Genomic DNA, 121,830 nt, shown 5'->3' on the forward strand with positions numbered 1-121,830 from the left:
AAATCCCAAGGAAATTTAGCTTGGAAAAGAATGTTTAAACAAACATAAATAGCTGAGGAATCATTCTGTCATTGGGGAGGAAAAGCTGAGTGTTGTGGTCACATCAACAGGCCCTACAAAATGCCGACTAACCGCAAGTTTGTGGATTACGAATGAGTAAGTAACTGCCAAACTGGGAAATCGCCTGGCAGCTCTGCCTAGCACAGTCATTTCACCACACGCAGGTATTTGTATGGGTGGGTTCTTGACTATTTGACTTGCTCCAATGGTAGACACTAAATTCAAATGAATACATTAGGAAGTGTGAGTCAGGGAGAGATTTAGAAGTGCATGTGTTGGGACTCGCCCTCTAGGAATTATGAAGAAGCCAGGATCTGAAGAAGCCTCACATAGAAGACCTGTGGAGAGACGCCCTGCAGTCAGAGTTATTCCAGCCATCCAGCTGAGCTGCCCGTTGTGGACAGGAGTCCACCTGAAACTGGAAAAGTCAGTATTTGTGCTGCCAGTCACTATGAGAACCGATAAGTAGAGACAAAGATTGAGTCTTTATGGGCGTTTTATTCAGATGCTGTCAGTCTGAGAAGATGACTGATTATGTGCCCTCACAAACTGTCTTAACATCTCATCTCAAGCTGACCATTTTTTAGGGAGAATGAAAGGATAGGTAAGGGGTTTGGTAAAAAGTTAGTTGGCAAAGAGTTGCAGTCCAGCAGCACCTTTCCTAGTATTTCTATATCTGCTGATCAACAATTTTCTATCTGCATCTCCCACATTCCCTCCCTGGAACTCAACGGCTCATACACCATCTCCATCCTTGCAGACCCCCTGCGGCACAAAGGTTGAATGCTTGTTGACCTCCTGACCTCCTGGAGTCACAAAGGTCCTGCATTCCAGTTCCTGGAATAACAGCTTTCCACCTCCTTAATCACTTAAGCCTATCAACTATGACTGAAGCTAAAATCTTTAACCCTTGAGTTCCCCTATCAAACCCAGGGGTAGGTGGATTAGAGAGTAGAGAAAGAATTTTTGCCTGAGCTACTGGAAGAGAATTGTGGTTAACTGAGATTGGGAAGACTATAGGAGAAACAGGTTTGGGGAAGAATATTAAGAGTTGTTTTGAGGCCCTGGCTGGCGTAGCTCAGTGGATTGAGCACGAGCCTGCGAACCAGAGGATCGCGGTTCGATTCCCAGTCGGGGAACATGCCTAGGTTGCAGGCTGGTTCCCTGCAGGCCAACTCCCAGCATGAGATGCACAAAAGGCAACCATACATTGATGTTTCTCCCCCTCTTTCCTTCCCCTCTAAAGATAAATAAATAATCTAAAATTTAAAAAAAAAGAGTTGTTTTGAAGTAAGTTAAGTTGAAGACACCTTTGGGGCATCCAGAGGGAGCTGGTGAGGAAGCAGTCAGATCCAAAAATTTTGAGTATATATTAGGGGGTCCAGGCTGGAGATGTAAAACTTGGGAATTGTTTGTACTTTTAAATTGTTGAGACAGTATAAACACACTTAAGGAGTACATTTAGATGGGAGAAGAAGAGGTCTGAAATCTGACTTCCAGGGTTCTCCCAACATTTAGAGGATAAGGAGCAAACACCGAAGTTGCCTGACGAGCGAGAGAGGCAAGTTATTTAGGAAGAAAAAATGGGTGAATATTGTCAGTGTCAGAAACATCCCAGCTGTAAGAATTTCTGAGTTTATCTGAGCCAAGCTGCTGACAACTGCCCCGAAGCAAAATCTCAAGGGGCTGAGAAAATGCTCTAAAAAACGGTGGAGACATAAGGGGGTTACAGGAAATCCGTTGTTGGTAGATTAGGGAAGTGGGAAAAAGCAAAGGGGGAGGAATCTCTGGGATTGGGTAAAAAGTGAAAGGTAGACACAGTTTTACGTACAAGCTGATATTGAATAGTTAACAGTTAACAATCAACATTATAACAACAGGGCTTTGTGGTCTCTGCTCTGGTTGGGTGGTTGTGTTGGGAGTCGGGAAGTAACTTTGATTTTCCAAAGGTATGTTATCAGGTATGTTATCTTAGATGCAAAAAGACAGCAGACAGGCTCAGTTAAGGTCAACATTGACCTTTGTTAGACAAAAGTCCTGGCCTAGGATAAGACTACCTGCCATGAATCACTTTTAGTTAGAAAGTTTTAATTTCAGACCCTGCTTTGTGGTTACTTTAGGTCTCTGAGTTTGTAAGTGCCCACCCCAACCCCCCACCCCCAGCCCCCATGTAGGCCTCCCCTGAGCTTGTCCGGTTTAGTGTGTGGCCCACTTTGGGTCCACAATATGGAGTCATGGAAATCAGTCGAAGAATGTGTTTTAGGGAAGTAATTCCATAGATTCTACTGATAGATGGGACTGAGACCCGACTGATAATTATTTCCAACTGTAAAAACAGAGACCCACAAAGCCTATAAAATAGATCATTTTTTTTATTTACAATGTTTAGATTAAAAAATCTGAGAATAGTTTTGATCAAAATCCCATAGATATTCAGCAACTGAATTAATGATTTCAAAAAATTCTAGGTGAAATGTAGAAAACACTTTCTCTGAGAGGAAGCTTCTAGCAGGAGAATTCAAGCTGTTCAGAACAAGGTCATCGGGGGAAAATAAAGTCTAGACAAAAGTGTGGGAACTGAACAGAGGAGGCTGAAGTCAGGAAATACAAGGCCATATTATTTTTAGCACTTTGCAAAAGCAACAGAAGAGGGAGCCTTAGACCATTTTATTATAACACATTTTTTAAAGATTTTAAAATTTATTTTTAGACAGAGGGGAAGGGAGGAAGAAGGAGAGGGAGAGAAATATCGGTGTGTGCTTGCCTCTCACATGCCCCCTTACTGGGGACCTGGTCTGCAACTCAGGCATGTGCCCTGAATGGTAATCAAACTGGCAATCCTTTGGCTTGAGGGCTTGCACTCAATCCATTGAGCCACACCAGCCAGAGCTTATTCTAACATGTTTAAAAGATAAATAAACAAGAAATGTACGGGAAAACTCTGAAAAACAAGAAAATGAACCTTGACCCATGTGGTTCAGTTGGTTGAGTGTCAAGTTACAAAGCAAAAGCTCCTCACTAGTTCAGTTCCCAGTCAGGGCTCATGCCCGAGTATGAGATTCTCTCACATCGATGTTCCTTTCCTTCTTTTTCTCCTTTCCTTCTCCTCTCTCTAAAAATACATATAAATAAAGTCTTAAAAAAAAATGATCAGAGGCTATCTCTACCAGTTAATAAAATATTGTAAAGCCAGTACAGTAATAAGATGGTATTAGCGCACGAATACACAGATCAATAAAACAATAGAAAATCCCAATATAAACCTAATTGCATTTAGAAATTTAATATGTGATAAAGGTGGCATCTGAACTCAATGGAGGAAAAAACCTTGTGGGAATAAAAGTATAGACACTGAACAGAAATACAATCATATCGGTTTCTCCACACAAGATGACGTCCAAAGGAATTAAATATTTACAATTTAGAAAGCTCAATACATACTAGAAGAAATTATGAGCAGATGGCTCTATAACCAAGGAACTGGGGGAACTTTTCTAACTAATTCACAATCCAGAAGGAATGAAGGAAAAGACCAAAATTTGGACTGTACGAAACAACAGCAATGGGAGCATCATCCTGTCACGCCAAGGTTGGGGGTTCGATCCTGGTCAGGGCTCATACAAGAAGTAACCAATGACTGCATAAATAAGTAGAACAACGAGTCAATGTTTTTCTTTCTCTCTCTAATCAATACAAAAATTTAAAAGTAAAACAACAACAACAGCAACAACTAAATATTTGCATAGCAAAACACATTATAAGCAAAATGAAAAGACAGATTACAAACTTGGGAAAAAATCTCCAACTTATATTATAGATAAAGGATTAATGCCCAGTGGTGTGTTCTGGTATGGAGGGTGAGGAGGAGCCCTGATTCATAGCATTTGCCCACTACCATGGTATAAGTATTCTCACCATAGCAAGTTTTTTTAAGTAACTTTTACTTTGTTAATTATTGATGTACAATATCATACTAGTTTCAAGTGTACCAGCCAGTGATTAGACATTTATATAATGACCATAGCAAGTTGCCAAGGTGACATCAACTGTACCAATATGACATCCACTGGCTCACAAAATTCCTGAGAACTTAACAACAGCACTTCTAAACTGGTGCTAGCAGGCTCCAGCACATCGCGGCCAATATCCCTCGTATCTTTAAAGGGCTTCAAAAGATGCAGAAAAAAGGGAAAACTGCCCTATGGGAAATAAGCAACAGCTATAAACACAATTTACCAAAAAAGAAAAGAGAACAAAGAACCCTTAAACATGTGAAAAGATATTCAATCATACTTATCATATTTACAATAAATGCCAATGAAATGCCAATGAAAACTAGAGTGAGATGATTTTTCAATTACTGTATAACCTAATTCCACTCCAAGGAATATACCTAAAGGAATTGAAAACATATGTCTACACGAAGACTTGTACATGATTGTTTAATTGTTCGAGAAATTGTCAGACCGTTTTCCAAAATGGCTGCACCATGTAACGTTTCACCAGCAGTGCGTGGGAGTTTTCGCATCTCTGAAAGAAGCTCTGTACCCTTTAGCTGTTATCAGTCTATTCTCCCTCCACCCCACATATTGCCCAGCCCTAAGCATCCACTAATCTACTCTCTGTCTCTATAAATTTTCCTATTCTGATCTACATATGAATGAAATTGTATAACATGTGGTCCTTCGTGGCTTCTTTTATTTAGCATAGTGTTTTCAGTGTTCATCCATCCTTATAGCATACATCAGTAGTCCATTCCTTTTTTGGCCAAATAAACTTCATTGTATGGAAATACTATATTCTGTTTGTGTATTCATCTGTTGAGGTACATTTGCATTGTTTCTACCTTTTGGCTATTATGAACAATGTTGCTCTATACATTTTTCTTTCCATGCACCTGAAGAATATTTACAATGACTGTGTTCTAAGCCACAGCAGGGTTCAACAAGATGCCAAAGAACAGTTAGTACACAAAGAAAAAAACAAACAAACAAACAAAACCTAAAAGTAACATCATACTTAATGGTAAATATACTCTCCCAAATATGGGAACAAGACAAAGATGTCTGCTCTCATCATGTCTATTTCATATTCTTTTGGAGGTCTTGGTGCACTAAGGCAAGGAAAATTGGAAAGGAAGAAATAAAACTATCTTATTCACAAATGAGCGTGTAAATAGAAAATCCTAAGGATCTACAAAAAAAAATACTAGAACTAATGAGTTCTAATTGCAGAAATCAAGGTCAAATATAAAGAAATGATAGTATTTCTATACACTAGCAACAGATAATTGCAAATAAAAAGTTTTTTAAACATGCCATTTGCAATAACATCAAAATAAAAAATATTTATGGGTAAATTTAACAAATTGGAATGCAAGAACCAAATACTGGAAACTAGAGAACGTTTCTGAGAAAAATTGTAGGAGACCTAAATAAATGGAGAGGCACATACCATATTTATGTATCAAAACACTCAATGTTGTTACAATGTCAAAATCATCTATAGGTTTAAATAGTCTCAATCACATCTCAGGATTTTTTAAGTTTGTTTTAGAGAGAGAAACGTTGATTTATTGTTCCACTCAATCATGCATTCATTGGTTGATTCTTGTAGGTATCCTGACCAGGATTGAACCCACAGCCTTGGTGTATCAGGACAATGCTCTAATCAACTGAGCTACCTGGCTGGGCCAAGCTCAAGATTTTAAAGATTGCTATTAAAACAGATGTATTAGCACATTAAGATACTATCATTAAGCACATACCTTTTTAAAAAATCAGTTACTCCCTGGCTGGCGTAGCTCAGTGGATTGAGCACGGGCCTGCGAACCAGACGATCGCGGTTCGATTCCCAGTCAGGGCACATGCCTGGGTTGCAGGCCGGTTCCTTGCAGGCTAACTACCAGCAGGGGACGCACAAAAGGCAACCATACATTGATGTTTCTCTCCCTCTTTCCTTCCCCTCTAAAAATAAATAAATAAATAAAATCTTTAAAAAAAAAAAATCAGTTACTCAAACTAGCCCTCGAAGACAGCAGGACTTGATGACTGGGAGCACAGTGAGGATTTGGATGTAAGGGGAGGGGCTTCAAGAACAATCTGGTTCCAGGCTATTGGTGCTTTTAAAGAAAACCAGCTGTACAGAAAGGTGAGTCAGGGAACCCTCAAGACTAACCCTGCTGTCTTTATAGCTTTGCTTTGGGCTTATAGTTCACAAGTCTGGAGAACAGTACAGAATGTGTGGATAAACAGATGAAAAATATTTTTTAACAAGCACTAATTGACAAGCAGAAAGGAAAAAGATGAAATTCTTCTAGAATGTAATCTGTTCTAAAAATCTACCAAGTTTTCTCCAGGAAAGGCCCACAGTGATGAAGAGCCCTGCTATGGGATGACAATTCGTCGCAGGTCAAGAGGAGAATTCTAAGCTGCTGTGAAGATCCCAGGCCCAGACTGATATCAAATTGCAAGAAGGGAGAGTGGTGCAAATGCAACCGGGGGTAGAGTGAGTTGTAAAACAACTGATAGAGAGAACCTGAAATAGGACAACAGCCCATGGTACTCTGACTCCCCATTCTGGATTAGGGCAGTCCACAGTGGTATGTTGCAAGTCCTGAAATGAACAGAAGGAGGCACCATTCCTGTAGTCTTCCTGCTGAGTAATGAAGTGCCTCGTGACAAGGCTTATTATCACTTAGGTATATTTCATTTTACAGTTTTGAGAGTGCTTCTTATTTGGTCCTTAAAACAACTCGATAGTGATTAGGGGCAGGTTCTATTTTCTCCTTTTACAGACAGAAAGCTGAAAGACAGCCAGTTTAAGTGACAGCAGGGGACCCACGAGAGGCAACCATACATTGATATTTCTCTCCCTCTCTCCTTCCCTCCCCCTCTAAAGATAAATAAATAAAATCTTAAAAATAAATACATAAGTAAATAATTATCATGGAATTTGTTGGGGTGACATTGTATTTAACAAAATCACACAGGTTTCAGGTGCACAGTTCTACCATACATCATCTGTACAATGTGTCGTGTGTTCATCACCCGAAGTCAAGCCTCCTCCTGTCACCACTCATCCCCCCTTTACCCTCTTCTGTCTGCCCTGCCGCTTCTTTCCCAAAGAATCCCCTGTCCTTAGTCCCGCCCCTCATCATTGCCGTCGAGGGGTTTTCAAAATTTCCACATTCTCCAGAGCTTTTAGGATACAGTTGGCTTAGTGTATCCAAGCCTTCATTTTCTGACACATTTTCTGACACTTCTCTCTAGCTTTCCACACGACTTGCAAGCCCCCTGAAGTTTTGTGCCCTGTCACCTTCATGAGTGCCACACCCTCTGCCTGCACCCCCTGCTCCCCTTCTTCACCTTGTCAGCTCCTACTTACCTAGAGTCTTACCTCTGACTCAGTTTCTCCCCAGTCTGATTAGAAGTCCCTTCTATGCCTCCAGCAGACCCTGCCCACACTTTGTGTCATTCACTAGACTACATTGTAACAATGAATTCCAGTCCCTGCTCCTTCATCTTTAGTGTTTCTGAAAATGCGAGTCGTGACCTTCCTGTTTCAGAGTCATTTGTGACGTGTGTTTAAAATACAGGCTCTTGGGTCTTATCCCAGACCCACCAACTCAGACTCTTTGCAGGGCAGAGCCTAGGAATCTGCATTTTAAACATTTCCCAAGATGATTCTGATTGTACCAAGTGTAAGAACCGCCACATTAGCCAAGAAATGGCCATGGTTTTTTTTTGTGCCCCCAGCATCTAGCACTGTGTCTGGCACAAAGTAAGCACACAATGAATGTGTTCTCAGTGAAGGAGTTAAATCAGAAGCACTTGTCAAGGGCAACCAAATAGGCCAACAGAGTCGGCTGCGCAGATCCAGGAGCCAGCAGATGGCGCTGTGTCAATATAAATGCTGTTCCGTGAGGGACTGAAGGAAGAGTTTTGTTTTTCCGGAATTCAAGCTTCAAATGCTGCATAATTAAACTTATTTTTTCCTATTCAGTTTGTCCTACTTGCATAAATAAATTTATTATTGAAGACATGAGGACTTCCAGAAGAAAAGCAAGTGGAAGGAGACTGGTTGTAGAGGAGAGCTCAGCAGGTAATGAAGGAGATGGGAAGGACATTCTAATTACTCCTTTTTTCATCCTCAGCAATAGAAAGCTGTTTCCAGCAAGCACCAGTGTTGTGAAATTACCCAAAGCACTCAAAAGAATATGTCATTTCAGCAAGAGGGTGGAGCCATCCAGTAAGTTCTATTAGTCACCAACTGTTTCCTTTAGGCACTATGAAATGCCAGAGTGATTAACCTTTTAAAATCATTTTCCTTACAGACCAAAGTCTGAAAGCCCAGGTATTCCTCCTTGGGTAAGCACTTTATTCTCCTGAGGTGTTGGAAGTTAAGTTCATGGTGGAAAGGCCAGGGGCCCAGTAGGCAAGTCTCCCTCCCACTCCAAGCCTCTCCTCTTTTCCCCTCCCCCAGGCATCCCCGTGCAAATAACTGATAGCGCTGGCCTGGGACGCTGGGAAGACTATCAGGCTTGGCCAGAGCTAAGGCGGAGCCGTTTCCCTCCCAAGGCGGAGCTTTCAACCAGAGGCCTTCAGAAGGGAACCAGGGAGGACCTTATAGCCTTACCAGCTCTAAGCAAAAGAAAAAGAGTGGTAGACCCAAAGAAGGAGGTGGCAAAACCCCTGCTCTGAATTCTGTCTCACTCTTATTGGGAAGGCATTTAAAGGCACCATATGTCCTGACGGGCATGGCTCAGCTGGTTGAGCATCATCCTGCAAAGTGAAAGGTTCCTGGCCTGATACCCGGTCAGGGCTGCAGGCCGGTCCCCCGGTTGGTGCACATGCGAGAGGCAGCTGATAGATGTTTCTCTCCCTCTCTTTCCCCCTCCCTTCCCCTTGCTCTAAAAATAAATAAATAAAATCTTTAAAACAACAAAGGCATCACACATATTAAGGACAGTATGTAGTACAAATAACTATCAAGTCCTGAATGACCATAAATTAAAAGGAAGTCCCTTAAAATAATGAGAGAAGATACAGTTCCCATTTCCATTTCCTTTTATTTATTTTTTTACACTTTTTATTGTTTTTCAAGTAAAGTTTTTCTGCCTTTTCCCCCCACTCCTCCCCCTCACTCCAGTCCTCCCTGCCTCCCTCCCCTCCATTTCCTTTTATTTCTTGAAAAATCAAATTCAAAAGTCATTATGTGGGGACCAAACAAGGTTGGGACTTCATGGCCGCCTGCTCCTGGTCGCAGCTGCAGCCCAGGGCATCCCCCCAGGCTCTCCACATGTGGTATGGTTGTCCTTGATGAAGGGTTGGTTCATGGCTACCTCTGAATGGGGTCAGTGGCCAGGGCATTGGGGAACACCAGGCAGGGGTGTGTCAGGTGGCAGATGTTCTTGTCTTTGTCCAATGTCTCTTCTCCCAGTCTGGGAAGAAGGCTTGCTCTGAGTCCAAGGGGACTGTCCCTGGAAGCCGGAGAGCCAAGCCTGCCCCAGCTCTCGGTAGCACCCACAGTCTCTGGCCAGACTGAGCACTCAGAGGAGGCATTTTACACAGTCTGGGCAGTCTGAGTAATAATGGCAGAAGCACCAGCAGTAATGCAGTAATATGTGTCTCCAAGAAGGCAAGAGCTTCACCTGGGTGGCTAAGGTGACAGTAGCTAGCTGGGAGCAGGTTCCACAGGCCACAGGACACATGTTAGGTGACCAGGGAGGCAGATCTGGTTCAGCTTGTTGAGAAAGAGCCACCTGGAGGGGAACAGGGAGCCATCCAGCCAGAGGTCCCACCCCCACAGGACAGGCCCTAGCCTGCAGTGCTGGACTGGACAAGATGCCAGGACTCAGCCTCAGGACGGCCATAGACTAGGGAGGGCTGATTTGGCCTCTCTGCTCACAGCAGGAAGAACACATCCTCCAGATCATAGAGAGGCAGATCTGCTTCCTCCTGGTCCACAGAGAATTGTGTGTGTGTGTGGGGGGGGGGGGGGGGGGGGGAAGGTTTTTTCCCGGANATGCTTCTTCTTGGAATAGATCCTACCATTGGAGGGATGGGAAAGAGAAGCTCCCCTTCTTTCCATTTCTCAGGCCGTCTAGAGAGGGTGGCCCTGCAAGATGGGGGAGTCTGGGAGAAATCCCCTCCTCTCTGTTCCTTCTGCTCAAGCTGGCAGAGCATTAGGAGTAGGTGCTGCTGGGGGAAAGCTGTGGCCAGACTTTTCCTGTCCTGGAGGCTGTAGAAGATAACTCAACAAGCTGCTCTGGGCTGGATCCCCAGATGGGATAAGGATCAGCCACTGGTGCCCAGAGGGTTGGGTTCTCTCTGGGAGAACTGGGTTTAAGGGGAGGGGCGAGGGGAGCCAGCTCTCTGGTGCTGCTATTATTGTGAGCCCAGGGCGGGTTCCTCCTCGTTCTTAGATGGTTTGTTAGATCCAACATGGTTTTCAATTCCTCAAATCCACTCTTCTCTCGTATTCCTCATCTCAGAACCGGTGCCACTGTTACCACAGGTATTTAGCTGGGAAAGGGGAGCAAAAGTGGAGTAGACGTTGAGCTTACTGAAATGAGTAACATAAGCCTATTTGCTTCACCTGGAAACTACAGCCTCACACTCCGCGGGAGCATAGCATGTGCTCCACCAAGAGAATTAACACTCCTCTCTTCCCCTCTCTGGTACCACATTGCCAGGTGGGAGCAGGGGAAGGCAGGCACATGTACAATAGAAATCAAAGTGGCACAGGGGGAGGTGCTTGACCGAAGAGGCCTGTCAGTCTAGCCTGGGGAAGAAGGGATTCGTTGGGAGGTGAGCTCATCCACAGCCCATGGAAGGCCGGGAAGTTGATTGGTTCTTCTGAAAGGTACCTGGCCCACCCCAAACTCAAGCTCCTGGTTATAAAACTCCAGGGGAACAAAGAAGTTTCTCTCTCGCTCTCTCCCTTTCCACTGTCACAGTGCACTCACCTGTCCTCTCCATGGCCGTGTGGATATGGCAGCCACATGGCCATGGCTGTGCAAGGCCACACGCAGACTTCAGGAGGGAGCCTGAAGTGGACTATAGCTGGAAACACGCACTAAGCTAGCTGGATGCTGGACTGGACTAAACTTTAATATGGAGCATAGACTCTGGGCCGTGGCCTTCCTCTGGGCCCTACTGAAGATGAGACTGGACTTTCCCCTGGTGAGATAGACAGAGATGGGACATTGGGAAGTCAGGAGGGGGACCCCCTTAAGTGTACATCATCAATAAACCGTACGACAGAGCCACATCCTCCTGTGTGCGTCTCAGGAAATTATTTTCCTTTAAACACTGCAAGAGCCCCACTCCTGCTGGTAACACCACCATCTACCAAATGGCTCAAACCAGGAAGTTGGAGACAATCATTAATTTAGCCCTTCTCCTACCCCTTTATTTCAAATCCATTAGCAAGTCCTTTCATTTTTCCTTCTTAAACACAGGACCACTTCCCTCTCTGCTGCCGCCACAATAATCAAAGCCATCCTCCTCTGCCGCTCGGACAATGAGAGGAGCCTCTTTTAGCCACCCCCTCCAAGTCATGCCTCCCTCACCGACCTGTGATTCTGGGCGCAGCACCCTGGTTATTTCCTTCCGCATACTTGTCACAAGTTACCTCTTTATTTTGTTCACTTTATTGTCTGTCTCCTCCACTGGATTGTGGCACCGTGGAGCAGGGAATCCTGTCCGTTAGCTGCGTCATTGTGTACTTCCTGCCAGCGCAGTGCCTGGCAGGAGTAGAAATTAGGTAATTTTTAGATGAATGGCACTAGACCAAAGAGTTTAGTTTCGAGTCAATGAACAATGAGTCAAGAAGCAATAAAAACTGAATAGTTTCAAATGAATGGCATTAGGCCGAAGAGTTTAAATTCGAGTTGATAAGCAATGAGAAATGTATATTTGTTAAAAAGGACTGATACGAATACAGACCATGAGGACGTGGTGGGGAGGGGTGGAGGCAGCTGGATGGGTATCAGAGTCTTCCTTGACAGCAGCTTTCCAGTTAATGGGGCTTAAGGTGGCGGGGACAGGATCCCAGAGAGAGTTTAAAGGACCATTGCTGTCTTTGCGACTATGTTGCGGGGAGGAGGCGTTGATGCTGTAAGTCTGGTGAACCAGAAAAACACCATTACTTCATCTCTTCGAAAAAAAATGGCTCGACTAGCGAAAACCTCAGATTTGAGAGGAAAATGAGCTAGATTTTTAGACATGTTGAGTTTAAAGTGATGAATGCTTCCAAGGAGCTTCTTTGACAATTTGGTCAGCCATGACATAGTCGCGGAGTTTATTATGCTTGATTTCCTTATCTGTAAAGTCAGAGAATTGAAATAAATTCTGTAACCATAGCAGAAAACAGACAGTTAAACTTCACACTTCGAAATCCCGGGAAGCGCATTTTAATGACACAGCCAAATAATTCTGAACCATAATTCTGTTACATCAAACATGACCATTCATGGGTATGCCTATCTATTGAAAACACCAAAGTTTTCATCGTATGAGTACCTGTCAGAGTTTATTTAATTTTTACTTATGCATATTTTTCTGTTTTCCATATTTTCTGTGGCAACATGTAGTATTTTTATAAATAAAGAAAAGTAGGACACATTTTTTAAACAAGAAAATAAAAGAGTCAGTGTGTCAAGTTTTGAATGAAAACCTTTGGGGTAAGCCCTTGCCTTTAAACATTGAACACATGTAAGCACAGAAGTTACTACATGTTCCCAGAAATCACTGGAAATTTCCCTCCAAGAAGTACACACATGTTGATGTTTCTTGGAATTTCTTGCAGCTGGTTTCCCTCCTCTGATTTCAGACTGTCTTGGTCCCAAAAAATCACTGGTCTGCAATTATACAATAAGTCCATTGCTCCAATACTTCTCCCTGAAGGCAAAACTCAGGGATTTGTCTTTTTTGTTGTTGTTATTATAGCCCCAGACCTGACTATTAGCTATTATTCTCAAGGTGGTTTTGATCCCTTAGAGAACTGTTTCATCAAAAGTGTCTTTTCCGGGTTTATTTTTACTACGGTAGGGCTTTCATTCCAGCAGCAACGGGCTTGGGAAGGTAGCGGTGGATGTGGAGAGCCTGGTGTGGGGGAGGGGATAGGAAATAGTGCATGCCAAATTCAGAGTCCTCTTAGTCTGAAGAAGGGCCCAAAGGTAGGTGACTTGGAAGAGAATGGCCTGGAAATAATGGCATTGAGGAATAGTGCAAAAACTAGGTATATTCCACCAGAGGAAGAAGGTAGTATGATAGGTCTTTGTAGGAAGAGAGATTAAATTTACTTACAGAACCAAAGCACTGCAGTAAGAGAGAGAAGGAAGTCAACATGCTATACAAAGAACTTTTAAACAATTAGAATTATTGGGAAATGAAGAACACTGCTTCCGTTTGACATAAATTCTCTCTGTGTGTGGGTTTTCAAGAAGGTCCTGGAAGACTACTCTCTGAATGGTATAGGGGGCTGTGTGTTGGATAGAACATTGGACTTGGTCATCTCTGAGATCCTGTCAAGCTCCGAGAACCAGTGATGCTATGAATGATTAATTTCTTAATTAGTCTATAAAGTGATATTGGTCGCACAGGTGATATACATTGTTCTTTTAGTTACAGAGTAATCAATCATTTGCTACTTCTGTGTCATTTCAGAGGTACACTTTTCCAATGTCTTCAACTGCATTGAAACCTCAGGTCTCCATAGTATAGAACCACTTTAGACTCATTGATGTAGTAGTAAGGACAGGCTGGATTGTGTTACAATAACAAACAATCCCCAATCTCGGTAGCTTAAAACAACACACACTTATTTCTCACTCAGGCTACACATCCGTGGTGGACTGACTACAGCACCATATTTGTCTCCACTACAGGATCCAGGCTTACGGAGCACGTGTAATTGGGAAAATGCTGGTCACTGTGACAAAGGGAAAGAGGAGCTTCACCTTGAGAGTGACATATGTAACTTCTGCTCACATTTCACTGGCCAGAGCAAAACGCATGGTCACACCTAAAATCAGGTGGTCAGTGAAACACACATGCCTTATTTTAAGGGGTAAATCAAAATGATTTAGAATATAAAGAGCATATAGCCCTGGGTTGGTAAGCTGAGTTGGTTAGAGCATTGTCCCCATACGCCAAGGTTGCAGGTTTGATCCCTGGTCAGGACACATACAAGAAGCAACCAATGAATGTGTAAATAAGTAGAACGAGAAGTCGTTGTTTCTTTCTCTCTCTCTAAAATCAATAAATAATTTTTTTAAATTAAAAAAACAACAGCATATAATTTATAATTTAAAAAACCCAAAACTTAGATGTGGCTAGAAGTGTTGAAAGGCTGCCAGAAATTGGGAACAATTTTTTTCTTTGTTCTCTTAAGCAGTTACAACGTTATTGCAGGTAGAGGACAAAAGGCTCTAGGCTCCAGAGTAAGACCTAGTTCCAAGTCGCTGGTTAGGGAAAGGCAACCTTCTCAGATAGAAACGAGCAAGAATCTACATATCACGCATGGGGTTAGTTTTTCAATACAGAGCTTTGTAACGGGTATGACTTCCAAGTGTCCGGAGATATCAAAGGCCTTGTGCACACTTGGGGTGGCTGGACGGAGTCTGGGGGTGCTGAAATTCCTGAGCCTGTTGTCTTTGGTAATGACCAGCTTCACTCTCTTACTCCTGAGTACTATTTATAATAATAATTACAAACATCATTATTTTGTATGTGCAGGCAAGAAGCACTTCTGGAGACTGATACTGGTCTATGGGCAAGTACCAACCTAGAGAGAGTGAGAAAAATAAGTAATATTTAATGAGTGCAATGGACGGAATGTTTACCTTCCCTCAAAATTCATGTTTAAATCTTGATCCAGTGTGATATTATTTGGAAGTGGTGGTCTTTGAGGCATAATTAAGTCAAGAGCTCTCAGGAATGAGATCAGTGCCCTTATAAAAACAGACCAGAGAGCTAACTAGCTTTTTTCAATTGAGTGAAGACAGAAGAAAAAGAGGATGACTGTCTGGAAGCCCAGAAGAATGCACTTACCAAGAACCCTACCCTGCTGGCCTCCTGATCTCGAACTCCAGCCTACAGAACTGTGAGAAATAAATGTCTGTTGCTCTACTTGAGGAAATTTGTTAGAGCAGCCCCAAATAAAACAATGAGTAAGGGTTGCCTAAAACTGTTTTGAATTCAAAGGGTTGTATTTTATTTTGAAATTATGTCCTTACCATTTTTGTGAGAAAGTAAGTGTTTTTGTACAAATCTGAGTGTTGAAACTGCAGATTGTATTTAATAATACTACACAGGGCCTCCACTGATTTTTCAACAAATGTGGAAAGTACTTGTGCCCAGCAATATTGTTGGGAGAAAGTCAGGCACAATGCAAAAAATGAGGAAAACTGTCTCCTGAAGCTTAAAGTTTGGTTGGGGTTATGAGTAGCCAAATGGTCCCCTGGTACAAGAAAGAGGTGATGAGGGACTGAAACAAGGCTATATGGTGATAACAATGAAGATAGGAAATGGCAGATTTGAGAAACGGTCAGGAGATAGGAGTGATAGGGCTGAATGGATAATGGACGAGGAAGAGAGGAGCAGAGGCTAATGACCACGTATTTGCTTGAGTGAGTAGTGTACTGGGATGTTCTTCCAACCAAGATGTGAAGAGGAAAGACCATAGAAGGAGGCTGGTGAATTTTGTGCAGAAAGACAATTAGCCATGTATAGACTGAATCTCGAGGTTCCCATGGGGCAATGCGGCTGAGGTTCGCAGTAAACAACGTATGTTTTGCTGCTCAGGGAAGACTACAAAACTGCAATTGTAGACACTGGATTTGTACTCATGTAGATGATAGTTAAAGCCATAGGAATGAAGAAGATGGGTTAGATAAACAGTAGAGTGAGCGAAACATTGTACACAACTCTAGGAAACACAATTTAAGGGATGAGGAGAGGAAGCAGAGCCCTCAGATGAAGTCAAATCACTAGTAGATATTTCGGATATTTTTGATATAATGAGGTGGTAGAAAAGTCGAGAGAGTGGAACAGAATCTGAGAAGGGTGTGATTAACAAAATGAACTGCTGTGGTGGGAAAGGGGTGTTTTTTTCTGCTCAATTTACCATCCTCCACCCCATCCTCTTTGGCATTTTAGAACTTTATGGTCATTCTCCAGTATTTCCTGAAAAGGAGCATTGGAAAAACCGAAATTAAATAAGGCTAAGACTAGGTCTTCCGAGTTGTTCACCACAACCACCACCAGCACCTCCAGCTTCCTCCTGTTTTCAGCAGATACTTGTAAAAGAATAAAATAGCCCTGGCTGGCGTAGCTCAGTGGATTGAGCGCGGGCCTGCGAACCAGAGGATCGCAGTTTGATTCCCAGTCAGGGCACATGCCTGGGTTGCAGGCCGGTTCCTTGCAGGCTAACTACCAGCAGGGGACGCACAAAAGGCAACCATACATTGATGTTTCTCTCCCTCTCTCCTTCCCCTCTAAAGATAAATAAATAAATAAAATCTTTCAAAAAATGTTATAAAAAAAAGAATAAAATAAACAAATCTAATTTTGTTCCCCCAAAACCACCTCTTTATAAATTAAAAATACACCAAAATACTGCTTATAGCCTCTCAGATTGGCAAAAAGTCAAACATTTAACGATATACTCTTTGGGTGAGATTATAGAGCACCAGGCACTTTTATATTTTGCTCGTGGGGATGCAAAATAATATGATTCATATGTACAGGAATTTGGGAATATCTAGAAAAATTACACATGTATTTAGTCTTTGACTCAAGCATCCTACTTTTAGAAATATATCCCTAAGTTATACTGGGGAAATTTGAAAATACACATGAGCTGAGCTATTAATTGCTCTAGAGTTTTAAGATGCTGGAGGTGTCCATTCTTTAGTGGGCTGTTGAGTGGGATTTGGCCAATCCACACACAAGAAAGCTGTGAAGAAAATGAGAACCATATGAACTGCTAGGGAGTGAATTCTAGGATATAATTTTTCTGTTGGAAGTTAACATGAAGAAAGTTGTTGGTGAAATGATATTGTTGACAGTAGAGACCTGGTTCTCCTTGCTGAGGCATGTAAAGAATTACATATCAGCAAATCTATTAGCGTGCAATCAGTTCATTAGTGATTCGTTCCTATGGAAGAGAATGGGACTAGCTAGAGTGGAGGGTGAAAGCCAAAGTTTCAGGGCAAAGCAGGGCAACAAAGTAAGAGCAGCTGAAGACCAGGTTGGCAAGCCCCTGGTGACCTGCATCCGGGTGGCCAGAGGCCTGGTGGCCAGAGAGCCAAGAGTCCCCCCCGCCGCCTCCCCCCACCCCGAGCTTCCCAAGCCCCAAAGAGAGAGAGAACAAGTCCTTTGTTCTGAGGACTCATATAGTTGGCGGGATACAAGAAAAAAGTTACATATTGATTGGCAGGTAAAAATGGTGCCAGCTTTCCGGGGGGGGATGTGACTACCCAAATCTAGGTATGTGTGGGGGTCTGTTACCCTGAATCCTTCTCTTGCTCCAGACTCCATTTAGTCATCTTGTTATAAAACAAATATGTGACAGGAGGCAGTTAATTAAAATTGGGGCACTTTCCAAAGTTATTTATGGGCTCTTTCTGTAAGTATCAGGGACTCTCTCATAAAACAGATAGTGACCAGTAGGCAATTAACCAAAGTTGTTTTATGGGCTCTTTCTTTGGGCACTGGGGACCCTCTCCCACATTCAGGCCCTGAAATGAATACACAGTTTCAAGGCTCTCTTTCCCGGATAGTTGAAATGCTACATAGAATTTCAAGGATTTCCTTTCTTTCTTGCTAACATAGTGTTTCTTGTGATGTTGGAACACCCAGCAATATTATCAGGCCAGGCTCAGGACTGCTGAGTTATCACGTGAGACAAGTCTCCCTCCTCCTCCCTGCCTCGGTTTACTATTCATTCTACTTAAATGATAAAGGTGTTTCCTGGCAACCAGGATGTTAGATGCTGGCCAGTAACAGCAGTGCAGTCTCAGAGTTCTTCCTAGGCTGTCTCCTGCCTCATTACTACTTATGTAAGAAAGCTGAAGGGAGAAGAAATAAAATTACAGATATATATTTATATTTTAAAAAATAATGGTCTGGCTGGTGTGGCTCAGTGGATTGAGCACTGGCCTGTGAACCAAAGGGTCACTGGTTTGACTCCCGGTCAGAGCACATGCCTGGGTTGCAGGCCAGGTCCCCAGTAGGGGACACATGAGAGGCAACCACACATAGAAGTTTCTCTCCCTTTCTTTCTCCCTCTGTTCCCATCTCTCTAGATGTAAAATAAATAAACTCTTTTAAAAATGGTTAAAAGGTAAATTTTATAAAAACATAAAAATAAATTAATAAAAATAAGGCTAACCCCAAATTAAAAAGAAATAGCCCTCTCTAGAGGAAGAGAAGGACAGAATAGAGAGGACAAGGATAGTAACTACATTTTTTCTTTATATACTGTATTTTGTAAATATGACTTGTTTTATAAATTTTATATAATCATGAAATAAAGTTAAATTAAAAATAATAAATCCCTAAAAGTTGGAAGTAAAATGAAACAAATGAGTCTAACTATACACTGAGAAGATGATATAACCACACAGAGAGGAACTATTTCAAGCACTTTAAAAAGACAGTAGCCTCACTGTATATCCCCTGTCAAACATATCCTAAGGACAAAAAAATATTATAAACTCTTTTCTGTAATTAAATTGGTCGTGGTAATGTCAATATTGTTGTTCTGGAAACATTTTTTTGTGTTTTGTGGGCTAAAGCAATTGAGTAATTATGTTGGGGTATTTGGGAACCCAGATTTTTGCTATGGAAATGAAGAGATACAAATGTAAGAACAATGAGGTTAATTTCAATGCCTTGAATACTGAGTTTGAATTGGAAGTACTACTATAAATTCACAGTGTATTTTATCTTAAAAAAGAAAATATGTGTTTCCTGCTCTATTTACTGAAAAGACCTACAAACAAGAACAAAGTAGCAAAGAGTGCCCCAGTTATGGCCTGTAATTACCACTGTCCACTGAAAGAAATCAAAGCTTCTTGGAAAAATGGCTGATTCCAGATCAGAGACAGGAAACATACAGGTTGCCCCTGGAACACCATGACATCTAAGAAAGCGAGAGAGTTATCAAGAGATACTTGAGTCATGCAAAAAGGCTCAGTAATCCAAGAGAATGAATAAGCAGGAGGCAGCTTTGCGCTTTGTGACCCAGTCTCAGAAGTCATACTCTCACTTCTGCCGTATTATTCATCAGAAGTGAGTCACTGAGTCCAACCTATTCTCAACGGGAGGAAAACTGAGATCCACCCATTTAAGGGCGTTTTGAAGAATTGGCAGACATATTCTAAAACCATCACAATTGGCCTTTTTTTCCTTTTAATTTTACTGGTTTATGACCTCCTAAAGTAATAGAAACCCTAGTCTCAGAAATTTATCCTAGCATAAAAAAGACTGCAGAGTCAATTTTTTACATACTGAAGGACTGTATCTACATTTTTCTAATGAGATTAAGGTACCTACTTACTTAGTATTAGGAGAGTCAAACTAAAAGGAACACTAATAACATATAAAATAAATTATTTTTAAAGGTGAAAACAATATATTAAAATAATTTTTATATTTTTATTTTTTTAATATATTTTATTGATTATACCATTACAGTTGTTCTATTCCCCCCTTCATTCCCCTCCACCCGCACACTCCCTCCCCCACCATTCTCCCCCCCTTAGTTTATAACCACATGTCTCAAGTTCTTTGGATTCTATATTTCCCCCACTATTCTCGCCCTCCCCCCTATCTATTTTCTACCTACCATCTATGCTATTTTCTGTGCCTTCTCCCCCCTTCTCCCCCTCCCACTCCCCTGTTTCTTACCCTCCATGTGTTCATTTCTATGATTCCACTCCTGATCTAGCTGTCCTCTTGGTTTGCTTTTGTTTTAGGTGTGGTTGTTAATAACTGTGTGTTTGCTGTCCTTTCACTGTTCATATTTTTCATCTTCTTTTTCTTATATAAGTCCCTTTAGCATTTCATATAATAAGGGCTTGGGGATGATGAACTCCTTGAACTTGACCTTATCTGAGAAGCACTTTGTCTGTCCTTCCATTCTAAATGAAAGTTTTGCTGGATAAAGCAATCTTGGCTGTAGGTCTTTGGATTTCATGACTTGGAATACTTCTTTCCAGCCCCTTCTTGCCTGTAAGGTCTCTTTTGAGAAATCCGCTGACAGTCTGATGGGTACTCCTTTGTAGGTGACTGTCCCCTTATCCCTTGATGCTTCTAGGATTCTCTCCTTCATTTTGGTCTTGGCTAATGTAATTATGATGTGCCTTGGTGTGTTCCTTCTTGGGTCCAACTTCTTTGGCACTCTCTGAGCTTCCTGGATTTCCTGGAAGTCTATTTCCTTTGCCAGACTGGGGAAGTTCTCCTTTATTATTTGTTCAAATACGTTTTCCACTCGTGGCTGTTTCTTTCCCCCTTCTGGTACCCCTATAATCCGGATGTTGGAACGTTTAAAGATGTCCTGGAGGTTCCTAAGCCTCTCCTCATTTTTTTGAATTCTCATTTCTTCATTCCTTTCTGGTGGGATGTTTTGTTCTTCCTTCTGGTCCATTCCATTGATTTGAGTCCCAGTTTCCTTTCCATCACTATTGGTTTCCTGTGCATTTCCCTTCATTTCAATTAGTTTAGCCTTCATATGTTCCTCTAATTTGTGACTATGTTCCTCTAATTTGTGACTATAATCTACCAGTTCTGTGAGCATCCTGATAAATAGTGTCTTGAATTGTGCTTCTGAGAGGCTGGCAATTTCTCGGTTGCTTAGAGTAATTGGCTCTGGGACTTTGAGTTCTTCTTGCACCATCTTTTGGGCTGTTCGTGCCCGTTCCGTAGCAGGATCAGAGCCCTAAAGTGCTCACTAGAACATGGCAACTAAGTTGCTGGGTTGTGATGTTGTATGTGGGGGCGGGGTCAAAGAGGGACAATGGCTTCCCGTCTGCCGCCTGCCGCCGTGGCCCCGGCGCCGCAGCCACTGCTGTCACCAGGCCCACACGTTTCGTTCCACTGCTTCGTTCCACTGCACTCGAGTGTGCCACCGCTGTCAGCCCTCCACAACTGGGTTCGCCCCCTGGGGCCTGTGTGGTCCATCTCACTGTGCGCGAATGTGCGACCGCGGTCAGTCTGCCCCACACCCCGAATGGTTCTGGGCTGCCTGCGTGCCTAAGTCAGGGGATCTGTCCTGCCTGACCCAGCTCCGCTGCTGGCTCCGCCTCTCTTACCGTCCCCGTTGAACGTTTGTAGCTGTCGGACTTCCGTATAATTCTGTTTTCTGGTCTTTGGGTGTGTCCTAGTTCTCCAAACCTTTGTTGTGTTCAAACTTGGTTGTGGGAGAAGGCACAGTGTTTCCACCTATGCCTCCATCTTGGCGGAAGTCCTTAAAATAATTTTTAAAGATTTTATTTATTTATTTTTAGAGATGGGGAAGGGGAAGGGGAAGGGAAAGAGGGGGAGAGAAATATTGGTGTGTGAGAGAAACACTAGTTGGCTGTTTTTTGCACACACCCCACTGGGGACCTGGCCCACGACTCAGGCATGTGCCCTAACTGGGAGTCCAACCAGTGATCCTTTGGTTAGCACTCAACCGCTGAGCCACCCAACCCAGGGCTGAAATAATTTTTTAAATTTTTATTTATTGAATGCTCACTTCGGCAGCACATATACTAAAATTGGAATGATACAGGGAAGATTAGCATGGCCCCTGTGCAAGGATGACACGCAAATTCGTGAAGTGTTCCATATTTTTTTTATAAAGGACACACGGACAAAACCAAGGAGGAGGGTGGAAGCAAGGGAGGAAGGTGGGTTTGGATTGGGGAAGGTTGGGGCAAAATATGGACAACTATAATTTAACAACAATAAAATAATTTAAATAAAAAAGTAACAAAAAAGTTTTTATTTATCTTGTTGTTTCACCTGTTCATGCATTCATTGCTTGTCACCTATATGTGCCCTGACCAGGGATTGAACCAGCAACTTTGGTGTATTGGGCCGACACTCTAACAACCAACTGAGCTACTTAGACAGGGCACATTGAAACAATTTAAAACAAATAAAAGGGTGAAGGAGTTTAGGTAAGAAAATACTGAAGGGTAGGTTATATTCTGGAGGGTAAATTAATTTGTAGTATCACTAAAAATTCTCAGTGGGATTAAAGGAGAGCGTATGTACAGGATTGCTACAAGCAAATGAACAAAGGACAAATCTTAGCTTCTTATCTTCCAAATATCCCCAGGGTCATCATAATCATAAATTATCACAGTAAGCTGGATATAATCCTATAGTTTCCTTAATTGGAAATCATCTCTTGTGCGAAATGCCTGATATAAGCTAAACAAGAACACTTTTTCCTCCTCATTTTCCCAGACATTCTCACTGGTCTTGTAGCAACTCTCAGATGTACTGTTTGTTCCTTTGTGCATATCTTTCTCTGTCCTATTGGAGACTCTCAGAGTAGTCCCTGCACCCCGTGCAGTATGGTCACCTGGGGTGCCTTTTTAAAGACACAGTTTAGAGCCAAGAAATCACCTACAAAATCAGAAAATCTTGGGTTGTAGCCCCAGGACCTGTATCTTTGAAAAGACTGCTGCACCCCCACCCCAGGTGGATTTTTTCTATGATAAGGCTCAATAGCTACTGGATTAGGCTGTGAACACCCTGTGAACAGGATCTGAGTTTTACTCATCTTTGCATTCTTGGTCTCTCATTATATCCCCTTTATCTTTCCTGGCATAGCTAACCCTAGCACTCTAATTAGTGTTAGATAAATGTTTACAGCATTGAATGAAGTTAGAAAAATACCTGCATATTATGAAGCTTTAACTCCACAAAGTCATGATGTGATAAGACTCTAACCTTGTGTGGGTTTGGTGAGGTCACCATGTGTTGTTTTTGCTTGTCTAGTGCCTGTTCTCTTTTGTAATAATTAATAAAACTTTATTTTTCCTTAAGAGAGCCACTTCCCTTTCATGCTCCATTCTTGTGGTTTGAGAGATACTAAGACCACTTTCTCTGCAAAGGAGGTATGTGACACAGGTCAGGCCAATCAAGCACATATTCTCCCAGACGACTGCCATTGGTTCACAAATGGGTACGTGACCCAATGAAAGCTCACCCCCAGATTTAATGGTGCCATTAGAAAAGAGGTGGCCCCTTCCTCCCGGGTTTGCTAAGCTGGTGGAACATAAGTCTGGGTTTTCTAGTGGCCACCTTTGACTCTACCTAATCAACTTGCTGTTTCTAGAGATTTGCCTATTCCAGACACTTCATATAAAGCTTTAAATATGCAGATATTTTTGGATGGCTTTTTTTCAGTGAGCATAATGTTTTCAAGTTTCATCTGTGAAGTAGCATGTACCTGTGCTTTATTACTTTTTATTGTCAAATAATATTCCACTGTACAAATATACTCCATTTAGTTTATCCATTTATCAGTTAATAGATATTGGGATACCCCTTGACCTTCAATGGATCAATAAATTCCTTTTTATTGTTAAGTACTTTAAAATAGTAAAGAGGTATAATATGGACAGTTCAAACATTGGAATGTGATCTGATAAGTGATGAGTGTGATTTGATGGAGACAGTTAATAGGCTACGGGAACTTCAGAGAAAACTGCAAATCAGAAATGATGTAACATTTATGCAACAAGGCTGCATTTGTGTATTGGGCTTCAATTCACATTTGAACTTTCATAATTATAAATCATAATGTTTCATAACTATCGTATGGCTTTACTGTTGGCAACTGGTGCCTTAAAAATTCTGCTCTGCGTGTCTATCGCCTGCTGATTGTCCACCTCCTTTTCACTGTCGGTCAGTGAAGATATTTATGGTTGTCTGTAAGACAAGACTCTTGTTCCTCACTCTGCCCCTCTCCTAAAGGCTCTGAAACAAGCACACAAACTTTTTCGAATTTTATCAGTGTTTTTCCTGCTAAGAATTATAGGAAAACAGACAAAATGTCACTATCACTGGGTCTCCAAGAGTCGGTAAAAGTAGGGTGTTAAGAATCCTTCTCTATGGACCTGAGAGAATCAGTTTCTACTCTGGCCCCTGAGTCCAATGTCCCATTGCTGAGCCAAGTATACTTTTATCCTTATTAAAATGAAAGTATCTGTGGAAGTGATTGCGAGGAAATGTGTATGTCATTTACCATTTCGTATGAAAGAATAGAAGCAGATTAAACATTTGTAATGAGTAATTTCAAATGTAAACAGAGGTAAAAAGAATTGTATAAAAATTTCTATTGCTCACAATCCAACTTTTGAGCTAGCAGGCATGAAGATCAAATGAGATCATGTGTAGGAAGCCTTTAGCATAAGGCCTTGATCTCAGCTTTCAGTGAGGACTTCTGCACCAGTCAATATTCAGCTGAAGAAGAACCACTAACTAGAGGTTTATTATAAGGATTCGACCTCTCACATTTGTGGGGGTTGGTTTCATAGTCTACAAGGCTGTTGTCTTTGTGCCTGGAGATGGAGCCCAACATCAGCAGGATGAGCCAGAACCTGTGTGTTTATCACTGTTTCCAAGCCTCCAATTTCAATGATGTGAATGACCAGCAAAAGATGGTGTTCTTTATCATGGGGATAAATGCAGAGCCCCCGTCAGCAGTGTGAGTTGCTAAAGTAGGACCAGATGCGAGTTAGAGGTGCCATGGGCTTGGCTGCTACCCCATACCAATAAGGTCAGCATCAGATTAAGTATGTGAGCTACAAAACAGCCTGGTACCCTACAGTGACTTTCCAACATTAAAAAAAATGTGTCTAGGACTTTATTTTGGCAACCTCATGAAAGATGTTTCTTGTGGCTTGGCAACCCAGAATTACACAGGGAAAGGAGCTTAGGGGTATGCAGTTTCTGTTATCTATACTGTAGCAAACTACCCCCAAACCCATAGCTTAAAACAGTAACAATCATTTCTTTAGCTCAGGAATATGCAGTTTGGGCAGGGCTCAGTGAGGACAGCTCATCTGTATTCCATAAGGCATCAACTAGGGTGGCTCCAAAGACTAGTCAGAGGCCGGCTGGGGTCTGAACTTGTGTGAAGACTCACTACTCCCGTGTTTGGTGGTTGATGCTAGCTGTCAGCGGGAACAGCCAGCTCTCTCTTTCTCTGTGCGGTCTCTCTGACATGGCAGCTGCATGGTAGGCAGACTTCTTATTAGAAGTTCAGGATTCCAAAGATATCTGATGAGAGAAGGGAGGGGGGACATGAATGAGCAATGTAGAGATAGAGATAGAGGGAGATGGAGGAAAGAGAGGGAGGAGAGGGAGACTTTCTGTTCTGGTTCTGCCATTTATTAGCTATGTCACTTTAAGTAGGTCATTCATTCTCTCTAAACCTCAGTTCTCAAATTTTAAAAATCAGGACTTTTTGGGGGCTGCCCAGAAGAAGACTGTGAGGTAATAATTTGAGTGAAAGTAGTTTATTTGGATGTTAATCCCAGGAGTTACCAGAAGGGAGCTGGGAAGGATACAGGGAAGGAAGTCCATAAAAGGTACTTAAGCAAGTTACCCTGTGGGCAACTGTAGCTAAAACCTCTGGGGAACCCTGGGGAAACACTAAAGAATCTCAAAGCTATCTCCCCCAAATGGTGGAGGAACTGGGATATTTATATATCACCTCCCATCAGTCATTGGTTAAGGACTGGGTGGGGGGCATTAACTCCTCAGTACCTTTACCCTGCTTAGTTCCATGCAAATGAGAAAAAGTCCCAGATGAGACAGAGGCACCACTAGCAAAAAATAAATAAATGAAAATTAGGCAGGTTTGCACTGAAAATAGTTAAGAGCTGAAGGGATATGAACTGACAGGCTTTGCTACAGAAAATATTAGTTGTTGTTTAAGATGGTTGAATATTCAAAGATTGTACTTGTTTTTATTTTTAGAGACAGGGAAAAGGAGAGAAATCGCCCCTCCTATACTCCCCAACTGGGGATTTGGCTTGCAACCTGGATATGTGCCCTGACTATGAATTAAACCAGTGACCTTTTGGTTTGCAGGCCAATGCTCAATCCACTGAGCCACACCAATCAGGGCAGGTGGTTAAGTATGGAAAATTAGATAATATAAAAAACATCCACTCCTGAATGGGGTTAAAGGTACAGGGAACAAGAAGCATAAATGGTAGGTACAAAATAGACAAGGGGAGGTTAAGAATAGTATGGGAAAGGGAGAAGCCAAAGAACTTATAAGTATGAACCATGGACATGAACTAATGTGGGGGAAGAAGGATGGTGGAAGGAGGTGTATGGCAGAAGGGAATAGAGGGGAGAAAAAAATGGGACAACTGTAATAGCATAATCATAATGAAATACATTAGAAAAAACTCACTCTTGGTGGGATGCTTTGGTAACCCACAGGGCAAAATTCAAGGGAGGCCCCCAGAGGTCCTGGACGTTTCAACATTCCCACATTCCCACTGTCAACTTCCTAAAAGGCAGACTGAAAAAATGGCAATAATAGACATGGATCCCCTCCCTCCCTCAATGGACTTCACTGCTAATTCTCTTAAATTCTATCTACACCTCTAACAATCTGTCACCCTATAGGAGCTCAGTACTTCAGGTTGGCTCCTCATGACCGAGACTTATCCACCTAAGACTAGCTACACTTGTTAATCTTGACTCAAGCTCCCATCTTTCTAGATTCCCACCCCCTGCCCCCAACGTTGTGTTCTGGAACTCAGGATCTGGTGACATTATCCAAGAATGATTGCAGAGCCATGTTATTACTATACTGGATTCCTAAGTTTGTGGTCATTTGATAGTTAACTGCTCATCTTTGAAGGTTTTGAACAGAGGTCCGATATAATCCAATTTTTGGTAAGATTTTGGTGTGCAGGATTTGAAGAGGACAGGAAAGAGGGAAAAAGCAGAGTACGTGTTTGTGGGCGAAGCTATCACAACCCATTTTGAGGTATGTGAGATGGGAGGACCCGAATTTGGGCTGTGAGTGGAAATTAACAGACGAATGTGAAAGGAGCAAAACTTGGTGCCTCACAATAAAACAAGCAATGGCCTGGTGTCTGAAGACTGGAGTCCTAGTGAATGCTGGCACTACCAGTTTTGCAATGTTCTTCACGTCTTTCCCCAGGTGTAAGGTGGGAATGGAAGTGTAACGTGGGAAACGAGGGGACAGTGCCAGCAATGCGCTCAGAACTGTGTCTGCAACAGGGTAAGCGCGCCAAACCCCTGTTCTCCTCTATTAAGAAAAAGGCGGGGGAGATAATACCATCCACATTCCGGTGGTTGCCTTGAGGACAGAGCCGAGGTAGCTGACCCGTAGCACGCACTCAACCCCAGTCCACGGCCTCCGTTCGCTCCTAACCTGGGAAAGAACCCGCGCAGACTGCGGGGACCAGCAAACTCCCACGCCTCCGCTCCCAGGTCACCCCCACCCCCGCACCCTTCTCGCCGCGCGCTGTTGCCGGGGCCTGGGCACCGCCCATCTGCAGCGCAGGCAAATGGCAAAGCGGCCTGGGCTCCGCCTAGCTCTAGATGACCAATGGCAACACGATGCGGGAACCGCCCAGATCAAGCGAGGGCCAATAGCGGCGTGGCCCGGTACGGGGCCGCCCTCACCCCGGCGGATAGGCGGGGAGGCGGTCACCGGCTCCGCCCTGCTCCCCTCTGACCCGGTGTCTCGTTTCTGCCTCTTCCTGTTCCAAACCACGTGGACGCGCGGGGGGCTGCGGGGCTGCAGGGTTGCGGGAGGGAACCCCGGTCGCCGCAGCTGCTGTCGCCGCCGCCACCGAGGTTGCGATCCCGCGCCTGTCTGAAGTAGCCGTACCCCCGCCGCCTCGGCTGCCCACGCCTTGCGTGGAGTGCCCACATGGCGACTCAGACGCACTCTCTCTGCTACGTGGGCTCCAACTTCTTACGCCAGCGTCTGGTACTGTCTACTCTGAGCGGGCGCCCAGTCAAAATCCGAAAGATTCGGGCCAGAGACGACAACCCCGGCCTCCGAGGTAATGGCAGCGCAAGGGGTTGGCGCGGGGCCACGGGGAGACCGCTTTAATGTTCTGGGGGCCGGCGCGCCGAGAGTCTCGGGGTCCCTTGGGTATTTTGGGGAGTACGGGTGGCGCGCCGCCCCGAAGCACGAATGCGCCCGAGGCGGTGGGGGAGGAGAGGTCTGGCCCTGAGGGTGAGCTCTGCTGCGTGCTGCACTCCTCGTCTCCAGGGCGCTGGTAGTAAACAGCTACACGTTTTCCAGCGTTACGTGTTGTCGTAAGCCCCAAGGTTCGCTCCCTCGCTTTTCTTCAGTCTCTCTTGCTCTCTCTATAAACCCGTAAAAGAAGAAAAACAGTTTGTTGGACCGAAGTGTGGTGAATGGGCAGATGAAAAGATGGAGGGAGATTTGGAGAGAAAAGTACCACCAGTTGGTTCCTTGCCCTGTCCCAAAACAGGTCTCAGACGCAGCTGTCCCCTTGGATACTGGCTGTCCCTGTCGCCATGATTTCTCGGCTGTCCTCACACTGCTCCCCCTTGAGTGTGGATTAAAGAATCTTTAAAAACTCAGTTTGTTTTCATCCGTGACTGTGATTGATGTGCACAGAGCAGGAGCTTTTAGATAAATTTTTAACAGTCATGGGCCTAATTGCCTTGACTTGAGTAAATGGTTGGTGACAAGCGCTAAAGTAGGCTTTCAAGCTCCGTTTTTGCCCTACAAAGGTAGCTGGATTAAAAGTGGGCCCCATTTGAACACATACAGATTAAATGGCTTTGATTTTCAGCTGGTCCCCTGGAATAAGACACATACATTTAAAAGCTTCAGTATGATTATCCTAAATTGGGAGGCTCAGTCAAGAAAAAAACAAAAACAAAAACCTATCAGCACATTGAAGGATACAGTTTGTGGTTGGTCGTGGAAGATTTCTGGGTCGTGTTGATGTGTTTAATTTTGCCCTGGCTCCTGTACCAAGTGGCCAGCCCATTTCATCATCTGTCTGCATTTTCTGGACAGTTACATTTCTGCCTTTCTTGAATGGTGATTGGTTGCACGTTAAGGAGAAAATGCCATGTCATTGATGGAGGTACAAGGTTAGGAGAGAGAGAAGCAAAGACCTCCATACCATGGACAATAGGAAAGGCTGGCGTTGGCACGTGATTATTGCCCTTGCTGTAACTGAAATTAAGGAGGGATTGCTAGCCTGGTTTATGTCAGGTGCTCTTCCCCCTGAACATCTCTTCCCCTTATTTTGAGATGGGCCCTTGGGCAAAGCAATTGCTTGATTGTTCTACTCTGGTAGTCCTGGCCAGCTCTTCCTTTTGGAGACCCCCAGGTTAGCCTAGGGAAGTCACCACTAGCTAGATATGGTAAGAAGACGGGCTTCTCTTCTATGAATACTGGGCATAGCTTTTTTTTTTTAATAGAAGTACTTTAACCTGGAGATTGGGGTTTTTAATGGAAATATAGTGCCCATAAGCTACATTTAGTGTTTGTCTCTTGACAGGTGGCCTGCAAACTAATGCTTAATGTTCCAAAGGATGCTTTCCTGCCTCCCCCTTCAGCTCTTTATGAGCATCTCTTCACTGCCACACACATGGACAGGGCTTGGCTACTTGGCATTTTCCCGAGAGGGTATCTGGGGGAGGTAGAACTGGTTGGCAGATGTGCTGGTATTTTTTGAGGAACAGTACAGCATTATTTGTCTTAGCTTATTAATATAGTAGGGGAAGAAAGAGGCCTCTAATTTAGATCTTTATGCTGGCTTCAAAGTCTCAAAAATCTTATGGACATTGTTTAATTTCTTATAGAGGGGAATTGGCCTTCTATATCCATGGCTTTTGGATCTACAGATTCAACCAACTGTGGGTTGAAAATATTTGGGGGGAAAATCCCAGAAAGTTTCAAAAAGCAAAACTTGGATTTGCTACTCACCAAGCATTATGCTGAATCTACGTGAATGAAGTGATGTGTAGGCCTACCATGATGCAGCCTACATGCAAATACTGCACCATTTTATAAAAGGGACTTGAGCTTCCACAGAGTTTTGTATCCACAGGGTCCAGGAACCAATACCCCATGGTGCCAGGGATCATCGTACATGCATACATAGATATTTGTATATGTACATATACATACATAAGTGTGTGTGCATATACAAATATACACATACATGTAGCCCCTGACACATGTTATCTGGACGTAGTCGAGCAAGTCCTTGTGGGCTTGATTGACGATATAGCCAATGGACTGTGTTACTAGTCTTTTCCTTTCTGACTCTTCATGTACTCAGACAGTGGGAATTGGGGAAAAACTCAGAGCATTTTCAATAAAATCTTCAGCTTACATGCAAGTATTACTGTACATCTCTCAAAAATGCTTGCTTAAAACATTGCTGCTGTGTGAGCTTTGGAGGGTAGAGGTGGTGCAGTCATTCAGAAAAGGTGTATTGAGCCCCAGTATGTGCAAGGCTTTGTGGGGCTGTAAATGTGAGAAGGGGGTTGCCCTGCTCTCAAGGAATTTTCCCAGGAAGAGGTTGACAGAGTAGCTTGAGTAACTTGAAGTAGGACGGGCTGAATGTTGTAAAGGGGCTCAGCAGAGTTAGAGTGCAACTTCCTTGGAGGCTGTTAGGAAGGAAGGCTTTCCGGATCTGCTTCCGGCCTGGACATAGAGGGTTGAGATGATGGCTGCGAGAATCAAAGGGGTGAAAGAAACAGCTTTTAAGTAAAAAAGTTCTTTTTTTTTCTTTTTAAAAAAATCACTATGTTGAAGAAAAATCCTTAATTTATCATAGGGGTAGTAGCTTGGTGGTTAAGAAGGCCTCAGTTTAAGTCCTGGACTTAAACTTTGCTATTAGCTCTTGGACCTTCAGCAAATTCTTTTAGCATTTTTGAGCCTCAGTTTTTTCATCTGCCAAGTGGGGCCAGTACTACCAGCTTCATAGAGTTATTGTAAGAATTAAATGGAATAACACTTCAAAGTGCACTGAACAGTACCTGGCATGTGGGAAGTACAAATGTTAGCTGGTTTTGTTATGTATGCTTTTATCCACTGGGAATAGTTCTGCTCTTTGGCATCCAAAATCTGTTCCCCAGCCTGTATGGAAACTTCAGATATTTAAAGAGAATTTTGACTTTCTCTTTGTTTTCTTTTTTTGGTCTAAATGTTTCCTTTTAGGTGACGGCTTCCAAGTATTTGTGTGTTATATGTGTAATGTAATGGTTGTTTACCAGGGGCAGTTTTGCTCGCCAGGAGACATTTGGCACTGTTTAGAGACATTTTTTGTTGTCCCAACTGGGAGGCTGCTGTTGGCATCTAGTGGGTAGAACCCAGAGATGCCACTAAAAATCCCAAAATGCACTGGATAGCTCCCCATACAAAAAATCATTCTGGCCAAAATATCAATTGTGCTGATGTTGAAAAACCCTGACCTTCTGGACTTAATTATCAGCCTTTTCTTTTCTCCAGTCCCTAAAAGTTGGGAATAGCAGTATGTGGTACCAAGAAAACTGCAAGGATTCAAAAGGGGATGAGACACAGCTCAAACTCGGTGACTTCTGGCACATCGATTAATCTCTTAAATAAAACTGCCTCCTTCCAGTGCAGAAGGATTACAAATAATGAAGAGAATTTTAACTGCAAAGAAGTATGATCCTGGAATGGTTTTTATTACATAGCTATGTGTAATTTTTGCTTCACTCTTAATTATGTTGTCTCATTAGACTCTTTCTATCAGTGAGGAGGAACTAAATATTTTTGGTAGTTGTTTTCCTAAAGGTAAAAAAGGCAAGATAGTTAAGTAAGATAGCTAGCGAAGTTGAACCTCCCCTGAGTCACAGGGCTGGAAAGCCTGGAGGGTCGGGTCTTCCATCTGACTGCCTGACGGACCTGTGTGTGAGTGAAGTGGCTGTCCAGAATACCTCAGTCTCTGGATTTCTCAAGGTTGTCTGTCTTGCAGGGTTCAGTTGAGTTAATATTTTCTAGGTAAGGTGAGGTCTAAATGGGAAAAATTCCTCCAGAATGATACTTATTTTGTTTAAAGTGAGAATGCAGAAATGATGAATTTGGGTAAGCACACTGTTTTTAGTAGTTAGGACATCGGACTGCTACACCCAAGTTCCTGGGCAGGTCACATGACCAAGCTTCACTGTCTTCCCCTCGGAATTAGAGGAGCTTGTTTTTGTTTTTGTTTTTGTTTTAGTCCCATTGGAGTGCTGCCCTTGGCTTAACCAGTCGAGATTCTGAAAAAGGAGGGATAAGTGGAGTTTTAATCAAAAGATTCTTTAAAATATGCTGAGGAAACATGCTACATAGCAGTTCTTTGAAAGGTAAAATCATCTTTTGGTTAAACTGATGTACTGTTTTATGGATTAATCTGGCTGTTCAGAAGTTGGATCTTCTAAAAGGAGAATTGTAAGGGAAAACTGTTTTTCTCCTCTGCTCTCAGTACTTTTGACACCAGACATGTGGTGCCCTCCTCCCTCCCCAAATCAGGCAGTTCTCCAGTTCTCAGAAGACACCAACTGGACATCCAGGAATTTAACTCACCTCTTATGCTCTCCATATAGTGATAGCCTCAGATCCCAAAAGTTAGGGACTCCCACAGGACTGCCCCCTTCAAATGCCATTGCCAAGTCCTAATCCCAAGTCCTAGTCACTTGTACTTCTGACCAACCAGCTGTGAGTTGGAGGATTCTGCAGCCCCTCCCTGCTTCTGACAATTTGCTAGAATGGCTCAGAAAGCTTAGGGAAACGTGTACTTTAATTTGGCAGTTTATTATAAAGGATGTTAAAAGGGGTAGGGATGAACAGCCAGGTGAAGAGTTATGTAGGACCAGGTCTGGAAGGGTCCTGAAGCAGGGTATGCCACTTTCTCAGAACTTGGATTCCTTCTTCAACCTCCAAGTTCTCACCTTATTCAAAAGTTTTTGTAGGACTTAATCTCCCTGGTTGACACTCCCCACCCAACCAACCAGGTCCGTAGGTGGGGCTGAACGTTCCAACCCTCTGGTCCTTTGGTCTTTCTAGTAACCAGCCCCCAGGCTCTATTCTGAGGCTTTTTAGGGATCCCACGCTAAGGTACTTACCAGTGTAAACTCAGGTGTGTTCGAAAGGGGCTCCTTATGACTAACTTTTAAAAGATACTCTATCACTCTGGACACTTCCAAGGATTTTAGCAGCTCTGTGCCAGGAGTCCAGGACACAGACCAACTATATTTCTTGTCATACCACCAGAATGTGCCATTGTCTCCCGGAAGCATAGTTATTAATAGATAAGTGGATTTGTGGAAGGTTGGTGACTTTACTAATAGCAAGTGTGAATTGAATATTGTCTTGTTACTTAGGAACCTGCCCTCTCATGCCTCTGTTGACTGTTCAGGTTTGCTCCCATGTTTTGGTTATTAGCTCATCTTTTAAAGGCAAATGCCAAGAATCCCAGTGATCTGTTTTCAAATCTGCTGTTGCTTGGAAGCTATAAAATGCTATTCCAGATGAAACTATGCATAATTTTTTCATCTAAACTTTTTATTTTCAAATAATTATAGATTCATACACAGTTGTAATAAATAATACAGAGAGCTCTGCCTGCATTTTACCCTGTTTCCCCCAGTGGTAACATCTGGAAAAACTAGAGTAACAGTAATATAACCAGGATGTTGACATTGGTAAAAGTGAAGAGACTTAGCACTTCCATCACAGGGGTCCTTCAGGTTGCCCTTCTGTAGCCACACTCACTTTCCTCCTTTCCACCTGCTTCTTAACCCTTGACAATCACTTACCTGTTCCCCATTTCTATAATTTCGTCATTAGTTCTATACATATAATCGTACAATAATAAGCAATCTTTTGTGGTTGACTTTTTTCTTTCAGCCTAATACTCTGGAGATTTATCTAAGTTGTTTTTACCAAGTTTGTTCCTTTTTATTGTTGAATACCATTTTATTATATGAAAGTGTCTCTTGAAAAATTATTTATTTATTTATTTTAAGATTTTATTTATTTTTTAGACAGGGGGGAAAGGAAGGAGAAAGAGAGGAAGAGAAACATTAATGTGTGGTTGCCTCTTGTGTGCCCTTTACTGGGGACCTGACCCACAACCCAGGCATGTGCCCTGACTGGGAATTGAACCAGCGACCCTTTGGTTCGCAGGCTCAATCCACTGAGCTACACCAGTCAGGGCTCAGTTTTTTTGTTGTTGTTTTTTGTTTTTTAAAAAACCATTCACCTGTTGAAGGACATTTGGATTGTTTCTAGTTTTTTGGCTGCTCTGAATAAGGCTACCATAACAATGTGTGTATAGGTTTTTAGGACATAAGTCCTTCTTTCTTTGGGATAAATGTGCAGGAGACTAGTTGCTGGGTTGTATGGTAGTTTGCATGTTTAGGAAGCTGCCAAACTGTTTTTCAGTGTGGCCTTTCCATTTTATATTTCCATTAGCAATATATGAGTGGTTCAGTTTCTGTACATGCTTACCAACACTTAGTGTTGTCACTATTTTTATTTTTTTTGAATTATTATGAGTTTATTTGAGATAGCCTGATGATAATTGCTGGGAAGGAAAATCTCAGTGGATTGAGAAAATGCTCCTGTGTTGTCATTTTTTAAATAATTTTTTTATTTATTCATTTTTAGGAGGGGGGAAGAGAAGGAGAAAGGGGGAGAGAAATATCAATGTATGGTTGCTTCTCATGAGTCTCCTGCTGGGAATTGGCCTGCAACCCAGGCATGTGCCCTGACTGGGAATCGAACCGCGATCATGTGGTTCGCAGGCCTGAGCTCAATCCACTGAGCTACACCAGCCAGGGCCTGTGTTGTCATTTTTAATTTTAGCCATTCGGATAGTGTTTGGTACTATTTTGTAACTTAATTTGCATATTCCTAATGGCTAATGATGTTGAATGTATTTCCATGAGCTTATTTGCCATTGACATAGTTTCTTTGGTGAAATGTCTTTGCTTGTCTTTTGCCCATTTTTTTTAGTAGGATTGTATGTTTTTACTGTTAAGTTTTGAGATTTCTTTACATCCTGTAGTCCTTTGTCAGATATATGATTTGCTAATATTGTATCCAACTCCATAGCTTGTCTTTTCATTCTCTTAACATGGTCTTTTTCAGAGGAAAATATTTTAATTTTAATGAAATAGAATTTATCAAAATACCTTTATTGCTTGTGCTTTTGGAGTCAAGTCTAAGAACTATTTGCCTTGTCCTAGATCCCAAAAATTTTCTGGGTTTTCCCCCCTAATGTATTACAGTTTTATGTTTTACACATAAGTTAACTTTTGTGTAAGTTTTAAAATTTAAGTTATCGTTCATTTTTTTGCTGTATATATCCAACTTGCTCTAGTAAGATTTTTGACAGCTATCTTTTTCATTTAATCACTTTTGTACCTTAAGAAAAAACCTGTGGGGCATATTTGTGTGGATTGGGGTTCTCTATTCTGTACCACTGTCTATGTGTATTCCTTTGCCAATGCCATACAGTCTTGGTTACTGTATCTGTATAATAAGTATTGGAATTGGGCAGACTAATCCCTCCAACTGCATTCTTTTGTGTGTGTTTGTGGTTATTTTAGTTCTAGTTTCTTTGCCTTTCTATATAAATTTTAGAATAATAGTGTCTATGTCTGAAAAATCTTACTAGTGTTTCAACAGGAATTGTGTTAGACCTATATATCAGTTTGGGAAGAATTATTATCTTGGCTATATTCGGTCTTCTTATCCATAATGTAGTATATCTCTCCATTTATTTAGATTTTTTATTTCTTTCATCAACATTGTTTTCAGCATGAGTCCTATTCATATTTTGTTAGATTTAAACATAAATATTTCACTTTTTTGAGCAATCATGTATAGTATTTTTAATTTTGTTTTATATATTTTAAAGATTTTATATTTTTTTTTTAGAGAGGGGAAAGGGAGGGGAAAAGAGAGGAAGAGAAGCATCAGTGTGTGGTTGCCTCTCACGTGACCCTTACAGGGGCCTGGTCTGCGTCCGAGGCATGTGCTCTGACTGGGAATCGAACTGGCGATCCTTTGATTTGCAGGCTGACACTGAACCACTGAACCACACCGGACAGGTTATTTTGTTTTCCATGTGTTCATTGCTGTTATATAGAAATGTAATTCAGTTTTTTGTATGTTTTTCTAGTAACCTGCAACTTTGCTGAATTTAGTTATTCTATTTTTTTGTATACTCGGGATTTCTATGTAGGCAATCATGTCATCTGCAAATAAGAACGTAAAGAACAAATGCTATTTATTTCTTCTTTTCTGAACTTTGTTCCTTTTATTTCCTTCTTGTTACACTCGCTAGAACTTGTAGCACAATGTTAAATAGACTGATGAGAGCAAACCTCTATGTCTTGGTCCCTGTCTTAGAGGGAAAGGGTCCAGGATTTGCCTCAAAGTATAATGTTAACAATATATGTATTTAAAGATGCTTTATTATCAAGTTGAAGAAGTGCTCTTACATTTTTTTCAAGAGGTTTATTTTAAATTGTGATTGGGTATTGTATTTTGTCAGATGCTTCTGCATTAATTGATGTGATCATATAATTTTTCTTCTTTAGCCTGTTAATATTGGTGATATCCCCTTTTCCTTCCTGATATCGATGATTTATATTTTCTCTTTTATATTTGCTAGTCTTCCTAAAAGTTTGTTAAGTTAAAAGAATCACCTCTTTTTTCATTGACCTTCCTTCCTTCCTCTCCCTCTCTCCTTCTCTCCCTCCTCTCTCTTTTCTCCACATCCAAGGATATATTTGTTGATTTTAGAGAGAGAAAGGTTGATCAGTGCCTCCTGTATGTGCCCCTACTGGGGGTCAAACCCACAACCTAAGTGTTCCCAGACCAGTGTACCAGGATGGTGCTCCAACCAACTAAGGTACTGGCTAGCTAGGGGGCCTATTTTTCTTTTCAGTTACATTTATTTTCTGTTCTTTTATTACTGTTCTTTTAAAGATTTTAACAGAGAGGGAAAGAGAGGGGGAAAGAAACCTTAATGTGTGGTTGCCTCTCGCATGCCCCCAACTGAGGACCTGGCCCACAACCCAGGCATGTGCTCTGAATAGGAATCACACCCATGACCCTTTGGTTCTCAGGCCAGTTCCACTGAACCGCACGAGCCAGGGCCTTCCTCTCTTCCTTCCTCTCTTCCTTCCTCTCTTTCGCTCTTTCTCTCTCTCTCTCTCTTTCTCTCTCTCTCTCTCTCCCCCTCCCTCCCTCCCTTCCTTCCTTCTTCTTTCTTTTTAATATATTTTATTGATTATGCCATTACAGTTGTCCCATTCCCCCCCCTTCATTCCCCTCTACCCTGCACACCCCCTCCCACTCACATTTCCCCCTTTAGTTTATGTCCATGGGTCATAAGTTCTTTAGCTTCTACATTTCCCACACTACTCTTACCCTCCCCCTGTCTGTTTTCTTCTCACTGTCTATGCTACTTACTCTCTGTACCTTCTCCGCCCCCACTCCCCTGTTGCTAACCTTCCATGTGATCTCCATTTCTGTGGTTCCACTCCTGTTTTAGGTGTTCATTTAGTTTGCTTTTGTTTTAGGTGTGGTTGTTAATAACTGTGAGTTTGCTGTCTTTTCACTGTTTATATCTTTTATCTTCTTTTTCTTAGATAAGTCTCTTTAACATTTCATATAATAAGAGCTTGGAGATGATGAACTTGACCTTATCTGAGAAGCAGTTTATCTGCCCTTCCATTCTAAATGAAAGCTTTGCTGGATAGAGCAATCTTGGATGTAGGTCTTTGGATTTCATGACTTGGAATAGTTCTTTCCAGCCCTTTCTTGCATGTAAGGTCTCTTTTGAGAAATCTGCTGACAGTCTGATGGGAACTCCTTTGTAGGTGACTGTCTCCTTATCTCTTGCTGGTTCTAGAATTCTCTCCTTCATTTTAATCTTGGCTAATGTAATCATGATGACACCTTGGTGTGTTCCTCTTTGGGTCCACCTTCTTTGGGACTTTCTGAGCTTCCAGGACTTCCTGGAAGTCTGTTTCCTTTGCCAGACTGGGGAAGTTCTCCTTTATTATTTGTTCAAATAAGTTTTCCACTTGTTGCTTTTCTTCTTCCCCTTCTGGTACTCCTATAATTTGGATGTTGGAACGTTTAAAGATGTCCTGGAGGTTCCTAAGCCTCCTCATTTTTTTTTGAGTTCTTGTTTCTTCATTCTTTTCTTTCTATTTTTTCTTCTCTTCATTCTTTTCTGTTTGGTTGTTTCTTTCTTCCTTCTGGTCCACTCCATTGATTTGCATCCCAGTTTTCTTTTCATCACTGTTGGTTCCCTGTGCATTTTCCTTCATTTCACTTAGTGTAGCCTTCATTTTTTTCATCTAATTTGTGACCAGAATCAACCAGCTCTGTGAGCATCCTGGTCACCAGTGTTTTGAACTGTGCATCTGATAAGTTGGCTGTTATCTCTTGGTCACTTAAAAGTGTTGGCTCTGTGGCTTTGATTTGTTCTTCTGTTTGAGCCATAATTTTTTGGTCTGGTTGCACCTGTTAAATAGTGAGAGGCAGAGTCTTCGGTGTTCACCAGGGCAGGGCAACCCAGTTGCTGGGTTGTGATGCTGTATTTGGCGGTGGGGTCAGAGAGGGAGCAGTGGCACTTGATCTGCTCTTTCTTGGATTTCAGTCCCCTCAGCCGCTTCCCACAAGCAAATTGGGCCCTTCTGGTGTTGGTTCCCAGGTAGGTGGCCTTGTGTACGTTGTAGGACCCTGTGGGTTGTCTCTAACAAACTCTCCTGTGAAGCTGGGAGTTTCTCCTGGCACCTTTTCAATCGGTGCTTCTAAGCTTTATTTCCCCTGTGCTGGGGCCGTGAGTTGCGTGGTCTGTCTTGCTGCCTGTTTTTGCCTAGTTTGTCTGCACGTGAATGTGTGACCGCAGTCTGGCAGCCACAGCCTTTTCCTGCTGTGATCCCTCTTTGCTGGCCGCCGACTCCACCCTTCTTACTGGTCTGGTTGACTGGTTGTCAGACTTCCGTACAGTTCAATTTTTATCTGTTCTGGTTGTGTTTTTGTTTCTAAATCTTTGTTGTCCTTAGTTTTGGTTGTGCGAGGAGGCACAGTGTTTCCACCTATGCCTCCATCTTGGCCGGAAGTCTCAGGGCTGTTATTTCTTTGCTTGCTCTGGGTTCTTGAGATGATTATTGGAAACTTTGTCTTTTCTAATGTCATATGTATTTTCTGCAATAAACTTCCCCCTCAACACTGCTTTAGCTGTTTCCCACAATTTTTAACAAGTCGTGTATTTTTTAAAATTTTTATTATTGATTAAAAACTTTTTAAAATATCTATTTATTTATTTTTAGAGAGAAGGGAAGGGAAGGAGAAAGAGAGGGAGAGAAATATCATTGTGTGGTTGCCTCTTGCATGCTCCCCACTGGGGGCTGGGCCTGTAACCCAGGCATGTGCCCTGACTGGGAATCAAACCAGCGACTGTTTGGTTTGCAGCCTGTGCTCAATCCACAAAGCTACACCAGCCAGGGCTAATTATTGATTTTTATAGATAGAGAAAGAGGGAGGGGGGAGAGAGAGACAGACAGACATTGATTTATTTTTCCACTTACTTATTCATTCACTGGTTGCTTCTTGTATGTGCCCTGACCAGGCATCAAACCTGCTACCTTGGCACATTGGGTGGATGCTCTAATCATCTGAGCTACCTGGCCAGGGTGCTGTGTCATATTTTAATATTTATTTAGTTCAATGTGTTTCTTTTTTTTGTGATTTCCTCTTTGAACCAGGAATTATTTTTAAGTGTGTTTAGTTTCCAAGTGTGGGTACATTTTTCTGTTATCTTTCCATTATTGATTTTAATTTGATTTCAGTATGGTCAGAGAACATGCTGCATATTATTTCAATTATTTGAATCATAGATTTATAGAGATTTTTTTCTTTTTTCTTTTTTCTTTGGCCAAGATATGGTTTATCTGGGTAGATGAGGTCTGTCCAGAAGGTGTCCAGCCATGTAATGTGAAAAATAGAGACATTTATTGAAGGAGATACAAAATACAAGAAACACTGTACCTAGGACAGTGATGCCTCAGTCCCCTTCAAAGTAGACACCTTGGGACCTCACAGAGTCCTCCCAGATCTCTTTACTCTGCAAAATCCTCCACTGGAATTACTATCAGCGGCCCCATCATATTTTCCTGAATCTCATTGACCATCTGAAAGCTCTTCCCTTTCAAAGGTGATTTTAGTTTTGGGAAAAGCCAGAAGTCAAAGGGCGCCAAATCTGGGCTGTAGGAGGGCTGAGTCACCTGGGTGATTGGATGTTTCATCAGAAAACTCTGCACAAGACTTGATGTATGAATGGGTGCATTGTCATGATGAAGCTGTCAATCACCAGTTGCCCATAGGTGTGGCCTTCTGTATCATCAAAATAGTTTCCAGAGAGGAATGTTGAAGCTTAATCCCAAATTGGATGCAGATTCATTGCTGTACTTGCTCATTTTGAATGTGATGGCCACACAGAACACAAGCTCACTCCAACGGTGTCTACAGCCCCCACCGACTAGTACAGTGAAGTCATCATTGTTCACACATGCACACTCTAGTCCACCCTCCTTGGCTGCCAGGTTACGTCTATATTGTGCAAACTGTTCTCATTATATTAACAATGGCTAGACTTTTTCTGGACAGACCTCATATGTTCCATGCACACTTGAGAAGAATGTGTATTCTCCTGTTATGGGTGTTTAGTCAGGGACACAGACCTCTTTGCCCTTAGTTTGTCAAATAAAAAAATGACAACAGCCAACATAATAATAGCCATCTAGTGTAAATGAATCAAAATTGTTCCTGTTTTTGGTCAGATTTGCAAAAAATACATATTTTTGATGTGCCACAGAATTTTAGTAGTTAATTTGTGTGTGCCATGAAATGAGAAAGATTGAAATAACTGCTCTCGTTATTCCATTGATTATTGAGAGGAGTATTGAAGTCTCCAACTATAATTGTAGATTTGTCTTTCTCTTTTCAGTTTGAACAGCTTTAGCTTCTATATCTTATAGGTTTGTTGTTTGGTGCATCTAAGATTGGTGGATTGGCTCTTCTATTATTATATAATGCTTTTTCTCTGTCTCTAACAGTTTTCTGAGGTGGAGGAAATGCTCTAGTGCAGGGGTCCCCAACCCTCAGGCCACAGAAGATACTGGTCTGTGGCCTGCTGGAAATAGGGCTGCACCGCAGGAGGTGAGTGTCAGTCAAGGGAGCTAAACTTCATCTGTATTTATAGATACTCCTCTTTGCTTGCATTACCTCTGCCTCCTGTCAGATCAGCCGCAACATTAGATTCTCATAGGAGTGTGAACCCTACTGTGAACTGCTTGTGTGAGGGGTCTAGGATGCATGCTTCTTGTGAGAATCTAATGCCTGATGATCTGAGGTGGAGCTGAGTTGCTGGGAAGTTGCTGCAAAGACAGATTATTGTTAGCAGAGAGTTTTGACTGCACAGAGACCGTGATAAATCAGTTGCATGCAGGCTATGTCAAAATCCTATCAGTGAGTGGCAAGTGACAATTAAGCTGTATCTCATGGAAGGCTATACAGCATCCTCCCCACCACCCCAGTCTGTGGAAAAATCATCTCCCATGACACTGGTCCCTGGTGCCAAAAAGGCTGGGCACTGGTGCTCTAGTGAGTTCCAGCTACACAAAGCTTACCTCCTCCCACTGCTTGTAAAGAAAAGGAGTAGACCTGAAGAATTTGGATATAAATAGAAAATAAGTGGTAAAAAAATGGCATAAATCAGAGAGTTGACCTTTGTTGATTTTATTTCTTTTACAGGCTTTTATATAAGCAAAACACAATATATAGGAAAATTTGAAGGTGTGGGACAATAAGAGTGATCTTCAGTGTTTGTTATTATAAATAAAGCAGCGGTAGAGTTTTTGTTCATAGAGCCTAGGGTACCTCTTATTTCTGCAAGATGAAGTTCTAAAGGTAGAATTGCTGGGTCAAAGACTGGGCTTTTGGAAAAACACTGGGAGGGTGGGATCAAATGAAACTATGTGAAAGTCTCATGCTTAATTGGTAAGATGACTTTTCCCTTAATTAATTTCTTGTATTGACACCTTCTGTCATTTAAAAATATGTGTATTTAATGACATTTCTGTCCTGGAAAATTGGAGAGATGATTGGGTTTCTGTGCTTTTTTGGTATTTTAAAGGTATTATTTCTTTGAACTTGATTTTTCATTTTTTTCAAATAATCTTTTATTAAAGTATACTACACATTAGGTATACCAATTATAAATGTGTAGCTTGATGAATTATTACTATGTGGATATACCCATGTCAAGAAATAAAGCACGACCAGTGCACCCCAAAACCCCGCTCATGCTTGCTCCCACTCAGCGTTTCTTCCCGTTGCTAACATAAACAGTAAATTGACTTTTACACAGTAGACCAGGTTTTTAAAAGTATTAACTGTAATTTGAGTGTGTATATGTGTGTGTGTCTGGCTTCCTTATTTCTGTATTGTGTTTGTGAGATTCTTCTGTTGTAGTAGTGACTTTTCTTGCTATATTGTGATACCACACTTTTAATATGGTACAATTTTATGTATTCTGTGTTAAGTATTGCAACTCACACTACGAAGAGTGTGACTTTTCTTTTCACACTCTTAATGGTGTCTTTTGATGAACAATAGTTACTGCTTTTGAGGTAGTCCTGTTTATAAATCTTTCTGTGTCCTTTTAAAGAAGTCTTTGCCTACCGTGGGCCACAAAGACATTCTCCTTGAATTTTTAAGGCTTCTGTTTTTATATGTAAACTGTTACATTAAATAGGTTTATTTTTTATACCTTTAAAACAGAATTTTATTGAAAAATTTATATTGAATTTTAACAGGTGTCCTTTCAGTAGCAACTGAGCGAGTTGCTTGATCACCCCCCCCATTTATATATTTAAATTTGTATTTAATCATGTTGTAGTTTTCATTGTGCCTTATCCGCAGTCCATCTTTGACATGCAGCCTTCATAACCATAATGAGTGGTGGTGAGGAAATGTGTTACGACATCTTCCTAAGACTTTATTTAGGATGTTTTATTCTCATTAAACGTGGTTAGTTTGTAATTTAATTTTTTGTGTGTGGTGCTTTTAACTGTTTTTCAATTGTGTGCAGAGACCATCTCTGCACACTTTCCCTTGTTCTTTGGAATGTGTAACATTTTTTTTTAATATTAGAAAAAATTTTCCAATAATTTCACTAGTGCTCTTTTCTGTTTACTTGATAAATTTTCTCATTCCCTGCGTTTTGGGCTACCTTGTTGTGTCTTTTTTGTTTATCTATTTTGAAATGTCATTGTTTTTACATAGCTATTTTAATTCCAAATGTATTTATAGGTAGTAGAGAATAATTTACCACAAAATCTTGTAATCTTTTTTGTTTATTATTTTTATTTCTGATTTTATTCACATTTTTCTTGTTAAAAATGAATGAGGCTGTTGAATTGTGTTGTGTTTTCTCAATGAATTATGTAGCTTGATTTTTCTGCTGTATTTTCCATTTTGTTCTCCTTTTGAGATTGTTATTTTTTACTTTTTGTCTTACAATTTTGTTACATTTATAAAGTCTCAGTTTATTTTGCTCTTGCTTTTCTTTTCATTACTAAGTTAGAGTGATGCCTTTTTTTTTTCAATCTGTATACTTTTTAATTTGGTAGAATTTCAACTTTTTCCACAAAAGGATTTCCATAGTCTGTTTCTGTCTGTCTCCTAGTCTGTCTTCCCTGTGAACTGTTCTAGTGTTACCAGTTGTGTTTTTTTTTTTTCAGGGGTACTACTGCTGCTACTTTTTTATTTATTAAACAAATACATATGCACTTTTTTATTTTTCACAGAAATGACCGTCTTTGTTCAGCTCAGTATACCATGGAGAGGATTCACATCAGTGTGTAAAAACACCTCATTGATTTTAAGGCTGCAGAGTGTTCCAGTATATACATGTGGCATAATTTATTTAAGCAGACTAGTATTTCTAGATAGTAAAGTTATAATACTTTTAAGTTAAAGCTGTACTTACTGAAATTTCCTCCTTGTTTTTAGGGTGTAGATCTCTAGAGTGTGTTCTTTCCCTCACTCCCCTTATTTGACATGTGGTTTTGCTAGTGCAGAGTGGGTCAGGTTGATGACTGCCACCCTCCTATAGGAGTTACTGTCCCCACAAAGAAATGCTGAGCTTACTTCCTTGGGGGAGGTTGGGGAAACAAGGACATTAGGCATTGGAGTTGGTATTTAAGGAATCCTGAGATTGAAAACCCCAACAGTACAAATATTTCACATTTGTTTAAAATGTGAAATATAATAACATGCATTAAAACAGGAAAGCAGTGTTTAAAGGATTATGAAATGAACACCTGTATGACCCCATTCAGATCAACACATAGAACATTGCCTAAGCTTGTGGGGCCTTTTTCATTTACAGCTCCTGGCACGTCCCCAGTGGTGGCTACTTTCTTGACCATTATTGCATTCATGTTAATTGTCTTCATAACTTTATAACTTCATTATGCATTCTTAAGCAGTGTAAAATTGCACTTATTTTTGGAACTCTTCCCTAATGTTTTTAGATATCTGAAAATTCGTGGCTCCAAGAGCAGCCTTGAGGAGTCACAGAGGGTGTGTGGGAAGTGAAGGGGCAAGGAATTCTACATGTGTTGTCTTAATGAAGCGTTGGGGGCTCAGTCTTAGTATTATTAGGTGAACTTGAGATCTTTTTTGTACCAGGTGATGGAGCTATATCTTCACTGTTGCTAGATTCTGGAACTGGCTTTGTGTTTGGCTCTTTGAAGCACTGCTTCCTAAGCACTTATTTGCTGTGACCAGGGCATAGTCCTGCCTGGAGCTCTCTTTATATGCCCATTCCCTGTGGATTGCGAGAGAGAGAGAGAGAGAGAGAGAGAGAGAGAGAGAGAGAGAGAGAGATTTTTCTAAAGCCCTGCTTTTTTCTTTCCTAATTTGTAAAAGCATTGGAGTTTAATTTAGGGCTTTATTCATAAATTCTGTTGTCTCATTTAGGGACCTTGGAAGCTTGAACAAATCAAAGGTTTTTCTATGGTACATAGATCATGTGTGTTTTTTAAAAAATATAGAATTATTCTATATAAAAAGGCCATAGAAGTAATTTCTAGTTAAGTTTACAGTTGAGTCGCTTACAAAATTTGTGCTGCTACTTACACCACAAGCTAATACACCTACAAATATATGTGTGTGTGCTAAAGTTTCACAAACAGCACCTTTACTCTATATAATTAATTATTCTGATATCATGTATTCTGTTCTAATTTCATTAAAAATAAATGGTGATTTATTTTTGAAAGGCATCTGTCCTGCTAAGTTGTCTGCAGGATCCTTTAATAGGTCACTGCTTGTGGTTGAAAAGCTGCTGTGATTTTCTAGAGGAAAAGGTTGGCCTCGAGGAAGTGCACGGATTTAGGCAAACTAGAGTTATGGTGTGTGTGCTTAAGAGTGTGAACTTTGCTCAGCTCCTGGCCTGCCACTTGCCAGTCACATGTGAGTAGGTATTCTTGAGCTTAAGCCTTTTGTAAAATGGTAAGGGCACTTCCAGCTTGGGTTTTTCAGGATCAAGTGAGAGAATGTGTGGCTGTAAGGTAAGCATTAATAAACACCTGTTTTTATTAGCCTTTATTACTTGTCTCAGGACAAGTTGTAGTTTCTGGGACTTTTTAGCTCAGTGGTTTTTGTACAGTTACAGAATACACTATGACAGGAATTATGGGACATTGTATGTAATAGAACAGGTGGATGGGAATTGCTTAGTTGATCTTCTGACCCATTAGAATCAGTTCAGGTGGCTGCTGGAGTCTGTGCTTTCAAATCTGCCAGTTTACTATGGGAGTGGGAACTGCAAAAGATGCTGGGCAGTCGCAGTGCCTTCAGTGCAGAAGAGTTGGACTTCCTGGTCTTGTTCATGGGCTGGAGGTTAAAGCTAAAGTATGTGTGTGTGTATAAGATCAACTCAGAAAGGCCATGGGATATATTTGAGGTCTGTCAGGAAAAAGTCCAGGCATTGTTAGTATAGTGAGAACAGTTTGCACGACAAGGATATATCCTGACAGCCAGGGAGAGTGGACTAGAATGAGCATAAGTGAACAGTGATGACTCTACTATACTAGTCAGTGGGGTGTAGTAGACACCATTCAGCGATCATGGGTATTGTGTGGCCGATGCATTCACAGTGACTGAGCAAGTAGGACCACGAGCATGCATCGAATTTTGCATGAAGCTTGAACATTCTTCCATGGAAACTATTGGGATGATTCAGAAGGCTTTTGGGGACAATGCAATGAGTGCAGTGCAAATGAAAGTGGCACAAATGCTTCAAAGGTGATGGAGAATCTTTCAAAGTGGTCCACGTTCTGGTCCACATTCTGGAAGGCCTGCAACAAGCAGAACACCTGAGAATGTTGAATGTGTACAGGCTGCAATCAATGAAGACTTCTGGCTTTTCCCAAAACCAAAATCACCTTTGAAAGGGAAGAGATTTCAGACCTTTGATTAGATTCAGGAAAATACAACAGGGTAGCTGATGGTGAATGGGAGAACTGTGTGAGGTCCCAAGGTGCCTACTTTGAAGGGGACTGAGGTTGTTGTCCTACGTGCATTGTTTCTTGTATCTGGTATCTTCTTTGGTAATTGTCTCTAGTTTTCATAGTACATGCCTGGATACCTTCTGGATGCACCTTGTATTCTTTTGAATCTTCACTCTGCCTCCTCCCATATTTCACTTGGAAAATCAGTTCCTGCTCTTCTACCACCCTTTTTAAAAAATGACCAGCTTTTATATTTGAAAGATTTTTTAAATTTTTTATTTATTTTTAGAGATGGGGAGGGAGGGAAAAAAGGAGAGAAGAAGCATCAATCAGTTGTCCCTTGCAAGGCCAGCATTGAGGCATGTGCCCTGACTGAGAATTGACCAGTGAGTGACCTTTTGGCTCTCAGGACTATGCCCGACCAACTGAGCCACACTGGTCAGTGTGACCAGCTCTTATATTTTAGACAACAGTTTGTTCTTAAAGTGAATTGAAGCAAATTTGAATGTTAAGATTTAAGCAAGAAAATTAAATTTAAGTCCTGTCATGAAGAGAAACCCATTTATTAACGTTTGATGTTTTTCCTTCCAGTCTTTTCCCATGCATTAAAAAAAAATAGTTCTCAAATTTGAAAAAGGGTTGGCAGTAGTACTGTACATCAAGCACTTTTATAAGGAAATTAAAATTGAACTGTTTCGGTAGCTCTAGATCAATCAGTAAGATGGTAGAGGAAGGGAGAAGGGACACTGTTGAACAGAAGAGACAGTGACCTCATATCGTCTCAGACTGAAGGGGTAGCCCTCAAGTTAACCTGCCCTCTCAGATATTCTGTAGCAAGTAAGAATTTGACTTTAAAACTCTTACCTTCTTTTTATTATTTCTCCCTTACTTGGCATGTCGCTTACTGACCTCCTTGAGGTCAGAAGAACAGGTCTTAATGGTTGATAATGTTGCTAAAATTAATATTCCATTAGATTGCTGGTAGAGTTTCTATTTTTTGTGGCATAGGAAAGCTGTACTGTTTATAATAGTTCTACTAAGCATATATGTGGGTCAGTGCTTTTCAGCTGCTTCAGGGTCCTCAACCAGTGAATCCACCCAGATCCTGAGAAAAATGCAGTTGTGGTGCAAGAAGTTACCTGCCCTCTGAGGCAGTACCTGAAGGGGCCATGGTGTCTGGCTGGGGTGACCAACATGAGGCCACTCTGTTTTCTCTTTCTCCCACAGATTTTGAAGCCAGCTTCGTAAGGCTGTTGGACAAAATAACAAATGGTTCTCGAATTGAAATAAACCAAACAGGTAAGCTTTTTTTCTTCCCATTCCAGAAAGAATCTACACATCCACAACTTAATCATTCTTGTGCTTCTCACTCCTTTTGATAGTGTAAGTATTGCATTCAGATGGCAAAAGTCCAGTTTCCTGTTTGTGATACGGTTGTTTGGAGATACACACAAACTCTGCCATTTTCACTTGATTTAAGGAAGTAAGAAGAATGAAGATTTCAGATCAACAAACAAGCATGCCCTCTTCTTTTAATAGTAAAAATATTTAATAGCTAACATTTATGTACCACTTTTCACAGTGCATTTACTTATCTTGTTACAACCAAATCCTACAGCAAACTCTATGAGGTAGTTGTATGTGCTGAATTTTATTTTTTTATTTTGTCTTTAAAAATAAGGATCGATAAATGTGTGCAAAAATTATAAAAGTCCCTTCACCTGTTTCCTATTGCGCTCCCTCCCTGGGTGCAGCTGTGCTAACATTTGCTTGCACGAGTATTTCTTAGACCGTTGACAGGGCTGTGCTTGCTGTATGCTCTGCAGCCAGCTTTTCTCTTTTTTTTTTGTTTTTTGGTGTTTTTTTTTTGTTTTCACTAGCACAAATGTCGCAGGTTAATCTCAATTATTTCCATAGGCCTAATTATTTCCATAGGCCTATGGAAATAATATAATATTCTGTTGTATGGGTGCATAGTAATTTATTTAATTGTTCCCTACTGATAAATATTCAGGTTGTTTCTAGTTTTTTGTTTGTTTGCTATTATAAACTCTTTTATCTACATTGTATAGGAAAGAGACCACACAAACACCTTTTGACAAGCTCCATGACTGTACCTTTTTGCATATGTGCAACAAAAGAAACTCTGGACTGTCTCATATGTTGACTCTTTTTTAGAAAGAAGACAAGCTTGGCTTCTTAAGTGGCCTGACACTACACTGAAGTTGTTCATCTGTAGTTGCATTCAGAGAACAGCTTTTAGGCATGAGGCTTCAGATGCCCTTTGCAAGCTGATTCCATTAGACTTCCTTGGCTTGTTTACTTTGAAATTGCTGGAGATGTTTTTTAGCACATTATATTGGTGATTCAGAGGGCAGGTAATTCTGTTCTTTCTAGTCACATCTGCAGCTTAGGTTGGGAAGTAGACATTTACACAATCCTGCTTCTGCCTCCTATCTCCTCCGTCCCAACACCTCTCCGGAGTAGAGTATTTCATTCTTATGATCTGGTCCGTTTTTCATTTGGTTGATTTCCAGGCATAAATACATTTGTGGCATTTAGTGGTTATCCTGCTTTTCTCTCTTTTTTTACTTTTGACCTAAAAGATTGATTTTGTGACTCATTCATAGTATTTAGAATAACTGAGGTAGAATCTATAAAATCTTTCCCTTTGAGAAGTATAGGGGGATATGATTCTGATTTTGATTGATTCTGATTGTGATTATTGGGATTTTGGTTTTTAATATAGTATAATAAAACCTAAATTTATTCTGTGAAACTCCCAAAAGCTGCTTCCCTTTTGAGTGACTGAACATATTTTATTCCTCTGTTGCTAAATTTGTCTGTTGATAAATTGTGCCAGAAGACATCGTAAAACGTTTGAGCAGCAGAAAGAGTTTGTTCACCCATTTGTACCCCCAAGATACTCTTAGAGTATGTTACTTTGGTTTTTCTCTAATGTCTTGATCTAGTAAGAAACTTTTTGGGTGATAGAAATATGTAGAGAAGTGAATTAAGGTAATACAGAGTTTCTAATAGAACTATTAAGTAAATTTAGATATTTTCATTTGTTACTATTAAAATAGCTACTATTAATGGAATTGCCATAACGCGCTATGTATCTTGTTTGGTGAGTGCGGGATATGGGAACTTTATTTCAGGGGCCTAGGAGAAGCCGATTGCTGGTATGATGGCTTCAGAGCATCATTGCAAACGCCCTTTCAAGCGCAGGCTGGGAATGTGCTGTTGGGAGACTAAGATGCATATCCGGATTTTTTTTCTCTGTGCCCTACCATGACTTTGGCAGTTCAGATGGTTTAGGGAAGGGCTTAATTTATTACTGTTTATTAAATTAAACTCACAGTTTATTGTTATCACGGGGACTTGACAGTAATGAGTCAGCTTTTGGATTGAAGTTTGGGCTCGTAGGAATGGCATTTGAAGTCTCCTGGATACCCGTGTCAGACTTTCCCCTTGGGACTCGCTGCCTTTGTTGCTTTTTGTTTTAACTTTTAATTTTTTTATTTATTGATTTTTAGAGAAAGGAATGTGTGGGGGAGGGGGAGATCATTAGTTTGTTGTTCCACTCATTTATACATTCATTGGCTGATGACTCCTGTATGTGCCACGACAGGACTGAACCCGAAATCTTGGCTCATTGGAATAAAGCTCCAACCAGCTCAACTGAGCTGCCCAGTGAGGGCCTCTTTGTTTCTTTTGTGAAACTAATTTTTTGTATGTGCTGAATGTGGCTCTCTGCTCTTGTGTAAGGAACAACCCTGTATTATCAGCCTGGCCTCCTGTATGGTGGATCCGTGGAACATGAGTGCAGCGTCCTCCGCAGCATTGGCTATTACCTCGAGAGTCTTCTTTGCCTGGCTCCCTTTATGAAGAACCCGTTAAGAATAGTTCTGCGAGGAGTGACCAATGACCAGGTTGACCCTTCGGTGAGTAGAGAGGCCAAACCATGGTGTGGCTTTTGTTTTGTCTCTTGTTACAACCCAACTTTTGAGAAACAAGTTCCTGATAAAGCACACTGGTTTATTGTTGAGTGTATTTTTGTTGTTGTTACTTACCTTGAGGTTTAGAGGTTAATCACTCCAGGATGCAGATGGACCAAGATTCATAATACTAAAATACAGTAACGATTGTTACCCTTCATCCAGGTGCCTTTCATTCATTGTCCTGTCTAAGAACCTTCCGAACAGATACTGGCAGACTCGTCATGGTTGACCAGAAGTACGGCTCCTTGGCTGAAGTGTGTGAGAGAGGAAGTTTTGGAAAGTCATGTGATAGCAGAGGCTGGAAAGTAGACCAGAATTGTAGATAGAAAATACTATCTTCTTGGTACTGTTGCAGCATAATCTTGACTTCTTTGGGCTTCAAATCATTTTAGTGCGTTCTTCATTTGAGAAGAACTTGCAGATTTAGAATAAGGGGATAGGGACAGGGACAGTATATGGGAACTTTGATAGTTTGTGGGCACCAGCAGTCTTCTTATTAAACAGGCTAATTTTCCTGCGTGTATGGGGAGGATAGTTTAATATTCAGGTGGAGTTTTCACTGTCTTAGTGCCAGTGTAGGATGGGTTGTGTGTGTGTGTGTGTGTGTGTGTGAGAGAGAGACAGAGAGACAGAGAGATTGGAGTAGTCCTGTCCGGATCTGCCTTAGACCTCTCATGGAGTGAAGGATCCTCACCTTTGGATGCTCTGCTGTCAGAGGAGGGATCTTAATGCTTAGGGCCCTGATGTGAAGCCCTGACTGAGAGCACTTACCTTCACCTCTACTGACAGGGAACTGAGACTGATGAAGGGGCAGTAATATCGTAATAACTGTGTATGATGCCAGATGGGTACTGGAGATACCAGGGGGAACACTTTGTAGAGTATATGATTGTCTAACTGCTGTGCCATACACCTGAAACTAATATAAAATACTGTTGAATGTAAACCATAATTGAAAAAAAAATTTTAATTTACAAAAAAATTCTGAAAACAGACAAGCAAATAATAAAGGGTGGCTTCTAAAGCAGAATGTGAGGTGTGTAACTTTTCTAACCAGGGAAGACCAGTTAGGTGGTTCATTGAGCCACAAAGTGGACAGTGCTGACATTCACCAATGCACTTATTAGCATATAAACCTAGTTAATGTGTTATTAGGCTGTAAAAGACTTATTTCCCAATTCTTGGGAATTCAGGTACATAAACTCTTTTCTTAGAATCCGAGTACATTGTATGATCTGGAATTCTTAACCGTAAAGAAACATTGAATAAACTGTTTAGAATTTTAAACGAATTTCAAAGGGCTGCTTTTTTCCTACATTTTTCTGGAAGACCCTAGGAAGTGAGCCCTTGAGTTAAAAGTGTTCTGGGAGGAAGCCTTTGCACGTGCAGGTGGAGGGCAGGTGCCCTGAGCAGTGGGAAAGGCCAGGAGCGCACAGCAGACTTTGGCACTGTGTGTCCCAGTTTGGTGCTCTTTCTGTAATTGCTGGTGATCTTAAAGACTGTTACACTGGTGATATTTAAAAAAGGTTTATATATTAACAAAGATTAGTTGATGAATTCCCCAGAAAGAGTATCTGTACTTAACTCTTGTATGCAGAGTATTATAAAAGAAATCTGTTTTCACATGTTACAGGGCTCTCTGCTTTAGCTAGCTGCAAGACTAAAATGACCTTGGGTAGTACTTGGCTCCAACCCAGGATAAAATAAATATACCTAATTTCGAGTAAAGGGTAACTCCTTCAGCCTGTGGTCCCTTCATTTTGAGCTGTCTTTTTAATATGTGGTTTCCCCATCAGTTACTGTCCACATTTACTCTCTGCACCAGGATGAATATGATGAGTTTCTCCTTTAGGGAACTCAGTCTCCTGGGGTGGGCAGTGTGAGCACATCTGGGGAGATTACAAGGCTGAGTACCTCTGGGCTCTAAGAGAGGGACCCGTAAAGCGCTGAGAGTTGAGGAAGGTTTTCTAGAGGAAGGAAAACCACAGAGTCAGTCTAGTTTGGGCGGAAGAGAACTCTGGAGGCTTCGAGGAGAATGAATTGAAGAGGGCTGCCCGTTAGTTTGAACATAATGGAGATGGAAGTAGAGAGGAAGAGACAGATGTGAAGGACAGTGCGGAGGAGAAACTTCATAATTTGACAGCTAATTGGAGATGGAATAGGAGGGACTGTCCTGGTTGACTTGAAGGCTAGATCAGAAAGTTTGACACAGGGAAGAGGAAAACTGTGGTTGGATGATGGGTGATGTGTTTGATTTTGGTACTGTTCCTTGTAGGTTGGGAGGGTATCCACAGGCGGTTGTCCAGTTGGCAGCTGGAAATTACAGTCCAGAGCCTCAGAGATAGGTCATCAGCATCTTACCCAGGAAGTTAAATCCCGAGGAGAATGAGATTGACCAGTGCTGAGCTTGAACACTGGGGGCTTTTTGGCTGTGCTGACCCTGCCGCTGTTTTTCCTCTGGCCTGCACAGTGTGGTGGTGTGGGTGTCTGAATTGAATGTTCATGTTTGCAACCCAGATTTTACATTATAAAATTGTAAAATGGGGCAGCACTGGACGGTAGTTCTTCCCCAACAACCACCAGTTAGAGCTGGGTAGCAGCTGCTCTCATTGGAAGAGGCATGAGCTCCAGTTAGCTGGAGGTCTTGGCTGATCTTATCATTCCTTTAAATTCCCTTTCTGGCCTGTGTTGAGCGTTAGAGTCTTTGCTCTATGATGATCCCAGGGACTGAGAACAGAAGAGGAGGGAATGAATGTTGAAGGTATGAGGAGGGGACGAGGAGCCGCAGACAGTGGCTGTGGAGAGAAAAGTGTTTGAAGAAGCCAGGGAGGACCTAGGGAGTCAGTGTCTGCAGGAGCTGATTTAGGGGTTGGGCAGGGAGATGCAGTCCTGAGGTGTTTTACTGACCTTTGAGAGAGCAGTGTCACTGGAGTGTAAGGACAGTCCTAGGCTGGGGAATGAGTAGGAAAGAGAACCGTGGCAAACTAGGCGATCCGGAAGGTTAGATAGTGATTCCTGAAGAGCTGAGGTCGGAAATATTTTTTTAGATGAGGGGAGACTTACCCCTGTTGTGGGCTCAGGAGATGCTGTAATGGAGAAGGAAGAATTGGGGAGGTTGGGGGATTTAATGAGGGTGACTCCCACAGAAGTCCGGGGCGGGTGGGTGTCAGAAGCAGAACTGGTGTGCTGAGCCACCTCCCCTGTAACTGCCTGTGTGGTGGGCATCAGCAAGGTTATGACATAGCTGTTGAATAATGTTTTTGGTTTTCTTTGGCTTTGGAGTGCCACGAGCTTTAAAGGTAGGGTCATTTCCCCCCTCCTCAGAGGCAAAAGGATAGACAGTGAGAAATTCTGAGGAGAAGCAAAGATGCAAGATGTTTTCTTTGAATCTCAGTGATTTGGCACCAGAGCCCCCTGTAAGTGTTTATTGGTGCCAACACCCCGGTCAGGTGGTGAATGAAGATTCCATTCTTTTTCATTCCCACCCTGAAAGGGGAGTGAAGTACAATAAAGTCTGCTGTGTGCTGGGCCCTGTTCTAGTAGATAAAATGTATCTGTATTTTTTTAATTCTTGTACAAACCGTGAGGTGGGTGTGTTCTTGTCACTGTTTGAGACAAGATAACCGAGAGCAGTTTCTTTCCTTCTATTTGGCACGGATCCGATGACATTTCTGCCTGTCGATTAATTGACTGAATGACTGACACCTTTGTCCTGGGGTCAGACTTTTGCCTTTTCTCCTTAACTACAGAGTGACCACTCGGTTTCCCATGAGTAGAACTTGCAGCCCACCCCCACTGAGCTAAAACTAGTGTGCAGGGTCGGCGAAGCCCGGAACGTGTGCCGTGCAGCCCCTTGTTTTGCACAGCAGGGAGCCAGGGCCCTGGGGAGACAGGGAAGCGGCCAGCCCTCGCCCCACCACACCGAGCTGCCTGTCTTTCAGCTCAGATGGAGGGTGATGTAGGGGATGGGACCATGCCTGAAGTGATACGCAGGCTTCTGGCTGACCCTCAGAGTGCATCTTGACTTTATGCTGTATGACTCCAGGTATAGGTAGGATGAGCCAGAAGGACTGTTCTGTTTTCTTGCCTTTCTTGTCCCCAGGGGAGCTGGTGGCTGCCTAGTTCCAGGGAGTCAGGTAGATAAGAGTAACCCACATCCTGTATCCCCTGGTTTTTCCAGAATCTAGCCTGGCCATCTCCCCAGCTGCTCTGAATACTAGCCTAGACTGACTTCTTGGTCCTGGCAATCCCAAGTGCATATGTTTAGTATTTGGGTATGTTTAACTTTAATATATAGTTTGAAATTAGCTAATCTTCAGTGAACTTTTTTTAATTTTTAATATATTTTATTGATTATACCATTACTGCTACGTAACAGGCACGAACAGCCCAAAAGATGGCGCAAGAAGAATTCAGTGAATTTTCCTAGTAACTGCTGCTGCCTCTCCTGATCCATTCTCAATGTGTTCCTAGGCTTCATAGGTCATTTCTACCTCAGGTTCATTTTCTGATAGCAGAATATGTAGTAGGAGCCTATTCTCTGCTGTAAAGCCTTATTGGAGTATCATTCTGTTCAATCCGGGCATGTTGGGTGGTAGCAGCTTGGAGACAGACAGCCTGAGACCTTTACCCTAGAGTCAAGGAAATTCAGACAATTGGGATCTTGTTGTTTGAGGCCATGCTACTCAGTAGAAGCAGAGGCGGAGCCAGGGCCAGCGCTTTCCCCTGCACCCTGTGCGCGCACTGCCTGCCTCCTGCCCCGCCTGCCTCCTGCCCCTACTGCCTCTTGCGAGGGTCAGCCACAGTGCTGGGGAACAACCCTTTGCCCTTCGGGAGCAAGTAAGGAAGTCGTTTTCTTTCACAGGTTGCGGTTGAGGCAGCATTCATTGACTTGTTAGGTCAGCATGATTTGAATATCATCCTTATACTCTGAGGATTCCGCAAATGAACAAGAAAGGACCCCAGGCCTCCTGTGAGTTTGGAATAGGGAGGAGATAGCAGTAATACTTGGCATCGTCTTGCCATTTATTGTGCAGTTGTGGGTTTGTCCTGCTTCAAGTAGTTTGAAGTGATCGTTCCCCCACTGCCATCACTTTTCTTGTAGAAGCACCACCTGCCTTTTAACTGCCTGTGTGGCAGGCATCAGCAAGGTTCTTAAGTAGCTGTCACGTATTTTTTTTCCTTTGCCTTTGGACTGCCATAAGCATTAAAGATTAAACAGCCATGTTGGGAAAAGATTAATACAAAAACCTGATATTTTTTCCAAAGTGTTTTTACCTAAAAGAATGAGCAGAGGTCCCAGTTTGTTTTCTGTCTGAGCCCGACAGTTCCTTATGCTTTTTGCTTGATGCTCATGGTGATGCCTTTGTAAGGTAGGTGTAAGTCTCCGTGCCGCATGTGAGGAAAGGTGAGGAAAGGGGCTCAGAGGAGCCAGCTGCTTATAAAATCTCCATTTTACTTGGGAGCAGAGTCACTCCATGCCCTCAGTTGTAAGCCAGTGTCCTTTCTCCTTACCAGAGTACACATTAGCTGCCTTGTTGCAGTGCCTCAGCCTGCTTCATTAGCTCTTTCCCATTTGCTCAAAATTTAATGAAACTTCTTTTAAAATTCTGAAACAATTCTACAGGTTGATGTTCTTAGGGCAACAGCCCTCCCTCTTCTGAAACAGTTTGGAATCGATGGTGAATCACTTGAGCTAAAGGTAAGAATTTATGAATTGTTACCTGTATACGAGTATATCTGTGTAAACTATTTCCTTACCAATTCATTGGAAGAGCTGCATGACTGTGTGTGTGTTTGTGTGTGTGTGTGTGTGTGTGTGTGTGTGTGTGAGAGAGAGAGAGAGAGAGAGAGAGAGAAATAGACAAACAGATATTAGAAGTCACCATTTATGTCACCATTTATGAGAAGACCCACAAGACATGAACCAAATATTACTTTGAGCTGAAAGGGGCTTTCGGTAATGACAATAGTAGCCAACAGTCAAATTGTACTACCTTTGTGGAAGGCACTGTTACAAACATTCTGCATGGATTTGTTCTTTACTCTTCATTACAACACCATTTATGTCACTCAGCTGATAAGCAGTGGAGCCAGGATTCTAGCCATAATGACTCTCTAATCTGGATCATCTAGATACAGTTTATGTCCAGAGCCTTCCAACTTGGATGCCCCTTTCAAAACCTAGTAGAAGGAATATAAGCATCCATTTGTTTGCACTTGAAAGGAGTTATAGCAAGTTGGTAATACGGGATGTCACGAGCTGTTTAGCATCTCTACTTTTTACAGGCCAAATGGCTTTATTTTTTTTCTTAAAGACTTTATTTATTTATCTTTAGAAGGGAAGGGAAGGAGAGAGGGAGAGAAATGTTAATGTATGATTGCTTCTCGTGTGTCTCCTGCTGGGGACTGGCTTGCAACCCAGGCATGTGCCCTGACTGGGAATCGAACCGCGATACTCTGGTTCGCAGGCCCGCGCTCAATCACTGAGCTACACCAGCCAGGGCCAAATGACTTTATTTTTAATACAGTCATGCGTTGCATAATGACATTTTGGTCAAAGACAGGCCATATATACAGTGGTGGCCCCATAAGGTAATGGTGCTAAAAAATACCTGTCACCTGGTGACACAGCTGTGGTAATATCATAATGCAAAACATTACTCACATGTTTATGGTGAGGTTGGTGTAAACAAACCTACTGTACTGCCAGTCTTGTGAAAGCACTATACATGATTATGTATAATACGTATTGTTTGATAACTGGTAGTAAATGACTGTGTTACTGGTTAATGTACTTAAAGTATGTTATTTATCATATTTTAGAGTATTCTTTCTACTTGGGAAAAAACTTGGCTGTAAAACATGCTGTGTTACAGTGGCAGCAGCTTCATATATGTTTACCACGTCTCATTTCTTTTGTGCTTGATTCAGTCTTGTGGGTTTTTTCCTCATCATGGCCCCTAAGCAAACAAAATCTGTTAGTATTGCCAGTAAGAGGCCATGTTGAGTGGTTGACTTGGACACGAATTAAAAAGTGGTTAAGGACTACACAGGTAGAAAACCAGTGATGGTTATTGCTTGCCATCAGGCATGTTCCATTTCACCGTAGATAGCTATGGTCTTGAAGAACAAAAACAAAGTGATGGAAGCTATTAACGGGTCTGCTTCATTAAAGGCAGTGAAACCAACAAAAATTATAGAAGTGCCTATATCAGGCATGGAGAGACTTCTAATGACCTAGATTACAGACCAGCCGCAGTTGTTTATCCCTCTCAGCACTATGACAGTTGTGGCTGAAGCAAAAAGTTTGTGATGTTGAAAGAAGGGGCTAGACTAGATTGCAGTGTTAATTTATTGCTCACTCTGGGTGGTTTAAATGATTCAAGAATGGTTATTCATTATAGTGTGAGAGTGAGTGGTGGGTCTGTGAGTGCTGATGTGAAGGGAGCTGAGGAGTTTTGGGACACTCAGGATAAGCTGAGAGTGGAGGAAAATTACTTGCCAGCACAAATACTCAGTGTGGGTTGAACTTCCCTATTCTGGAAACAGATGCCTGACAGGACTTTGCATTCATAAGGTGGCCAAGTCAGTGCCAGGCTTTTAAGGACAGGATAACAGTATTGCTCAGGGGGCAGTGTTACGGGTTATAAACTGAAATACTGCAAGTAGTTGGCATGCAGTTAGGAACCACAGGCCTTTAAGTCTATCAGTAAGTGCACCCTGCCAGTGAAAAGAAGTCCTGCATAACCCAGCTCAGCTTCCAAGATACTTTCCTGAATTACTGTGGTCAGTGAAATGGGTCAATACCACTAGGAGAATTATATACCCTTAAAAACGTAATAATTATGATGTAAAGTGCATGACTTTAATTTAGAGTTCTGATAGATCAATTAATTGCATAGAATAAAACGGCTAAGAAATGGGATTAATGCATGAACTAGGCCAGTCCCTCATTTTAAGGATGAAGATCCACTTGACTTTGGGACATGCTGGCTCTGTGCTGCTATTTCTGAGACACACTGTAGGGTGTCCTTGCTCATCATGTGCCCTCATAGAGCTAACGTTAGGCGCTGCTGACCTTGAAAGGATTGCCAAGTTAAATGTGAAAGAGCTGTGTCCCTTCTAAGGAAGAGCCCCTTGGTGTAAACCGTTCGGGGTTGGGTGTCTGGGTCATCTACTTTCTGTTGCATCCTTGCCTCTTCTTTCTCACCACCTGTGTAGATTGTGCGACGGGGGATGCCTCCTGGAGGAGGAGGTGAAGTGATTTTCTCGTGTCCTGTAAGGAAGGTCCTGAGGCCCATTCAGCTCACAGATCCAGGAAAAATCAAACGGATCAGAGGAATGGCGTATCCTTTTTGCATTTGGTTCAGATATCTTATTTTTTTCTTACCTCATGAAGATAAGAGTGACTCATAACAGCTTTCTTCTTCCCAGGGTTATTTGCATTTTAGATGACAATCATGAAAAAGTCTTAACAGTGAAATTTTAATGGTTGGCTAGGATATGATGCTTTATCATCTGCCTCACCTTGACCAGATTGATTGATTCATTTATTTTCTTTTTTTCCCCCCTCCCCTCCTCTCCTTCCTCCCTCCCTGCCTCCTTTTCCTTCTATCCTTCTCCATCTGTCTGTCTATCTATCTATCTATCTATCTATCTAAATCTTTATCATTTTCTTTTTTTACTTAACACTTAAATGGCTCCCATGTATGTGATCCTCTCCTGAGGGCTTTGGTTTGGGGGCCACCAATGCAGTTGCAGCCCCGCCCTCAGAAGAGCTCATCATCTGATGAAGGAAACAAATATGTAAGCACATAGTTCTGATATAATGTGTAAGATGATGTGGACACATGTGCAGTGGGCTGGGGGAGCTAAGCATAGAGAGGGGTTAATTTTGTCTGGAGGATGTAGGAAGGCCGGAATAATAATATCTACTGTTTGTTAAGTGCTTACTCTGTACTTAAGGGATAATTATTATATATATTTAATTTAGTTTTAAAAAATTACTTTGAAGTATAACATGAGTGACATCCAAAAAACTTCATGTTTAATGTATACAACTTGATAAGACTTTGGAAATAAGAGTATGTTCGTGAAAAATGTCATAAATATATCCATCGCTTCCAAAAATTTCCTCTCGTTTTCTTTGTTTAAAAATTTTTAATTAATTAATTTTTGATAATGCTTGAGATCTGTCCTCTTAGCAAATTTTCAAGTACTGCAGCACACAATACAGTATTATGAACCATAGGCATTATGTTCTCAGTGTATAGAAATATAATTGGTTTTTGTTGACTTTGTATCCTGTGACTTTCCTGAATCTATTCTAGTGGTTTTTGTGTGTGTGGAGCCTTTAGGCTTTCCTGTGTATAAAATTATGTTGTTTGCAAACACAGACAGTTTTACTTCTTCCTTTTAATTTTGATGCCTCTTAATTTCTCTTTTCTTTCCTAATTGCTTTGTTGAATAGAAGTGGTGAGGGTGGGCATTCTTGCCTTGTTTTAGTTCTTAGAGGAAAAGCCTTAGGTTTTTCACCACTAAGTGTGGTATTAGCTGTGTGTTTTTCATGCATGATCTTTATTGTATTGATGTAAGTTCCTTCTGTACCTAATTTGCTGAGAATTTTTATCATGAAAGAATGTTGAGTTTTGTCAAATGCTTTTTCTGTATCTATTGAGATGATCGTGGTGATTTTTAGCCTTCATTAATTATAGTGTAGTGTAGTGTTATGTTGTGTTATGTAGTGTATAACATTGATTGATTGGCACATATTGAACCAACCTTGTGTCCCAGAGATAAATCCCACCTTGTCATGGTATATGATCCTTTTATTCTGCAATTGAATTTGGTTTGCTAGTATTTTGTTGAGGGTTGTCACATCCACATTCATTAGGGGTATTGGCCTGTAGATTTTTTTTTCTTGAATTGATTTTATCTGGCTTTGGTGTGAGGCTGATTTGGCCTCATAAAATGAGTTAGGAAGTGCTTCCTCTTCAGCTTTTGGAGGTTTACGATTAGCTCTTTGGTGGAATTTGCCAGTGGAGCCATCTGGTTCTGTGCAGTGTTTTGTTGTCAGGAGGGTTTTGATTACCGTTTCAGTCTGGCACGTGCTATTGGTCTGTGCAAGCTCTCTATTCTTAATGGTCTTGGTAGTAGGTTTTACGTTTCTAGGAATTTATTCATTTCTCTGGGTTGTTTAATTTGGTGTAAAATTATTTGTAATAATCTCTTACCTGTTTTGATCTCAGTGGCATCAGTTGTAATGTCTCCTCTTTCCCGGTTTTACTTATTTGTGTCTTCTCTCCTAGTCTAGCTAAGGATTGGTTCATTTTTATCTTTTTATGAAGCCAACTCAGTTATGTCAGTTTTTATAGTCTTCTGTTTTCTATTTCATTTATTTCTGGTTTAATCTTTATTATTTCTTTCCTTCTACTAACTTTGCGTTTAGTTTGTTCTTATTCTATTTCCTTGGGGGTGTAAAGTTAGGCCTTTTGAGATCTTTTTGTAGAAAGAATGTAGATGTTTATTGCTCTCAACTTCCCTCTTAGTACTGAATTTGCTGCATATGTTCTGGTATGTTGTGTTCTTATTTTCATTTGCCTTTAGATATTTTCTAATTTCCCTTTTGATTTCTTCTTTGACACAGTGTTTGTTCAGTAGTGTGTTGTTTCATTCCCATATGTTTTTAAGTATATTTTATTGGTTATGCTATTATAGTTTTCCCAATTTTCCCCCTTTACACCCCCTTGGACCCACATGCCCCAACCTTCCAGCATTCTGCCCCCCCTTTAGTTCATGTTCATGGGTTGTACATATAAGTTCCTTGACTTCTTTTTTTCCTGTACCATTCTTAACCTCTCCCCGTCTATTTTATGCATACCAATTATGCTTCTTATTCCCTGTACCTTTCCTTCAATTCTCCCATCTCCCCCTCCTCACTGAAAACCCTCCATGTGATGTCTATTTCTCTGATTCTGTTCCTGTTCTAGTTTGCTTAGTATTTGTTTTCATTTTTTTAGGTTCAGTTGTTGATAGTTGTGAGTTCGTTGTCATTTTACTGTTCATAGTTTTTGTACTTCTTCACTTTCTTAGATAAGTCCCTTTAACATTTCATATAAGGGCTTGGTGATGATGAACTCCTTTAACTTGACCTTGTTTGGGAAGCACTTTATCTGCTCTTACATTCTAAATGAAAACTTTGCTGGATAGAGTAATCTTGGACTGGGTCCTTGCTTTTCATGACTATGAATACTACTTTCCAGCTCCTTCTTGCTTATAAGGTTTCCCTTGAGAAATCAGCTGACAGTCTTATGGGCACTCCTTTGTAGGTAACTCTTTCCTTTTCTCCTGCTGCTTTTAAGATTCTCTTCTTATCTTTAATCTTGGATAACTTAATCATGATGTGCCTTGGTGTGTTCCTCTTTGGGGTGCAACTTTTGGGGGACTCTCTGGGCTTCCTGGACTTCCTGGAAGTCTGTTTCCTTCGCCAGATTAGGGAAGATTTTCTTCTCCAGATTGGGGACGTTTTTCTTCATTATTTGTTCAGATAAGTTTTCAGTTTCTTACTGTTGTTCTCCTTCTTGCACCCCTATAATTCGGATATTGGAACACTTAAAGTTGTCCTAGATGTTCCTAAGTGTCTCTTTATTTTTTTTGAATTCTTGTTTTCTTCATTCTGTTCCAGTTGGATGTTTATTTCTTCCTTTTGTTCCAAATTGTTGAGTTGATTTGAGTCCTGGTTTCCTTCCTTTCACTGTTGGTTTCCTGAATGTTTTGCTTTATTTCACTTTGGGTAGTCTTCGTTTGTTCTTTCATTTTTTGACCAAGCTCAATCAGTTCTGTTAGCATCCTGATTACCAATGTTTTGAATTCCACATCACATAGCTCATTGCTTAGCTCCTCATCACTTAGCTCTTTCTCTGGAGTTTTGCTCTGTTCTTTCATTTGGGCCCTATTTGTTTGTCTCTGCGCACCTGTCAAGTTACAAGGGGGCGGGGCAACCCTCTTTGCTGTGTTGTGGAGCTGTCTGTGGGGGAGGAGTCAGAAAGGGAACAATGCAGCTGGCTTGCTGGGCTCTAGCCCCACTTTCCACCAAATTCTCATGTGATACTGGGAGTTTCTTCCACTGTGGCAACCCCTGCTATAGTCCACAGTCAGTTCTAAGTCTCAGTTTCTTGTTCAGCAAGCCCTGCTGGTGTGGTCCACTACCTTGCCCCTGATTCTCTCCACCGATCTATCTCCTATCTCCCTCCTACTCATCTTGTTGACTGTTTCTTTAATTTCTTGGTTGTTGGAGTTTCATGAAGTTTGATTTTCTGGCACTTCTGGTTGTTTATTGATTTTAGATCGGCTGTTATCCTCCTTTAGGTTGTGTGAGGAAGCGAAGGGTTTCTACCTATGCCTCCATCTTGGCCAGAACTCTCTCATTTCTATATATTTGTGGATTTCCCTGTTTTCTTGCTGCTGTTGATATCTAGTTTTATTCCAGTGGTTGGAAAAGATATGTGGAGTGATTTTGGTCTTAAGTTTGTTAAAATTGTTTTATGACCTAGCATGTGACCCTAGAAAATATTCTGTGTGTACTTGAGAAGAATGTATGTTCTACTACTACGTGGGATTTTCTGCATGGTTTTTAGGCCCATTCTGTATATTTCTGCTGGTCTGTTGTTTACGTACCAATTTTCATTCTGGGTGTTCTTACCCATTATTGAAAGTGGGGTATTGGGGTCTCCAGCTACTATTGTATTGCTGTCTTTTTCTCCCGTATATCTTCCTGTTGAACTGATCCTTTTATCCCCGTGTAATTACCTCTTTGTCTCTTGTGACCTTAAGGTCATTTTTTAATTAAAGTCTATTTTGTTTGATATATTTTGTCTCTTCTGTTTGGTTACCATTTGCATGGACTAACTTTTTCTCTCCCTTTACTTTTAGTCTATACATATTCTTAAATCTAAAGTGAGTCTCTTATAAACAGAATGTAGTTGGGTCTTGTTGTTTTATCCATTCAGCTGCTCTTTGTCTTTTGATTGGGAAATTTAATATATTCACATTTTATATGCTTTATTTTTAAGCCTCAGTGTTACTGAATTTACTTACATCCTATTTTGTAGATGAAGCTTAGGGAACTTGCTCCCAAGTCACACTGTTCGTAATGGCAGAGCCGGGGTTTGAGCCCCATCTGTCTGACTCTGCAGCCCCGACTCTTCACCTCGGCTTTTTCCTGTAGAAAAGATTAGGACATTTGGGGCTAGAAGAATAGAGGCTTATGAAGTGGAGCAAGGAAGGAAAAGCACTTCGGGCAGAAAAGTGGGACCGTGTAGAGGTAACACATGTACAGTGGCTCCGGGGAGTGGCAGATGGTGTGGTGCGGCCCAAGTGCAGGTCAGCTGGTGGTCTTTGGCAGTAGAAGATGGGACATGGAGATGGCCAGGAACCAGTGAAAGTTGAAGCGTTATTCTTCTTTCCAAAGTAAGCAGTTTTCTTCTGTAGAATGAATTTGTATGTTGTGAGGACAACCCTGGTGGTACTGAAAGAACTTTTGGCTCATTGTGCACACTTTGGAAGGTACAGGTTTTCTAAAAAATTATCTGGTGATGAACACTTACAGGCATAGATGACAGGGAATTATGTTGCTCTAAAGAAGGGACAGTAAGGGTTGTGGCTGGAGGACAGGTGAGGGCTGCTAGTTTACAGGGTCCTAGAAGTGGAATGAATAGGACACCGTGATTACCTGTGTCTGTAATAGAGGAATGGAGTTGTGAGGGTGATTTTGATGTTTCTCACTTAGGCACTTGAGTAGAAAGGTTGAACTTATAGTAGCCACAGATGTTTGGGGTGATATGTGGTGGAGTGTGGAGAAGTGAAGATGAGTTCAGTTTTAATTCATGTTGGGTTTGAGGGTCTTCCAAGATGGTTGCAGGGAGACAAGTCTAGAAAGGAAATTAGAAATGTAGCCCTGGCTGGTGTGGCTCAGTGGATTGAGCGCGGGCCTGCGAACCACACGATCGCAGTTCGATTCCCGGTCAGGGCACATGCCTGGGTTGCAGGCCAGTTCCCGGTTCCCGGCAGGGGACGCACAAGTGGCAACCATCTCTCTCTCTCCTTCCCTTCCCCTCTAAGATGAATAAATAAAAAATCTTAAAAAAAATTTTTTTAAAAAGGAAATGTAGGTCTGTAACTTAGAAATAAATACTTGAGAGTCAGCTGCCCTGTGGAATGTGAAGACGGAAGGACAGAACCCTGGGAGGCCACTAAGACTTGACGGCAAAAGCACAGGAAGTGTTCCCAGGAAGGGAGACTGTGGAAAATCAGAGTTGACAGGACAACAGAGAAAATGCAGCTTTTGGAAGCCTGGGTCAACAGCTTAAAGGGAATTAGGATGGGGAGGAGCTCGTAGCAGGGCATCACTGTTGCCCCTGGGAGGACCTCTTTCCCGAAAGTGGTGGCTACAGATGGCATCATCAGCTCTGGGTTGTGGAGTCACTAGGAGGGAAATAGCGAAGTGTGGAGGTCTTGACTAGAAAGAGAAGTAGAAAGAAAAATAAGGTGGTAACTGGATGAAGAGAGAGTTGATAAGATTCCGTCCTACACTTGATCTTAGCCAAAATGCTGAGAAGTGATGAGATGCCCTTCTTTAAACAAAGTTGTTAATGATTTGAGTGTTTCTGTAGGTTGGGTGAAATAGATTAAGTATGAGAGAGGGAGATTGATGAAGCAGTGTAATGAGGTGATAAAGGTGCAAGTGCTGGAATCGGACAAATGTGGGTTCTAACCCTGGCTGCCACTCACCAATAGGATTTTGGCTCTAAGCCTTGGTTGACACATTTATGGGTAGGCCCATTTTATCTACTGTACCTGTAAGGAAGGTTAAGTGAGGTCATAGATGCATAGTACAAGGCACTGGGCTTGTTGACAAGTAAGCATTCAGTAAGTGATATAGCGGCTGTCCTTTTTATTGTTGTTTGAGAAGGGATGAATTGAGAATGGCAAGTGTACGGTGAGGATGGCTCTAGATTGATTTGTCTGGAGATGAGTGGAAGGGAGTTGGGAGGAGTTTTCGGTTTTCACTGTTAGAATGTGATCAGGAGTAAGGCGATTGCAGGGGGCTGATAATGGAGTGTGACAAGGGTGGTGAAGGTGGACTGTCGTAGTGGGGCATAGTAACTAAAGATAAGAAGGCTGTGGGACAGCAGTACAGGCTCAGCTGAAGCTGAATCACGTGCCAGCCGCACGGCTGTGTGGCTGCACCCAGGAGTAGTTGGCGAACTAGAGGAGGAGGTAGAGAAGACGGCCTGTTTCATCCAGGGGTGGGTATGGATTGACAGGATGAGTGAGTTGCCCTGAAGGGTGGCCAGAGGGGGAGTTGTGAGCCTGTCTTTGAAGCAGTGGTCAGTGTGCTCCTTCCTGAGGACCACGGCAGAACTCACTAGCCTGTGGGAAGCTCATGCCCAAGGAATTGGATGCCTTTAACAGGTTGCTAGTGGAAGCAGGTACATGCCTGTGTAGAACACCAAGAAATTGTGTTTAGGGAATTGTTTTGGGGGTTTCATGTGTTAAAAGTGGTGAATTTCTAGGTGCTGACAGGATCTGGGTAAGGGCAGGTGTTGGCGGCTTAGGGGCTGGATGGGGTTGGGAGGTGGCTTTCTGGGTAAGGGGTTGGACTAAGTGAGGCCAACCAGGATGTCTCCTTCTTGGGTGGGGTAGGTGCATAGAGTCAGTTTTGTACTTCTCAGGAGTTTTTAGGACGGGCTTAGGTGGAGGAGAGAAGTGTGTAGTGGACTAACTCTTCAGAGGTCTCCATCAGCTTGAACAGTAAGTGGTGGGGAACATGGGCTAGGGCTGCATATCCATCAAGAACAGGAATTTATAACAAAGCTTCCCTGGATTTTAGTCTGTGGTCTGCATGGCAGTCTGGGGGCCACCTACGCCCACACCCTTGTGTATATGAGGAGAAAGCAGGCAGGTAGACGGGAAACAGTTCCTGTTCTGTGAGCCCCCAGGTTGATGGATAGTTAAATGGACTTCACTGTTGCCAAAATGCTGCAGTGAATGGCCTTGTACATGAATTCTTAGACACTTTTAGGTCTATTTCAGTTTGTTTTTTCTCATTTGTGATATGTTTCCTACTGTGGCAGTGAACTCTGTTTAGAATCCATTCTCTAGTCTGGAAATGTGGTTTCCAGAGTGTGCCATTTGTTTTGACCCAATCTTGCAGTAACAACAGGGGTTTCACACTGGAGTCCTGCCGGGTACTCTCTTTACTGGGTGTGCAAAGCAAGCCTCACAAGTAAGTTTTTCATGTCCCTGGGAAATGGGTACCCATCCTGGTTTGTACAGAGGAGAACAGGAAAGCCGAAAGCTGTGGTGCCCCAGGCTCCTGGAGTTTGACTTTGTTCCTCCCTCTCTTCTCTCCCTGGTGTTCTTAGAGCCTTGTAGAATCTGAGCCAGGGAGACTCATGAGGGCCCAAGCCCCTCCCCCTTGCTGGAGGCAGTAGATGTGACATCTGAATCCTCTGTGATCTTCCTCTGCACTCCCTGGAAAAGGCAGAAGCAGCCCCCTTGCTTAGGTCCCTGTTTGCAAAGCAAACATTCCAGCCACTGGTCTGCAGAGTAGCCCATTTCACAAACACCTCCAAGGAATGTGGGTTTGAATTGAGATTACCTTCTTGGCCAGTATGGGAGCCTAGGAAGCAAAGTGCCTTTGGAAAAAGTTTTAGCTGGGTTTGTGGTTTTACTTAAAAAGTTAGCTGGTTTTTACTCTCAAATCTGGTTAACTATGTGTCGGAGCTTAGAGGTTGCACTCCCCACAGGAGGGTGGAACGGGGAGAACTAGTCACACACTGTTGTGTGCATTTGTGGTTTTAATGAGCTACCACCTGAAGGCATCTTTTCCCCTTCGGATCAACTTGCCAGGGCCTGGGAAGGAGCTGGTGTTTGTTCTTGCTAGCCACTGTCACCGGATGGTGCCATTACCATTTATTTAATGCCACCCACTCTCATTCTCCCCCTTGCCTGACATGGGGTGAGACAGAAGAGAGCACTCTGTTTTGGTTTTATAGTGTTGTCCTGCCAGTTTATGGTCTGGTACATAAGAGTTAAATGAGTATATGAGGGTAGAGGCAGAAGAAGGGCATGGGGTGGAATTTGTGGGACAATCTGATTTCCTTTCTCTGACTATAGGAAAGATACCTTGATAACTGATCTCTCTTTCCCTGTTCTTTCCACCCCCAACCCCTACATGCTCGCACACAAGCATGCACACGCCTTGGGTTTCTCTGACCTGCAAGCCATATGGACCGTTGGTATGGACTTACCTCCTGAATATGAGTCCTTAATATGGTATTCATGAATGAACTTCAGGACGCTGATAACCCTCAAATTACCTGTAATGGTGTGTGTTCGTGTGTTTCTTGAAAGAATATCATAGCTTTCATCAGGTTCTCAGAGGGATCTCTGATTTCTGAAAGGATAAGAACCTCTGCTGTGGGATTTGAATCGTAGACTAACAGTAAGGAAAGCAATAGCTGGTATTTATTGGGCTCCGACCATGTACCAGGCACCACTAACTGCTTTGCGTGCATTATTTCATTTGAGTCTCCAAATCCTGCAGGGAGATATTATGCTTATCCTTTTCTTACTGAGGGAGGAAGTGGAGGCACAGAGAGTAGCACATTAGACCTGGTGTGGTGCAGTTTGCTGGAGCTGGGACCTCAATACGGTCTGATTCTAGAACTCTCCGTTGTTCCTTGGTAGGGCCTCCATGCCAAGCCAGGTGGCCCCATAGTGACTGGGGCATAGCCAGTTTAAAACTCCTTTCCCTCTTCACTGACCCTGAAGGGGCACCATCTCCTTCCTGGTTTCTGTAGCTCTGGAGGGGTAGGGAAGATGTTATCTTTGGGAAGTGGATCTGTTTGGTTTGGAACCTTGGTTCTGTGACCCACTTCTCCTCGGTGTAAAAAGCCCTGGAACTGGGGATCCATAGCCCTGCCAAAGGGTTACCATGAACATAAAATAAGTTGATAATGTACCTAAAATAAGTCGATAATGTACCTAAAATAACCATGAACATTGTGGGGTTATGTGTCAGGGTAGTGACATCTGTGCTCTCCTAGGGAGAGTGAGCAGCCTTAGGCCTCGGAAGGACGGCACCTACCTGGTCCAAAGGCTGTGAGACCAGGGACTGTTTGTCTTAGCTGCCTGTGGTCAAAAGTACATTGTGGACAGCAGAGGTGGTGATGTAACTGGTCTCTGTGTGTGTATTGAAAAATCCATCTTTGCTCTTTCCTCATTTCAGGTTTGCCCTTTGAGTCAAGTCAAATATTTATCAGATATTTCTGAGTACAAAAGTAGTGTATTAGAGAGTTGTGAGGGATGCAGCAGCAGAGCCCCTTTCCTAGGGAGCGTGCAGTCTTGTTGACGAGCAAGAACATGCACACATGTGAAGGGCGAAGTGTGGTAAGTCTAAGTGCAGACCACAGTTGGGTGCTGGGCGGAGGGTTTCAGAAGAGAGGGAACTCTGGACTTGAAGAATGAAGGAAGGCAGTTCAAGATGAAGAATCTGGAGAATTGGGATGGGTGAATGGTGTGCTGTTACTGGGTTGGGGAGAAACACTGAGCAAGGCAGAGGGTCTGACAGCAAGAAATGGGAGGGTCCAGGTCCAGAGCCGCTGGGAGACTCTGACTAGCTTGAGGGAGATTGATCTTTGAGTGGAATGGGTCAGAAAGGGAAGCTTGATACTAGTCAATTTTTTATACAGACTCAGAGCATTGTGCTTTGCAGCTCAAATGAAAATTTAATGTGTATTGATAATAGTTTTTGAAGAACTGAGCCAATATGGGCAGCCACCACACACGTGGTTTTCCCTGTTGGACTTGCCACATGAGGTTTCTGTAAGGGGAGTGGGAAGATCACATGTTACTACTTCTCCGTTCTTTCAGCCCCTTGTCCCGTATGTGCAGCTAGCTTATGACCGTGCGCTGCACATCAGAAGTACTCGGTGCGTGCTTAGTTTTTATTTGATTCATGGGGCTGGGGAGAGCCAGTCTCTGTTTCCACTTCCTCAAGCACCAGCTTTTTTATTTGGGTTGCGAACATCCTCTTCCTTTCCTTTCTGGTGGTACCCTGTTGTAAAAGTCTGGTTACCGGTATTTTGACCATAAAGTAGCTGTTGTGAGGAGTCCGAACCGTCCACAAATGGAGAGATTGATACTTAAAATAATTGAAAATAGGCTCTGCGAGTTAAAACATAAAAACCCTGTTTACACCTTTGTATACAGCAGCTACCATGCTCTTCCTCTATTTTTTTTCTGGAGGAGGTGCATTGGGCATCCCCAGTGCAGTATCTGTTCTGGTCTGAGGTTCTAAGAGAAAGACTCGGTGGTTACGGCTGTGGGGGTGATCAGAAAATACTTCAAAGGAAGCTTGGCTCATGCCATACCAAGAGACAGTTGCCTACATTTTTGTTCCAGAATTGAGTGGGATCATCTCTAAGGGTGGGAGTGTGGGTAGGAAGTCTAGATCAGGGTCGGGAGGCTTTACTTTCCAGCTCCTTAATGATGTTTGGCTTTCTCACCATGAGTATTTAAGCCTTTATAAATTTTTATATTTATAACTATAATACAAAAATTAAGTAATTAATAAAAATAATATAAAAGTTGATGATGGTACTATACAGTTAAGAAATGAACTGCAGTTAGAAAATCAGATGCAATCCGATGTAATTACAGGTTCACAAATATTTGCTAGCTTTTCATTGATTTTTCTATGTTCTGAAGTCCAAGTAGAATGATGACCTTAACTCCAGGCTGTAGGTACTCCGTTCGTGTATCACCTCAGATGGCGAACAGGATTGTGGATTCTGCGAGGAGCATCCTCAACAAGTTTATCCCGGATATCTACATTTACACAGACCACGTGAAAGGAATCAACTCTGGGAAGTAAGTGTGCATTTTTGGAGCCCGATGCTGCAGCTCCCCAGCCTTTTTCATGCTCCTGTTCTGATTGCGGTTAAAGCTGTCAGCTCTGAGGTTGGGCAGCCAGAAGAAGAATAATTTCAGGTTTAATTTCCTTCCCATTTACTGCCCTGGTCACCAGTAACTTCTGCATGGAAGGCAGCCCAGTGGCCAGTGCTGAGAGATGAGAGGTCCAGTCCCTAGCCTGGGGGATGGAAACCCAGCTATAAACAGTGCTTTAAGCTTTAAATCCCATCTGCTCTCTAATCTCACAAAAAGTTAAACAAATTCTTCTGCTCTGTGTAAATAGCAGTTTAAGGGGGCTGGGGAATCCTTTGTTGGCTAAGTGTCAGTCAGATTCTCTTTCCACCAAGGGAACACCCCTAGAGCCAAAGAAAGTTGTTACTGCAATTCGAATTTCATCTAGTTAAAGCCTTTGTGGAAACTCTCAGTTTAGAAAATAAATAGTTAATGATGATCTGTGTAATGACAATGTCTGTTTTAGGCTTTCATTGTATGTTTGGAAACCAGGAGGCTAGGGAGGCAGTTAAAACCAGTGTTTTGCCCTGGCTGGTGTGGCTCAGGTGGTTGGACTCATGTCCCATAACCGGAAAGTTGCAGGTTCCATCCCTATCCCAGGTATGTACAGGAGGCAACCAGTCGATGTTTCCTTCCTTCCTCTCTTAAAAAAAATTCTTTGTACTCTAAAAATGTTAAACATAAAGAAAAGTTGACCTGAAACTAATACAAAGTAATACCGAATATAACTATAATTGAAAAATAAAATAAAGACAAATTGAAAGGATGGTATAGTGAACACCTGTATATTCCTGCTACTTGTAGTTAACAGTGAGTATTTTGCCAAATTCGCTTTACCTGTATGGGTTTGTTTGTTTTTGCTGAAACATTTTAGTGTGAATAACACTATTATTTGGACATTTCCTAAAAATAAGAATATCAGAGTCTAATATCAGTGGTGGTGTGTTAAGAAATCAATTTTTTCCCAAGTTGGGCTACAGCTAACCTTTTTCATAGATGTTCTGTTTGAGGTTTCTTTTAACTTCAGCAAAAGAAGGAAAGAGAGCGTAGAGGAGGGGTGAGGGTGTTACGGGGTCTCCGGCCTTCCTGAGGCCTCAGGGAAGGATCAAGGCGGTTTCAGAAACGCAGTGGTGGCTTATGGTCCAGAGTGACAGAGGTGCTGGTACAGAGGTTAGAGTTGGGAAAGGGTTTGTGTGCAAAGCCGGCTCTTTCTTCGGGGGGTCAGAAAGGTCAGTGATGGTCCCAAACCTTTGGGTATTGCTCAAATGTCACCAGTGCTGTCCTTGTTCATGCCATGGGAGTGATAATGCTTGCATTTCTAGGTAACTGTGAAGGTGAAAGGTCACATAAGCCAGCCAATAAGGCAGTGCCTGGCACATAATGTAATAGGTGCTGCAGAAATGGTGGCCGCCCAGGCTGTTCTTCCCTTTCTCTTCTCCGCCACAGGTCTGGAGTTACGAGTCAGCAGTTCTCAGGAAAGAGGGGATTACAGAGGGTGTGGGTGGATCAGAAGCCACAGCAGCTGTCTGAATAGCCTATTTTGTCTGGCTTCTCCACCAAAGGCTGGCCAGGAATGAAGCAGAGCAGTTGAAGGCCATACTGCCACCAGCTATGGTGTAGCTTTATGGTGTAGCTATGGTGTAGCTTTATGGTGTACACTATGGTGTATAGTGTAGCTTTTCATAGTGACGGTTTAGCTGACCCCAGTTTGTGGTCACACTGTAGGAAGCTCACATGGATCAAAATGTAGCTGTGTGTAGACTTGGGGGTCATCAACTCTAAGGTCCCCTTAAATTAAAGCCAGTGCATGATAAGGGTATTTAATTTTCTAAATCTCAAGTTACACATGACATGGTGATCTTCTGTCTCTGTTATGAAATTATAAAGTCATGAGTGGTTATTAATTTCTTCTGAGTCTGTGAAGAGTTGATGTCAGTTAGGCTTATGAAATCCAGGCGTGAGAGTGTGTGTTACGGGCATGGCCCAGAACCTTGGGGCCAGCAGTTGCTGGTGGCCAGTGTCAGTGCCCTGACCCATGTGCACATCTGTCAGTGTGGTACCATTTTGACTCTCATAGCCACGACTTGAAAAAAAAACAGGACTAGTCCTTTACCAGTCGGGAAGTTTGGGGGAAAGTTTGGGAGACTGTCACTTACCAACTATACTAATGTGCATCTTCAATGAGGTCACCTGGTGACTAGCTGCTTTGTCGGCATAACTTGAAATAGGACTGATAACACTCACCCCAAATTGGTGGGGGGGGGTTGGAGTATTATACATGAAGCTTAATATGTTACCTTGTTTTACATAAAACAAATATAATATTAGATGGGACAGTCTTGATCAACTATAAAGTTTACTGTAATAACAAGTATACATACCTCAAAAAACTCACATGGATGGGAAAATGTAGTTCTTGGGAATTTGGGGGATGTGGGTTAAAGCAGTGATGGTAGCTTATCTTCTTGTCCTCCTCAGTTTCTGTGCCTTAATTTTGCATCCCGCTGCCTCTGCTGCAGAGCAGGGCGTCCCCTCCCTCCTCCTGGTCAAGCAGTTCGGCGACAACTTGAGGTTGTGCTAAAGCGTCCCGTGGTGGCAGATGGGTGGCAGGTGGTTAAGCACTGCGCTGAGTGCCCTGGAACCTTTGATTACATCGGTCACTCCCTACACCCCCTTTCCTTGACAGATGGTATTATCCCTGGGTTGCATAGATCATCGAATATTCTTTAAAAAGAAATTAGTGACCAGCTGTTATAGTTCCTCTCTATAGTGGGCTCATATAGTCCATTTGAAACATTATTAATTTTACACATAGTAAAACTTGGCTAGTTTCGTGGTGAGTGCATAGAAAATGCTTCATGAACATGTGTGTTAAACTGTGTTGGAAGAGGCTGGTCTGTATTGTGTTGTGTGTGGACTGTAGCTACTACTTTTTTTTCTTGATGAAATGTTTACTTAAAAAGCACCGGGCACCCTGGCTAGAGTAACTCAGGTGGTTGGAGCATCATCCCACAAACCAAAAGGTCATGGGTTTGATTCCTGGTCAGGGCACATTCCTAGGTTGCATGTGCCGTATACCCAGTTGGGGTGCCTACAAAATGCAGCCAATGGATGTTTCTCACATCAGTGTATCTCCCTTTCTTCCTCTCTCCCTTCCCCTCTCTCTCTCTCTCAAAAAAAAAAAAAAAGAGCAAAGTAGAGCAAATCTACTGAGCAAAGTATATGTGAGGTGTCAGACCTGGAAATATTGTGGAGAGGTGTGTGTTTTTTATTGTTATGGACTGATTTTGTTCTTTGTCAAACTGGTTGTCACTAAAGTCTGTGAGGACAGGAACTCTTGTGTTTACCACAGTGCCTCCAGTTCCTGACCCATGGAAGCTTCCCCCCAAGTGTTTGTTGGATTCGTGAGTCAGTCAGTCAGTCAGCTGTGGTCCTGATCAGAGCGTGTTAGGCTCTGGCTGTTGGGCGGTAGAAACACTATAGGAGAGAAGAACGGGGTGCCAGCTTGTTGATTATATCAATGGAATTCTGAGTTAGAGATGTCCCTTGGGGACAAAAACAAAGGTGTTACTTATTTAGGTTCTTTCTGACTAGCGTGGTATTTTTCATTTTGGGGAGGAAAGCTGGATGTGTTCCAAGAGGAGCCGTAATCAGGTGGTCTCCAGTCCCTTACACCTTTGGGGCTGGTGTGAGGCCTGGCTGTGGTGGCGAATTTGCATAGGCTTTGGGGTGGAAAACCTGCATTTGAAACACATCTCAGTCACTTTCTGTTGGGAACCACTCTGCCTGGTTTCAGGAGTTGTAACTGCCCCCCATGGCTAAGACTGAGTGAGTAACCTCCGGACTGCGAGCCACTAAGGAGACAAAGCTTGTCTCTGGCAGCAACGCTGCTTCTGCTTCATCCATCTCTGGCCCCCAACGCTTAATTGGTTAGTCTATGACAGGTAAGACCCCTCAGAGGGGGGGCAACCTAAGCCAGACATGATCACCTGGGAGGCCCTCAAGGAAGGACTCGGGGCTGCAGCAAAGAGGGAGTGATGGACCCTCACCCCCCAGCTATTCTGACATAGCCTGAGTCCCCATTTCCACCTGGGAGAAGTGCTTCCTGGCACTAATCCACTTAAGTCTAAAAACCTATGACAGGGAGGGCGGTGCAGCCCTTTGCCAGCTAGAGCGGGATCCAGGGTGAGCGGGCATAAGAAAGAATTTGTAAAGTCCTGTGAAGCCTGCTTTGCTAAGAGTTCTTTCATTCATATGATAAGGGTCCGAGCAGGAAATGAGTATGTCTCCCAAAGGTTTTGCAACCCCTTTACCTGACTCCGACTCAGATTAAGTCCTCAGATTTCTTTGAAATATTATCTATTGTTTGATCCTTGCTGCCTGACATTGATTGATGAGCTTTACCTGTATTCCTGTATGTTATGAACCTAATAAAAGCCATTGAGGAAGGGGCTCTTGGTCCTTCTTCTGTGAGAGATTGACCACCTCTCCTCCCCAAGCAGATGATGTCTTGGTAGTTTCACTTTCATCTGTGGCGGACGGGGGACTTGCTGGCTGAGTTGCCCCCACAACTTTCTAGCTGTGGACTCGGTACAGTTTTTTTTTTTTAACTTTTTAAAAAAATTTTATTTATTTATCTTTAGGGGGGAAGGAGAGAGGGAGAGAAACATCAATGTATGGTTGCCTTTTGTGCGTCCCCTGCTGGGAGTTGGCCTGCAGGGAACCAGCCTGCAGCCCAGGCATGTGCCCTGACTGGGAATCGAACCGCGATCCTCTGGTTCGCAGGCCTGTGCTCAATCCACTGAGCTACACCAGCCAGGGCAGTACAGTTGTTTAATTTCTCCATTTTCTCCTTTGTAAAATGGGCACTACTATCTACTCTGCAGAAGTATAGTGTCAAAGCCCCCAGCTCAGAAAGTGGCAGAAACTGGTGCTCATTTTCTGGTATCCCCAGGGTGGGGGGGGAGGGGAGCATGGGAGGGCTGACAGGAAAAGCAGTGCAAACTTGTGTCCTCCTTGGTTCTGCCACCTGTGCTTTCACAATGTCGTGTACATTTCCAGTGTAAGCTGATAGGAACTCTGATAAGGCTTGATGTAACAAACCAGAATGCCACCAGAAAGGTGTTTGCTTTTTCTTGCCTTTTGCTGGTGAATGTGAACCCCATGTCATTAACTCTACTCAGTGTCCGTGCCTTTGAATCCCCAGGTCTCCAGGCTTTGGGCTGTCACTGGTTGCTGAGACCACCAATGGCACCTTCCTCGGTGCTGAACTGGCCTCCAACCCCCAGGGCCAGGGAGCAGCGGTGCTTCCCGAGGACCTGGGCAGGAACTGTGCCAAGCTGCTGCTTGAAGAAATCTATAGGGTAAGTCTTCAGCCTCTGCGGGTTGGGGAGAGGAGCCACCAGGAAGCAGCTCACTGCCTCTCATTTTTTATCCTAAGCAACTTTCTTCCCTTCCAAGGGCTTAGGCCAAGGAGTTAACCTCTTCTTACCCATTTAAAAACAGTTTAACATAACTAGCTTAATAGATTAGCTAAACTAGTCAGCAAGCAGAGATCCAGCCTCTCCTGGTTTACAGGGCAGGTAAGTTTTAACAATTGGGAGAGGAAAGATCTGGAACAGTGATAGACAGGAAGGAGAAGGTTAAAAAAAAAAGAAGGCGGTTAGGTGGCAACTGGCCACTTGAAGAGAACGCATGGCCAGGAGCAAAGCAGGCACCGTCTCAGCTCCCCTAGTCATTGCCATGCGAGGGTGGGGGCTCCTTGTTTTCAGGTGTTTCAAGAGAAGTGGGAAATTTGACTTTGTATGTGATAGTTGATTCAGATAGAAAATAGTGTCAACAGGGTAGAATTTGCAGTGTGTTCTAGAGCAGGGGTCCCCAACCCCTGGGCCCCAACCGGTACCAGTCCCTGGCCAGTTAGGAGCAGGAAACAGGTTGCACAGCAGGTAGTGAGTGGTGGGCAGGTGAGCAAGTAAAGCTTCACTTGTATTTACCGCCTGAGCTTTGCAACCTGTCCTCCACCCCTTCCCAGTCTTTGGAAAAACTGTCTTCCATGAAACTGGTGCCTGGTGCCAAAAAGGTTGGGGACTGCTGTTTTAGAACATGGAAGAATGTTTAGGGAAGGCAAGCCCGTGTCAGAGCATGGCAGTGGCTTTGGAAAGAGGAGAACACAGGACAGAGAAGGGACGTGAAGCTGAAGATGAGACTTCATTCATTACCATTTGCTTCTGTGGATGGGCCATAGCTCAGACTGATCTGGACCAACCTGTCCTCTAAGTTGCCACAGTTTTTTCTGTCGATTTATACAAGCAACAGACACTTAGACATATGAGGAGGGACCCCCCAAAAAAGCTGGACTTATTTTCTGGGAGCTGGGCCCATTGTAGTACTGGCTTCCCCCACTAGGTGAGTGTTCTAGGAACCCATCTGTATCAGTGTGCCAGCTGGTGTTGTTGTGAGAGGCTGCATTTGGCTTCAGTGAATTTCATTTTGAAGAGTCTTTTGAATGCGCTTTTGCCCATTTCGTGATGGGTGATCTATGAGCATACCTCTCTACACTGCACTGAATGTTCAGCAGTTTTTGACCCAAAATAGCATGACCCCCCCAGGCCCCAACTTCCCTATTCACCCCATCTTGCCCCAAGGGACTTTGTTTTGTTTCTCCTGATGAAAAAAGTCCTCAAAGGGAATTGTTTTGCCAGTGTGGAAGAGGTGAAACAAAAAGCAGCCAAAAGCACTAAAAGGTATCAAAATGGACAAGTTCAAAAACTGTTTTGAGCAGTGGGAAAATGTCTAGATAGGCATATTGCATCAAATGGAGAGTACTTTGAAGGTGACTAAAGTTTAAACATGTGAAAATATACAGTTTTTTTAATAAATCTTTCAGTTTGGGGGCGGGTCCCCCCTTGTACATACACTCTTACTCTGTTTCCCAAAATTAGTTGAGGTGACCTAAAGTAAGGGAAAAATTGGGAGGGAAGGAAAGATGAAGGCAGGAGGAAGAGCATATAAAGCTGCCTGAAAACACGTTCCCTGAGATCCTGTATGCTTGGTTGTGAGAAAGTCACAAGTCTGTTTTCAGGATTCCGGTGGTGCTGTCTTCTGCCGTGGATCCGTGTCGGGAAGAAGGTGAAGCCTCTTCCTTGACACGCAGAATCCAGGGCAGGCTCCCAGGGACAGTCGTGTGTGTGAGGCCCACATTCTTGAGCTGAGCGCTAGCAAGAACTACCTGTATGAGTCGCTTCTGTGTGGTGTACAATGTTTGTAAATTGTTTTTTTATTCAGCTGAAGAGCCTCTCATCTCTATTTCTGTGTATTTATTCTCAGTTAGCAGACATCTTTGTGATTTTTTCCTGAGGTCTCCAAGGAAGCTTTGCCCCCTTTAGTGGCAAAAGTCATAGGTGATCTCAGTGAAATAAAACCAGTAAGGCAGGGGTTCAGTGGTGATTTCGTTTTATTTTTTGATTCTTTTTGTCACTACAGTTTACTCATCATCGCAGTGGAGTGAGGCCTGGTGTGGCTCACGAGTATTGTTCCCTGCGCCAGCCTCACAAAGGAAAGCAGCTTGTAGCCACAGTGTTGTCCCCATGGGTCCCCATTCTCAATAGTATCTCTCCTTGGTCGCAGGCGGAAGAAGTAAGATTGAACTGTTTCAGAGTTCATTAGAATGTCCAGGTCTTTTTTTTTTTTTTTAAGATTTTATTTATTTATCTTTAGAGAGGAAGGGAAGGATAAAAGGAGAGAAATATCAATGTATGGTTGCCTCTCATGAGTCCCCCGCTGGGAACTGGCCTGCAACCCGGGCATGTGCCCTGACTGGGAATCGAACCACGATCGTGTGGTTCCACAGGCTTGCACTCAATCCACTGAGCTACACCAGCCAGGGCAGAACGTCCAGGTCTTAAAGGCATTTTTTTAATGTTCCTCTAATTAAAGGAAGACAAAGGACCTGTAATTGTGTATTCAGTAGTGTGACTGTTCCCTCCACTCACCATTCAGCCAGGAAATGGTGGCAGAAAGAGGTATCCTATCAAATGAAATCTTCCTGAAGGGGAACAATCTTCTTAATATTTTTGTGTAGCCAAGGTCTGATGTTAGCTTTTTTGATGCTAAATCAGCTCAATGTTTGATACTTAATATAGTGATTTTTTTTTTGAAAGATGGGTAACAACCAGAAATTGGAAGTAAATAAAGGATCAAGAAGTTGTGTCATCTGGAAAGTTTGTCATCTGTCCATCTGTGAAGACGGACTGTGCATGTGATGCCTGGTGTCCCTAAGTCCCCGGTAACCTGTTCAGATTTCCCATCCGTGGTGGCTGGAGGCCCCCATTCTCACCCTACGGTCCCTTCCATCTCTTCCCGCAGAGCTGGGGGAACCGGAAGCACCACATCACAGAATGGCCTCGCTGGAGCATGGGGTTTATCTCGTAAATAGCAGGCGATAGGCCTCAGGGTGGAAACACAGTCTACACGTTCACGAGAGAGAAAGCATGCAGTCTGGATTAGGTTATTTTATTTTATTTTTTTCTCTCTACTCTAGTTAACTTCTACATAAAAACCGTTCCATTGTGCCTGTACCAAGTTTTCTTTTTTAAATCATGAAGAAAACTTCCTTTTTGTGTGTCTACAGTCTTCCGTTGTTAAAAGGATAAAAATAGGTCTGTGTTGTGACGTGGTTTCAGTAAGTAATAAAAACTTATCCCCTTTGCAGGTGCTGTTTATTTTTATCAGTTTTAATCCTCTGATCTAATCCCTCCTGTTCTATTTGTGTCTCATCACTTACCAAGTCCTCTTGACTCTGTTCCAGGCTCTCTGGAACTGCCTTTCCTGTCCATCTTCTTGGCTGCTTCCATCTCCTGCCATTATGTGGGTTGGCTCTCCCCACTTGCTGGGGAAGTCCTTTCTATATCTGCCCCAATGTCCCCTTCATTTCTGAATCTCCTAAAACACTTACCTGATCTTTTCACTCCCGTGCTCAAAAGACCTTCAGCAGCTTCTCACTTTCTGGAGATAAATCAGAACCCTTGCTAGACTCAGAATAGCCCTCAGTGTGCCCACTGCACCTTCTCCCCGCTCGTATACTTCTCCCCTGCAGGTAGTGTGCAGCCGTTTCAGGATGGCCACCCGGTTGTTCCTTGCTGACCCGAGAACAACCGGGTGGCCATCAACCCCCTGCTTTTCCTTCCTCTCCAAACCTCTTCCCTCCAGGGTCGGCTCAGGTTCCCACCTCCCCAACACCTTCCCCTGGTGCAGTGAGTGACAGCCCGTCCCCACTCACCTTGGCTGTCCCGGTGTCCACAGCCCTCAGTGGCTGCAAAGCTTTGGCTTTACCTCAGATTGTTTCTGCTTCTTGCTCGTATCTCATCTTTTAGCGAGATTGAGGCCATTTTCAGTGAGATTGAAGCCAGTGAGGTACAACCCACAAGGGTTGTATCCTCGGCTGAGGTGTGACCCCACCATGCCCTTCATGGTGTCCTATACACAGACCTCCAGCATATTTATTGCGTTGAAATACTGGTCTAGTACATAGTAAAAATCAAGTCGGTTGAGAATGGTGGAATAGCAGCATAGTGATCAGAAGCAGAAACCAAGGAGGACAGTTTAATTTTAGACAGTCTTACTGGGTTGACCCAAGAGTACATTTAGTTTTTTCTGTAAATAAGATTCATTTTTTAAATTTCACCAGTAACTTTATTGATTTGGATATTTTGAGTATGTTGGCTGTCCCCATGTGGTATGATGTTGGTTGTTCTCAATGTCTTGATTTGATTGCTATCAATTTCGGCTGGTCTAGCCAACAATGGTGCGTTGTCCGGCTAGAAATCTCCAGCATGAAACTTTGCAAACTACTTTCGACACATTAGATTAGTCACAGCACCTTCTCCATACACTGCACAAATCTTTTCTTGCGTTTCAGTTGTGTTTTTACCTTTATTGAAATAATAGAGCATAATATGCCAAAAATGTTGCATGTTTTCTCCATTGTCAATATTAAAATGGCTGTACAAAAATTCACCAGTTTTCATAAGTTTTTTTTAAATGCATACCAATAAGACAGCTGTCATGATACAATCTAATAGAATTGTTCTGAATGAAGCTAAAGACAACTAAGCGCTACTAGAGCCATCTTACAAAAACCAAACCATCTTTTTAGCCAACCCAATGTGAAAAACAGCAAGTTTTGTAAAACAGTTTTGTTGGTCCTCATATTCTTCTGTCGGTCAGACTTTCTTTTTTAGATGGAAATGTATATGCTGTACCTGCTCTTTTCCTAACATTTGCTTATTAGGGGTGAATACCGCTTAAGGCAGTGTAGGAAGAGCAATAGATTTTCTTAAAGGCGAGCTGTAGGATAAAGCTCCTTTATTTTCCTATGCCATTGTCATAAATGAAGTCTTACAGCGAAGAGTGAGTGTCTGTGCCTGAAAATTGGTTTATTCCCTACACTACAGGTGTTTAAAAAGGAGAGAGGTGTGTCCAGCAGTGAGTGGCCACCTGTCTGTTTCTAGTCTGGGACTCTAGGCTTGGCCAGTGATACGCCATCATCAGAATCTGGGTTCTTTTTGTGAAATGTACAAAATGTGTAGAAATTCAAGATCATCCTACTTTCACTGTGTACAATGTAAGTTTGAATTGTTTTAAATAAAGTTATCCCAGAAAGAATGATCAGAAAGGAAGACATTTTTAAGGCACACATGTAAACAGTAGTAACACATCTAGTAAAAGCAGAAGAGGTAAAATGGTCGAGAAATTTAAAAAGTGGGGAAAAGCCAACCAAAACATTGTTTCTCATGAGAAAGTTTGTGAGAATTCTGTTCTTATTGATTTGAAAGAAAAGGAATGAAAAGTGGGGGAAATAGTGCATAAGTAATAAGAATGGATGGACCCGATCTTAATAGTTCTTCAGTTCTAAGGCACACAGGAAGGGTAGAGAGGAGAAACTAAGGTAACTTGGCAAGTAGTTTTTGAATGTGATTGAGTCTTACAGGTAAAGGATTTTTCATGTCACATTGACCGTGGTGTTCCACAACAGCAAATAAATAGAAGCATTCACTTCACACTTGTTACGTACCTGTACATTTCCTAGAAACTGATTTTGCTGTTTTGTTGTTATGTCCTGCTGCTGCTTTAAATAGAAGGGAAAGTTTTACTTTTCTCTAGATGCACCTCAGTAAACTCAGCGTCTGTGTACTTACTCTGATAGTCTCAGCTAATACAATTTTTTCAACTAACTGTTAGTTTAACCCCCACAGTTAAATGATATTGGAATGACTCTTAAAAGACCTGTATTCTGTTTTATAATTGCTTGAAGCTTGCAATTTGCTCTTCTGTGGCTCTGATATCCTTGGTATTTATGACTATTTTCTTGGTTTTCTATTTTCTGGTTGGTAGAACGATTAATCTTTAAAGTGTTTGTATTTATAGGGTGGATGTGTGGACTCGACCAACCAGACCCTGGCTCTATTGTTTATGTCCCTTGGACAACAGGACGTTTCCAAAGTCCTGCTCGGACCACTCTCTCCCTACACGTGAGTTGTTTTCTTTCCACCTTGTTATGCTGTCCAACTTAATCTTCCAATTGCATGAAATGGCAGAGGTGTTATACTGTGCACAGCTTATCACCTTGAACACCTGCATGTTCTGATCCTTGAATAAGCTGGAGGTGGTTGCTCTTAACCTGGTATTTAACAAGATTCTTGCCTTCTTTCCTCTCCTGTAGTTTCATCATTCCCGTCTCTCAGTTCCATGTTGTTGAAGTTCTGTGGTATACCAGACAGTCTTCTGTCTATGCTTTAGATTTTTTCCCATTTTGGAGGTAAACTCCAGATTCCATTTCAGCTTGGATTTTATTAGGTTTTTTTTTAATCCCTTTTTTCCATAGCTGTGGCAAATAGGGCTGTCTTTTTGTCCAAGATGATAGGGTATAAACTGGCTGGAAAGTTGAAGAATGAGGCAATGTATATAGTTATGCCATCGGATTGGTAGGGAAATTGTAAAGGTGAGTTTATGGCCATTGGATGTTACCGGAAGTTGGCGGCTGAGGTATTAAAGCAAGCACTCTCCCAAAAGAGCAGCTTATCAGAAGACTTGAGTTGGCGATTGAGTTTTCTGTAACAGCCTGTTTGAACACCGACATCTGGCTCTGTGTATGTGTGCCAGAAATCATTACATGGCCATCGGAGGGTGGGCCTTGCGTGGGAGGAGATGCTCAGGTAGATAAGAGACTGAACTGTCCTTTTTCGGTTATCATGGTACCGATGCTGTATATCTGAAAGGTACAGTACTGTGATAACTGAAGAATGGTGGTGCCATCACATTGAGAAAGGGCAAGCACTGCTGAGGGGGTGTTGCACCATTAGGTCATTGTTTGGGGCCATGGAGACCAGGAGTTTGACAGAGATTCTTTTGGAGGGGCTTTTTAAAATTTTGTGTTGGTGGTGAAGATCTTTTTGGAAAAAGGAAATGGAAGAGAATACATTCTGTTAGCGATGGGAGAAGACTGATAAAGCAGAAAACTGGTAAGGACCACATTATCTGCTGACAACTTGTGTAAAGTGTTTCACAGGACAGGAAACCTGAAATTGAGTAATCCTTAGAGGCACGCTAACATCAGGAATCAGCATTGCTAAAATAGATTTTGTAGTTAAGGCATTTGGAGGGGAGGGGAGGGCTAGGAGTACAGCACCCTAAGTGCAGAGATTCCTGTAGAGAGTTTGCTGGAAGCAGCCGACAGTCTGTGATGGACCATGGCCCGTCAGCCTCTCAGCTCTCTCTTTGCTGCTGCTCTCCCAGCCTCTGCTTTGGGGCAGCAGCAGGGCTGGTTGCTCACACAGTGTTGAGGCTGTGTCCAGACGTGTGTAGTTGTGGGGCATGGGGTTTGGCAGAACATTATGTGAGAAATGGAATGCATGTTTTTATTTTTCCTTGACCCCCCTTTTTTTTTTTTTTTGCCCTTAGAGGGTTTTTTTTTTTTCCAGCTTGCCTTGTAGGGCCTTTATACCTTTTCAAGACAGCAGCCCCTGCGGAGATCATCAAGATGTGACTGGATTTTTTTTTTTCAAGTTTGTGTGCTCTCCTGCACATACCCTCTCACCAAACATTAATTGTAGTGTCTTGTCTTCAGAAACCTTGCCTAAAATTACTACGTCTCTCAGGAAAACAAAGTGGTCTACTCTGAATGGAGCTTTACAGGACTGGGGCAAAACGCAAAATTATGTGTGAGACTTGGGGCTACCTTTCTCTGGACTTCCTGCCTGTCGGGGTTTCATGCAAGAAGGGCCGCTGTGGGGTGGGAAAGGGCAGCCTCCTTTCTCTTTGGTAAGCTAGGGGAGATGGGGGTTGTAAGGAGTTTGTCTTTTTTTAAACATATTTTATTGATTATGCTATTACAGTTGTCCCATCTCCCCTCCTTCCCTCCACCTTGCACACACTCTCCCACCCACATTCCCCCCTTTACTTCATATCCAGGGGTCATAAGTTCTTTAGCTTCTATATTTCCCATACTATTCCTGCCCTCCCCCTGTCTATTTTCTACCTACCATCTGTGCTACTTATTCTTTGTACCTTTTCCCTCTCTCTCCTCCTCCCACTCCCCTGTTGCTAACCCTCCATGTGATCTCCATTTCTGTGGTTCTGCTCCTGATCTAGCTGTCCTCTTAGTTTGCTTTTGTTTTAGGTGTGGTTGTTAGTAACTGTGAGTTTGCTGTCCTTTCACTGTTCATATTTTTTATCTTCTTTTTCTTAGATAAGTCCCTTTAGCATTTCATATAATAAGGGCTTGGTGATGATGAACTCCTTGAACTTGACCTTATCTGAGGAGCACTTTACCTGCTCTTCCATTCTAAATGAAAGCTTTGCTGGATAAAGCAATCTTGGATGTAGGTCCTTGCCTTTCATGACTTGGAAATAATTCTTTCCAGCCCCTTCTTGCCTATAAGGTCTCTTTTGAGAAATCAGCTGACAGTCTGATGGGAAGTCCTTTGTAGGTAACTGTCCCCTTATCTCTTGCTGCTTCTAGGATTCTCTCCTTCATTTTAATCTTGGCTAATGTAATTATGATCTGCCTTGGTGTGTTCCTTCTTGGGTCCAACCTTCTTTGGGACTCTCTTGAGCTTCCTGGACTTCCTGGAAGTCTATTTTCTTTGCCAGATTGGGGAAGTTCTCCTTTATTATTTGTTCAGATAAGTTTTCCACTTGTTGCTCTTCCTCTTCCCCTTCTGGTACCCCTATAATTCGGATGTTGTAATGTTTAAAGATGTCCTGGAGGTTCCTAATTTTTTTTAAATTCTTGTTTCTTCATTCTTTTCTGTTGTTTCTTTCTTCCTTCTGGTCCACTCCATTAATTTGAGTCCCAGTTTTTTTCCCATCACTATTGGTTCCCTATGCATTTCCCTTCTTTTCACTTAGTGTAGCCTTCATTTTTTCATCTAATTTGTGGCCAAAGTCAACCAGTTCTGTGAGCATCCTGATCATCAGTGCTTTGAACTGTGCATCTGATAGGTTGGCTATCTCTTGGTCGCTTAAAAGTATTGGCTCTGGGGCTTTGAACTGTTCTTTTATTTGAGCCTTTTGGGGGGGGGCGGTGTCTGGTCGCACCCGATACATAGTGAGGGGCGGAGCCTTAGGTGTGCACTAGGTCAGCAACCCAGTTGCTGGGTTGTGGCGCTGTATGTGGGGGCGGGATAAGAGCGGGACCAGGGGCACCTGCTCCGCTCTCTCTCGGATTTCAGTGTCCTCCACTGCTTCTCACAAGCAAATTGGGCCTTTCTGGTGCTGCTTCCTGGGTGGGTGGGCTTGTGTACGTTCTAGGAGCCTGTGGGTCTCTCCAACAAACTCTCCTGTGAGGCTGGGAGTCTCTCCCGGCACCTCAGCTCCCACAAGTGTTTTCAATCAGTGCTTTTAGGCTTTATTTCCCCTGTGCTAGGGCCCTGGGTTGCATGGTCTGTCTCACTGCTCGTTTTCACCTGGTTTATCTGCATCCGAATGTGTGACCTCAGTCAGCCGGCCGTCTTGCGTGCCTCACTGGGTCTGCTCATTGCTACCCTGCGCCGGGGTCTGCCAACCACCGCCTTTTCCTGCTGTGACCCCTCTCCGTTGGCCGCCGACTCCACCCTTCTTACTGGTGTGGATGAATGGTTGTCGGACTTCTGTACAGTTCAACTTTCTGTCAGTTCTGGTTGGTTTTTTGTTCTAAATTTTTGTTGTCCTTAATCTTGGTTGTGCAAGGAGGCACAGTGTGTCTACCTATGCCTCCATCTTGGCCAGAAGTCAGGAGTTTGTTTTTGAAAGCTGTATCTGTTTGGGGCCCTTTTCTCCTTTTTTATTGTGGGAGGCTGCAGTGGCTCAAAATGATGAAGGACAAAGGTAGGAAGAAATACACGTCCTTCAGGAGGAACCTAGTGGGCGAAGTTAACATCATATTTATGTGTGCGCTGCAGGGTAAAAAAGACCCAGAGTCTGTCATCAGTATAATCATGGTGGTAGGGGGTCATTTTGTCCTAGTTGGAGTCAAGAGTTTGAAGAGCGAACTACCACTTATTTTTACGTATGGTTAAAGTCATCAAAGTCTGTTTTTTGAAATCTCCAATTTCTCAAGAACTGGAAGCAAGACCCTCTTTGGGTTAAACAAATGTTTTGTTTTGTTTTTTGTCTGGCAGTTTTCACATTCTGATTTGTCTAAATAGCTTTTTAAATGTTTCTTTTTAACAGAGCATGGAGATTAAGGAGAATGTTTTTTCTTGCAATATTACTTTCAAACCCTTTCTGAAAAGTAAGGGTCTTGGTTCTTTCTTTTATTCTTCCTTCTTATGTTGGGCTTTCTGTGTTATTCTTTTTTTCATCCAACTGTGTCACTTGAGAAGGCAAGTCTGTATGTATGAAATTCCTCACAAAGGAGTTTTTTTAGTAGAATAAAATAGTACTGGATAACATGCTGGTATGTGGAGAATCTCTTTTTATAAAATTAATTTAATTTTTTTTCTTTTTTAAGATGTATTTATTTATTTTTAGAAGGGAAGGGAGAGAAACATCAATGTGTGGTTGCCACTTGCGTGCCTGCCACTGGGGACCTGGCTCACAACCCAGGCATGTGCTCTGACTGGGAATTGAACTGATGACCCTTGGTTTGCAGAGGCCAGTGGTCAATTCCTTGAGCCACACCAGCCAGGGCTAATTTAATCTTTATTGTTGTTTTTTTCCCCCATTACCATTTAGTTCCCTGCCCCTCACTCCTCCCAGCAATCACCACACTGTTGTCCATATCCGTGACTCCTTTTCCCTTTTTGCTCAGTGCCCCCACCAGCTGTCATCCTGCTCTCCATCTATGAGTCTGTCCCCGTTTTTCTTGTTAGCTGTTTGTTCATTAGATTCCACGTATGGTGTGAAATCGTATGGTATTTGTCTTTCTCTGACTGACTTATTTCACTTAGTGTAATACTGTCTGGGTCCATCCATGCTGTCACAAAGGGTAAAATTTTTCCTTTTTTATGACTGAGTAGTAGCCCATTGTGTAAATGGCCCATAGTAGTTTTGTCCACTCACCCATAGATGGATACTTGGGCTGCTGCCGAATCTTGGTGACTGTAAATGACACTGCAAAGAACATAGAGGTGCTTATATTCTTTTAAATTAGTGTTGTGGGTTTCTTCAGATATATTCCCAGAAATGGGGTCACTGGGTCAAAAGGCAGATCCGTTTTTAATTTTTTGAGGTGTCACCTGAAGAATCTATTTCCATTCAATTTGTTGAGTTTTAGGTGGTTTACAGTTGGTGACAGTGGTTCTGTTTTCCCCTGAAAAAGCTTAATATTACAGTTTATGGAGAGTTTATGCTTTTATATACTTAAAAGTGGAATCAACAGCAAGAAAATAGCAACTTTCACAAATTATTTATGGTTGCAGACTGTGGTTACCAGGGCTATCTGTATTTTGTCGGTACATGGACGCTGAAGTGCAGCTTGTCTGATTTCAGGCCTTGCTCTGCCCCGGAGCCCCAGGAGGTCATGGTCATGAGCATCTTTTAGCCTTGGTCTTGTCTGTGGAGAAGGTGAACAGGCCTGTGGGCATGGGCTTGTGGAGATGGAGGGAAGCTTAAATAAGGTTGGGCACTTAGAGTTCCCAGTAGTGCAGCACGCCTGGCAGAGCTCGGTCAGTGCTGGCCATGCTGGCCTCTGCGATTTCCACCCAGACATTCCTTTGTCCTGCAGCAGTCTGGGACATCTAGGCTCCTGTTAAGGTCACTTTGAACACTAGGAGGCCCAGTAAACTTGCTTTGGGTAATTTCCAGCCTAGAGTCAGCTATAAATTGTTTGCTCAGATATCTGTAAATTTATATTCCTTAATTTTTAGATATATGACTAGCTTCCTGCAGTCATATTGCTAAACAGAACTATGCACATCTTATTTACTGTTCCCAAGAATTCTGTAAGGTAGGTGTTTATTTAACAAACACTTAATAGAATTTGCTGTTGGCCAGATATGGTTTTAAGGCTACCCAAATATGAACTCATTTGGTTTTCATAATGACCCGGTGAGGGCTACAGAGGCAGGGTGACTGTTGCATACCCCACTGTGCAGGTGAGGGGACCGAGGCACGGAGAGATTGAGCCGCACGCCCAGGATCACACAGTCGGCACGTGGAGTTCAGACCAGGACGGTCTCGTCCAGAGTCCGTGCTTCCCTGACCCGCTGCTCTTATGTAAGCGCTGGGATTCCATCCACGCTGCCGGACTCCAGGCACCTCCCCGCCTGAGGCAGGGAGCCGTGCTGCGTTTTTTCAGAGAGTCCTCATTTCAGATGCTGCTGTAAAATGATCTCCTTCTGTCTTTACGTGGAGGTCTAACATGAACTGTGCTGCTTCGGGATTTTTGTCCCTTTAATAAACAACCCCTTTCTATTGCTTTTGAAGTGCTGCGGGGTGAGAGCCCAGGGTCCTTGTTAAACACGGACTGGCTGGGGGTTCTTTGCTCGCCTGCCTGTCGCACAGCAGGGTGCAGATCAAAGGAAATCGTGCAGGGGAAACTGATGTGCTGGCCGGGCCTACTGCGGCTCTTTGGGTTCAGTTGACTGCCCTCCTGAGCCAGTGGGATGCCACGCCTCCTTACATTTGTGACTTAATTGTGTTTAAATTGCTGCAGAGCCCTGTTGCCCTGATTGAGCTCTTTGAACCCTGGAACATATTTGGCATATGATAAAAGCAAGTGATAGCTTTACTTTTCAGATGAGAGAGAGGTTAGTGAGTGTTGAACCACTGCCCTTAGTGAGTTTTGAACCAAACTTGTGCTGGGACCCACATCTCCCAGCAGTGCCACCAGCCTGTCTGCCCCCTTCTGCCTATAACTTAGTTTTTAGATCAGAGACCAGCTGGGCTTAGGGAAAGCCAGTGTTTGGCAGAAAAAGCACTGAAATACATTTAAAAGCTGAGGTGTGATGAGTGTAGGGGCCCCACCCAGATCTTATCCCTCCCCGGAGACCTGAGAAGTAGTATTTCCAATACCCAAATGGCTCAGTGGAGTGGGAATTGGGACCCTCTCTTGTCATTTGGGAGCTGCCAGCAGGAGAGAGAGCTCCCTGTGATTGCTTCCTCTGCCACCCCTAACAGGTGTCAGAAGAGGGACTTGGTGTGAGGAGCTATATTTTAAGGGGCAGGGCCTAGCAACCTGGCCAGTCCTGGGCAGTTGGGATTCACTGGACAGACAACGTAGAGCCCAGAGGCTGTCACCTGCTGACCAGCAGTGCTGGCAGGAGCAGCCCGATCTGGGAAGATTCACAGGAGAAATTGTCTCCACGTTCCAGGGTTCCCTGAAACCTGCTTTTGTGGGAGGCCTAGGGGTTCTCATGAGAAGTCAGTTATTGTTCGTTTTTTAAAAATCACTTTGTATTGGGGGGGAAAAGATATTACTACAGATATTTTTGTGAAGTTCTCTAAGTCCTTCACATGGGAGTTGCACAGTGCCAGCTGCCTGACACGGTTCATGTGAAAAGCTGCCAGTCACACTGCAGGGGGGTCCTCTGTCAGGGAGCAGCGCTGCCCTCAGCAGGCTGTGGCGCTCTCTGCCTGGCTGTGTGGCCACGTGGTTGTGTCTGGCAGGTGTGGGTCTGCAGAACGGTGTTTGGAAGAAAAGGGACGGGAAGGGGTGGGGTTGTGTGGCTGGAGCCACGTGGGGCTGTGGGGCTGAGGGGAAGGATGTGGATCAGCACCGGATGGGACTGTTCAGCTGTGCGCCCATATGGGGCGGGTTTATTCTGTTTGTTTTTCTTTTTCTTAAAGAGACTGTTTGTTAGGATTTACTATTGTCTGTGGTTATTTCTCAGCTTCTGAGCATATTTGCTCTTTGACAACCCAGCTGTAGGAGACGGAGTGTGGGCTGGAGGTAGGAGGATATTCTGAAACATGTCATAATCCTTTTCTATAACAGTCTTTCTCAGATAGGTTGTGAGGTTGGCAGAACATTATGTAAAAAAGGAGCAGGCTTTACTTTTTCTAACTATTCCAAAAACTACAAATACCCCACAGCTGCAAATATGTAGGCCTGCACACTCAAACCCGTGTTTCTCCTGTCCTTCTCCAAGAGATCAGAAGCAAACTGAGGCCTCCTAGGAGTTCTGCCAGCTGGGAGGGTGTCTGGCCCTTCTGTGTAGCACAGTTGAACGATTCACGGTGACATGGGCTGGGCGGCTCTGGGAGCGGGCCTGTGTGAGAGCCGAGAGGGAACGGGCTGTTTTCTCCTTGGAGTGCAGGGCGAGATGGCTGGCTGTGTCCGCACCACTGCCAGCTGGATGCTTTGCCCACAGATGTGGACTGTTTATCTGTGGGTTTGATGTGTTTGTTTTCTTTTTTCCTAGGACAGGGTGGGGTGAAGAGCAAAAAACTGAAAATTGGTTAGCAAGACAGGAAAGCCAGCAGGGGAAGAACTGACTTCCCTTAATTGCTAAGAATGTTGAAGTCATTTCTCAAAATTAGTCCTTACTCCTAAATTCTCTTTCGTGCCTCACTATACTGAATGCCTAGCAGTTATAGTGGTTTCCATGATAACCTAAGGTCATTGCCTTTGACATGATTATATAATTTACCAAGGAGGGGAGGCAATTCTGAGACAGCTACACATAAGTGTTTAATTAGAAACCACAAGCAGAGCCAAGAATGCAGGAGGGTTATTGGCCAGGGAATACTTTGTAGAAGAGTTGAGAAGTGGTAAGCTAGTTTATATTTTAAAGAAAAAGATGAAGTAGCATGATCCTAGGTGGAAGAGAGAGTAAAGAAGTGAGGAATTTATCTGTGAGCATGCAGCGCTTACCAGAACTACTCTCTAGGGCAGTTCCTGTTTCATCTGTTAACCCCTGACATGCCTGCAGATCACATCAGTCAGCCAGATGGGGTGAGGAGTTGTTTCTGCCCCCTCTTCTCCTTTTTGTCTCTCCCTTAACTAGATCAACTAGAACAGGGGAACAGGTGGAGGGGAAAATTCATTACAGTAGGCTTTGTACTTAGGGTAGGAGCCAGGATCATACTTTTGTTTAACTTAACAGATTTTTTATTTCTGTTTATATGTGTATGTGTGTCTTTATTGAGCTATAATTTATATGCCACACAGTTTACCCATTAAAATGTATAGTGCAGGCCCTGGCTAGTGTAGCTCAGTGGATTGAGTGCAGGCCTGCAAACCAAAGCATTGCGGGTTTGATTCCCAGTCAGGGCACATGCCTGGGTTGTAGGCCACATCCCTAGTATGGGGTGTGCTAGAGGCGACCACACATTGATGTTTCACTCCCTCTCTTTCTCCCTCCCTTCCCCATCTCTCTAAAATACGTAAATAAAATCATTTTTAAAAAAGTACAGTTCAGGAGCATTCAATATCTTGATCCCTAGTATATGTCATCAGATTGGCTCAAACTAAAAAAAAACTAAAAAATAATATTAATAAAATGTACAGTTCAGTGGTTTTTAATATATTCACAGAGTTGTCTAAACAAAACCACAGTCTAATTTTAGAACATTTTCATTACCCTGGAAAGAAATCCTTTGCCCATTCATGGTGGTTCTCTGTCAACCCCAGGCAACGCCTGATCTGCCTTCTGCCTCTGTAACGGATTTGCCTGTTCTGTCCATTCCATATAAATAGGCTCAGACAGTACGGGTTTCTTGGTGACTGGCTTCTTTTCACCTCACATAGTGTTTTCTGAGTTCATCCATGCAGTAGCATATGTCAGCATTTTGTTCCTTTTTGTAGCTGAATATTTTGTTGTGTGGATGGATCACATTTTGTTTATCCATTTATTAGTTGGTGGGCACTATGTTGTTTCCGCTTTTTGAATAATGCTGTTTTGAACATTTGTGTTCTAAAAACACGAGTTATTGTGTGGGTATATGCTTTCATTTATCTCGTGTACATATTTAAAAATGGAATTGGTAGATTATATGATAGCTCTTTGTTTAACATTTTGAGGAACTGCTAGCCCATTTTCCATAGTGGTGACAATTTTCTATATTCTTTCTGAACCTCACATTAGTTACCATCTGCCCCTTTGATAGTAACCATTCTGTCGGGTGTGAAGGGGCATCTTGCGGTGGTTTTGGTGCTCGCTGCCCTGTGACTAGTGAAGGGGAGCGTGTGTTCATGTGCTTCCTGGCTTCGTGCATGTTGTCTGCAGGGAGCTGTGTGTTCAGATCCTTTATCTGTTTTTAAACTGGGTTATTTGTTTTTTTATTATTTTCTTGTAAGAGTTCTTTATATATCTTAGATATTAAACCCTTATCAGATATATGATTTGCAAATATTTTCTCCTATCCTGGGGATTGTATTTTCACTTTTCTTGATAGTGTCCACAACATATTTTAATTTTGATAAAGTCCAATTTATTTTTCTTTCATCACTATTTGATGTGTTCTAAGAAACCATTTTCTAGTCCAAGACCATGAAGATTTACTTCTGTGAGTTTCATCGTTATAGCACTTACATGCAGGTCTTCCGATCCATATTGAGTCATTGTGTGTGTGACGTGAACAAGGGCTTCTGTGACGCTGTTCCAGCACCGTTCATCGGGAAGGTGATTCTTTCCTCGTCGAGTTATCTTGGCACCCTTTTTGATAATCAGTTGAACCTAAAACGAGTGGGCTTGTTTCTGGAGTCCCAGTTCTGTTCCATTGATCGGCGTGTCAGAATCAGTGGTTTGTTTTTTTTTTTTTTAAGATTTTATTTATTTATTTATCTTTAGAGGGGAAGGAGAGAGGGAGAGAAACATCAATGTATGGTTGCCTTTCGTGCATCCCCTGCTGGGAGGTGGCCTGCAGGGAACTGGCCTGCAACCCAGGCATGTGCCCTGACTGGGAATCGAACCGCGATCGTCAGGTTCGCAGGCCCGTGCTCAGTCCACTGAGCTACAGAATCAGTGTTTTGAAAGCTCCTCAGATGGTTCCATGTGCATTTGGGGCTGAGACCCGTCTGGCTGGGGTAGGGACTCTGGGCGCTTCAATGGGCAGGGAGCACACACAAGATTGCTGGTACTTTGTTACAGATATGTAGAACGTCCGTTTGCAACTGAACCAGTGTTTTCGGACTTGCCCAATAAAAACCACCAGGGGTGCTTATGAAAAACAGATTTCTGGTCCTGTGCAGCAGGAAGACAGGGTCTTGGCAGGGGTGGAGATGGGACGTCTTTGCATGTCATGTGTCCCAGACATGCCTTCCCTGTCATGTTTAGTGGATTCTCCAGGTGGGTGTTTTGTCCAGGGTAGCTGGGATGGTTCTAGATCTGCTAGGTGAGACCAGTGGAAACCCACATACCCAGACCATGGTCCTTCCGTAGAATTGCTGTTCCCAGGGTACTCTGGGGGTGAAGCCATAGCTCCGTCTTAAGGAAGATGACAACAAACAGCCCCCATGAAATTTCTCACTGTGCTTCCTGGGAGCCCTTTCTTGGCCACCTTATTTAATACTGCCTCCTGCCATGTACACACAGAGATTGTTTACCCACATTTCCTTCCCATCCACTTGCTTACATTATTTAAATTTCCCTTTTCAGGAATATTTAACTTACCTTGTCTGCCCCACTAGATTGAAAACTTCATGTGAGAGGGGATGTTGAGTTCACTGCAACATCACCAGCACCAGGAACAGTGCCTGGCACATTGCAGGCATTTGGTAAATGTTGCTTACGTGAGTGGAAGGATGTTGTGGGGGCTGAGGGGTGAAGAAAGAGACCTCTGTTTTGGCATCAGCAGCAGTTGTTCTGCTTGGTTCTACCACGCGCAGCTGTGAATTACCCACCTACATGTTTCTCACTTTGCCGGAGCCACTCAGAAGGTCAGCGCCATGTTTATGGCCATCCACTGCAGCAAGTGTGGAGGACAAACCTTACGTGTCGTGTACTAACCTAACTTTGTTAATTCATCTTGTTGTATTGTGTGTGTCTCTACACAAATATAAATCCTCTTTCGAGACTAGTAGTCTATAAATAAATAGGATTTAGTCAGCTTTGAGAATTTTAATTTTGGTCACTCCTTGATCTGGGAAATTAAAAGCTTGGGTTCTAGGTGAGAGGAGAGTTTTTTAAAAATCTTAAATCCTCTTTCATTCCTTCCTTTTTTATTTTTTTTAGGATAGAATTTTTGCGGCATTTGAAGAGCTTTTTCCAGATAATGTTTAAAATTGAAACGAAGCCATGTGGTGAAGAACGCAAGGGCGGGGATAAAGTGCTGATGACCTGTGTCGGCGTTGGCTTCTCCAACCTTAGCAAGACCCTCAAGTGATACTGTCACAGGGTAAAAGGCCCTGACACCTGCAGGCAAAGCAGAAGCTGCCAAGGACCCAAAGGGAACCAAGTTCAAATTCATCCAGGACAAGATAGCCTCTTATATCGAGGCCTTTTAAACTTTTCCATTGAAAAACAATCGAATATCCAAATAAAAGACATTTTTGTATCAGGTGGTTTCCAGCCGTTTCTCCAGTTTCATTGATATTCCTCAGGAGGTCCTGTCATGACGAGAGCCCCCACGGCTCACCTGGACAGAGGGCATGCCTTCTGGACACAGCCATGCTGCCAGCCTCCACCACAGCTGCGTGTCAGCGGTGCTTCCTCAGCCCATGTCCTAGGCTCTGTCGTGCGACTGTCTTCCAGACCCGTGGCACCTGTTACTGTCCTTCCTGCAAGGACCAACCTCTTGGAACCTTGGTTTCCGTGTAAGGGCTAAATGAGGTAGTATCAGTGGAAAGTCTTTATGAGTAGTTCAGTGTTATGCAAGTGTTAGAAAATGGTCTGTTAGACTGTTTCATTCTTTGTCTTCGGAATGGACTCTGCTGTCTTGGAGACAGAGTCTGCTCCCTGTCTGTTCACTGTATGTGGGGTGGGGGATAAGTGCCTGGGAAGGGCAGGGGTCCAATTAAAGTCTTTGGATAATTTCTATATCTCAGGAGTGCCATGTGTTTTTTTATTTTATTTTCACAATAACCATGTGATGTAGATTTCATCTTTACAAGTAAAATTTAAAAGGATATTTTGTTCCTTTGAATTTTATAATGTAAAGACATTAGCTCTCCTAATTTAAAGATGGAATTATCATAGTGTCAGAGTCTGAGGTGTTACCTTACTTACTAGCTAACAAGTCAGAGTGTTACTGTTTCATGGACGCTAGCGGAAGGCAGAGCCTCGGTCAGAGACGGTGAACTCCGTCACTCAGAGCACAGCGAGCAGCAAGAGCTCCGTGCTTGCATTGTGTTCTCCTGTTTCCCAAGCCCCACAGTGATGCCCTGGAGGGCCCCAGGCAGATGCCACGTACACAGTAGGCTTGTGACACAGCAGAGGAGCGTGCGTGTTTGGGGACCCATCCCCACACAGCACGCCTGCTCTTGCTCCAGACGCGGATGTTACTTCATCCCCCAGACTGCTTGCCGCGAACACAGCTATGAGGAGGGGTACCGGTAAAGGCCACCCCGGCGAGAATGTGCATGAGCTCGGGGTTGTGTGTGCACGGTTGGAGTTGGTACAAGAGGGAAGTTCTCATTCTTTCTACTAGAATTCCAAATGTATTCTCCCCCTGGGGTGGGCTTTTGAAGTATGGGAAGTCTTGGCCTCTTCAGTCCTCTTGGTACCCTATTTTTCAGTGGTTGGGGCCCGAGGAAGTCTGCATTCTATGGCTGGGGGTGCCGGAGGATGTGGAGGTGGAGGGCTAACATTGAAGAAGGCCAGACATTTTGAACTGTGCGCTCCACTTGCCGAGAGCTTTACGTGCTGTGGTAGTTTCTGTTGCTGCGTAACAAATTGCTGCAAATTTAGCAGCTTGCAACAATAACCCTTTGATCATCTCACTGTTCTGTAGGTCAGAGGTCCTGGTGGGCTTGCTTGGGTTCCCTGCTTGGGTTGTCAAGGCTGATAGCAAGGTGTCAGCCAGGCTGGGCTCTGGGAAAGAACATGCTTCCAGGTCATTCAGCTGGCACAACTCAGGTTGTAAGGACTGGAGTTCGTTTCTGGCCGGGTGGGGACAGCTCTCAGCTTACACGGGCTGTGCACATTTCTCATAACTTGGTTCTCTCCATTTTCAAGCCAGTAATGGTGTCTTGAATCCTGTTGCATCAGATTTTTCATGTGCTTTGTATCTGACTTCCTCTTGTGGTATCAGCTGAAGAAAACATTGCTTTTAGATGATTCATCACAGTCCTACCTGGATCATCTCCCTGCCTTAAGGCCACCTGATCACAGCAGAACCTAGATTAGAGTTTGAATAGCCAGGGCCTGGGAATTCTGGTCAGTCATCTGAGAACTTTGCATTCCACATGGGCTGCGATCTGATGTAGTGCTGCCGACAGTTGGACCCAGATCTTCTAACACGTGGATACGAAGGGGCCGCATGTCAACTACTGTTCTGCAGGAGCTTTCTGTCTCTTAGAGAAGCTGTGGCAGTGTTACCGTTGGTCAGTTCAGGGTGGCATGCAGACTCCAGGCAGATAATTGCAAGCAGTAGAAAGTACACAGGCTCCTGTCTGCTATAAACACAGAAGCGTCTGTTGGTTTCCAGCCTTCTATCTGGCACAGCTGCGTTTGGAGTGGGAACATCTGGCAGTGGTGGGGATGTTACTGCCAAAAGGAGAACAAATGTAATATTTATGTAATCAGCCTACTCCCAGCCCCTTCTCTCAAATGCCCAAGAGAAACAGTACCACTTGGGAAGAACCATCCTGTGCAGATTGCTGGTACATCTTAGGGACAGTCGGCTCCTGTGGTCTCTGCCTTAGCTTAGCTCCTGATTGGTCTAGCAGCCCCAGGGTAGTTTGATGGGAGACCAGCATTTTGGGCTTGGTTTTCTGCTGTGGCTCATCTGCTCCCTTCAATGGAGACAGACCACTGAGATAGACCTCTCAGTGAAACTAGTAATTTTTTTTTTTTTGCATGACCTTATTGGGGTCAAGGCAGAATCATTGCCTTTGCCTTCCCGTCATTCACCAGGCCACGTTTCTTTCAACACCCTTCAACTCCATGCTGTGTAAACAACAGCCAGCCAGCCTCCATCAAGATTACTTTATGGCATTCATCAGGACAGTTGATACAGGGTGGGAGGAACTAGGGTGTTGCAACATGACATGCTGATGGGGAAACAGCAACAGGGCGGCTCTGCTGAAATCCAAATCGCCCTCATAGGACAGCCAACCCTTGTGAGTTTTTGCGGATGATTTGTTTTTGTTTTTTATTTTTTGATAAAAAGTGGTGAAGGGCGTCACTGATTACAGACCAAACAAAAAGAAACCAACACTTACGCTGCACCATTGGTGCCTGTCCCTTCACTGTCACTTCGCCGCAGAAGCCCAGGGGGTGGCCATTTTCAGTTCAGTGGTTTGTGTTGGGAGACTCGTAGGAGGGCCCCGGGCCCGTGGTTGGTGAGGCTGGTGAGGCTGGTGAGGCTGGTGAGGCTGGTGGTTGGTTCTACGGTGACTGAGGGGAAGGGCTGACAGTGCTAAAGGCGGGGAAAGGTAGGCAGGCTGGAGAAGAGAGGCTTAAGAAGTGGGTAAAATTAAAAATACAGGGAGAAAAGGAAGCACCACAGAAATAAGAAATTACCTCAGTTTGGGCCATGCCCAAGAGATTCACCTGAGTGAGGTGAGGGGACAGACGGGTGGGGTGAAGAACTGCATTTATTGGGGGCCCTGGTCATGGTGAGAGGATTAGAATGCAGGCCTCTGTGGACTGTCCTGTTGGGACTTGGTTGGAGACCTGTGGAGGCGCCTGTGCACACTTTGAGCCAGGCTGCAGTGTCCAACCTGGTGCTCCTGTGCTCCTTTCCTGGCCCGAGTGGGTGAGCAGTAGTAACTTGTGCTTGGATGGTGTCCGTGTTCAGACCACTTGGGCCTGTTTTACAGCAGTGACTAATAGTTCAGGGGAACACCAGTCGGCAAGCCAGGTCTTCCTGTACTCCAGTTGGCCAGCTCCAAGGAGACATTCGAGTGGAACAACTTACCAATGTGTGGCGTCTTCCGGAGGCCAAACCACATCGTTCGTTTACTCACGCAAGTAAAAACTCATTTTGTCAGAGGCTGCCTGGGCTTAGGGCTGCTTCAATTCTTTGTCACGTTTGGCCCATACCTGTCCAATAGTCGGACCCCAAGCCTGAGAAGGCCTTGGGGGCAGCCCCTGTTGATGGGCCAGGGTTTTCCTGGTCCTTGCCACGCTAGCGGTTCTGGATGGGCTTCCTGCTCTGCTGAGACCCTCGCGTTGGGTCTGCAGAGGAGGTGATGGTGAGGCTGGTGAGGCCCAGCCTGCTTTCTGGCCCAGCTCAGCTGCTGACTAGCAGTTACAACATTAAGTAATTCACCTCTCCACGCTTGGCTTTCCTATGTGGAATCGGGGTAGATGGGTGAGTTGGTGCCAGACGAATAAGAAAGATGCCCCTCATTGCCTCTTGTACCCCTCCCCTGCTCTTAGATGTGTTTATTTGGGGCGGCAGGAAGGTTAGTTGGCATGAGTAGTTTTTCAACACAGATGTTTTCTCTGAGGTCTCTAGGCACTCTTATTTCTGGGTTTCTTCCCCATTCCTGTATATTCACATTGATTAATACTTTCTGCTGTGATTTGGGAAATGTTTATTCAAACTCATGAAAGTAGTGGAATTTCTAGAAACCAGAGGCCAACTTAAAGACATAGAAAATGAACCAGCCCAGCAATAATACACGCAGCAGCTTGCTGTCACCAGGGCCAAGGTAGTGGAGGGACTGCTGCTGGGCGCTCTGGTGGCCCATCTGTCTTAGGAGAGCAGGGTGTTCCAAAGGAAGGGAAATGGGGGGCGGCTGCCTCTTCCTGCTGCATCTGGGAATGGTAGGACATTCAGAGGCTATTTCTAGTCTTTGAGGGAAGACATTGGTGAGGACTATTATTTTGAAAAGGTGCCTGGCTTGCTGCATGTAGGGATCCAATATCAGGTCACCACTACACCTCGGGCTGTTTTAAGTGCTGCCTGTGCTCAGTTCCTGGACCTGCCTACATACTCCTCTGTTTCAATTTCTCTACTAGGTTACCTATTGGGCAATTAAAGGCACTGTGCCTAAGATCTGTAAACTTTGAAAAACCAATAGAGATGTTTGCAAAAAGAAATTATGAAGCCATAATTTGGCTTCATATTATGCAAAATTATGCAAAGAGAAGAGCAAAAACAATTACATTAAATATTCACAAAATAAATTGTACCCACCTTAATGGTTAGAATATTGCAAACAACATAGATGTGAATTTTTCTTTTTGTTAGCATTTCCAGGCACACACAGTTGCCAAGGAATCATAGTTAATCAGCTGTTAAATGAGTTGCTGGTCAAACAGTTTAAAAGGGAAAGTTACAAAAAGCATTTCAAAACTATGGGATGTGGATACATTTTAACCTGTGGTTTGGTAGTACCGAGAGCTCCCCTCCCTGAGCCACCTTGCCAAGCTTAAAGCCTCTTCAGCTGCCGAGGTGGCCCTCACCACGTGGACGCCCGGGTGCCTCCTGTGTAAGTTAGCTCTCACCACACTCAGCTGTTCTGTAATTCTCCTTCCTGTTAACCTATGCTGGTATGAACTGAGTTCATCTTTTTAGGTTTGGTATAGCTACGATTTTAAAGTTGTTTTTGAAAGCGTCTTTGTTTTTTAAATTTTTATTTATTGATTTTAGAGGGAGAGAGAGAAAGAGAAACATCAATTTCTTGTTCCCTTATTAGGCATTCATTGGTTTATTCTTGTATTTGCCCTGACTGGGCATCAAACCCGCAACCTTGGCACATTGGAACGACGCTCCAGCCAGCTGAGCTCCCTCGCCAACGCTGCTTTTGGTTTCCTGAGTGTCAGCAGAGCACTCTGGAAGTGACACAGGGTTAGGGAGGAGACCTATGAGGGAATGCAAGCTGTGTCAGCGGATACATGGCCAAGGGCAGGTCCTCCACCTGGGATTACTTTCCTCATCTGCAAAATGGGAAATAATCTACTATCTTCCCTGGTATTGAGAGGATTTATGAAATGTAATGATTATATATTAAATGCTTGGGATTCTTTTTAAATATTCGATCCCTGATGGGGATTCAAAGCATTCTCCTCCCTAACAAGTCAGCTTGAGTTACAGAGCTTATGTTTATATCTGGTACTTGTATGTATTCGGCTATAAGACCACAGACAGGATTCGGCACCTGCACACGTGTTGGGGTCAACTGCCCCATGCAAAATGTTGCAGAATAGAAAGAAGGCCTACAGGCGTCTCCATGCAGCTCACCAGGTGCCAACAGGATCCATCCACGGAGGGTGAAGTGCATGGGCAGGGGCTACCTTGGGGCTGTTAGATCCTAGAGCTACTGTGTGTACGAACCAAACTGAGGGCCTGCGATATCATCAGACTGCAATGCCATCCACAGGTACAGTGTAAAAAACTACATTATCATCAGAAAACCCTCTTCCTTCTCTCAGCTCTGCTTTCTTCAGTGTTCTCTTCCCCTTAATATTCTATTTGCCCACCACAGTGGACAGGTTCTCGTTGCCCGATACTTAAAAAACATTTTTTTAAAGCCCTAGCTGGTGTGACTCAGTGGATTGAGTGTCAGCCTATGAACCAAAGGGTCGCTGGTTCAATTCCCAGTTAGGACACATGCCTGGGTTGTGGGTCAGGACTCCAGTGAGGGGTGCTCAAGAGGCAGCCACACAGTGATGTTTCTCTCCCTCTCTTTCTCCCTCTTCTCCCCTCTAATAAATAAAATCTTTTTAAAAATCCCAGAATTTTGTCTCCCTCGGCTAACTCCAGCACTCTGATGATCATGGGTTCTATTCTCTCCCTCGAGTGGTACTGACATCAGCAGCACCCAGTCGAATGGATTAAGAGGCGATTTCCAAAGGCAAAGCTGAATGCTTTCACAAAGAAGAGAGCAGGCGCTGGGAAGGCAGAAACAACAGTTGTCCACTGTAGGTTACATTCCATAATTCCCTGAGTATTCTTGAAAGGTTCCCACATAACTGCCTGCCCACGACCATCTTTCGGCATTAAGGTATAGAATTAGGTGGACAAGGATGAATTCATTTCAACAAATGATGCCTAACAAAGGCCTGATCTTTGTATGGAGAAGGTCAGTCTTAATATGGACACTGGGCAAAAGTGCATCATTTTAGCCAGTGATATATTTTTTTAATGTTTTATTTATTTATTTGTAGAGAGAGGGGGAAGGGAAGGAGAAAGTGGGAGAGAAACATCAATGTGTGGTTGCCTCCCAGGCATCCCCTACTGGGGCCTTGGCCTGCAACCCAGGCATGTGCCCTGACTGGGAATCGAATCAGTGACCCCTTGCTTCACAGGCCCGTGCTCCATCCACTGAGTTACACCAGCCAGGGCTAGCCAATGATATTCTTGAACTAAAAGTGGGAGCATACCCAGGGTGATAGCACAGGGAGAAGTGGCCGTGACCGATTTCAAGTGAGGGAGCAGCTTGTGGGTTGTGGGCCAGGAGGGAGGGGAGGGGGCTGCCCTGAAGGAAGGAGGGTCTCCATGCAGGATCAGCTAGTGCTTTCTACTGGTTCTTCCTCGCCTAGCCCCTGGAAGGGCAGATTCAGGAGCGGGAGGAGAAGATCGGGACTTTTTTTCCAATTCCAGGAATACAAGAATTAAAATGATAACAGAAAGAGCTGCCTGTGGAAGAGCAAGGAAGACAAGTGTAAGTGATGACGATGTTGGGATGGGAGCACAATTGTGGTTGCTCTCATTTTTAAATACTTGCATTATTCTGTTTTTATAGTTTTATTTTATACACACACACACATATAGACACATACACATGGGGGATTTAAAAACCCCTGGAATGTATTTATAAACAATTGTGTGGGTATTCTTACATGTTTAAACTTCAGTCACCTTCAAAGTACTCTCCATTTGATGCAATACACCCACTGAGATGTTTTTTCCACCACTCACAACAGGTTTTGAACACATCGATTTTGATGCTTCAGCTGTTTTTTGTTTCACCTCTTCCACATCAGCAAAACATTCCCTTTGAGGACTTTTTCATCTGGGGAAACAAAAAAAGGCACTCGGGGTGCAATCTGGTGAATAGGGAGGGTGGGGCACAGGGTCATGCAGTTTTTGGTCAAAAATTTCTGAACACTCAGCATGGTGTGGACAGATGTGCTCGTAAATCCTCCATCCTGAAATGGGCAAATTCGTTGAATCTTCAAAAAATTCACTGAAGCCGAACGCAGCTTCTCACAGCAACCCCAGTTGGTACACCGAGACAAATGAGTTCCTAGAATACCCTAGTGGGGGAAGCCTGTACTATGAGAGGCCCACCCTCCAAAAGATAATTCCAGTTTTGGGGGGTCCCCCTCGTATGCATATATGCTTATGGGTTAATGCATGCATATTTAGTTATATTAAGGATTTCAGGTCCAACTTTTGTGATTTCCCATTAGCTCCAAGGTAGATAAAGATGAGGCATCCCCTTTGTCCCTCTCTTCTGCATCTTTCCTCAAAGAAAGACAACACACACACAAGTGACTTGAGATGTAGCTGGGGCCTGAGGAAGGAGATAACCACCAATGAAAGTAACCTCTCCGGGACGCCTGCCTCTAAAATGTTGGATGAGTGCCTTAGACTCCTGCACCTTTGCCCTCTTTCAAGGTTGGCAGCAAGGTTAGGGGCCAGAGCACTGTGCTCACCACCAATTTAGAGCCCACTAGGTCCACTGCAGCACTTCCCAGAGTATCATGGGGCTGTCCCTGGAAGCGGCTCCGTAGAGGTGTAGACAACATTGCAGCCTGAGTCCAGACTCGGAGAATCGCAGTGCACGTCAGCATGGTTCTGAGAAGTCCCGCAGAACATTGAATCTCTATGTCTAGCCTGCCACTTCGTAAGCCGACTTGACCGTGGAACCTTCCACACCCTGCTACCCCTACGCACCCACAAAGAATTGCATGTAGGGCTCTTACTCTGCAGATCACACTCTAAGGATTCCTGACCTAATAGGAGTTTTTAGGGGAAGATGAACTGTTTCATTCTTTATTACAGTTTGTGTGAAGCTGAGCAGTTATGTGGAACCTGGTGGGAAACCCAAACCCATATCTAACAAACCCTGGCCCCACCCACAGCGTCGCCTCCGTCAGCGTGAGCTTCACACCCATGGCCACCAGCCCACCCAGCTCTTTGCCATCCACCCTTCTTGTCTGAGCTTCTAGGAGTTAGAGGGGTCAAGGATGTGGACATCCTGGGACTTCGTTTATTGTTTCCATCATGTGATAATTACAGTGTCTTCAGTTCCTTGGAGCCACATTGTTTTCTTTTTGGCTCAGAGCCTTAAGATGGCAGTGGAGCCCACTTAAGCTCTCAGCAAGAAGAGGTCAGAAAACATGAGTAGAAGGTCTATTGTCTGGGGGGTGGGGTGCGTAGGGAAAGAGCCAGAGCGTTGCGGAAGCTTAGTCCAAGTCTCGGTAATGAATGGGTCAGGGAGAAACCCCTGGAGAGGGGGTGTTGTGAGGAAATGGTTGGCCGTACTTCTTAGGCCAAGCCCGAGCCCCCAAACACCTAGGTTTTCAGAGAGCTCTGACCAGGGCACCACCACCTGCCAGTTACCACTAAGATGCAAAGACAGGGTCCTTGAGGCCTCGGACCTGGGAGTGGGAAGATGGCTCGGGCTTTTTAAATGGGCTTATAAAAAGAGACTCTTGCACTTAAAACAAGCCCTTGCTGCCCCTACTTCTCTGCCAAGGGCCTTTCCAGAAAACAGTCCAAATACTCTCTGAGTGTCTTCTTTACAATGTAGAACTTAACGTGAGTGTTTTTTAAAGCTGTATGTCACAGCTTTAATTCCTGTGTGCCCTAAGAATTTTTCAAACATGCAACACTTGACTGTTTATTCAGGGGCACTGACCTTTTTCTTCAAGTTGTCAAATTAAAAATGACAGCAGCCAACATAATAGCCATCCGACATAAATGAATCAAAATGATACTTATTTTTGTCAGATCGGCAAAAAATATGTTGTGTGTATGTGTGGCCACAGAATTTTAGTAATTAGTTTCAGTGTGCCTGTGCCGTGAGATGAAAAAGACTGAAACTCGCCGCTGTATGTCAGAGATGAGTAAACTTTTGCAGTTCTTGACAACCTGAGGAGCTGCTATTTGCAGCCCTAAGCGTTGTCTTTTGGGAGTTCAGAAAGTGAAATAGCCACAAAGATTCAATCAGAGACGTGAATTTGTGACCCCGGCTAGGAAGTAGTGAAGAGAACTTGAACTCCCTGACCAGCTCCCTGAGAGGAAGAAGACTGCAGCAGGAAGCGGGGAAACAACCTCAGAGCAAAAGAGTGTGGCGAGTGGAGTGCCTTCGTTAACAAAGCCAAGAAAACAGCTTTGGCAAGACAAGGGGGGCTGCCCCGACAGTGACCGTGGGTCTGCTGCTCCAGGCCCTCCGAGGCTGCCCTACTCGTCCTTTTCATTTGCTGGGGATCATGTGTCCCTAGAGGGCTGTGAGCACAGCACACGTAATAGGACTTGCCCATTCTTTCATGACTCTCTCTGCCAGTGGTAAGAACCACTGCCATTATAAACAATCCATGAATTCATTCAAAGCATTACTTAATTCGCACTTGTCCCATTAAGTACTTTCTCAGTCAACAGGTTCTATCATGTGGAAAACAAGTGTAGGAGAATTTTAGATGTTTGACAGAGGTCCCGTGCTTCGTATAAGTATTTTCTCCCCAGTAGTAGTCTCCTCTCAGTTACCTACTCTGGCCGTGGGATTATTCTGGAATGGTCTGAAAGGTTTGAACTTCTTGGCACTAACCTTGACTGTCTGCTTTTATGTGTTTGGGTGGGTCGGGGGTAAGTCAGGCGAGAGAAGGAGGGGGAGGATGAGGTCAGTTCAGTCACTGAGCCATTCTCAATCATCACTCACAGACGTGAAGTTCCATTTGGCATCACTGGTCTGTTGTTACTAAACTGTTGTTTAAACTGAGCCTTCTCCCTCTGAGATGAAGTGCTGCTTTCTTCTTTCAGGATGTCTTCCTCCTCAAAGCAGCAGCCTTCCAGCGTGGCAAGTGTTCGGGTTTTCCCTGACTGCTTTATGGATTTCAGCACACTTCCATGAACGTTTCTCATTTCATGCTCACAGGCAGATACACCTAAAGGTTGAGAGAAGCTATGAAATGCACTCAAAGTCACATTGATCTGTGGAGAAATTGGAACATGAACTCAACTGTGACGTGTGAATATGTCTAGCAGGTCATACCTTGGTGGCCTTTCAATTAATGTTCTTTAGCTATTTGTTCAGTATTTATTTATATTTTATTTTTAATATATTTTATTGGCTATGCTATTACAGTTGTCCCATTTCTTCTCCCCTTTATTCCCCTCCACCCTGCACACCCCCTCCCACCTGCATCCCCCCCCATCACATCTTAGTTCATGTCCATGGGTCCTACATATAAATTCTTTGGCTTCTACATTTTCTATACTATTGTTAACCTCCCCCTGTCTATTTTGTATCTACCATTTATGCTTCTTATTCCCTGTACCTTTACCCTCATTCTACCCTGCCCACTCCCCACTGATAACCCTCCATGTGATCTCCATTTCTGTGAATCTGCTGCTATTGTAGTTGTTTGCTTAGTTTGTTTTTGTTTTCTTTATATTCATTTGTTGATAGTTATGAGTTTGTTCTCATTTTATTGTTCATATTTTTTATCTTCTTTTTCTTAGATAAATCCCTTTAACATTTTGTATAGTAAGGGATTGGTGATAATGAACTCCTTTAACTTGACCTTGTCTGGGGAGCACTTTATCTGCCCTTCCATTCTAAATGAAAGTTTTGCTGGATAGAGCCATCTTGGATGTAGGTCCTTGCCTTTCATGACTTTGAATACTTCTTTCCAGCTCCTTCTTGCCTGCAAAATTTTTTTTTTTTTTGAGAAATCAGCTGACAGTCTTATGAGAATTCCTTTGTAGGTAACTATCTCCTTTTCTCTTGCTGCTTTTAATTCTCTCCTTATCTTTCATCTTGGTTAATTTAATTATGATGTGCATTGGTGTGTGCTTCCCTAACTTCCTTAACTCATTTAAAGGAAAAGTCCAAGGGTGCATCTCATTTGGGGCCTAGCTGGACCCAGGGGCTTAAGTGATGCCATGAAGGCTCATCATGTCCGCTCTGCATCTCTGGTCTTGTTTCTCCTGCTCCATTCTCCAGCAGAGTCCCCTACTGATGGTGTCAAGAGACCATGTGAAGTTCTTGGCCTGCATCCTATCTTCTCAGCAGCTCCAAAAGAAAGTATTTCTAATAGTTCCCAACAATATCCCCAAAGAGTTGAAAAACAGAATTGATTAGGGCCATTTGCCCAAACAAATCAATTACTATACCCAGAGGGACGGGCTGCCCTGATTGGCCATGCTTGGGTCACATGCCAACTCCTAGAGCCTGGCGGAGTCAAACTATATGGGAATCTGATTCCCAAACCACATGCACGAAAAGTAGGGGAAGCAGCCTCCCAAGGAAAAGATGGCTGCTGGTGCCAAAAGGCAGGGAAATGGATGCTGGGCAGGCCAAGGCAGCAAGTATGTAATACAGAAATATTCTTCTGTCCTTTGAACAAGCTTATTAAAATATTCTTGGCCCTGGCTGGTATAGCTCAGTGGATTGAGTGTGGGCCTGTGAACCAGAGGATTGAAGATCGATTCCCAGTCAGGGCACATGCCTGGGTTGCAGGCCAGTTCCCAGCAGAGGATGCACGAGAAGCAACCATACATTAATATTTCTCTCCCTCTCTCCTTCCCTTCCCCTCTAAAGATAAATAAATTTAAAAAATTAAAATATTCCTTTAAGCCACATTCAGAATGCTCTCCGAGCAGAATACTAATCAATACAATTTTCTCTATTCCATTCCATTACAAATTAGTTCCCAGGGCATTTTCCCTCTCATCCCAACTCTGTCTTCACTGGATAATGAAATTGAAGAACAGAGGAAGTTGGCCCAGGTGGCACAACCAGGACAGGGACAATTTCAGAGCAGATCCTGGCCCTAGAACCAGTGAGCAGTGGGTCCTACAACCACCCTGGTTGTGGCTGCACTAAGAGATCTCCAGACTCTAAAATTAAGCCTGCCTGGCCCAATGCAATCACAACCTACTGAAGGCTCTGCAGAGGGTGAGTCGTTGTGGCCACTGCAGTGCCACAAATATAGCATGCAAAATATGGGCATTGGTCTAGGTATAAGAGCAGGCTTGAGTCCCCTGAGAAAAAATAAGTAGAAGAATACACTCCAGGTTGTTAATAGGAGTAGCCAGGCATGTGAGGTTGGGGTAGGGGGGCACTCACTTTTTGCTTTGGGTGTTCCCCGTTGTTGGAGTGACTTAGAAGGATGCACGGAGCCGCAGTGGAGTATCTGGAGGAATCGCTCATGGTCCTGAGCGGCAGGTTTTCGGAGGACTGGCAAAGGACCTCTAATGAGGAGCTGGGGCTGGAGACAGGACTCAAACATGAGGCTGCCACAGACCCAGAAAAGTTGTCTTCAAAAGATAAGGACTTTTCCTCTCAGTGGCACTGACCCCACTGGACAGCACTTGGTACACTGGACCTAACAGTGTCAAGGCCCTGCTCACAGGTGGGCATGATGATCAGTGTCCCACAGGCCTGGACTCCTCCCCTCTGGGCCACTTTACAAGGCCTCAGAGAGAATCACTGAGCCAGCCACAGCTGGAGTTTGACCTAAAAGGAAATTGTTCAGCTTATTGGCTAGGCTTCACTCCATGAGCCTGGCTAGACTTGCTCGTCACTAAATGTGTCCTGAAGACTGAGGACATCGAGAATAATAAAGTGTGAAATCTAAAGGCTGCGGAGAGTTTCTTAGGTATTTATAACAAAGGGTTCCACTTTTGGAATAAAAATTTCATCTTCCCAAGTGATTACCCTGAGGAAGATGCTACTTACTTGCCCGAGTGGGGCGGCCCTTCACATCACTGACCTGAGAATGCCCGGCGGCCCCAGCTGTTCTTGGGACTCCCCTTCTTGCTCTTCTCTCTTTGATGATTGCTTCCCAGAGGGTCTGGGTCTATCCCCACCTTTACTTCATCCCTTCTCGCATTGAGTGAAATCTATAGTGGCCAGACCGGCAGTTGTTGTGGGTGTATCCTTTTGCATCAATTGATACTTGGACACTGTAGTTCTGGGTCACTAAGGACCTGATAGTTTTGGGCCACTGGTTTTTTTTATAGAGTCTATCCCAAGGGGGATAAAACAGTCATTTTTTTCTGTTTCCTCTTATTAACAAAAGCCAAACCTTTTAGAACTACAAAAGAGAAGTACCTAGAATGAGATGAAACTAATCCTTCAGGAGATGGGTACTAGAAGGAGATGCCCAGAGGGGTATAGGTGAGGTTCAGGAGTGCGGATGCAAGCTGGGACCAGAGCAGCCACCCAGAGCCCTGCTGTGTGTCCCCCCGGGGGTCTTTTGGCTGAATTTCCACTGGATCTACAGCAATGCTGGCACATGGTGTGGTAGGTTGTCCTTAAGGATAATTCCAGCTTGCAGATTGGGCATGCCTAAGTGGTGTATCAGAAACCGAAAGCAATGTCCCCCCCCTCCCCCCCCCCCACACACACACAAATTCTACACCCAGGATTTCATTTCTCTCCTCTATGACAATCTTGGTGGCCTTGGAGATAACAACCTTTCTNTGAATTTCCACTGGATCTACAGCAATGCTGGCACATGGTGTGGTAGGTTGTCCTTAAGGATAATTCCAGCTTGCAGATTGGGCATGCCTAAGTGGTGTATCAAAAACCGAAAGCAATGCCCCCCCCTCCCCCCCACACACACACAAATTCTACACCCAGGATTTCATTTCTCTCCTCTATGACAATCTTGGTGGCCTTGGAGATAACAACCTTTCTCAAGCTGGTGACAAGTTTGTGATGTACGCCCGTCCCATAGTTCTTTTATTTTCCAAAGGCTGAGGGCTCAGGTTGGCTCTGGGGTGAGTGAAGAGGAGGGTGAGGGCGGGGCGGGGCTGAGCCCTGAGGCACAGAGCAGTTCTGGGCAAGGGAAGGAGAGCAGAGGCTGCCCTCACTGACAGTGTCGGGGAGGCTCTCATCTTACACAAAAGCCTGGTTTGGATTCTTTTGCTGCTGTGAGGTCTCGGTCACCAAAACCTATCTGGATTAAAGGATGAGAACAGTTTGGCCTACTCTTTAGGGCAAATCTCACTGCAATATTAAATTAATAAACCCAATTGAATGGAGCTATTGCTGGGAATCAAATATCTAACACCTCCAAGGAGACTTTTTTCTAATGCCACAACTGGCATTTTCTTACTCTTTACTAAGTATTATATTAGTATTCTTTTTCACTAGGAAGGTGTCTCCACCCCCCTCCATACTGCCTCTCTGATGAGACTTGAAATTGTACTCAGCAGATGCTCTGACAATTCGCTGCAGGGTCAGGGGTGTCCAGGGTGGGAGGTCCTCCCAACAGGTAGAGTGAGGGGTTAGCTAATGCAGAAGGAGACTGTGGTCTTTTCAGAAGAAAAACTCTAGAGGAAAAATATTTGAATAACAATTAGCCCCTCATCTTCTGAATCTCCCTTGCAGCTCTCTGAGGCTACATTCCCGACAGAGCCACTCAGCTCTCCACAGAGGCGCCTTTATCCTGTGCTGGTGATGTGTCAGGTCATCCCCTCTTCTGTCAGCTCGCTGCAGAGAGCAGGCTGCGAACTGGGGTCTTTCCTCAAAGATGTCAGGTTTTGTGCTTGTTTTATTTCTTGTTTTTTTCCCCCTTCCCTCCCTTTCCAGTGTCCTGGGTTTGCTGTCCAGAAGCAGGGCGGGGCATGGGGCTGGCTGCTGGGTAAAGAGAAGGAAAATTTCTGTGTTTTCCGGTGGGAACCACACACACTGCCCAGACATGGATGCTGAAAGGGGGCCCTTGGGTGCCGGCTGGTGGGTGCCTGTCTTGCTGCTGGCTCTGCCAAGGCATGTGGCTCTCCCTGCCTCTGTTCTCCCACCTTCTAGTCAGTCATGAATGCCAATTTCTTCAGGGGTGTGAGTCCCTTGGAAACTGGACTCTGAACTCAGTTTCACTGGAGTGGACTGTGGGCCACTTTATCAGAATTTCCAGCTAGGCCTCCAGTTTCCCTAGAGCAAAAGAAAAACAAATTGTGAGAGGGAAGTGGAGGAGTAGGGAGGTGGTATAAGCGCAGTTGTTCTGACCTAAATATTATTACAGCCCTGTACCTGTCACCATCACCCAGACTGCTTCTTGGTTGGGGAAGTACTTCCTGGCTGTTTTAATTCCCTGGGGCGGCTGCAACAAACTACCACAACCTAGATGGAGGCTAAAACTACAAAGTCAAGGTCAGCAGACTTGTACCTTCGGAGGGGAAAATCCCCCCCATGGCTCTCTCCTAGGCCTGGTGGCCTCAGTGTTCCTTGGCTTGCAGTTGCATCATTGCGCTCCCCCCAATTTGAGTGGCATTCTCCCTTTCTCTGGGTTCACATGGCTGTCTTCCTACAAGGGCACCGGTCCTATGGGTTAGGGACCCACCCTACTACAGTATGACCCCATCTTAACTAATTCCATCTTCAATGATTGTCTTTCCAAATAAGGTCACATTCTGAGGTACTGGAGTAGGACTCAAACATATATTTTTTCTTTTTTTCATGGAGTGGGTGGGAGGGTGGTGTGAAAGTACACAGTTCAAACCATAACAAAGACCCAAGGCTGACAAAACTGCGGCAAGTGGACCTGGAGGAATTCTAAGTGTGATTTGGAAACCCCTGTCACCATGGTGGTCTCATTAATTCTACAGGGACAGTTGTCTAAACTCCAAGACTTCATAAAACCCTGTTTGTATATATTACTCTATTAGAATGTTGGTGGCAAGTAATAGACATAAACTTAATAAGTCAGAGCTGTTTGGGTTGTAAGTGATGGAAACCCAGTTCCTGTTGGCTTAAATAAAGAAATTGATTGGCTTATATGACCAGAAAGTCTAGGATGGATCTGACTTTAGGCAGGATAGAATCTAAGGCTCAAATGACGTCTTTAGAGGTCCCGCTCTTGGATTGGCTTGTCTCTGCTTGGTTTCAGACAGTGTCTCTTCACAAAGAGGGTAAAATGGTCCTGAGTGTCCCCAAATGACAACATCTCAGTGTAGCTACCCCAGCAGAAAAGGAACTTCTCCTTCTAACTCCCTAGATTAAGCTAGGGAAAGCACTGATTGGCCTTGATTGGGTGATGTACCTGAATACCAACCAATCATTGTGGCCAGAGGGCTGGGGGCCATGATTGGCCTGCCTAAATTGTGCCCACCCTTCAGGGAAAGCACACTTGATGGTTTGTCCTCCTGCAACCTCATGAAGATTGGGGGAGGAATTCCCTCAATTTAAGAAAAAGAGGGAAATCAGAAGGGGTGGGGTTTGTCTACATTGTTAGACAAACACTATAGTTGCTATGATTCATTATAGGCTTCAAGCTAGCTTTAAAAAAAGGAGGACTTTATTTTTTTAAGTATACTTTATTAATTATGCTATTACAGTTGTCCCATTTTTTCTCCCCTTTATTCCCCTCCACCCTGCACCTCCCCCTCCCACCAACATCCCCTCATCTACCTTAGTTCATGTCCATGGGTCATACATATAAGTTCTTTGGCTTCTCCATTTCCTGTACCAAGCCTCTCCCTGTCTATTTTGTACCTACGATTTATGCTTTTTATTCCCTGTACATTTTCCCCTATTCTCTTCCCTCCCCCTCCCTGCTGATAACCCTCCATGTGATCTCCATTTCTGTGACTCTGTTTCTGTTCTAGTTGTTAGCTTTTTGTTTTTAGGTTTCATTGTTGATAGCTGTGAGTCTCTTGCCATTTTACTGTTCATAGTTTTAATCTTCTTTTTCTTAGATAAGCCCCTTTACCATTTCATATAATAAGGCCTTTGTGATGATGGACTCCTTTGACTTGACCTTATCTGGGAAGCACTTTATCTGCCAAAAGGAGGCCTTCATCATAGGGTTGTCTCAGGGAATGCAAGGGCAAGCACACAGCTAAACCTTAGGAAAGAATTGGAAAGCTATCAGGGCCTAGGCAGCTTGCTTCTGCTGATATGCTTCATTCTTCTCTCTGAAATTCTCCTTTCTTAGTCTACCTAGTGAGAAGAAAGTGGTTTGCCTACAACCTCTCCCAGTTTTTACCTTCTTCATTCAGGGAACAGCCTAATTTAAAATCCCCAGAGTGGGGTCTGACTGACCCAGCAGGTGTCAGTTCCCATCCACAAAGCCGTCACTTATGCTCAGGGGGTTGGGGGCCACACACCAGAAACACAGCATACTCGGAGAAGAAATAAATACCCAACCGTGTGCTATCTCCTGAAAGTATCAGAAGTCCCTAGGATTATCCAAAAGATCACTTATTTTAGGACCTTCATTTTGTAGATGAAGAAAAAGAAACTCAGAAAGGTCAAGACTGACTCAAGATGTCATCTATACATACAGAGGCCTGTTAACCATTCCGCTAGAACTGGAGCCCAGATCCCAGAAGTTTCATTCCAGTTTTTTCTACAAGACCATGTCTGCACCAGACACCTAGGCTTTCCTGGATTTCTACATGTCGTCCAGTAATGATCTCAATGATTTAACCCAATAATCCTAATACTTGGCCCTGGCTGGGTAGCTCAGTTGGTTAGTTAGAGCATCGTCCTGATATCCAAGGGGTTTGATCCCCGGTCAGGACACATGCAAGAATCGACTAATGGGCACATAAATAAGTGGAACAACAAATCGATGTTTCTCTCTTTCCCTTCCACTCTAAAATCAATGAATTTTTTAAAATCCCAATATTTAGTAGATACTTAATTTATTGAGCATCTACTGTACACAAGTGCTTTATGTTTTAAACTGTAGGATCTCCTGTGAGCCTCACAGTCACCCCTTGAACCAGGTGTTGTCATTGTCCATTCAGTCTGGGTGTGTCTCTGTCTTTGGGCTTAGTGCAGGAAACAGATACGACCCAGGCATTTAGTTTTGGGCAGCTATAAAGCAGGAAGGGATTTAGAACAAGGAATGAGGTACTGACAAAATTGTTGGAAGGGCTGGAGGAGAGGAAGCCACTGGGCCTTTGGTGTCAAGGTCCTTCCACCGCCGCTGAGATCTGGAGATTTGCCGACCGTCATTCTGTCAGTGTTGCCCTTGCCACCACCCACCTGATGGTGGAGCACAGAATCTGGTCCCTTCCAGCAGTCCCATTGGCCAGGGCCCATGGAAAGATGGTAAAGGGGAGTTGCCTTCTTTCCACCTCTGAAACTCTCATGAACACACCTGACTGGCAGAACCAATTCACACCCAGGAGCTTCCCAATTTCTCCATGTAGTACATGAAGTCGAGTTTGAGTGAGCCAACTGAAGTATCCAGCCCACCCAAAGCTGCATGTTTCCTGCAATGTCTTTATTCATTAATGAAGTATACTTTTCATATAAAAATGCTCACATTTTAAGTGTATGGTTTGATGTTTTGACAAATGCATGTACTCATGTAACCTACACCTGCATCAAGACACGGAGCACCCCCACATTGCCAGTGGGTCCCCTCATGCCTCTCTGTAGCCTGTCCTTCCCCTACCCACTCAATGTTCCACTGTTCTGACTCCATCCATTTGCTTGGCCTGATAATCACAAATCAGTATGGCCCATTCTAGGGCTTCAAATAAATAGAACAATACAATACGTATTCTTCTGTACCTGGCTTCTTTGGCTCAAAATAGTATCTGAGAGAATCAACCACACTAAGCGTATCAGTAGCTCTGTCCTTTGAAGAGTGCTCCAGTGCATGGATGCATCATACCCTTTTACCAGTGAGCGGATGTTGACACTTTCCAGTGTGTGGCTCTTATGAAAAGAGCTGCTTAACTCTATTTTTTTTTTAAACAAACACTCCTGTGAATTCTGATGCAAGTGGCCCACATTTCAAACAATACTGTTCTAATGCAGAAAACTGAATTAAGAAAGGTTAAGCAAATTGTCCGAGGCCACACAGCCAAGAAGGAGGGTGGCAGAAGGGTATTCACGAGCCCATGTTCTTCTTCCTTGCAGAGCAGGCTTAAGCATAGCAGCTTGAAGAGTTGGCAGAAGACCTCCAGGACTAAAACAGAGCTCTTGCATGACAGTCAGAGAAGGGCCTTGAAAATAAGGCATATATTGCAGTTACCAATTGTCTCATAGCAAAACTTTGGCTTAAACAATTGTTTCTTATGAAGCCGTGGCAGGGCTGGGCGGTTCTTACAAGGCTCTCACCTGGGCTCTCTCGTGTGGCTACATTCAGCAGGCAGATCCTCTGGAGGCTGGACTCCACTGGGGTGGCCAGGACAGCTGGGCTTCTTCCTCCTTGATCTTTCCTCCTCAAGGAGCAGGGGCCAGGTTTCTCTGCCTGGCAGTGGCAGGGTTCCAACAGAGGAAACTGCAATGTGCGTGCACTTATTAAGCCTCTGCTTACGTTGTGTTTACTGATGTCCACAGGCCAAACACACATCATAGGGCCAGGTTCAGATTCAAGGTGGGAGGGAGCTATCTTCAGGAAATGGTGTGAGTCATTAGGTGTGTGATTCATTTGTGACCATTAATGTAACAATCTACCCGAGCCTGGAAGTTCATGTTACAGAGGCAACCAGGAGCTAGAGAGAGCAGAGCTAGAGAGAGCCAGGGAGTTAATAGTAGAGGATTAAAGAAAATTTCAGTGGAGCCAGAAAAGGTCAAAAGAAATGCCCTTTGAGGGATGGTCCCACATTCTCCTGGTCTTCTTTGTGATCCTCATAGCACTCAAGGCAGAGTTTACAGATGAGAATATTTTCTAAACACAATCAAAGCATCAGTGATAATGTTGGGATTATGACCTGGAAGAAGGATGGCTAAATGATAACACAGAAGCCAGACTTCTAAGTGTGGAAGGAGAAGCACTAAGAGGAGAAACAATTAAAACTGTGAAACCAAGTCAAGAGAACATAACATATGCTTGTTCTATAAACAAATTGGATGTCTACTCTTTCAACCAGTGTTTGCTATTTGCTGGACTGGAACTGTGTTTTGCAAACTGTGGGTCACCGGCATGTGGAGTCCCCAGGTGAGCGGTTAGAGGTGGCTGAGAGAGGTGTGGAAGTGGATGAGCCCAGGACAGTTTTCCTGATTTCACATTCTTCCCACAGCCTATAGGGTGATTTACAAGTCACCACCTGCCCCAGTGGAGAATAGCAAATATGAATTCTGTAACCATACTCTCTTGTCCTTATCATTTTAGTGCAAGACAGAATATCCATCTGCCAGCATCCTCTGTTCTGCCTGGGGGCTTTCTGTGGCCACACCCATGTAGAGCGAGCAGCCCTTATCCAAAGACTGACAGGTGTTGGTATAGAGTATTAAAACCAAACCAGCTATTTACTATCGACCTAGAGGCAAAGAATGCCCATCATCCCAATAATGAAAAGTTTGGACAAAAATACAAAAGACTATAGTCGTGTTAATATCCTTCTACTCAGAAACGTTCAGTGAAGATTAAGGACCAGGACCTTCCTTGCATTTCTGCCGCTGCCTCCTGCTGGGTTTGGTGACTCCAATCTTGCTTCCCTTCAACCAGCTTACTGCACTTCGGAGAGACTTTGAAATGCAAACATGACCCTTGAGCTTTGTGAAGGCAGAGATGAAGTCTCTGACTCTCCATTGTACAATCATTTCTTCAGCACCTAGCATTGTCTGCACACAGTAGGCACACAGTAAATACTGACTGGATAGTATCAGAAACCTCATGAACATTTATATCGCCAAAGATTTCTCTCGAAAGGAGGCCTTTGGAATTTGGAATGCATTTGGCCATCACAATGATAGGTGATTTTTAGCTCATCAGACTAGCTTGGAAAAACCAAGTTTATCCATGATGTAACCTAATTGTAGTCCCAACTTCCCTGGTTCCCTTTGTGCAAGAGAGCATAAGATGAAGGGGAGAGGAGGAAGAAACAGAAGGATAGGCCTTAGGAGCCATTTGAAATTGGGCCATTTCTTATTAACGAAGAAATTTTTCACACTTCGTTTTGTACTTGGTGGCTGTGTGAGTGCCTCATCTGCGCCAGTGCCTCATGGCGCCTTCCCTCTTACCTTCCTCACGCTGCCAGTCACACTCCTGTCCCCTGCATGCAAATGCTTTCACACATTAAGAGGAAAGTGGCCTCACTGAGCAAACTCACACCCCGGATGTGTGTTTAATAGCTCCTCAGTCTTCCTAGAGAGATTTCTAATTTTTAAAAATCAACATACATTAAATGAGTCTTTAATTAGTAGAATTCACTGTAGCAAGATGAAATGAAGAAACTGTATATAACGAAAGATCTTTGGGAGTAGATACTCTCATCGACTCTTCAGCTTTTGTCCCCAGATTCTCCCCCTACAACTAATCATCTGGAATATTCTGAATTTTTATGATTTTATGTTCTTATTTATTTACTTAATTTTTATTGAATTTATTGTAGTGACATTGGTTAATAAAATTGCATAGGTTTCCGGTGTGCAGTTCTACAACACATCATCTGTATATTGTATTGTGTGTTCACCACCCCAAGTCAAGTCTCCTTTTACTCTCGTTTGTCCCCCTTTACCCCTCCTACCACCTCATGTCCCTTTCCCTTTAATAATCTCCATACTGTCGTCCCTAAGGTTTTTCTCTTTATTTTTTGTTTACTCCCTTCACCTTGTTGACCCAGCCCCCAAACTCTCTCCCCTCTCACAGCTGTCAGTCTGTTCTCTTTATCTATGAATCTGTTTTTATTTTATTTCCTTGTATTGTTTATTAGATTCCACATATAAGTGAAAACATATGGTATTTGTCTTTCTCTAACTGGACTATTTCACTTAGCACAATACTCCCTGGGTCCATCTATGCAGTAGCAAAAGCTGAGGTTTCCTTCTTTTTTATGGCTGAGTAGTATTCCGTTGTGCAAATGTACCACAGCTGTTTTATCCACTTATCTACTGATGGGCAATTGGGATGCTTCTAAATCGTGGCTATTGTGAATAACGCTGCATATAACTTCAGGTGCTTAAAGATCCCTCTCTGCCCCTTTCTCCCCATAGAACTGGTTGACAAGGGGACTTTTGAATGAGCACTGCTGTGGGTGGGAAGATGTACAAAGTGGGCCTTTTCTCTTTGCCTTTGCTGATTTGCCCCATTCTTGGTAGCTTTGCCCCAGCAATGTGCACCTTTGACCTTGCTCTGCCTGTGGGAACACCAGGAGGAAGCCCATTGTCAAACTGTGGTCCATGTGCCAACAGCAGGAATCAGAACAATTGGAGGGAATTTCTCACTGGATAGTCTGGGGATTTCCACCTTAATATTTGTATTCTCTTTAATTCAGTGTTATTCAAATTCATTTAAATTCTGCCACCACAAAGGACTCTGTGACCAGGGGGTTTCTGCTTTTGCAGTGGTAGCAAAGAAATAGGATTAGAAAGGATTAAAGTGATCCTTTCCCAAGGTCACACAGTTATTTAGAAGAGAGTACACCTACTAGCTCCTAATTCTATTCTTTTTTTGTTAGAAAGTAGACATTTATATTACTTAAACTATAAAGTTTACTTTAATAAGCTTGAAGACTAGCTGTTTCCTCTTGAGTCAGAGAAAAATAATAAATTTATATTTGCAGCATTTCCCCATTGGCCAGAGAGCATTTCTCAAAGTATGTTATTCCATTGAATATCAGTTATTTTTAGAAGGATTTCAAATACACAAGTCTGCTCTCTGCCTTCTTGGAGACTTATCATGGAATAAGTCCATGGATATTATCATGTTAAAAGTTCTGAGAAGTCCTGCAACAATAAAATCAAAGTTTGTTGAACTCAGCAATCCCCAATCTTACTTGGTTAAGAAATGTCTCCCTCTCTTTTTCCCTCTCTCCCTCCCTTCCTCCTTCCTTGCTTCTTTCTTTCCTTTTTATGAAACACCAATACCATGAAACACTAAAACACTTTGAGACGTATTGGAATAAGGTAAAGAGAATTGACAATTACTCTACAGTAGGTCAGTACTTTTCCTCTGAGATCAAGAACTCAACACTTTGGTTGTGTTCTATACTGCCCACAGAATTCCCAGATGATACCATGAAAGTGTATTTAGTCAATGTGTGTCTTTGGGAAGGCTTTGCCTGAACTTAGGTTATTTCTATGATGTCCTCTCACTGTGTAAAGGATTCTTTGGTGTGTGAGAATCAGAAGTACAGGTATCAGTTGAACATGAGGGAGACCTTGACATCTGTAGGAATGAATATGTTTTTGTGGCTTTATAGTAAGTTTTGAAATTCTCCCAAGTTTGTTTTGCATTTTTTCCTTTCAGGATTATCTTGGCTATTCCAGGATTTTTTATTTGCATATACATTTTAAAGTTAGATTAAGATTTTGATTGTGATTGCATTGAATCTTAACTGATTTGGGGAGGACAAATGTCTTAACAATACTGAGTTTTTCAATGCATGAACACGGTTGTGATATTGTGATGTAGTAAGAAGTACATATTTGGTCTTCATTCCTGGTTTTTGCCACTAAAACTTCTCCAGAGTGCTAGGAGTCCCTTTTTTGTATGCTGATGAGATGATTGGTGGCTTGGGGCCCCTAGAGAGCTTCAGAGAGCTTTCAGAGCTCCAGAAAGACCAAGGCATGATTAAAAGATTGGGACTCTCGCTTTCCCCCACCCCTGAACTCCTGGAAGGAGAGAAGGGCTGGAGATCACCAACGGCCAATGATTTCATCAATCATGACTACATAATGAAACCTCCATCAAAACCCCTAAACTAGGGGGTTCAGAGAGCTTCCAGGTTGCTGAACACATCCACCTGCTAGAAGAGTGGTGCACCCTAGCTCCCTGGGATCAGAAACTCCTATCCTGAGAACCCTTCTGGACCTTGGCCTTTGTACTCCTTCATCTGACTGTGCATTTGTATTCTTTATATTATCCTTTATAATAAATGGGCAATTGTAAGTATAGTGCTTTCTTGAGTACTGTGAGCTGTTGTAGCAAATAATTGAACCTGAGGAGGAGTGTGTGGGAACCACTGATTTATAGCAGGTTGGTCAGAAGTATGGGAGGCCTGGGACTTTTGACTGGTGTCTGAAGTCAGGGCAGGCTGAGCCACTAAGCCGTGGAGTCAGGTACTAACTCAGGTCATTTACTGTCAGTATTGAATCAGATAATTCAATGGGAATTGGATACCCAGTTGGTGTCCACAGACTTGCAGAACTGGTTGTTGGTGTAGAAAAACCCACACAATGGTACATCTCTCCATGGATTTGCTCTTTTAATATTTATTTGACTGGTGGTTTTAAGTTTAGAAATCTTGCATATTTTTCATTTGATATTTAATACTGCAACTTTCCTCCCTTCCCATTTCCTGGAATTCCCCTTCCCCCTACTCTTTCTACTTTTTCTTTTTTCAAAGTACTTATACCTCCTAATGTACTGCATAATTTTATTATTTATATTCATGTTTAATTATAATATATTTATTATTGTTGTGTTTAATGCTTACACTCTGTCTCTTTTAAGCTCCATGAGAGCAGAGATATTTGTTTTGTTCATAGATGTACACCAGCTCTTAAAACAGTGTATGGCACTGTTATTAGACATGTAATAAATATTAATTCAATGGATTAATGAATGTAGTAGAGTAAAGGAACCTAGCTAACAGGGGATTGAAAGGGGGCTTTATGAGCCAATCTGTAATAAGCGATGCAATGAAGCTTGACCTCTTTCCTATTCTTTCCTCTCAATTTCCAAGTCCAGAGAAATTAGATGCCTCTATCTTCTTCTCTTATTCACTGCCTGCTGTATTTCAGTCAGACTTTCACATCACCGTGCCAATGCGCAGCATTCTCACCAAAGTCACCAGTGGTTTGTCTTTCACTTAATCCGTTGGGTGTCATTTGGTCCTACAAGTTTAACCTCATAGCAGCATTTGACATTGTTGACCATGCCCTCCTGGACATTTTCTTCCTTTGACCCTTGGGGCACTATCCTGATCACCTTCCTACCTTTATGGCAAATTTTTTCTAGTCTGTTTTGCTGTCTTCTCTTCTGCTTCCTGACCTTCAAATGTTGAGGTTGCTTTGGCCTTTGTAAATGTTTTCTGTTATGGGTTGCATTGTGGGTCTTCCCACATTCATATGTTGAAGTCCTAGCCCCTAGTACATCATCATGTGATATATTTGGAGATAAAATTTTTAACAAAGCAATTAAAAGGTTACAATGAGGTTATTGGGGCGGGCCCTAAAGGCTCAAATGGAAGAACAGATCAAAGCCCCAGAGCCAATACTTTTAAGCGACCAAAAGATAATAGCCACCTTATCAGATGCAGAGTTCAAAATACTGGTAATCAGGAGGCTCACAGAATTGGTTAAATTTGGTCGAAAATTAGATGAACAAATGAAGGCTACACTAAGTGAAATGAAGGGAAATGCACAGGGAACCAATAGTGATGAAAAGAATACTGGGACTCAAATCAATGGAGTGGACTAGAAGCAAGAAAGAAACATTCAACCAAAAAGGAATGAAGAAACAAGAATTCAAAAAAATGAGGAGAGGCTTAGGAACCTCCAGGACATCTTTAAACGTTCCAGCATCCTAATCATAGGAATACCAGAAGGGGAAAAGTAGAAAACTTATTTGAACAAATAATAAAGGAGAACTTCCCCAATCTGGCAAAGAAAATAGACTTCCAGGAAGCTTAGAGAGTCCCAAAGAAGTTGGACCCAAGGAGGAACACACCAAGGCACATCATAATTACATTAGCCAAGATTAAAATGAAGGAGAGAATTCTAGAAGCAGCAAGAGATAAGGGGACAGTCACCTACAAAGGAGTTCCCATCAGACTGTCAGCGGATTTCTCAAAAGAGACCTTACAGGCAAGAAGGGGCTGGAAAGAAGTATTCCAAGTCATGAAACGCAAGGACCTACATCTAAGATTGCTTTATCCAGCAAAGCTTTCATTTAGAATGGAAGGGCACATAAAGTTCTCCTCAGATAAGATCAAGTGCTCCTTTAAGCTCCTCTTAAAGGAGTTCATTATCACCAAGCCCTTATTATATGAAATGTTAAAGGGACTTATCTAAGAAAAAGAAGATAAAAAACATGTATAGTAAAATGACAGCAAACTCACAATTAACCACACCTAAAACAAAAGCAAACTAAGCAAACAACTAGAACACAAACAGAACCATAGAAATGAAGATCGCATGGAGGGATAGCTACAAGGGAGAGGGAAGAGGAGAGATGAGGAAAAGGTACAGAGAATAAGTAGCATAGACAGTAGGTAGAAAATAGACAGGGGGAGGGGAAGAATAGTATGGGAAATGTAAAAGCTAAAGAACTTAAGACATACAGACATGAATTAAAGGGGGAGAATGTGGGTGGGAGAGGGTGTGCAGGGTGGAGGGTAATGAAGGGCCAGAAATGGGACAACTGTAATGGCATAATCAATAAAATATATTTAAAAAAAAAGAAAAAGGGACTCAATGGAGACCAATGCCAAAATTACTCTGATGTTGGATTTGACAGATAAAGATTTTAAAACCAGCTATTTTAACAACTTATGGTGATAAGGGAAAATATGCTCATCATAGAAGTACAAATAAAAAAATCTCAGCAGAAAAAAGGGCATGTTTTCATATACTGGAGGGT

At 43.2% G+C, this 121,830-nt stretch overlaps 1 protein-coding gene and 1 non-coding gene across 3 annotated transcripts; both read left to right on the forward strand.

Annotated features, from left to right (window-relative positions):
- The first annotated feature begins 21,802 nt into the window (after positions 1-21,802).
- LOC118997890 (U6 spliceosomal RNA) lies at positions 21,803-21,909 on the forward strand. Its single transcript, XR_005068747.1, has one exon. It is a non-coding gene; the product is annotated as a U6 spliceosomal RNA (small nuclear RNA).
- A 5,901-nt stretch (positions 21,910-27,810) lies between these two features.
- RCL1 (RNA terminal phosphate cyclase like 1) lies at positions 27,811-95,176 on the forward strand. 2 transcript variants are annotated; one of them, XR_005068742.1, is made up of 10 exons: positions 27,811-28,138; positions 47,919-47,990; positions 50,463-50,638; positions 56,322-56,396; positions 58,919-59,043; positions 70,508-70,633; positions 75,894-76,050; positions 82,112-82,215; positions 88,261-88,381; positions 94,282-94,365. XR_005068742.1 is itself a non-coding variant. In XM_037061774.1 (9 exons), exons 1-9 carry the CDS (start codon positions 28,003-28,005, stop codon positions 94,430-94,432), a joined length of 1,122 nt encoding a protein of 373 aa, XP_036917669.1. In that variant the 5' UTR covers positions 27,813-28,002; the 3' UTR covers positions 94,433-95,176. The 2 variants fall into 2 exon arrangements, 1 of the variants encoding a protein (XP_036917669.1); XM_037061774.1 differs by lacking the exon at positions 88,261-88,381 and having other exon boundaries at positions 27,813-28,138; positions 94,282-95,176.
- The last annotated feature ends 26,654 nt before the right edge of the window (positions 95,177-121,830 follow it).

This window comes from Sturnira hondurensis, unplaced genomic scaffold (assembly GCF_014824575.4).
Source record: "Sturnira hondurensis isolate 20B ecotype Veracruz unplaced genomic scaffold, ASM1482457v3 Scaffold0013515, whole genome shotgun sequence".
In the NCBI taxonomy this organism is placed as follows: Eukaryota; Metazoa; Chordata; class Mammalia; order Chiroptera; family Phyllostomidae; genus Sturnira; species Sturnira hondurensis.

What these genes read in the sequence shown, in the direction of transcription:
- RCL1 (XM_037061774.1), top strand. Translation starts at nt 28,003, where the DNA reads ATGGCGACTCAGACGCACTCTCTCTGCTACGTGGGCTCCAACTTCTTA. An exon ending in AAACGGATCAGAGGAATGGC is followed by an intron (nt 59,044 to 70,507) that starts GTATCCTTTTTG and finishes TCCAGGCTGTAG; the next exon opens with GTACTCCGTTCGTGTATCAC. An exon ending in GGACCACTCTCTCCCTACAC is followed by an intron (nt 82,216 to 94,281) that starts GTGAGTTGTTTT and finishes TATTTTTTTTAG; the next exon opens with GATAGAATTTTTGCGGCATT.